Source organism: Pezoporus occidentalis, unplaced genomic scaffold, assembly GCF_034315485.1.
Source record: "Pezoporus occidentalis ecotype Australia unplaced genomic scaffold, CSIRO_AGI_Poc_V1 ctg12, whole genome shotgun sequence".
Taxonomy (NCBI): Eukaryota; Metazoa; Chordata; class Aves; order Psittaciformes; family Psittacidae; genus Pezoporus; species Pezoporus occidentalis.
The window spans coordinates 8,156,745-8,280,814 of NW_026912994.1; the positions used below are offsets into that span (position 1 = coordinate 8,156,745).

Here is a 124,070-nt window from a genome sequence, read left to right on the forward strand (position 1 = left end):
GTAGCAATATTTATACAGTCAATGCATTGAACTTTTTACTAATAAAAGGGTGCTCTGTAATATGACAAACATTGCATCTTTGTTGGATCTTGCAAGAAACACTGAAAAGTTCACTCAGGACCACTTCTAACAGGCAACACTTTGGCTCAAGCAATCACTTCATCCTTAGCACATTCCCGCCTGGATTTCAGTGTAAGTTGGTTCAGTCCTAAAGACCACCAGAAAGGTTTTCACAGGTCTAATTTTCAGACACTTAATTCCCATTTCATTTTAATAGGAGTTAGGTGTTTGCTGTTTTTGCCTTTGAAAACTTCCCATCATTTCATGTCTAATAAGGGAAAAAATTTTGCTAATCCTTTACAAAAATACTGAAGCAACGCTGATTGCATTCATTTCTCACACAAGCACATACACAGGCTAAAACCCACAGATTACATCAGATACATGATGGCTCACAAGGAACAGCAGTAGGGATGGTATAGCATTGAACACCTGCAAAAACAAATGCTCCTAAAAGGGTACGAAGTACCTGTTTCTGCAACCAGCTTCTGTTACAAATGTCAGAAGCTCAGACATGACAGATGTACGGAGCAATTCGTCTCTCATTTTTTTCCCATGTATCATTTCCACTGAAGCACTTACATTTCCCAAGTGCTTGCTTATCTTAAGTAAATAACTCAATTGGGTATTTCTTTTTGAGTTAATTACATGAAAGAGCAAAACAACTTTGATCCAGTTCCTACAGTAAACACAAGCCAGTATTTGAGAAATACCTGCCAGCAAGCATGGTTCTGTACATGTGACATAGTATTTGCAGAAAACTTTCAGGAAGAGCAAGGCACCAACCCTCCCACCTACACTGCACAGGATGCTCACTGCGAAGGCATCCCACAGGAGGGCTTGCTCACAGGAAAATATATTTATGGCCATTATGCAAATGGTATGTGAAACATGCTTCCCTTACTCTGATTTTTATGCAAGTTAAACCCAACTCCATAAAACCAAATGAAAACATGTTTGCTTTACCTGCCCTGTAAAACCATTCTGGTTTGGAAGCCCTTAACTCTGATGCCAGCAAAAAGCTATAGCTCTGTCTTCTTAAATGCCAAACTACAGGCAGCAAGTCTGCATGACTGATGTTTAAATGATAAGCAAGGTATATTTTTAAAAGGGAAGTGCAGCTGTCCCTCTCTGCCCCAAGGTATTTTTCAATTTATGTGGCAAATCCAATATAAAGGTTTATTGTACGGAAGGCAAGAGATCTTAATCAGGAATTAGCCTCTTCTAATGAGGAGAAATAAGCACCAAGGCTGCAAGAATTATTTCTAAGAGATAAGAATGTAATTGCCTAATGTGACTAATAATCTGATAAGAGCCTGTTTTATCTGATTTAACCCACTGCTAATGTACAGAATTTAAAGTAATCCCCAAGGAATTCCTCTTATCACAAATGGGATTGCAGAATGATAAAAAGATTCATTGTTGCAGTATTTGCTCTGGACACTTCTGTTCAAAGGAAGTAGGGTTTCAACAGCTTGAAGTAATTGCAACATTTGCTCAAAGATGGGATAATTTCTACAACACTTGAATTTTCGACGACAGAGTGCATATTCTTATTATGAACAGACAGTAAATTATACAGTCGTATTTCATTTATAGCCTGGATATCATCTGAATGCTATTACCAGGAAACAAACACATGCCCCAGTCCCTGTGAAAATGTTCTCTAGTGTGAAAAGGTTTTCTAGTGTATTTTTGCATATTGACAGAAATTAATATAATTTGAAATCTACAGTGACACTAACACTATCATTATCCAAAATCATGCTCAGTTCTAATCCTACCGTATAATGACTTTAATCCTAATGGGCATAATCATATCTGATGTAAAACTAGATAGATGACATTCACAGAATTTAGTGATATTATTATACCAAAGAATAGCAGCTGTTGATTTGCCAATATTAACAAGTAGCAATCTTGTGATAACTCATTGCTCCAACAACTAATCAGAAGAGGACTGAAAATTTGGCATTTTGGTCCAGTAATTACATCTTTATGATGCTACAGTTGGTAATTTGCATGATTTTGACTGTTGCACTTACCATGAATTTTCTCTGCATTCAGTACAAAGGCTCATGGCTGGCTTTGTGGGCCAATGTTGTTATTGTCTGTTTACATGTAACTGTACATTCAGCATAGCAGAATATTAAGCAGCAAAATAATACAAATATACAGGTTAGATAGGTAAGGCATAAACCAGAGGTAAACCTGGAAAAAAAAAAAATTTGAAGGCTCTTACCTCATGGCTGTGTGCCCACACAACTGTATAAGAAAATAGTCCCTTTTGGGGAAAAAAAAAACAAACAACTTGCCTACCCCAAATCCATCCAGACTCCTGTATGTGTTTTCATGATTGTGAAGCAAGTGAAAGATGTGAAAAGGAGGAAGAGGGTACTGTGAAGTCCATGGGTGAGATGAAACCACTTTATTTTTGTTTCATAAATTAAATATATCTGTATTACATATAGATATCACACAGGCGTCTTTGAAGAGGAGTCTGGACTGTTTCATTTTTACTCCTCTTTAAATGTGAGTTTGAGGAACAGTTTTTTGAAAAGCACTCTCATATCTGAGCACAAACACCTTCACAACTGTTCTATGATTCTATGAAGGAAGGCAAGGCAAAGCTGACACATCTCACCCCTCTCTGAGTGACTGTGGGATGGGACTAGGAACTGCATCATTGTCCCTCTACCACTTCTAGGCAACCTTGTCCCTCTGCACAGGATTAAGACAGCAATAAGGCAACTAGATTTATTCTCCAGGTCCATGACAACTTTACCTTTAGTCCATTTTAATGTGCTTACTCTGAACTTAGTATCCTTTTCTTCACTCAGCAGTGGATATGAGCTGCTGCAGAGCTTACCAGAGCAGTGTAAGAACAGGAGTCAATGCAAGAAGCAAGATACCAAATGAACATTCTAGAACTCCAGAGAAAGCGTGTTCACACACAGTGCAAAAGTATGAACATGGCTGAGTCTCTCTCTCATAAAGAATGTAAATATCAAACAGATGAAAGTGTAACTTTCCATGATTCAGTACTATTATTGTTTGTGTTCCTTGTGTCCTCAGAGACCTCAGCAAGCAGAATTTCCACCACAGTAAGTATTGTAACACAAAGTAATAAACAAGTCAGTCCCTGAAAAGTTCTCATTTTAATTTAGATCTATATACAAAAAGTGGGTGTAAAAACTAGAAAGACGATATTAAGGAACAAGGATAGGAGAGATCAGAGCAATGTCTCTCTCAGGAATGGGTTTTGCTGCTTGGCCAAGAACCACAGAGCCCCAGTCTTGGTGAAACCTCAAATATTACTGTAGTACAGAAGATAATTACATATGGGCACAATTAACTGATCTCCAGTCATTTAAATTTCATCACAATACTAAAATAAACAGCACATCAACAATTTCTGCTACTGTTTTACATACCACCACAGCAAGAGTAGATAGAACAAACCGCATGAACCATCTGACTTGGCAAGTCACCGCAACTTCACCCAAAGCTGCAACATCACCACAGAGCACCTTCGCAACATCTGGCATTAGGCTGTCATAGCTATTAAACTAATAAGCAAATAAACCTCTCCATCTCTTCACAGATGCATACTTCTGCACATAGAAGCTAGCCTGAAAAGCACAAGCATATGGGACATCAGAGGCTTTTTTTTTTTTTAAACCAACTGCATTGCCAAGAATTTTTTCATAACCAAGATGAAGCAACATCTGGGCACCTCCTTGCTTTCCCACCTTCATCACTACCTCAACTACTGAAAAAGCACAAAGCAAAACAAACAAAAAAAAACAATCAACCAACCAACCAAAGGAGCCCAAAAAAATCCAATGCAACAAAAAAAAACAAAAACAGACCAAAATACATCAATGAACAGGATCAGCCACTAATAAAGATTTTAAACAAAATTTTTAGAACCCTTATGATTGACTCATCAAAGGCAAAGATAAGGCTACCACCATGCTAACCTTTGCAGACTACATGGATAATACTAGCAGACACTATCTACTAAAAGGAACTTAAAAAAAATACTCTAACCCCCTTCTTCATGTAAGAGCTCAGATGTATACCACTAGATCCATTGCCTGGCATCCCCTGGAAAAACTGGTACTCTAATTTCCTGCAAATGTTTCACATGGTCTTCATGATGTATAATCAAGGAAAGTCTGAAGACCAATAGGCATCCATACTATTCTTGCTGAGGGGTATAAATATTCACAGAAACATCCTACAGTCCTACATACAGCTGAATTCAGTTATCTAATACCTCAACTACTCCATAGCCTACCATAAACAACAGGTTCTAGGTAACTGCACCAATCATGGGCTGCAGCTAACATACACAGATGGTTAAAAGCGTTTGTTCTTTTCTCTGTTCTTTCCAGACATTCAGAACAACCATTCCTTCATCAAACTATACCTGGAATACTTCCATTAAAATCTTTCTAGAGATTATCAGACCCATACTGCAGATCTGTGATCAGATCAGCAGAAAAAATGGTAGTTTACAAACTACCATTAGTGAAAACCTTTAGACCTACATCATGGGGTCAGGAATCATTCCAAACACGTTTAAAAAAAACCAAGATAGACAGCTAAACCCTGAGGCACCATCATAGCTGCAACCAGAAGAACAATCATGAGACACATGTAGCCAACCTATTTATGATCTTTATTCACTAGGGTATACTTTCCTAGGGAAACAGTTCAAGTCCCTGAATGAACAGTGCTAATATTATGCTTAATTGTTACAGTACAAAGTGAATGGCCTATATACAGCAGATCCTACACTATCCTACAAATTATTAAACAGTCAGAACCCCTGATCACTGCCTCTGACATTTTCCTTGAACTGAGTTTCTTCTCCAGCTTTTAAACACCCTCTCACTCCCACCAAAGGCATCAGAAGCAAACTATAGATCAACAAACCCTTGGAGACACCAGACTAACCAGTGCAACAGATATAAACACCACCAGTACATCTTCCTAATCTTAAGAATAAATGCTCCTAAGCACGAAAGGCACAAGTTCCAGCATCCTATATATAGACATGCACCTCAGACAGGGTATACACCACCTCATATACCTGCTGACCATGGCAGCTACAGGGGTGAAGACAAACAGGAAACATATATTGAAAGAAACTTAATGAAAATCAGACACATCCAGCTACCAGTGGGGAATTGCCTGCCATAAAGCAACTGCTCTATTCCAAGTTTCTCAAACCTGATCACCCAGGGAGGCCCAGACTTACACGGAAACTAGGCAAGACAAGTTTGTAGTTAGAGGCAATGTCCCTTGTTAAACCAACTGGTGTAGTTAGAGAGAACACAAGATTTTGGGCATACGAGTCCTCTTCTATTTCTTGTCTGAAATAGAAGCAACAGACTTCAAAGCTAAAAACAAGTTGAGAACAGTTGCTTAGAGTGTAATTAAGATGAGTATTTATAAGACCATCTCTGAAATAAAAGGTAGTTAGCACCAATGAAACAGAGGGGACGCTCATAGGGGAGGGAAAGGAAGATAGCAGAAAGATGGCAATGTAGTTCTCCCTCAGCAGAAGGAAAGAGACAGGTAGTTTATAGCCTATGAAATGTAGAATTGCATTTCATAGAATGTAGAATTACATTATAGCTTATGAAATGTAGAAAATGAAGGAAGTTATTGTAGAGTAAGTGTATCTGTTGAGCCCATGCTTCTTACTATCCAGTCAGGTCAGGAATTTTAGTTCCTAGCCTCATCTTTAAGGAGTGTGTTGTAGTTTTTCTGATGGTTAAGATCCACACTGTGTATTTTGATTGAAAGTACTTGCTTCTGACTCCTTCAGAGAGGCAAACTGTAGCTATCTATAAGTTAAGAAGTATGATGTCTGGATCCACCACTACTGTAACACCACCCAAAGCACTGGAAGTATGTTCTAGCTAGAAAAATTGATGAATTTAATATAAGCACTCATTCTATGGTATATCACACTTCTACACAACCGCTGACCATCCTCTGTCACAGACACGGAAGATACTGCTTTTCCCTCAGCAACACCACTGCTCTGATCCACAGGTGCTAGGTACGCCTCTTTCTCAAGTTGTCTAATAGAAGAACATGAAACTGAATTAAAACAACTGCTCCCAAGGTGTTATTTTGCAGAAGTTTTCTGTTTCTCTTTTAGTCTAGTCTTTTTATCCCAGCTATTTCGCTTGATCTAATGAAAGATGCTTTCTACAAACCTGGCTATATGAAGCTAACACACACACTCAATAAAGCAATTTTGATAAAGGTACACTGTTCAGCCTTCATTTTCAGGTTGATTGATATAACATTTTACTAGCATATTTCTGAAGCCTAAAAATGGCTTTGGTAAAAAAAAAAATAAAAAATAACCATATCCCAAGAGAAAGTATTATCTAAGCTATACTTAATGTAAAAAGAGATTACATGCTACAGAATCCTTTGAATTCAAGTGTATCTATATTAGGATGTTATTACGTTATTAGATGGATTACTTTGAGAAGGTTAATACAAGTTTCATAAAAAAAATACTTTTAATTGGAAATTTTTCCTAAAAACTCTGCTTCCGATTGTACACTGGCAGTTTCAGAGAATGAACAGATTTTAAAGACATCAAAGTGACCAACAACAGTTGGTAGTAAAACTAGAACCCCTAAAATCCAAGACCACATTTAGAGCTGACATAAATTACTAATCCCCTCTGGAATCAATCTGAATTGCATTGATCTATGCCATGGTACTTACTCCACCTATAAAACAGTACCTTCTCTTTATATTTGTGATTTTAACTTTGTGGTTATCTAACAAGAGTTTCCCAGTAGTCCTAAAGATGTGATGTAAAGCAAAATGAAAGCACATCATTATCTGATTGAATTAATATATCAACATGGGAAAAAATCAATCATAAAGCAACCAAATAATCAGAAAAGTCCTTAATTGATTTCACAGGAAAACACAGCAGTTATCAAGTAAATTAGACACAGCTGTAACTGAGTCTCCTAACTCTTCACAGTACAGGCACGCTATACTTGCTAATAGTAACCTGTTTTAAACACAAAATAAATCACTAGGCTGTTAGAATTCATTTAGTTTATGAGTAAGTTATGGTTATAAACTTTTGAAAACTAATAACTAGAATTAAGCCATTGATTCGTCTTCCCCCACTGGAAATCAGTGCCCACTAAAGAAAGAAAATTTTTAGAATAAACTCCACTCATTCAACAAGTGCATTAAAATGACACAAGAAGCAGTACTGGGGGGGGGGGGTGGTGTGGTGGAAGGAAACCAGCAATATTCCTGTGATTTTTTAATTACCTGTGTTCTTGGAATATTGTCACAAGTCCTTCACTCGTTCTTAGGAGAGATCACTAATGGGTTTTACAGTGGGAAGAGCACAAAATGCAATATTGAAGAAGGATACACAAGAGATTAGGTTTTGATAGGTTTTAGTGTATCTCTCCTCCGTGAAAGTGCAGGACGAAAGGAACAGCAGGGAATGCAGAGTCAGAAAGTTTGTCTGTCCACTCTACCCTTCCAATGCAGTTAGTTTTTCCAGGATAAAACCAAAGAAAAGTTTTCAGAAGACTACCGCATTAGATACATGTATGTTTAATGGAGACTTCATGTTGCTTGAACACAAAAGTAATACTAACAGAGAAGTTCAGAAATTGTGTTAGATTTATCATTGTTATTATTATTATTTCACTCATTAATGTTGGTTTATTAGAGTGGACTGGATAAGTCAGACCCACAGGTTAATTAGACAGTAAAAAACCCACAAGAAACCACATTGCATAATGCAGCAATAATCCAGACAGGACTGACGGGTAGACGGAATCTGGATTGCAACATAAGTACCAGCTTTTAAATGCTATAGCAGCTTAGAAAGACATTATCCCCATATAATGTTATTAATGTGTGAATCCTCTGACTATGGTAGGTAATTGTCCCCCATAATTAAACCCCTGCATCAGTAGGAGAGGTATAATGTGTGCTTATCATTTGTATTCTTACTAGCCTTTATTTATATTTTTTTAAGCACAGACAGGCATCATGTCACTGGAGGATTATCTCATGGTGGTTGAACTCATTAACTAACAAGTATACATTATTTCACACTCAGACAATAAGGTCTCTATAGCACTTGCCTGACAGAAGTGGAAAAACATTCACATTCGTAGGAAAGTGGTGACATAGGCCATTCTCAAGATGAAACGTTTTCCCAAAGGTACTTAATCTGATCATAAAAGAAGTTTATATTTCACCGTTGATTCAGTACATGTTTCTGCGTTTGGATTGGACAGCTTAAAAAAATAAAATAGCTGTGATATAATGCATAGCCTTATATCACCTCTATTGGGAAGGCAGATTCTTCATTTTACAGTTCTGCATGGATCTGAACACAAAGTCAAAAGGCCACGCCGTATTTCATTAGAGAATCTGTTCAGCATCATTCATTAACCCATAACTTTAAACAGTCCCTCATGAAATAACTAAGATCTACCACGTGCTCCAGCCCCTAAGAGATCCTCTCACCCTAAAAATGGTGACAAATCAAATTCTGGAATCCTCATATGCTAAAGAAATCGTGTGCCTGAGCAGCCATTGCAGCTGTATTCAAAGTATAGTCACTTGATTCTCATGCATCTCAAGTGCTTAAGAATTTGAGAACTTTGGTTTTATAATGATTTAAAATCAACAGATTTAATGTTTTTGTCTTTATGTTGCCTGCAGAAGTGACTTGAAAGGGTACCATGCACATTTGCTGTCTGATTTCAGCAATGCAATTTCACAAAAATAAAAACAACAAAAAAACCCAAACGAATCTCCCCCCACACACACATAAACCAGTTCTCATCATGGCCTACACTCATCCTAACAAACTCTTACCAAACATTTATTAAGCAGCCAACCTAGCAGCTTGGTCAGCCAGAGCTCCCTCTTTTCAGCCACTGCAGATAACGAGACATTTCCCAGAGTGAATTTTTCTACCCGTGGAGGTACCTGCTTTTTCTTCTGAGAAGGAGAGGGGTACCCCAGTTCCCAGCTAAGGCACTGGCTGAATCCAAGCCCAACCACTTCCCTCAGGAGCTAGCCAAAAGCTAAAATTTCAAGCCCATTATATCTGATTCACACACCATCAGTACTGAATTCTACCTTTGTAGCCATCCAGGTATCATATATCTGTACGTATAATGTAGATGCTGATCCAATACTTGCACTCAGACTGGGAATTAAATTGTTTCAGTAGATATTTTCAGACTAGCAGAACTATTGTCAACTTCATAATATATCTATTTATGACATAACCACTTGCAGCTGATAGAGGAATTGTAGTCCTGTAGTCCACACAGCACCAAAAAGCAGAGACAGAGAGAAGATATATAGATTTTTTTTTCATTCTATTTGAATATCAGACCTGCAGATTACTAATCTGCAACTCATTGATTTACAGACTGCAGAAAACATACCACAGACAGACCTTGCACTAAGTAGTGTACAGTTTAAGGCCCCAACTCTACAGATACTTCATTTTTTGCTTGTGAGAACAATTCCAATATACTAAATAGGGCTACATCATTGTAGTGAAGCACACGCATTTGTTTTTACATGATCAAGTGTTGAAAAACTAAACATGATTAAGGCCAAACTTTAATAATAATACTCTTACTGTAATTTAAGAACTGTAATATAATTGAGACATCAATTAAAACAGTCTCTAGAAATAAAATTACAAAAGTGCTTTTCCTTCACTTTTTTTTTTTAGGATATTTGTTTACTTTGCAGTACTTTGAAAAATGAAATGAACAAAGTTTCCGTGAAGTTTTGCTTAAGATATCAGGTGCAATGTCTGCTCTAGAACATCTTAAGATATGCAGCTCTTCTCCCACTGGGTCTCCTGTGGTTCTAACTCCAAGGTTCTAACTTCAATAGCTACTGAGACTATGTGTCCATTCCTGTTTTCACAATTAAAACTAACTAAGATCTGTGCTGAGTTACATGAAAACTCGCCAACAATGGATTTTCATAATTTTATAGAATTCAGGTCTTCTGCACATTTTACTTCCAGCATGTACTTGCTGAAAATTCAACATGTTGGAAGTCATCTCTAATAAGCTAAACAAAAGTTGATATCTTTGTATAGGTTAGCAATTGACATCTACAAACCAAAAATAGCCCGGCAACTAGGTAAGACTTCTGAGCCAACTGCAATATAGCACTAATGTTGCCAAAAGCCAAATGAAACAATAATTAGATTTGAAGAGAGTTTCAATCAAGTCTGTACGTAATTTACCATAGGTCAAGGTGTTTCAACATTACCCTTGAAAGTACCAGGAAGTAGATGGTGGGAAGATGAATGCACAGCCCTTACCTTTTAACAATGATCAGGGTCACATGGCTAATTAAAATACCTTTGTTTACATCGGGTAAGAGTCCTGCTGTTAGACCATCTGCACCTGCAGTCTGTTCCATCAAAACCCCTTCCACAAATTGCATGCTCCTAATAGGTATTGCTGTGCCAATGACAATTACCTAATTAGACATTAGAATGTCAATGCCGATTTTAAAATCCATGCTAATTATTTTACTGTTTGACAGAATATTTCCCAATGAAGGAAGGAGTCTGGATAGCATAATTATGTCACGAGGAACACTTCTGTATATGATTAAAAGGTTTGGCTGGCTCTGATTGGAAGGGCTCCAGTTATTTATGTGTTTAACAAAGTTGCAATCAGCACATACGGTTTTCAGCTGAAAGAAACAATCTGAACCCTGCTTATTCACTTGCCTGCTATGGCAGAGCGTATAATGAAGGTTGTGACTGGGTTCCTCTTCTGCAAGGTTTGCCTCTGAGCAAGGTGAGTTTGGAAACAGAGGGACAGCATGTCTAGAAGACAGATGATATGATGGGTCTTTGGTTACAGTTTAAAGGCAGAAAGTTTGGGTGCAGGGTGTGTGACTGATTTTGTTTCTTTAGGCATAGAAAATGCCTCTGCATCTAGTGCCGAATACTTCTGCTCTTATTGGTTGCAAGCTGGTCCTGGTACGTGGCATCACTACGTGGGTTTTAAAGACCTGCAACACTTTCCTAGGCCTCAGACCATTGGTATTTAAAACAAGACAGCTTAAACCATAACCACAATAGCAAGAAAATGCATTTCAGATTTGAAAGTGTTTAATTCAACTTTTTACTGGCCACAAGTGAAAATCTTAAAGCACAATGAAGGAATCTACCTGCTGTCAGCACACTCCTGAGGACACAAAATTCAGTAAATATAAGGAAACACTGCAAAAGTAAAGCAATAGGTGAAATGCTCACAAGCCTTTCTATACAAACTTACCCACTTTTTTCTCTATTCTCCTCACCCAGAAAGAACACTGCAAAGAATACTGGCTAAAGCTGCAAGGCAAACACCACCACTGCACAGCTTTTGACTTCAAGGTGTCTTTGATTTTAAGTTGAGAAGGTGCAACCAGAAAAATAATTTGTCCTTTTCTTAGAAAAATGCTGTGATAAGTAGCAAAGACAAATGTTTTCTTTTTTACTTCATAATTTCCACAGAAGCAATTACATTAAAATAACACAATCGAATTACTTAGCTAAACTTCCATATCTGTACAGCTAACATGTAGGGTGAACAAAGCTCTTGTATCATTGTGGGGATTCAACGTATAACAATCTGCATTTAAATTCATATTCACAGCCTACTACTCGTCAGCATAAATGTCAAGTGGCACTGTATAATACATGTCTATGTAACATTCAAAGCCATAGCTGCTCTTCATGTTCAAGAAGCAATATCTGATTAGAACCTCTCGGAAGCACAAGAGTCATAAGTCCTTGGTCAAATGTCAGTAATGGGAGACTTGATCAACCAGTAGCTAAACATTACAAATCCCTTTTTAAATCTTCCCCCCAAATCCCTTCTGAATACTCATTTCTACTACAGAGTCTGTAGGAAATTAGCTGGTTGGTGAGCAGGTTAAAGGATAAATCAGGATCTTTAATAGTGTATAACAAAAACATATATATATATAAACAACACTGCATGCTTCTGTTCATCCTCTACCATGCTTTCAGCAGTTGCTTTCTTAGCATGCATATCTTAGATGCCTGAAACTCTTTCTACAAGCACTTTATAATGCCTAATGAAATAGGGCTGTGATTCTCATTTTGCAACTCATTCTGAGACACCAAAACACAAATAATACCTCTGACAAAGACTATTCTGACCTGAAGGTGTTTTCTTATATTTATATTTAAATGTGTTTGGTTTATCTTCTGAATGCTCCTGGGTGCATTTACAGCCTCTTTAATGACTTAAATTTGAGGATTACATGTCTCAGTGCTACTCACCATTGCAGTAATTGGAATTCTCTAGCTGTCCCATGCAACCCACACTGAACTGCTTAGCTGTGAATTTTGGGAAAGTTTCAGCTGCAGAAGAGCAGTAGCCAAAAAGGCACATCCTTTAATGCCTGAAGAAGACAGAACAGAAGCACAGTGGAGGTTTACACTAGGTTTGCACCTAATGTTTTACCAGGCATTATACCTTCAGAATATATAAACCAGCATTTATGTACCATAAAGACTTACACAGAAAGTCATCAAAAGTAAAGACATTAGAGAAGTTCAGGGAAAAAATCCTGACCCCATGACAACGGGTGGCAAAACTCTAGTTGACTTTATGAGGACTATGATTTCACTCATAAGATTCTCCTTAATGCTACCTTGCTTTTGCACTGTATCTTACTTATTTCCCTGTCCTCTCTAACCAAGCACAATCAAGGCTTTCTAAAGATCATAGCTAACCAGAAGGAAGTGGTTCCAACCAAGTTTGGAATGCAATGCTCATCTGGGGTAAAGGAGTTAACTCTCAAAGAAATTAATCTTGGTCTTCCAGCTGGAGACGGGGCCTAAAATAGGCAAACTTCAAGTGGAAATTTAATTTCAAACAGCTATTTCAGAGACATATTTTCCAGGTGGGGCATATGTTACAGATTTAACTATCAGCTGTGTATCTTAAGGCTTGTTGTAAACACCTGAGCTCTATTTTAAGAACATGAATGATAATCAGCGCCTTAATGATATAGTTAGGCATCTAACAAATGTATTTGAAAGGATGTTCTATTTTTATTTATTACATATTAAATTTCTGGTGCAATAAGCTCTTTACAAAAAGGTGTAGATGACATATTCCCTACCACAAAGGGGTTTAAGGTACTTTTTTTCTTTTTAAATTCCAGTATTCTTAAGGGAAGTTTCCAACTCTTTAGGAACAACCCATCCATGTTAGGATAATAAGCATCTATTAGGAGGATATCACAAACATAGTGAAAGTATGTGTTTATCAATTTAGGGTGTGATTTCAGAAGCTTTCTTTATCAGAGTAATTTTCTTTCTACTGACATAAATCATGAAACTCCCATTGACTTTGAAGAGCTCAAAGTTAGGTCAACACTAAGTACCGTTGAAAATTACAAGCTTAAGTTAACTCCTACATCTAAATTTATGTTGACTCAGTCATAATTTTCATTATTCTCACTGGAATCATTACAGGAATATTCAAGTCTGTTAATAAATATCTAATTTCTTTAAGAATAGCATACCCCAGACTAGCTTTAAATAACTCATCCCTCTAAGAATGACATATACCATCCGTCTCTATATATTTCCCTAGACTCAAAAGTTTCGACAACTACATGGAAAGAATTTATTTCCTTAGAAATCTGTAGTCCCATTGTGTGTTGCATTAGCCGGAAATGGGATATGGAGCTGGATCTGCTGCAGGAAAGCATCTCCTAACAGATATGATTTTGCTGAGGGTTCTTTTTTGACAGGTAATATTCCAGCAAAGCATGATCTTCTCTCCAATGGCCATAAACGATCTCCAAGTGAATGCTGCTGCTGCTGCTTTTTTCATGTCCAAGATTAATCCAAGTTTTTCAGAAAAGCTATTTCCATTTATCAAGGTAGTATCTACACCCTCAGCTCAGAACTGGGGCCACGGTCTAATAGGTATGTCCATACACATAATTGAAAACACATTCCTGTTTCAAAGAATTCATCATTTGCATACAACAACAAAATAAGTAGTAGAGCATTTTTCATGCATTTGGAATATTTTTGTCATACTTTCATCATACTAGGGGTTGCATTTAGCAGGAGATCCCATCTCCACCTGGGAATAGTTTCCTTATACAGCCTTTACTGGCCACACTTCATTTCTTCCAAGCATCAAGTATCCGCATAAAGAGAAGAAAACTTTATGAAAGGGAAAAGCAGCAGGCCATTACATTCTAAACAAGTTCCTGTCCTTCACCACAGTAATTCATGTAATAAAAGCTTTGCTTCAGGAAACTGAAGCAGTATCCTACAAACAAGTGTTTCTTTGTGACCTCTTTCATTACTTGTTGTTCAGCATCAGGGGTTAGAGAGGCATCAAAGTGTGGAAATGCAGAGCCCACTTCAGCTACCAGGAGCCTCTGAGAGAAGCTGCTTCATCACCATTAACTATGTTAACCCCTTATCTAATCACATCATGTCACCCCATCCTCAGTCTCTGCATGCCCAAACTTCTACCTATGCCAGCAGTCAGAGATACAGCTCTCACCAGAATGAAGTTTCTTGCTCTAATGCAAACATGGGGTGTCCAGCCTCCTTCCCGAGAAAGGCTTTACTGCCTTGACGGTACCAATTTTAGACACATCAGAGCCACGCACCATGTTGGCTATTCTGGTCTCTCCAGTGTTTAATTCCCAGGTGTTGAAAGGCAGCACCGTAACTGGGCTGCAAAAAATATGCAGTAACACAGAGGAACACTGAGATGAGCCCCTGCCATTATAAATATCTCACCTATAGAAGAAGGGATCTTTTTTCCCCTTGCTTTCAGTGGTAGGTGCCAGCTGCATGGCCTCTGTGTTCAAGGTTGGCATTTTGAATACTGTGTGCTTTCACTAACCAAGCTGCACTTGGAAAACTGCAGTTCTTCAGCCACATAGCAAAGAAAACAATGTTTTATTGTGTTCCCACCCACAGCTAACAACACCAACAGGGCAGACAAACAAAATCTGCTCCTTGCTCTCACATTCCTCTTCCTTCAGTTCCATTAAATGGCAGAAGAGGTCATTTTTTTTCCTTTTCTCCCCCAAGTGGTGCTTAGCCTATGTGGCTTCACAGAGCAAAGGTTTTCCATAGGCCTGAAATCAAGCCACAACTCTGCCACAGGCATCTCTAGGAGTCTTGTGTGTCCATTACCCTTCCGTAAAAAACTGGAATACTCCAACTTCCTTCCCCTCACGCCTCACCCCCTGTCTAGTGTCTATCTGTATATTCTTTGGTCATACACTGACCAGCATATTAAAGCATGATGTGATTGGAGCATCTTTTATCATTTATATCACTGTAAGTATCCATAGGTGGATAAAACAGATGGGAAAGAACTGTGAGAAGACTGTGATTAGCATAATTGCTAGTGATCACATCAGACAATCTGCGTAACCACAGTCAAGCATTTTTATAAGTATTGCTAGGGAGATTAATAAGAAAATCATCACTGGGAGAGCCACTAAAGCAGAAGCTATATTTTTCTGGGGGTTATTTTGGGGTTCCTTAAAGGACTGAAATGTACCAAAATTCTCAAGATTATTTGTATGACAGCTACACAAAAGGAGAAGCAAGTACAAAGCCCCTTCATTGCCCTCTCACATTTCACTGTGGTCTGTGACCACCTTACAGGTGGTGCTCCCAGCATTTTCCTGCATGTATCTGGTCCAGACCTGAAGACATCTGGTGAGCAGAACCAGAGGAAATGGGGACAGAGAAGAAGGAATTCTACAAGTGCCATCACAATAGTCATTAGGAGATTTCCTTTGAGAAAAAAAAAACATAAAAGGAAAAAAATCCAAAGAAAATCAGAATAAACTGTATCCATCTTAATGCTTAAGAAACAAGTTTTGTGCAGCTCATCCGGAATGGGTCAAAGCAGTCTGCAAAGAGCTGAAGGGCAGGAGGAAGCTGCGTGTAAATCCACTTGCCAAGTGGAGGAAGTCTGAGCTTGTCATGGCTTGCCTCTCTTTTACTGTAAATAGAGGTACACAACAGGGCACCTGCAGCAGAGTGGGGGGAAATAACCACATTAAGGTCCACACATGAGCTTAAACACAAAACCTAAGAGACACAAATTGAAAATACCCAGTCATCAGGTGTGGTGTAAGTCCTTGGCACTCCCACTGGCTTGCTCTTTGAACTAGGACATCTCAGCAGCACTCTTGCTCATCCCATGCTGTCTGCAGTGTATCAGGAGAAGCTTTTATTTCTCACCCTGCATGACAAGTGCCAAGAACAACAGGGTCCCAATACGAGCTGGGCTGCTGGGTGTCAGTGCAGTACAAGTAGCTATCATGCTGGCTTCAATAACAGAGTTCAGTGAGACTTCCATTATACAATACTGTCATTTTTTTGTGAGAAGCCTCTGACATTCATCTCGAAGAAAGCCCCAGCCTTGCACATGTGTCTTTTCACTTGGTCCATGAAATTCCTTCATGGTTTAGGTAAGATATAAATTGTGGGATTTGTATATCCAGCTCTACCCAAAACTTTTCCAGCTTACACTCCTAAGGAAAATTTGGCAGAAAAAAATGACATACTAAAATAATAAAATGTACAAAGAATAGTAGGTATGAGCTTTCTATGGCAAAGTCTGTGCAAAGTAGAAGCAGACACTACAGGGAATGCAGCTGGTTAGAATCAGGTTCCCCCTCTGATGCTTTGCTCCCTGAAGTATACTCCTCAGGCTCTAATCAAAGCAGCATCCACGTGGGCAGGACACATGCATGACTGCTCCCTAAATGTGCACACAGGACCCCTGAATCATCCCCCATGCTTGGGGAAGTAAGATTTTTCTTTCTATGAACAAATCTGCTTCATTCTGCACCCACATGACTACAGTAGCCACTAGTCAAGCACTTGAAACCAAGCAGCATTTATTGTGCATGCAATGAGGGTTCTAGGTTTCAGGTTTTACCAGTTATTCACAATAGCAGAGTTATGACAGTAATTCCCAGGAGCATCTGTATTATCCTTTTCATTTCCTCTTCACCTTGTCATTTCTTAGACAGAAACACAAATCACCACCTTCTGTATATAGATTACTTAATATCCACTTCAGTCCATGGCAATATCTCTATTTCTGCTTTGATTCACCAACATCTGCCATGGTCTTTTTTCAGTCCCTTTCTGGACTGTGTGAGCTTTCTCTTTGCATTTCCTCACCAGCTCCCTTTTCTTTTTGAGTATCAAGCATGCGATATGACAACACTTCATCTTACTTTTTTAACCTTTTCATAACAAAACTGCACCCCCCCCCCCCCCCGTCACTGAGCTACAGTTGGCTTATGATTGACATAAGCATCCTCCTGCTGTTAGATTTACAAGCGGATACCCTCATGACCTCCCCATGCTGACCATCATCTTGTCTTAGTTAAAAATCTTAACACAAAACAAATACAAATCTAACTGCAACTATTAGTGAAGCTGGTACATGCATTTACACCACACATCTAACTTTAGCCATACATCTAAAATACTTGAAGGAAGAGCTTTCGTTTCACCATGTTTGTACAGGACTTATCTCTTTGCCACTGTGGAACAAAGCTGAGGCAAGAAGTGAAAGAAATATTAAAACGAAATATTTACAAGCTCTATGGCTAGAACTGACCCCATTTGTGCACATAACTTTTGATGGTCTTAATTACATGTTTACATACTTCCTTTTTATCCTTCAGAGAAAAGCTTCCCTATGGAGTGGACAGCACCGATACACAAAGAGACAGACATGACAGCTTAGAAAACTTCATTTATACAAGAGCCATGACTTCTGAGTTTGATAAAGTTATTAACAACTCAGAGCATGCCTTTTCTAGTGAGAACATCAGGCAGCTAATCCAACAGCATCTGCATTCGCTGTAATTAATAAAAGCACATCCTACAACATCTTCTTGAAGCTTTTCTTCCATTATCCTTCGGAAGCCCCCAAGGAACAGCACACAGGCCTCTGAAGTCCCACAGACGTGGGAAATCTGCCACTGACTTTCCCACAGCACTGTCCCATGCCAAGGCCTGACCCTCTTGCTCCTCTGCCATACTGGCACTGGTCCAACAGCCACCTGCATATGAGGGGTGGGAATCACAGAGCAGAAGAGAGGCAGCTCCGATGAGATTCCCAAACTCAAAAAAGCCCTGCTAAGCGGCACACTCCCACTCTCCCTATGTGCATCTTAGCACTGCAACCTCTTCACATCTCACGAGCTAGCGTGGAACAGATGCGTCCCCCCGTCAGGAGGCAGCAACACCCCTCCCTTCTCACATGACTCATATGATGTCAGAGTTGTCCTTGTCACCGACCCCAATTCGGGCTCACACATCAAGGACATGCTTGCTCAGTGGATCCTCTCAGCATGACGGATCATCCATCCATTCTCATCTGGGTTCCCTACTTCCTAGCTAACCACAGAAAAGGGAGGACTTTTTGCTAGTTGAGGAAACAGCTCCTCCATCAGTTCCAGCAGCGCAGCCCCACCAAGAATGTTGGCAGAGGCTGCAGGGTTTTGAACCTTTGACAGTTAGGTCAGCATCTCCTTGCACAAAACCAATGCCCCCCTCCCCCAGTGTCCAATACAAAGATGCAAATTATTTTTATAGAACAGTCATGTACTTTCGTGTGATCTAATATTAGCTGTGCTGTATATAATTATTTTATGTAGTACTCTGCGTTCTGGTTGCACTCCCATCGATATGTCTAGTAGATATTTGTAGTTCCCTAGTAATTTAATAGCTAGTTTGTGCCCTAAAGCATAAAAACATTTCTACCCTATCTAAAGTAACCGTGGGTGGTGTTATCCATATAAAATCTTTGAGTCCTAATGAGCTTTTGTTCTCAAGTTATAACCCAAAAATACATCACCCGGCTGTTCCTGCTGAAGATCCTCACTATGATGTGAAAGGAAAAGAAATTAAAACTTTAGATAAATGTGTTTGATCTGCCACAAAGAGGGAAAAGACACCCCTCTGTATTGTATCTTGTTGGGATTTTTTTCATGACCCATTTTCTGTTCATTGGTAAGTGCTTAAAGGCTGAAGAGAAGCTACATGTTTGCAAACCCTGAGCTGGAGACAGCTGTGGTCTGAGGTGTTGGGGCTGGAGCAGCATGCTGGCCCTGCTGCCCTGCAGCAATACCACAATAGCTGCTAGAGCCTGGACATGATGCTGCAAAGCAGTATGATGCTTGAGGTTCCTAAGAGAAAAAAGGCAGCAGACTCCTGTCTCCTTGCAGAGATGCTGTTAGGGGACACCCTACCCTTCCATCTGGGGAAAAGATGATTCTGGGACATGCTGGAGAGAGCAGGTCTCTCAGACAAGTAAAGCCCATCTCTTGGCCACCCTGAGGATTTGTTTCACCTTCACAACAATCTTGGTACTGTGAGTATGATGATGCCAGTGTATTCCCCTTGCCTCTTCCTTAACTCATCTTTATTTGCAGCCGTGGATGCAGGCCAGAGCCAGGCGCTTACTGGGAGCCAGGCTCAAGCCTTCCTTGGCGTGCCCACCTCTGCTCTTTAGGAGAGGGTACAAGCTGTACAATGCATCATCTGTTATGCAATGATACTCAGCATTGTGTTCTGCTTTGCTTCCCTGTGGTAAGAATACATCAGCCCCCTCTTCCCCTCCTCTCCCATCCCCTAGCCCCATTCATCCCCACCACTCTCTGTTTACTACCAAAGCCCTGTAAGTGAGGAGCACCTTGGTGCACAGCAAACCAGCCGTAGGGATTACAGTATTTTGGCTAGGGGAGGAGGCATGCCAGGGAGCCAGCTCATAAGAGAGATTTTTTTGGGCCAGTTTCAGTTCTGCCACCACTCTCCTGGAAATAATTGCTCTTAACTGCTTACATCAGGTCTGAATACGCCTAGCCCTTCTTTCTATTACATGTGGTTATTTTAGACTGAAAATAAAATAAAAAGTGTGAGAAATATCACAGAGGAAGTTTAACATCCCAACAGAAACAAAAAAAGTACTTTACCAGCTAGGTAGCAAAAAAAGTCCAAGATAAAATCCCTGGATAAACATCTCCTGAAATACCACAGAAATTTGTACCCAATTCTGACCTTAGAGGTAACACCCATCTCCAAACACAGAAGAGAAAGTGCCTCAGAGGGTGAAGCCTGGCTGCTTCATTAAGAGTGAACAGCAAGTCATGGATATTCAGCTAGGAAGCAAACAATTCCTTATCACATCAAAGCAAAAGGCAGAAATGCCAGCAAATCCTGTCTGCTTCGTTCAAAAGAGATTTTGTAGTATCTATGCTTGGAAACAATGAAACCTAGATAGAGTATTAGCTGTCATTAGAAAGTAAATGAAGGCAGTGGGAATTAATTCTTCCACTCACAGTTCAGAAAGATTTTGGCATTCAGCATTATCTGTAAATCCCAGAAGTAGCAATCAGCAGGTAATCTGTTCAGTGTAACTAGATAGTCCCATCACATATAAGGATTTAACAAGTGCATCACCCCAGAGAGAGACCAATTACAAGATAATCAACTTCCTCCTTCCTTGACTCTGGGGAAAACTTTAAAAAAATTGCAATCCAATCCTTGCCATACCACACCTTACAGAGCCCCTTTCCCTGTTACTTGAACTAACCAGAAAGATGTGAATTGGGCATTGGTGAGAAAACGACTGTTTTGCAAAATAAACAGCACAAATATTTGACTATGGAAAATCTATTCATTTCACTGTTTTGGAAGGAAAAAATCAAGACACCGTGTCATAGATAACAGCCAAGTAATCATCACATTTCTTTGATTAGCTCAAGGAATAAGGCTTAAGATTTTCTGAGTTTAGAGGAATACTGACTTAAACCAGCATCTCAGGTGAAAACTGTTGACAACCCAAGAAATATCCCCGTTCTCTCAGAAAAAGCCATCCTGAACCTCAGAAACCTACAGGAAAAGTTCATTGAAATTATCAATATAATAGAGAGAAATTCCTGTATCAACAAACCATTTTTTTTCTATCCTGAGAATACTTTTTGTATACACTCCCTGTAAGCATAGCTACTTCCAGCATGTACTTGTTGTACTTGGACAGAGGTCTGATGAGCTGTTTGGGCAAATACTTTGAGGAAAGGGCTCAGCTGCAAACATTTGCACCAGGGCAGAGGTCTTCTCTTCTCACGCTGCCCTTGAGCATGTTTAACATTAATCCACATTACCTGAAAAAAAAAAATAATATCTGGGATACCCAGGAGCCAGGAGAAGAGCTGAATATTCACCTCAAATGTAAAAAAAACACAGAGAAAAACCCAACGAACAAACCTAAAAAAGCTCCAACCCCCCCCAAAAACCCACATAAGAATGTCTCTAATACCACCACACATGACTGCAATACATTTGTGCCTGCAGCACTCCTCTCCAAGGGTGTTAGGGCTCAGGGTGAAAAGCTCCTGCAGCCCCACTCTTCCCACCCAGCAGCTTGCCGCCTTCTGATGAACTGCCAGGTACTTGCCAGGGCCCAGGACCTATACCTCCAACATCTCTTCCAGCACCCAGGTATGCAAACCCAGCTCCATTAGCAAGCAAAAGGACCAAAAAATACACTTCCCTTATCTCCCACTCATTTCTCCCATTGCTCTCCCTCAGTATATTTTAGCAGGGAAGTTAAAGAAGGCATAGCAGCTGAGACACTGAATGACAGCCATACAAGCACAATTCTAGAAAGGGAGTGAATAAATAAGTTGTGTTCATCCCTTGCATCCTGCAACTTCTCTGTCTGCTGCTCTTGGTCCTTTCTAATTTCTTGCTGTCTCACTCACTCCCCCTTTCTCTCTTCCTGCTTCTTTCTCTCATACTTTGGCACTGCAGCTTTAGTCTCCTTTATATTTGGGGGAGTGTATTCTTTGTTGTTCTCCTCCAAACGCACTCTACTCCCTTTTCAAATCTCTTACAAACACCTATCTTCTACAGATATTAACATCACCTCTCCTTATTATGCCAGGCTGCTCTGCTTTGCTGTGTTTTGCTTATACTGCACCTCTCTATTTTATAGAACATTTATGACACCATGCACATAATACATAACCAAGCATTTCAGCATGGAAGCAATTGCCTCTTACATTGAAGTAAATCTGGAACTGACAGTTCTAAAATGCTTATAACTGCAGGACTGTCTTTCATAGACTCACAGATTTTAAGGCCAGATGGGACCATTAGATCATCTAGTCTGAGCTCATCTGAAAACCTGCTCTGGTTCTTCCCTAATAATGGGTGTCCATGCGATGCCATCAGGACTTACCAGCACAGCATCCCAGGATCCGTATTTCAGTTGTCACTATGCACAGTGCAGCCAGCGTATCAGCTGCATGAAGCATCCTTCCAACCTCCGAACCATCGAGGCACACAGCAACTATTACCTTCCTCTGAAAATCCTACTTGCACAAAGGAAGCAGGTAGGTAAGAAGGGAATATAAAAGGGAAATTTGCCTTTTTAGCAAAAAGTCTCCGAAGTAGTTTTCAGAAAAATCACATATACCATTTTTGTCATTCCTATTGCAACACAGCTTAAAGTACAAAAATAAATGAAAACCACAAACAGTTCCTGCACAAAGAAGCTAATTTAAATACAACAAAATAAAAGGGCCTGTGCACTACTGCCTGTGTCCACACTCCCCACCAATTACTTGCCATGTTTTATATTTCCTTAAAATTTTATTTTTCACCTTTTAGTATTATTAGTGTTGTGTATTTCCATTATCAGATAGCTCTGAAAACCTAGATAATTTATTTACACAAAGCTCTCTAGCTATATTTAAAAAGCTGGCAGAATTTCTTGCATTTGGATAACTCGGGTATATAAATAGGGTTTTGTCTTCAATAAATCCTTATGCCTTACATGTACAAAATAAAACACAGAGAAAAAGTCAAAGATCAACCAAACGCCCAGAACTTACACTGAATTAGAGAACATAGTAAATTATCTAATTCAGGCTGCATATAATGGGAACTTACTAGCAATTTATCTGTATGTCCCCATAATTTCAGTATCTCCCACGAAGATGTAGCAATTTTCTTGTTTGCTTCCAGTCCACAGGTTTTTGTGTGTAGGTGTGTTTTAATGCTTTTCCCCATTTCTGGTGTGCATATCTGCATGAGAATATGCACAGTTATCATCTTTAAAAGGCTAACTTGAGCATCTGAGTTTTAAATGGAGTTCTCAAAGGGATAGATAATTCATACTTCATTCCTTGACTGTTAACTGGATTGGAAAAGTACAAGTAAAACCAAATTATTTTTGCCAGCTGATTTTCAGAAAAATTTACACTAGCCAATATGCAAATTTCTTAATGAAATCCATCCTGGGAATTTATTAAACTGTTCATACTGAAGAAAATTACTTGCATTTACATTGAAAAGTGAAATACTCCATCCTGACCTATATATGTGCTTGCCAAGATTCTATCTCTACTATACTCAGGGTCTTTACCATGCTATCACCATGAAGAAGAGCAATTTTTCCTCTTTTTTTTCTTTCTTTCTTTTTTTTTTTTTTTTGTTAATAAAAGTTAAATAATAGGCACTGCCAATAGCCATTGTTGACCCGAGTCAAAAGTGTTTGAAATTAATTTATCCGCTTTGGATGGTGTATAAATTTCTCATTACGAGTGTCAGTGATGGACAAGAAACCATTCCAAAAAATGTATTGGGTATCATGCCAAACTCTGTAATCAAGGTCTCTTGCAGAGACTCTGGAGTATACAAAGGGTTTCACACAGTCAGGAGTGTTAGCTATGCATGCTTTCCCGTTGCCTGGGCTCAGCCAAATACTCTGTGAGAACAACACGTATATACACTTTGTTTTATTATGCCTCGCAGATGCTTTTTTGTTTTATATTTCAAGCTTTGTCAGGTCTAATGTTTGTTCCTTCTTCATCCTTCAGCCCTCACTGTTCCCCCTGCACCACCCCCCCTAAATTTCAGAACAGCTTCCTAGACAGACCTGGTATCGATTACATAAACTGACTTTCTTGGAAAGTAAAAGAGGGATCGGGGGGTGGACTTGGGATTTCTTCTACTTGCAACCGAAAATGGCAGCAGTTGAACAGATCTGGTCAATGACAGTAAGAGAATAAGCCCAGCAGAAAGTGGTAATATATTGTGTTACACTTATGCCAACTTGCCAAGTCAAGTTCTTTTTCTCAAGCGCATGTACAGTTTGTTCTTGCTATCCTCAGTTAACTCTGCTTTCTGAATAGAGGAGATGGGAACTGCTCAAAGGCCACAATAGCATGTTCTACTTAAGGTTTCCTCTCCACACTAACCATTGTGGATAGCACTCTTTACAGTCAAGCGCTCTTGAATAAGAATGCTCTCATTAAGGATATGAAGCTATGTTTTCTTTACCTTGCAAGAATTCTGCAAAATGAGATTTTCCTCATTACAGGCAAAGTACCTGCTGCTAAAAAAGCAGCACAAAGTTGGCTCAATTTCCTCAAACGAATCTGAAGCTGTCTTCAAAACTAGCAGCAAAAGAGCATCAAAATGACAATATTGTACAAGAAATGCATCAGGAATGACTGATTAATCTATGTTTCTATGGGAACGTGAGAAATGACATCTTGGATCAGATGAGTGGCCTGTTTAGTCCAAGATATTCTGTCAGCTAATACCATACACTGCAACAAGCAAAGGCTTAGTGCCCTGTAAGAAACAACTGTCACCAAAACCCTAGAAAACACAGGTAGGGCAGCTTGACAGCAAATATGAGTTGATGCTCTGAAGCAGGTGGCCTAAGATGTGTTTTGTAACAGCAGCATGAAGAAAAAAAAAAAAACAAACGCAATTTTGCAAAAGCAAGTATCATTTTATTATTATTTTTTCCATCACTGAAGCTTGGTAACATTCCCTTTCTTAAGCTGAGTTTTTCAGACAGGGGAGTCTGCCAAAGGGTGGGTCATTTAATTTCAAAATTTGATCCAAATTTTCATAGGGGTTTGAGGTTGTGGGTTTTTTTTTCCTTCTCTTTGTTTTAATGAGGAACATAAAAACCACATAAATTCTTCAATATTATGCATTAGAACCATCATGATGAAGCCTCGTGTAGCAGGCAAGTTTTTTTCTTTACAAAATACTTCTTAAAAAGCAGACTATGTGAAAATTATTACCAGTCCAAGGATGGGACAAGGATGGATCTTTGATTCAGCCAGCTATTCAAAGAGTACAGCAACAAATTCTGCCAGTGCAATGTATTTATTGCAAGCAGTTTTCAAATGTAATAGAAATCTAAAACTAGCAGGGAAATCCAGGTACCAAGATATTATGGGATACAGTAAAGTAAGATTAAATATGGTAAGGTAAAATAATAGTAATAACTATTTTGTCCATGGATAAAATGTGGCTGAATTAGTAGCAAAGTCATTCATTGTAATTGGGGAGGAAATTCATGAGGGAAAAAAAGACCCCAATCACAATTTTCCAATCAAATTTTATATTTTTTCCTCACATGGTTCTTCTCCCCAAAGGAAATTATTCCTAAAAACTGACCATTACAAGAGTTCATTCCTATGTGTTTCTGTGCCAGGAAGTAGAGAAATTATTTGTTCTCATTTTATTCACCAGATTTGAATGTTTACCCTTGTGTTCAGTCTTATGAGGCAATTTTTTTGCTGTTTGTAAAAATAACAGAAATTAAATGTGATATCTCAAAATGCATGAAAAAATGAACAGAGAAAAAAATCTCTTCCTTTAGAAAAACACAGAATATTTTTACTACAAAATGTCTGTGGTCAATTCTTGCTGCTACATATGTCTCTGGCAGTCCTTATGCTTTTGTTCTTTTTCATACATAGAAGTAAAAAACAAGCCAGAAAATTCTATTAAAATGTTTTTAAAGCATGTATTTAAACCTCACAGATAAAGACATGTAAAACTGAGACTGGAGGTTATTTTCAGCAGCAACCTTAACCTCTGCAGAGACAATCTTTTAATTACACCACCATATACCATAAGAACGTATTAAACAGCGCTAAGCATTAGAATAACATAGAATAATGATAATGAAGTGGCTGGCACAGTTTGCCCATCCACATTTGCAATTAAATTAACTTTCTAGTTAAGCTAATTGTTTCTGGCATGACAATATGGAGCAGTCAGTTAAGACACAATTTCTTTAATCACGCTCTGTTTTCCTGTGTCGAACAAGAAATTGATGGAATTAGACGCTGTATTCTGTGCAATGTGGCATTTTGTGCTGGCATGAGCAAGGCAGTGCTTGCTGTGGTTCTCCGTTGAGCCCAAAAGCTCCAATTACCCTGGTTTGAGCCCCTCTGCTCTTCACCCAGAAACACAGAAAACCAGGATGATTTCCAGGGGTATTCTTGATAAGTAAAGTTCCCTTCCGGCAAGCATGAAAGCTGGAGAAGGTGGTGAGGAAATGGACAACTCACAGGAAGCCAGGAATTTATAACCCCACACTTTTACCTATCAAACTTGCTCTTTCAGGTCTCTGGCTGCTGACACTGGGTCACAGCCACTTCCATCCTCTACTTCATGCTTGGAGCTTGTGAAAAAGCTCAGAACAGCATCCTGGTCTCAACCCTGATCATCTTAGCACTTTTAGCACCTGTGCCAATTATATAGCTCACTTTTATTATTATTATAGCACCAACACAGTAACTCAATGGGTTAGTCATTTCTAACTCCAGGGACTCTGGGTCCACAAGGTGAGTTCAATCAGGTATTAGAGCACAGGTTAACGACTAAATTTACTCAGCTAAATATTACAGCTGGAACATTAAACCTTTCCCTTTAGTCAGGAAGGAACTAGCATCTATAAAAATGGTAGTTATTAGCCACCATACAGCATCTCCAAATCTATACTACAGATACTGAGACCTGGTCTCTAGTTACCTGTGTGAGAGGCTGATGCAGTTACACAATGGCCATATTCCAGAGGGAAATAGCAGCACTGAACTATGCCATGCTTCATGTCTCACTCCACTTTTTGCATAAGAATTTTTAAGAATTCAGATATTAGCAGTTTTGCTAGGAGTAAAATACACATATTTGTTGGAAAGGAATTTGGAGTCTGACTTCAGTGTTGTCCTAAGACGGAACAGTGGTCTGATGCAATGTCTTCAATTAGAAGTGAAAATTTTTTCCAAAATTCTTTTTGCATAAATTATTCATTAAATAAAATCCACTTTATTTCTCTTTTCCACACCTATTCAATATCAAAGAAAAGGGAAGAAAGAATCCTGACGTTTTCCTAAATTAATAACTTTTAATAAAAACACCAAAAAACTAGAAGTCTTTTTGCTCCTGCAGAGCATGAATGATTTACGGGGGAAAATAAAAAACAAAAAAACAACCTCTAAATTTTTCATTTAAGAAATATAATGTTCTCCAAACAGATCTCACCATCAGCACTTCTGGAAACAGATGAAGGGTCAACCAGTAATTAGAGGGCCACTTGAGAACTTCAGTTATGTTTACCCAAGAATTCAACCTAAATGCCATACAGCTGCTGCCCACCTGTTCCTGCAGTGTGCATATGCACCTCAGTAGCCTTCATCCATACAGCTGTAAGAAAGCGTCACAGTGGGATTGACCAAAACTTGCTGAAATCATTGAGTAAAAGAACTGTTTTTCATTTGTACTAAATACAAATAAACATTAAGCTCATTTATGGAGCAAAATAATCAAAACAATGGAAGAACAACCAAAGCATAAACATATGGGAAGTCTGGAATGAAAATAAGCCCTGGAGCCTAGACGTTTAGGACCTTGATTGGTAGCAGAATGGTTGTTTTAGATGTTTGCAGGAGAATCTCCAATCAAAAGCCAAAAGGAAGCATCAAAAAGAGCCACAAAAGCATCAACAGCATGACTTTTAGATAAATCTTTAGATTTAGATAAATTAAGATATCGACTCAAGCTATTGAGTCAAGTGTTGACTGAAATAGACTAGGAATTGCAAGCAAGGGAATTATCACCTGTTTGACTCTACTTACAGATACAGAAACCAGGACTTTGTAAATAAACAGGATTGCATCAAAGATAAATGAATCAATCATCAATTGCTCTTCTTCAAACTCTGGGCTACCTATAACAGGGTTAAAGACAGAAAACCCCCACATTCTGGTTTCCAGGAACAAACCCCGTGAGCTGGTATCTCTCCTGTATCAGGGCAGAACAAAAGGCAGTACACAGTTCAAACATGTAAAGAACAGGAGGAGTTAAAACACCACCTGAAAACGTACTGGTAAAGAATAACCCTTATTAGAAAGCCAGTGGCAAAATGCCCAAAGAGACTAGGAGGCGCAGCTGCAACAGTTGTGGTTTGAAATAACATTGGAAAGGTCTACAAAAGCTTTGACCAACCTGAAGGTTGCTATCTGATAAACTGCATAAAGGGCTCAGAGAACTGAAAAGTGTCCTACAGAATGAAAATGAATCAGTATCAACAACTGTGATGCTCTCAAAGAAAGGGAGAAAAAAAAAAACAAACAAAACAAAATAAAAGAAACAACCCACCTCCATTTGAACTGGGTGGGAACAAATCCTTTCCCTGATATACTCAAATATCAGTAAGGACCTCAAGGGCAAATTGGCTACAAACCAGTTTACAGACACCCAGGTAAGAGCCAGAAATAAAGATCAGCAAAAGACAAAAAGATATTGTACTGACTGTAGAATTTACTACAGATCCTGAACTTTTTTCACAGCTGCATACCACAAAAGGAAACAGCTGTGAAAAACAGAAGAAGATGCTAACAATTTGCCAAGATCTCTAAAGTGCAGCTCTCTATCTCAAATTCAGCTTGGCAATTCTAATACGGTTCATGTTATTATTTTGCTTTGTGGAAGGAGGGACGATCAATCTAAATTTATAATCAAAAGAAACTGGCAAAAATGAAGAAACGCAGTTGAGGTCATTATTGATCCTGGAGGAAAAAATGCTTTTATACAAATACAGGGATAGTAAGAAAAGAGCATTGTGTATTCCAAACCAGATGCCTGACACCAAGATGCAGTGCAGGGAGGAGGGGGGCACCAAGATGAAACAAATCAGAAGGCTCACACACCAGCAGGTGGAACCTACCTACCAGTAGGCTCTGCAGGGAGCTAAATAGTTAGTTAGTTAAATAAATTAATAATAAAAAAGTAAAAAAAAAAAAAAAAAAGTCGGCTATTTTGAGTGTAGTAAGAAATTATGTGAAATGCACAAGAATCATGAAGACTGAGTCAGAATTTAGTTAGGACACTGAGAAGAAAGGCAGGGGAATAGGTGATTCAACAGCACAGATCTCTTTTGCAGTGGCCAAGTCCCTCCTTTAGGGGCAGAAACACCACTAGAAATTAGAGGCAGTGTCAGCTTTCCAGCAAATGAAAGATGAAGAGTGTTCTAAACTTGCTTTGAGACCCCCCTATCTCTGGAACTTGTGGCTGCTGATGTTGTTCTGGATCTGAAATAAGAGTCAATCTCTATCTATTTGCTGAATGCTTCTGACAATAGTCAGAAGGAGATGAGGAAAGTGGGACCAGGATGGTAAAATGTGGACCTGATAAATTAATACAAACTATAGGAAGATTAGGGGTAGCATATGAACGCTTATGAAATTTATTAGCTTTTAATCTGACACCCTACCAAACATTCAAAGAGAAGCAAGAAAATGGTTTTGAGACTGTTTGGTTAGAAATTACTTTCTCTCTCTGACAAACACGTAAGTTGTACTTTACTGCTTCTACGTAAGAGTGATGCTGGTGAAATGGGCTACCTAAACTAAACAGCATTTTTCTTTTCAGCAGGGAAGCAGTAAAGAAGTCTTACATGCCATGGAAGAAACATGTCAGGAACATAGAACAGACCCTTCAGCCAGACTGCCAACTGAGTCCAGTTAAGGAAAAAGACGACAGCATCAGATTATAGAAAACAACATAAGTCATCTAGTGTGTGCTTTTCTACTACTGTAAGCAGTATCCTTGATTCTGGTGAAAGCTTTGTCTGGTTTACTACCCTGAATCTTAAAAGTGTAGCTATTGGCAAGTGGAAGTGGATCCGGGAGGAGAAAAAAGCTTTCACATTAGGACAAGGACTGTGGCAATTTAAAATAATGGCTTTTGACTAGTGAAATACATCAGCTACATTTAAAAGTCTAACGGAGAGGGTATTACATGGCATGCCTCTCTCAGCCTGTTTGTTATACCTAGATGATATCCTGGTGCATGCTAAAGTGCTGGAACAAGAACTGATACATTTACAAATGGCTTGTAATTAGCTTAAGGCTGCTAGTCTGAAACTCTCTCAAAAGAAAGCTAAGAGTTTATTTCAAAAAGAGGTAATTTACCTAGGGCAAAACCAGCAAGGAAGGGAGAAAGATTTCCTTGGACAATGAGAAGCTGCCAAGAGCTTGCCAGTTGCCCCCATGCAGAGATATGCACCAGCTGTGGAAAGACTTTCTTTTTTTCAGGACTACCAGCATATTTTTCAGATGTGCAAAACCATGGAGTTGATAAGGGAAACTATCCCAGTAGTCAGCCAGTATAAAGTTAACATTTCCAGACTTGAAAAGGGCTTTTGCAATTGCTTCTGCTACCTCCACCCTGAGCTTCTTCATGCTATTCACTCATTATTAGTGCTTGGAGGCAGGTACAACTGCACACAAAACTTGGAAAGAAGGCAGACTACTGAGAAAGAAAAAAGTGCAAATTTCTTGAAGGCATTTATTCCTCCCTCCACAAGAAGATGCCACAGCAAAACATTTTCCCCACTCTGGGTCTGCAAGGCAGTTTCTGGTCAGCATAGAAGAAGCTTTCACAAAATGGTTCTCTTTGTGGGAATCTGAAGATAACTAGAAAACCAGCAATGCATGGTTTCATAATCACCCTGGTTATTAAATTAGTTTTCTGATGTCTGGTCAAGTGCATCATTAAAGTTAATAATCAGTGGGGAAACTGTCATCTACCCTTTTTCCATGATTTTCAGAAGCATAAATGCTCCTACTTCATTCACTGAAAGAGGATTTGTCAGCTTCCCAACAAGAGGATCTCAGTACTTATGACATAATGTATGACATAAACCCAAATGGGTAAATGTAGCCCTTGGGAGACAAACCCCTCAAAATACCTCTCCAAGTCAGAAGATGAACTGTAGCACAGGCAATGAAAACACAAGTAGGAAAGAATGCCCAGGACAAACCCCACGTATAAGGAGTGGTTTTGTCGGCAGTGGTGGCCATAATCAGATGCTAGAGATGAGGAACAGAGCAATCCTGTTTATGCTATTTCCCACTCATACCCTCTCAGCTTCCAACTGTTTTCAGCTCTGAGACTTGCTGACCCATACATAATTTACATGCAATTAGTAATTCTCATTGATTTTGTCTTTCACAAACTTAAATGTGTAAATAAGTCACATCCATAATGCACTTTGGCAGTGAGTTCCACTGGTCTACCACCCACTTTGTGAAGACATTCAATGATTTGGAACATCCTTGTCCTCTTTTGAAATTTTTAGCTTCCTGTCCTACAGAAATGTTCAGAAGTGAAAGGTTCAAAATGAGAAGTGCATTCAAGGTGATCCTTGATGTTCTTTTTGTTGTCCTCAATGCTTTCCCTGGCAACTATTACTGGTTTTTTAATCATTGAGGAGCACCGAAGATTTCACAGAGCTGTCACATTTCCATTGCTCCTTCATTGTAACAGTCAGCTTAGATCCTAGACCCTGTCATTAGGTTATGGGGAGACTTTGTGTTTTTTTTGCATAACGTGCACTGGTGTCACAAGGTGATGAATGTCATGCAGATGTATGACAATGTGCTATCAGAGAGCATTGATCTCTTATCCTTAAGCAAAGATAAAGCTGCTAACCAATATTTGCAGCTGATTATCAGCCTCCTTGTTTTCTTCTTCAATCTGATCTTTTTTTTTCTTTCATCAAATTGATCTCAGTGTACCCATCTCTCTCCCAGCTATTTCTTCATTTTGGAGCTCTTTCTGTTATCAAGAGTTTCTTATTTGCTGCCTTACAGCTAACCAGTTCAATCTCCAGTCCCAGTTTTTCCCCAGTCCTACTCCATTTCTAGTTTACTCATATTCCTTCTGATTTTTTCCAAGTTTCTGTCTGCCAAGCATCTGCACTGGGTGGTTTCTTTTTCAGCAGCACATTAAAGGAAAAATCAAAACTCCTTCTCTGCTCTAGCATTTGGTACCTGCCTGCCTTAGACCAACTGCGATCAGCATGGGTCAGTATGGCTTTGCTTTTGCAGCTTTAATCTTGGGAGTGTCTCAGTGAAACCACAGGAGACAGCTACTCAAGAGATTACAAAGAAGGACAGATGTTCATCAGGACAAAAAAAAAGGCCTGAAACAAGGGAGGTCCTTTCTTTCACTCTTCGGGGAAAAAAATGATTACTGGCCCAAACTCAACCCAAAGCTAAACATGCATTGGTAACACAGGCTTATTCAGGGAAAGTTGTGCTTTTCTAAGAAAAAACACATTTGCTTTTCTCAAGACTAAAACAACCTCTCTTTCCATGTTGTGAAACTTGGGGCATATTTGGCAACTTCAATGCTCTTTAGGTTGGCAGTAATTTATGGAGGAAAAAAACCAACAACTATATATTACAGATAGCAAAACTGAGTCAGAGCTTGGAAGAGAGGCTTGACCAGTGCCACATCAGACGTTGACAACAGAGATGAGAACAGAATATGTATTTTCCAAGCTTCAATCAAAAGGCACCGTAGATCCCAGAACAGTGTCATTGCCTATACATATGCAACACTGAACAATGAATGATGCTGAATGCTCAGTGCACCTGCCAGTGTATGCAAGTCTTGAAACACAGAATGGGAAAATCAATACACTGAGAGTTTAAAATGTAACAAGAAAAGAGTATGGATCCAGAGAAGTGAATTCTAGTTAACACAGCTGACAAACTGGAATGCAGCAATACAGTATACATGTGAGAACTCTTTCACAAGGTCTGCTGAAAAGAGCATACAGAGTAATAAATTCATGCTCAGCTTTCTCACAACAGGAAAAAATGTTAGGAAAAAAGCATCCTCCTGAAATCCAGCTACTTGGGTTTTCTCCCTCGAGTGTGATCATGCTCCTTTTGATAAACTCTGACCAGAAGTAGCACTACATGCAGCAAACAAGAAAGCTTTTCAAAATCCAGACCCGGCCTGAATGTTGTGCTTCAGTCAGAGGTGTAAAAACACCCAAGGACATAATTTAACTAATGTAAGCACTTCAGGACTCCTACTGAAACGGCTTGGAGTGGTGTATTCAGTTGTTTAAGTTTTTTTGAGGGTTTTTTTGGTTGTTTTTTTTTTTTGTCACAGGCAAGATATATGTTTACATGGCAGACTTAATTGCTGTTTTCAGAGGACTAATGCTGTGTAAAATCATAGTCATCAATACAGCCATTTATTTTGACTATAATTAACAAATCAAGTCACAGCACGTTTTACTTATTTGCCAATCTGTTGAATATTCACACTGGCCCCAAGTCGCCTATTCATTTAGCAGTAAACATGTAGCCTAGCAACTGACTGTCAATATCAACAGTAGCTGATGAAGTTGTTAATCTCTGGAAGACTGACAGGTTAAGCCAAATTCTCCTATGCAAAACTCTTATTGTCCAAGCCTTAACATTAGCCCACAAGGATATCTATGTTCAAAAGATACCACATCTCCTTCTACTATTAAAATTAAATGAAGTGTGTTAGAGGCAGGAAAAGGCTATGTGCTCTGCCTGCCATGCATGTTTTGCATGCACCACAGCATCCAGCATTGTGTTTGCAGGATGTATTGACCATTGCTAATTTCCAAAGACAATTGAAGACACTTTTGCATCTGTTCATCATCCCGGAATAAACTATCATATAAGTGCATGCTGTGCACCAGAATATTGATGAGGTCAGGAGAAACACGGATATCTCCTTTGCTATGCAAATCTCCACGGGAACTGCAAAAGAGAAAGCGTGTAGGTATGGATAAAGAGCTTTAATATGGAGTATTGAGAATCAAAATCCAAGTAAAGGAATTTAAAAGGAGTATGAGCAGTTTGACTGCAATAACAAAAGAATGTGATTTAGCCCACAGTAAAACTCAGTACACCAGGACTGAGCTAAACAGTTTTCTAATCATTTAGTTGTACAGCTCACAAGTTCCACCAACATAGTACATGAAAGATGCGAACAGACAGACTAATTATCTGCAAATATACAGTGAGGTGTTTCAGAACATCAGGAAAAACCTATTGTTTTGCACTGTTTGTTCCAGGCCTGAGCTGGATCAAACTGCCTGCCGAAAGTACTTTCTAACTCACTTTGATATTGACAGCCATGCCAGTTGTAGCAGAAATTCCTGATGTAATGTCCTAAAACAACTGCAATACCACAGTGATTTCATCCCTTCCCAAATATTTACAGAAGAGGGATGGTTGTCATTAGCAGAGCAGTTGTGGAATTGTATGACTGGGAAGACTGTCCACAGGACTTCTCGCTCCAAAACAGAATCAGCTATATGTTGTGTTATTCCTGTATTTAAAACCCTCCAGCCACAAAGGTGACAATCTGTTCTAGGACTTCTAGCACTGCATCAGCTACTAAGAAGGAGAAAAAAATGACTGCTACTGCTGAACCCAGGACAATGAATTACCAGAAAACTCTTTTTTTTTCCTAATGTCCAATTTTTCCTAACAACCATTTCATCCCATTTCATCTTACACAAAATGAAACTTATTCCTTCCATTCAGCTCCACCCTTTTACATAGAATCATAGAATCGTTAGGGTTGAAAAGGACCTTAAGATCATCTAGTTCCAACCCCCTGCCGTGGGCAGGGATACCCTACGCTAAATCATATCACCCAAGGCCTCGTCCAACCTGGCCTTGAACACTGCCAGGGATGGAACATTCACAACCTCCCTGGGCAACCTATTCCAGTGCCTCACCACCCTAACAGGAAAGAATTTCCTCCTTATATCCAACCTAAACTTCCCCTGTTTAAGTTTTAACCTGTTACCCCTTGTCCTGTCACTGCAGTCCCTAATGAAGAGTCCCTCCCCAGCATCCCTATAGGCCCCCTCCAGATACTGGAAGGCTGCTATGAGGTCTCCACGCAGCCTTCTCTTCTCCAGGCTGAACAGCCCCAACTTTCTCAGCCTATCTTCATACGGGAGGTGCTCCAGTCCCCTGATCATCCTCGTGGCCCTCCTCTGGACTTGTTCCAACAGTTCCATGTCCTTTTTATGTTGAGGACACCAGAACTGCACACAATACTCCAGGTGAGGTCTCACAAGAGCAGAGTAGAGGGCCAGGATCACCTCCTTCAACCGGCTGGTCACGCTCCTTTTGATGCAGCCCAGGATACGGTTGGCTTTCTGGGCTGCAAGCGCACACTGAAGCTGGCTCATGTTCATTTTCTCATCGACCAGCACCCCCAAGACCTTCTCCACAGGGCTGCTCTGAATCTCTTCTCTGCCCAACCTGTGGCTGTGCCTGGGATTGCTCCGACCCAGGTGTACTCCTTTTAGGACCCCACAACAGTCTTCCTTGACACTAAACAGCATCCATCCATGCAATCCCTCCATGATGGCCATAACATCTTGACTGGACATGGTGATCATGTCCATCGCTCTTGTCTGGATTGTCTCTTAAGTGGTCAACATCTTTCTAGAAAGACAAGAGTACCCCCAAAGTGAACATTATTTTGGGAAGACGTTCACAGAATCATAGAATGGTTTGGTCTGGATAGGATATTCAAGGTCATCTAGTTCTAACCCCCCTGCCACAGGGAGGAACACCTTCCATCAGACCAGGTTGCTCAAAGCCATGTCCAACCTGTGCCAGTGCCCCACCACTCTCAGAATAAAGAATTTCTTCCTAATGTGTGATGTAAATCTATCCTCTTGCACTTTAAAGCCATTCTCCCTTGTGCTATGCCTACATGTCCTCTTAAAAAAGTCCTTTTTCATCTTTCTTATAGGCCCCTTTAGGCACTGGAAGGCTGCTCTAAGGTCTCCCCAGATCCTTTTCTTCTCCAGGCTGAACAAGCCCAACTCTCTCATCTTGTCTCTATAGAAGAAGTACTCCAACCCTCTGATCATTTTCGTGGCCTCCTCTAGGCTTGCTCTAACAGGTCCATGTCCTTCTTATATTGGGCCCCAGAGCTGAACGCAGTACTGTAGGTGAGGTCTCATGAGAGCCTAGTAGAGGAGGAAATCACATCCCTCGACCTGCTGGTCATGCTTGTTTTGGTGCAGCCCAGTATATGGTTGGCTTTCTGGGCTGCAAGCGTACATTGCCAGGTCATGCAGAGTTTCTTGACAACCAACAACCCCAAGTCCTCCTCAGGGCTGGTCTCAATCCAGACTCATTGAATACATCTCAGCATTCTCCATGTCCTGGGTAACCAGGTCTCCTTTTTCCTTCTAGAGAGGGCCCACATTTTCCCTTGTCTTTATCACCAATGCATCTATAGAAGTTTTTCTTGTTGCCCTTGACATCCCTGTCCAGATTTAATTCTACCAGGGTTTTAGCTTTCCTAACCAGATAGCTAGCTGCTTAGACAATTTCTCTGTATTCCTCTGAGGCTACCTGTTCTTGCTCCCAACCTCTGTAGGCTTCCTTCTTGTGTTAGAGTTTCTCTAGGAGGACCCTGTTCATCCATGCAGGTTTCCTGGAATTTTTGCCTGACTTCCTCTTTGTCAGGGTGCAACACTGGAGCTTGCAGGAGGTGATAACTGAATATTTACCAGCTTTCTTCAGCCCCATTTCCCTCCAGGGCTTTATGCCATGGAACTCTACCAAGCAGATACTTGCAGAAGTCAAAGCCTGTTCTCCTGAAGTTGAGGGTAGTGAGCTTGCTGTGCACGTTCTCCACCTCCCTAAGGGTTTTGAACTGCACCAGGGTCACTGCAGCCAAGGGTGCCTTCAAGCTTCACATTCCCCAGCAGCCCCTCCTCTTTAGTGAGAACAAGGTTCAGCATAGTACCCATCTTCCTTGGCTCCTCTATCACTTAGAAAAGGAGGTCACCATCAGTGCATTCCAGGAACCTCCTGGATTGCCTATGCCATGCTGTGCTGTCCTTCCAACAGCAGTCACCCATTCACAAGCCCATGAGGACCAAGGCTCGTGAGTGTGAGTCTACTCCTATGTGTCTATAGAGGGACTCTCTCAGGCTTCCTGATCCGGCTGCCTGTAACAAATCCCCATTGTAAATTCATCCCTGCCCTCCCTTTTAGACTGATCCATCAGCTCCTCATCCATCCCAGTGGGACCCCCATGCATTCCATCTGGTCACTGAGACACCCTATCTTCATTGCCCCTGCCCATCCTACCTAAGGAGCCTGCATCCTTTTATTCCAGCACTCCAGTCATTGGAACCATCCCACCATGTCTCCGTGATGAGAATAAGATCATAACCCTGCTTGTATGAGTACATCTCTAACTTCTCTTGTTTATTCCCTGAGCTACATACTTTTGATTAGAGGCATTTAAGTTGGGCCCCCAGTGAAGACAACTTACTGGCTGGAACTCCTTTGTGTTGCTCTCCAGGTGCTCTCCTGCTGACTTGCAATCCTTCTGCAGGCTTTGGACATCTCTCACTGGCACTAAACTGGTATGAGTGGGATGGATTGAGGCTCCCCTCCCTCAGCAACTTCAGTTTATAGCCTTTCAGTTTAAAGCCTAGCCCGTTGCCAGTACTAGGCATAGCAGAGGAGTTGTTCACACATCTTCCAGATTATAGTGCCATTTATACATTCCATGATGATATTTGCCATTTTTGCAACAGCATGATCAGTTTGTAATCTACTATAATCCCCAGAGATTTTTCTGAAGAACTGCTGCCTAAACAGTTGTTCCCCATCTTGTATTCCTGCAGTTTATTTCTGCTGAACTTCCAATACTCTGTACTCATTTTATTGAGTTTCAGCCTATTCTTCCAGACCCTTTTCTCCATTTCTCAAGGCCATTCTGACCCCAGAAAGCTTTGCACTCTCTTTCACTTTGAATCTTCTGTAAATTAAACATCACTCAGGTCATGGTGTGATGGGAGCTGGGCACTGCTTTACAGAACACCACGCAACACATCTTTCTGTTCTGATACTCCTTCATCCTCCTGAAAGTTATCCTCCAAACCTGTTTCTTCCAGTTAGTTTTGTCCCTACCTAACAGCATTTTTATCCAGCCCTTGATTCAGAGAATGTCATGTAAGCCAACTTTAAAGATCTCGCTATACTCAAGAGACATGATGTCAGCTGTTTCTTCCCTTTCCATGAAGTCTGTTACCCTGCTGCATGAGGAAATTCAAGCGGTTTGACAATTCGTTCTTGACAAATTCGTGCTGGCAGCTATTCATTTTCTTGTTATCCTTCATCTGCTTTCAAATGTTTGGTTTAATTTCTTTTTTCCTTTTATTTTTTCCAGAATTTTTCTGTGGACTGACGTTAAAACTGATTGGTCTGTAATTCACTGGCTCCTCTTTTTTTTTTTTCCCCTTTTTCAAAATGAAAGACACTATGTTTGCTCTTTTTCCAGCCTCTGGTACCTCATCTATCTCACATGAGCTCTCAAAGATAACACTAATGGCTTGAAGACTGCTTTAGGCAAACCCTTAGTTATCCTATCATAAAGTCCATCACAACCAGTCAATTTGAAAAAATCTAGTTTCTCTGTAACTCCTTAAGTTGGTCTTTTCTACTTTTTGGCTAATATATTCTCCCTTTTCTGTTGTTTTTTATAGTTCTACTAATATGAAAACAATGAACTTTATTTAATGAAATGAATGCTAAAAAAAAAAAAAAAAAGGGTTCTTCGGAGTCTTCATTAAGCAGCCTGTTTTCTTCTGTAAGCAAAGAGTAATCCTTGTCTGGATTGTCCTCTAATTAATATATGTTGAGAGTGATTCCTTCGCACTTCAGCAGCTCTAACTAGTTGCATCTCTTATAATGCCTGGACCTTCCTGATTTCATCCCTACATGCTTATACCATTTTTTGGTACTCAATCTTCTAATGTGTTTCCACTTCAATGTGTTTTCTTCTTGTCACTTGTGCAGAGCCCACTCTTTAGCCAAGTTAAATTTCATACTGAGTTTTTCTGTGCCCGTACAATAACACCATGTCTTTGAGGATCTGGTAGTTAATTCACCTTTACTTTCAAGTATTATATTTGCCTCTGGGGACATCTTAGCTATCATTCTCTCAAGTCCATTTTGTTACATTGTTGTTCCTCCTCCATCTCTTTGCAAAGATTGTGAAATCTCATTTCATGCTCAATTTAACCCAACTTGCCTGCTGCCTTTGTACTCTCAGGTACTTTTCATTCTCTGAAATCTAAAGTATAAAAAAGCCTTTCCTCTGCATCCATTTCTCCATTCCATAAAGCAAAATACAGATCAAAACTAAAACCCAATACCTTGCTAGTACTTGCTGAACCATCCTTTTCCCACTGGTTTCGTTGTTTTTTTTTTTTCCCCAGGAGATGCCTGCACATAGTTAAAATTTCAGATGAACATGAAATTCTCATTAATTTCAGAAAAATCCTAACCCATCCAATGTTCCTGGCTTTGCAATAGGTCATAGCCCACTTAATTCCTACACATTTTCATCAGACCTCTCTCTCACCTCTCAGTCTGGACCTCAGGATATGTCCTCACCTTTCCTTTATATTCTCTCTTCAGTGACGTTTGTTGAGCCCCCTTCTCCTTCATACCTCCCCCCCCCCCCCTTCATTAGGCTACAGTAGCAAATTCAAGACACTTATTAAAAAGTTCGTAAGCTTTAAACTTTAATTCGTTCTCACATAGCAGATGCTTCCCCACCTGCCCTCCCTGGCCCCAGCAACTGCAAGGGTTACAAAGCAGGTCACACTTCATACTATTTCTTGCAAAACTGCCCCAGTCAGGAATCCAATAGGTCTCCATCTTGAACAGAGGGAACAAGTTGTGGTCCTTGTCAGGGCACAGTCAAGCATTTGTCTGTCACCTTGGCTTGAGACTAAGACACAATTTATTTCGCTGGGTTGAGCTCCTGCCAGCATTTTTAGATTTATGTTCCAAACATCCTTCAAGACATAAATGGAGCATCTGAACTAGGTGGTGGAGGAAATGCAAAGGTTGGTGTCGACTTTGCACCTAGCACATCCCACGCAGTGTTCTTCAGTAATCCCCTGCTAACGCAATGTGTGTCAGTGGAACAGCCTGAAGCCTTACAGGACCCCACACAAGTGAACCTCTGGGAAGGAAAGCGGTTGCCTAACATGACTCTGGATATTTCCTCAAAGAGATTTAGACTGAAACCACCAAAGTACATTCCATTCCCCCTGCCAGACAAGAGGCAGTCCAACCGTTTACTGTTTCCCAGCACTGCTGCCTGCTCTGCCTTTGCCTCAATATAGAACAGGGCAGAGTTTGCATCTTTGTCTTATTGCATCCCATCTCATGTGAACCAGTCAGCTGCAAAAAAGTCCAAGCTCCAGAAACATGCACAAATTTTTAATTTCCATTTTATTTCAACTTAAATTTATGCATACTCTCCCTGGTTTAAAAGTTTTTCTAGCCATTAGCAAACAAAACACAGTATCTGTCAGATATGAGTTAGCACTTCCATTAGATATTCATTTACTTGTTTAAAAGCTGTTCCATTTAAAAACAATATCCAACCAATATCATTGCTGCATTTATTCCCTTTATATTGGTTATTCTTCTATGAAATATTCATTCAAGTGGGCACTGCTATATTTAGAAAGCAGAGAAGTGTTTTATGCACATAGTTGCTTTTGTATTCTTGCTAGACAGGCAATATAAAAAAAAAAATCCAGCAAACTGCACTCCCATTGTGCTTCAATTCTAAACTACATATTCTGTGAGGTTCAGACAAGATTAGATGTTTTGTTTCTGGCTAAACAGCTTCTACAGAAGTCACCTTTGAAGTTTAGATGCCCAGCTATCAATAGGTTCTGGATTGCATGGTCATGTTTTTCAATTCCTTTTCTGATTTTAAATTTGGTGTTTAAATACATTTAACTACTTAGAGAAGAAAAAAAATACCTCATGTTTTTCCTTATAGATCTTATCTTCTTCAGTTAATTCTTTGCTAACCTTACGCAATTTTTCTCTTCCCATAGCTCTTTTTATGGCGCACAAATCCTATCAGCTTCAAATACCTAGTATTTTTCTAACAGTCGCTTTAAGCTACTAATAAATTCTCAATGTAACTTTTTAGCCATGTAAAGCTTTAACAGCTGAATTATTACTTGACTCACTTGGTAGCTGATTAAAAATACTTCATGGGAGAAGTACGGATATTAGAAAGCCTAAGTAAATGTGAGCTCAATATTTTAATTAATAAACAAATTACTTAAGGATAACTGAATGCCCTGAGATAGTAAAGTTTTTCTCTACTTGTACAGACCTCAGAGAACAGTAAGTATAAACTGTCTGAGGTCTTCTATTACTTTGAATTCTGTTACTCTTTTAAGCAATTGCTAAGAAAAAGCTACCAAAAAAAAAAAAAAAAAGCTACATATCCAGTTGCATTCCCATACATGCAACTGGAATAAAAGTAAAATTTGGAAGAAACCATGATTTTCATAAAATGGTAACATTTTTCTTCACAAGCTAACAAGTCGCCCCCAAGATCATGAAGAAGATCATGAAGCTGCTGCTGATAGTTATGAAGCAGCAACTGAACACTGGAAACAATAATAGCTACATGAAGACAACACAGGAGCTAGAGATGAAAGACACCTTTCACTGCCTGCATCTCACTGTAGCTCAGGATTTATCTTCTGAACACTTCTTCCACATTTTCACCAAAGAGCTCAGTGCATTGGAACAGCCCCTGGATTTTTCTACTTCCAAAAAATACAGGTGTTTGGAATAGGGACTAATTGCATTCAACTTTAGTATTACATTAAGGAAATTCACCTAAATTCATATCATAACAAAGCCTGTAATAGCTTTATTTTTATCCTCAAATTACAAAAATTCAAGACAAATTGGTGAGGTGAGAGTAAAGACAGAATAGCATTCAAAGGCATGACAGAAGGAATCATTAAGATGTGTTCCATGGTCTACCCTCTGGAAAATGAGTTCATTTAAAAGTCAGAAAGAAAAAGCATGAAAAAGCTTTTTATTTCTCCAAAATTGGAATTTTGGAGAAATCCCAGAAAGAAAAGGAACAACAAGAAAAATATGATATTTGTGATGCTTCCTATCCTTTCAGGGCTCAGACAGTGAAGCTGCAAAGCCCAAGACAATGAAAAGTTCCTTGCATTCTTGATGGCCTTTCCTTCTAGATTTCATTACAAATACATGTGCAGTTATAATCTCTCAAAAGATGAAAATAAGAATGCTATTTGACACAGCCAATACATTCCTCTACTGAGAAAGACCTGAGATGCCCGCAGTACAGAGAGCTTTAAAGGTGCTGAACTTTGTGCTAGCTGTCTAAACACTGACATTTATAAAGCTAATTTTACTGGAATATTATGCATGCCTTACAACAGAGCAAGAATTAGACTGACATCAGTAATATCAGGGCTTTTCCATTGACTTATGTAAACGAATCCAAGTCTTTCATGGAGAACCAGTTTAAAAAGGAGAAAATGGATTATATGGTATGAAGTGTAAACATAAGTATGAATCTGTCTGTAATATCTGCTATTCAGCACTCACAGGCTGAGCACCCAAGTCTGACTCATGAAAGCTAATACCTGCCCTCCCTGTCTCCCACCACACTTTTTGGGGAGAATCATCTGAATTTTTAGACCCCCACTCCTCCACCACTACAGGACTGTCATTTTCACTTAACAACTTCTCAGTTCATCTGGGGATTGAGTTGATAATCCCCAGACTTTGAAAAAGCAGCTGTGTTGGATTAGAAAACCTGATACAGAGTCTAATGAAGTCAGCTGAGCCTTCCTGCACATGATGGGAAATCATGGTTATGGTAAACAACAGTAACCTTATGACATGTATGGCAGCCTTGTAATCTAACATGCATATGAGTGTCCCAGGTTACCCAGGATTTATTTTTTTTAATATGTAGACATATATAGTATGTATTTGGTTAACGCCGCCCATAACTGCTAAAAATAAGGGCCAGATAGTGTCAGCTCTACAGTTTTGTACTATGTGATAATAACAAGCTTTGCAAAGAATCTTGAAAGAGGTTAATAAAAAGCCAGCTCAAAATGGAATCATGTCTCATTCAGCAAAACCAAAGCAATTCAAAATTAATTGCATTAGAACACAAACTCAGACAAAGCTTTCCAAGGAGATTAAACAATACCAACCAATGCAACAGGATTTAACAAAAAGATGAAGAGCATTGAAGAGCTTGGAGAGAAGAAATCTCCTGTGCTGGAAAGGAAATTAAATACTTCTAGTACATTTTCAAGTGTATATCCCATCTGTTTTAACATTTGAAGTGACAGGACTCTACAACATCTGTTATAAGACAAATTGCTGCCTAATGGCCTTGCTGCCGTAACAGTTTGGTCTTCTGGAATTCATACTCAAGTTCACCTTTTTTTTTAAAGAAGAAGCTATTATTTATCATAAAGAGCATCTCTCTCTGAAGGCAAAAAAACCTCTGTTGGTCTAAAAGTTTTGAACAATGAGTAAATACTGAGTCAAGACAATCTCATGTATTTGTTTCATGTGCTGTCTCTCTTTCCAAATTATCAAATCAGCCTATGAATATGTGAGATTTGGACAGTGTTTGGATATAAGACCTCAAAGAGGAAGAGAAAAAAAAATACAAAAACCTTGGATTGCTGCAGAGGTAATTGGGTCAGAGTGAATTTTTTTCCTGAATGAACACTGAGCCATTATCCAGGAAAGTGCCAGGATGAACATTATCTCATTACCTGCTGCCTTTCAGGCAATGGTCATTAAAGGAGGCAATGGTCATTTAAGGTAAGCAATATCACAAGACAAATCTTTAACTGTAATATAAACTGCATAAGGTGCTCTCAGCATGAACCAAGAGGCTTGGCCAAATTCCGCTTCCGGCAATTACTCTATGTCAGCCTAATAACTTCTCTGCTCCTACTGCCGAGCTCCCGCAGCTTCAAACACACACAATTTTCCTCTTTGTGTCAGTTGGCATCGAACTGATCTTTACTACAGGTTTGTTACCTGAAACTGCAAAGGGATCCTGCAGCAAAAGAGGCAGTAGCAAGCCCCAGCTGCAGCCTGGGTCCATGGGCACCTGCAGGGTTATGGCCCCTCCAGATCACCTGAAGACCTCCACTTACCACCCCAACGTGCTAACAAGGAGGAAACACACCCCTTTAACTCCTAAGTGAACTTATGCCTGAATGCTGAGTGAAGAGGGAGTTGTCACATAAATCAGAATAACCAGTAGTGTCTGTGTTCTGCAATACTTTCCAAGAAATAATTTGCATTATCAGCTTGCACAAATGACTTTTTCTTCCTTTAAATGGTGCAAAGATGGCTGTGCTCATCAGACAAGGTAAGGCACATGCTTCGTGTCTAAAGTGCAAAAGAGGTCAAAGCATTGCTCACCACATCATGAATAAGAACACAAAAGGGCATTGTAAATTCCAAGGTAGAGAACAACACAAGGAAGGGAGTCAGGTGAAACTGTAGAAATATCACACGTATTAATTTTAATACCCAGATGAGAATTAGGTTACTACATTGCCTTTCACAAACTGCAAATTTTTAATGTTGCAAATACTTCTCTGTGATAGATGCAAATAAATTAATGCTGTCATTAATCTTTCCATTTATATCTTTCTCACTTCTTATGTCTGCTTTCATCGTTGCACTTACCATACTTAAGTATATGTTAAAGAGACTGTCATTTTCACTTCAGTATCTACTATTTCTTTAAACAAGCACTACTGGGTTCTAAAGCAGAAAATGTGTTTTTTTCTGAAAATTATCTTTTGTTCTTCATATAAGTTGGAGAATATTCTGGGTGAAGGTATCCCACTGAAATCCTTAGACAAATTGGGAATATTGAATAAATACATAATTATGTCCTCTGTAAGAATGCTTTTGTTTCTAGATTATTAAGCAGGAGGATGCAAATAGGCTATATAAAACCATCGAAACAGAAACTCTTTTCATTAATGCTTTAACATCGAACTCTTACAACTCCAATTAGCCACACTGGCAAATTTTAGAGTACTTATGTGACAAAGGGCAACTCAGATGTGTGCAAAGCTAACGGGGCTGGGCTCTTATTCTATTGAGAAAGGCTGCATTATAGAGATAAGCAGTCTTATTTGAAGGAATAACTCACTCGCCCAAAATCTTAAAGGCACAAAAGTGCAAGGTAGAAGGTATCTCAGACATTCTGCAGCCCTCAGCCCAGTACTGACTGCCCAAGAAAAGGAATTCCCACTGCACCCTCTATGTTTTTCTGTGTGTAATCCCAGTACATGAACACCTCAGCTCCATACTGCCAGCAAGTCAGTAGCACACAAACAGGCTACAGGTGAGCATGGCATCTCAAAACACCCCAAAACAAAACAAAACCAAAAAAATCCACACCCCAAAACAACCAACAAAAAAGAAAACCAAAACAAACAAAAAAAAACCCACCCACCCAAACCAGGGTTGTATCCCAAACACAGAGCTTTTCTGTAGGTATGGAATAGTCCAGTTTCCTATACTACATTTCTGATGCAATTATGTCTAAACAGCAGTCTAAGCAGCTCACGAGTGGAATTAGGATTGCTTCCAGATTTGTCATTTAGTCACTATTCAACCTTAGTCTAACCACTTAAGCTAAAGCTTTCCAAAAGTAACTCTGCTACTGGAAGGGAAGGCATCCTTCCAACATAAGCCCGTGACATTACTGATCATCAGCATCCAAAACTCCTACAGTCTTGTCAGATACCAAAGGAAGTTAATGCCCTCAGACTCTCAGAATATTAGCAAAAAACCTCTTTTTGTTTCCTTTCAAAGTCTCCAATCTCTAGCAAAATTATGAGTGCCCAATATTTCTCACAGGAGGAGAAAAATAAAAGCACATGCAAAGTTCTTGGGATCTTCTTGACACATTCTATGCTCTTCCCAGGATGATAATATGTTTCAGATTGCCCATTTAAAGACCATATTTCAGAAACCCTCGAGTCAGTTTTAGTATCCACAAATTAGTGTACTGTACATTTGTACCCAACATATTACAACTGTTCTTTAACAACTTTGCAGCTATTTGAAGTTAGAAGTTACTGCAAGCTGATTCAACAAACTTTACCAGAGCCAAGCTGAACTCAGTTCTCATGTAATCCCCTCTCAGACATTAAAGAAAGAGGCATTATAGCGGATGGGGGATGCAGAAGGCAAGTGCCAACCAAAATCCTCTACATATAGCATCAGGAAGAGGTTCTTATAAGGCCCTTCTGATTAAGAATAGTGCAGAACCTACAGCAGCTCTGCACTAAGCAGGGTTACTCATGCCGCATAAATCAGATATCCAAATTGTTCTGCAAGACTGATTTACTGTTTCCTTCTCTGAATGGTATTTATTTACACTCAAATTTGGCCCTGCTTACAGAGGCAGAAAGGTATTTTTCTTCCCAGACTCCAGTGCACTGATTTCTTGCCCTGCCGCCCCCCCAGAACAAAATAAATCTCAGCTGTTCTCAAAACAAGCTTTCGGTAGACAAAGTAAACTGAGGTGGCACAAACATAGGAAGGAAGGATTAGTTGCTTAAAAAGCAAGACAAAAAGTTAATTGCCCTTTCATGTCAATACTCATATTGGCAAAACAAAGTCTCATTTTTTATTTGAACGCCACGTGCAAGCAAGTCCTCAGAAACATATACTAGCAAACTCCCTAAAGCAAAGGGATAAAGATAAGGCTTATGCAGACAAGTTTGCCAGGTCTGGGGAAAGGAACTAAAACTTTCAGCGTATGGTCATTAAAATTTTTGAAATCTAGGTCCATATTTTCAGCTGCAGCCTGTGGTTGTATGCTGACAGAGGAAAAAAACAACACATTCATATGCACAAATGCAAATTCGGCACGAACACAGCTGGGCCCATGAATAAAATTTGCATGCACAAATTTAGAAGCGAGTTTGAGTCCAGATGAATGATTTGATCGTAAGAGCTTTAAATAAGCATTTATGTAAGCAAAGATTGGAGCCGGCAACTATTAAAGAAGTGTATTAGCTGAAAAATATTACCAGAGAAAACAGAGCTCTCTTGGATAGCGCAGGCAGCCCTTCTTCCCTTCTCCTTTCCCTGCCAGTTTTTGTGAACACATTTGAAGTGTTGGGGGGGGGGGGGGGGGTGCTGTTGCAAGGATCTCTCACAAAGCTGGAGCACTGCAGTGGTCCTGAGGGACAGAGGGAGCCACTGCTCGGAGCACCAGCACTGCTTGGGGTTTCAAAACTTTCTAACATCTGAGTCTGGACAGAGGGACGGGTGCTTGCTCCTGCTCTCCACTTTGTCAAAGTGAACAGATCAACTCTAAGCGCTGACATTTTTTCACAAGACAAATTTGCATCACAGCAGCGTGCAGCAGGGTGAGAAGCGGGCTTGCTCCGCACCCATAGGTATGTGCCTCGCAACGTGAAGTCGCAGCAAAGTGTCTCACTGGCATCACACATGCACCATAAGGGCACGCAGCATTTGCATTCAAGCATATTTCAGCCATCAGCCTAGAAGGATGGGGGCAATTGAAACTTGTAGGAGCAATGAATACAAGGCTGACTCCCTTGCCTGCTCCTTAGAAAGCATAATAAGGATTTCTTGGGACAAGTTAAACACGCAGTTTCTTTAAAAGCATATCATGAGGAAAGCAAGGAGTTTGTGAACTTTGTGGATGGACACTGATTTTGTTCAGTTGCATCTCAAGTGACAGGATAAAATATACTTTTCTGCAGCTGTGTTTTTTCTTTAGAATAATAAAGAGATACATCACCAATTTCCCCTACACAGCGCAAAATTAATCTAAGAAATATTTAGCTACAACAGCAGTATTGAGTATTGAAGTGGGGTCACTACCACCAGCCAAGGAGGCTGACAAACCCCTGGAAATCCTGGACAAAGATACCACTACAATGAGCAGCGTGGAGCATCCTGGATGGGGAGACTTTCCTGCATAAACACCGCTCAGCCCTGCAGCATCAGGTAGGTCAGACCTACCACCTGCAGATGTTGCAGTGTTTTAAGGCAGCTTCCTGCAGTGCCTTTTCCCATATGCAGCCTGGCCAGGGGAAGAGCAACTGGAAATCTCAGCAGACAGGCTGTGGCCACTGTGACTGCAAAGTTTGACTATAACATCATTGCCAGAGATGTACATCAGCTATGAAAGTATTACTAGCCCCAAGAAGAAATGCATCCTGCCACCTGGTAGCCACAAAGAGATTTCGCATCCCACTTGGAGGGTTGGATGGCCGCACGCTCCTCACCAGCCACCACTTCTCCTCCCAGCGCCTCCATTCGGAGTTACACCCAGACACACGTCCCACTCCAGTGTGAATATTTCTCTTCTCCCCTAGGAGCAAAGCTCCTTCAACATGTGCCGTCTGCTGTGCCAGCGAGACCTGGCATAGCAGCAGGGTACAAAAGAACATCCCTGACATCCCATGAATATTCATGATTTATGAATATTCATTAAATTAGCATCTTTATGACTGGGCCACCAGATTCACAACTGGCGTCTCTGGAAAGGGGTTATTGTATTTTAATTAAATACCAGACAATTACTAAACAGTTATATTCGCTGGGATTTAACTGATATGAAAGGGATAGGTACTGAGCTACAAACATTAACAGCGACTCTCCCTCCACACACATTTAATGCTAATGAAAGTCATGTGTAAGCATTGAAAAGGAAAGAAAAAAATCTTCTATATGAGAAACCAAAATAGCTTCAGATTATCTTTTTAATAGATTCATACTGTGTGGGAACCTTCAGCATTTCCCTGGTGCCTAAGCAGACCAGAATAGCAAAGTAGTTATTATATCTGTCTTCAGTGAAGAGACCACATGTTCACAGATATTTGTACAGCACCTAGCGCAACAGGGCTCTGATCCATGCATCTGGCATTGCTGTAGTATTTAAATAGCAATAATAATGATATAAAGCAATCTTTGTCGATATCATGAGAGAACAATCTAATCTAGTTATCAGATTATAGCTCATTAAATGCCACCAGAAAAGGCTATCAACACTTCTGCACATTTACTGGCCTAAAAAGAATTTTAAGCCATTAATTGCTTCCATAACGTGGGGTGAATTTTCAGCATGGTGCCTGGAAAATTAGGCACGCAGGCTGTGTAATTGTTAATGGGAATTGTGACCCAATTTTCACGCCTGGCACTGAAAGTTTGCCCCTTGCAAAATATTTACATAATTTGCTAGTAGATTTGCCATATCTTTTGCATGTTAATTTCACTTCAGTGACAATTCCTTGAAAAAGTACTGCCACCAATGTATTAAGAGTAACTTTGACATTTATGCAGTACTTCCTGTGAGTTATCTCAGGCTACAACTTGCAAATCATTACACACTGAATCTTCAAGGATATGCCATTAACTAGTATATTCATCACAGAACACAGCCCTTGCCTGTCAGGGAAGGGAATTGATGACCACTTGGGAAGGCTCTTTTCCATTTGGGCTCTAATTCTACAGCGCAATAGGATGCTTTGTAGCACTCACACCTGACCCCAGTGCTTTTAACATTAACAGGTTCACTCGCAATTGCCACATTTGATGTTTCAGTGCAGAATCTACCATTTTTTCTTCTTCCCTATAACACACACAAGAGTCTGGATTTTACATCTCCAGACCCTCAGCACTTCTCCAAGCTGCCACAAACTGTTTGTGGTAAGGAGGTGGGATCATGTTAAAGGTTCACAATTTCACACAGCTGCGTCTTTGCCTGGAAGCGCAGTGATATTCTGCAGGCAGCTTAAGCTTTTAAGTACCAGCATCTGTCCTCTTAGCAGCTCTTGAAGGTTGTTTGGGTGGCCAGGAGACTACCCATGCTGCAGGGAAAAATAGGAGCATTTTGTTTCATCCTCTCCTTCCAGACAGACATCCTTTCTTTTGCTCCAGAGGAAAAGCAGCAGCATGCAGAAGCACATCAAGCCATTTTCAGCTGCTCTGTAGCACTGACACCAGCACAGCTATGAAACAGCAATGAGCTGGAAAAGCATTCTGGGTATGGAGATGCAAATGAACACACTAAGCCCTTTCCCAAAGGACCCTACACAGGGACCTTTCATAACATAAGGTTTCACTCAAACACTTAAGACGCAATTCAAAGGGCTTGCTCAGGTAGAACTCCCATACATCCGAATGGAAGACATGCACGAGTCCAGAATAACACTTGCAAAGCACATGGCTCCTGCCCTGGATACAGGCAGCAAGACACACCACATCTTTTCCAATTTGAATATACCCAATCCACACTTCAAATCAGCAGATTTATGAGCAAAGTTGCAACTAGTCAATATTTCCGGTTTGATAAAGCAAAGGCAGGCATGAACCAGGGACCAAACAGTGCTTTCCCTAACCTTTGGCCAAAACTAATAGTGGTGCTCATGCAAACACATGCTGAGAGGTCACCTCTCTGCTGACCCCCTTTCTGCTGCAGCTCCTTCACCTCTGGAAATGCTGCACTTTGTCCAGTGAAGCTGCCTGCAGTAACTTGGAGCAGTGCGTAGCCACCTGGAGTGTGAATCATTTAGCAATCTTTCTACTCAAACAGGTAGAAGTTTTCCTGAAACAACTTATCCTGAATACTGACTGCAGCTCCTATGAGTACTTATACGTGTAGAGTTTTTAAGTGAGTTTGTTTATGTATCAGATGTACTGCTGAACAGCAGATGATTCAGAGCATTATTCTTCAAAATAGCTAGAAGCAGATACGTATTTGATATTACCAGGACTCCACCTGAATGAAACAGGAGTGTGCATCATGCAGCAGAAATGCACTTCATGCACAGGCTTGGGTATTTACATGACTAGGTTGGAAAGCGACATATATCCTTGGAAAAGGATTCTGCTTCCCTAAACAGAGCACCTGCAGTTAACAATCATTTTTTCCTACCTTACTCACACAAGAGGAAGATGCTGCCAACTAGAACTTGGTTTCCAAACTGATGGGTAGGGGTGAAAAAGGGAAGTGCTACTGTTTGCTAATACAGGCTTAGGCAACGTGGCTCCTAAAATGAAGCTGTAATGCAGGACCCTTTCTAAAACTAACTGCTAAGTTAGGACTCGATTGGGATTTTTTGTAGCCAATTGTACCAGACCAGATCTGTTTGACTTCAGTGGAGCATAATCCAGCCCAGCTACATGTATGATAGAAAAATGTCTATGATTTCCTATCAGATATTCTTTTCAGATATCAGACAATCTTTTCAAGTGTTTTAGGAGTCTAAATCTCTTTCTTAAACTTGACCTAGACATTCAGGAGCCTGCAATGCATTGTCTTCCAATGATACTTAAACTCCTAGAGATGCCTGAAAGAACTGAAAATGAGACTATAACACTGCTGAAGATATTGCTGTCTGTTCAGAGATGAATTAGTGGTTCAGCCCAGGCCTGGGAAAGAGATTTTTTTTTTTTTTAAGTTATGATGTTCCTTCTGTGGCCTTGGGAAAATCATCAGTCTTCCTGCCTCGGTTTCTTCATCAGTGAAACAATTATGTATGAATTCCACAAGCTGTTCTCAGGATTTGACAGTATTCATTAGACTGAATAAAAATGAATGCCCTTAAGTGTTAACCAGTTTTATTTAGTCAACAGATAAAATCAAAAGACAGCACACTAGAGCCTTTACTATACTACATCCAAGTTCCTAGAAGACCCTCCACAGTCCTTCAGCCATTGCCTTGCCCTCCCATCACAAGCTCCCCCTGCCACCCTCAGGCTCTCTCTCTCTAGCTGCTCCTGACATGTAACATGAAAATCCCTTTTTTTCCCCCCTCCTTTTTCCAAATTCCCTTCAAGAAGGGTTTTCTCCCCTGGATCTTTTCCTTGCTCAAGACTCCTGCTCATGCACAGTTGTCCTGGGTCTTGTCTTATTTCACTCGCAAGCTGCTCAGGACAGGAAATGGGCCCTACCTACAGTCCATATCACACATGATATTCCCTTTGGAGTCAATGTAAAGTTAAACATACGCGCTATAAGCCTTTGTTGGAGCAGGGCCTACGCTTATAAAGTGCTGCGTAAGCCTGTGTTGCCACAGCATAGAACTGTTGAGCAAATAAAATATTATAAAATATTTTTTGGTTTTAAAAATGGACCTGCTGCTCCATTCACACTGCTCCTCCGAGTTTCATGCAAGAGCAATATTAGATACAAAGCTTCCAGATAGAAGGACTGCAATGGGAAAAACGCTAGCAATTATTCAAAGCAAATGTAATTTTCACACTGCCGCTATTTAAAACACTTAGAGGAGAAAACAGTTCATCACACTTGGAAAAAAAAAGAAAAAAAGCGCAATATCTTTTTTCCGCCTCCTCCCCCGCACCTCACACCCCCCCTTTTAACTTTTACTTGAAGTGTTTGAGGATCAAGAGATCTTCCCTGTTCATCGTGAAATAAATCTGACATCACACTCAAAGCTTTTCAGCACTTATCCTGATTAGCCAGATAGTAAGATGTTCTGCAATGGGATCTGGCTAGGATTAGCCATTTTCCCATTCTCCCCATGTGCTACGTGCTGCCCCATGGTCCACGGTGTCTGTTGTTGCTCAGGGATGCCAAGAGCTGTGCTCCCCCATCCCCAGCAGTGGAGTTTTGCCACATGAAATTATTGAGTTTGCTTTCCACAGCAGACAGTGTAGGGACCCATTCATTAGCTATTAAAGCTTTCATTTTCATAACAAAACTAAACACTCAGCAGACTAAAGTTGGATGCAAAATATGTTTTAGTAGTAACAAGTGATTTCCTGGGAAGTATTAGTGAACCACTATGTGATTAACCTGTCTAGCTGGTAGGGACATATAAGGTGTGAAAAACACACAGCTTGTTTAATCAGATTTAGCCAGCATGCTTAGTGAAAGCCAGCTCTGCCATGTGGGGTTGACCTTAACTGAGGGTATGGCCCATAGGCCTACAATACACCCTGACTTTAAACATCCGTGAAGCCCAGTGGCATGCATCCATGCATGGCTGCAAGTCAAAGAGGTCTGAGGGAATAAAGAAGAAAACAAGAAAAAAAAAACGGAAAAAAAAAAAAAAACCCTACTTGTGCAACTATTCCACTCATCCCTGGGGCATAATATCACATACATTTAGCCTTATTTGAAAGTTTTCAGGGTCTTATGTATTTTTTCAAGCCAGACCCCAAAGGAAGTGGAAACAGAAGAAAAACACTATTCCAAGGCTCTGTCCATATCTAATGCTTCTTTCAAATCCATTCCAAAACCTGGGATTTACCTTCCCTGCCTCACACACCTGCACCTGGCACTTCCCAAACTCAGGAAAACTGTTTCAAATCACACCAGTTAAGCACAAATTATTCTCATTCCCTCTTTCTTTAAGCAACAAATAAGGTATAGTAACCATAAACAAATTAATCTACATTTTAGGCAGCTGCATTATTTTCCTTCTAGAGAAAGAAAGGAAGGAAAATTTCACAGAATGTAACAGCCACACTTTCCTGTGAGTATCTGGAAGTATTCTGGATGCTGTGCTGACAGGGGGAAATGAGGATTGAACCTAAAGACAAAGAGGAGCAAAGGGACCAAAACATCTGAAACAACTTTCAAATGTACATTTGTAACAAACATCAAGAGGCTGGGAAGAGCTTGCACATATAAGAAAATTCTCATTCTCTTCTCAGTGTATTGTCTCTCCATGCCAGCTCTGCCAGGGGCAAAGGACCTTCCCCAGGTCAGCCTGTGTAGTTAGTAGTGATGCCACACTTGCCCCCTCCTTGTGCAGGACTTCAAACAGCGCAGAGATCATCTCAAAACATCAGTGTAAAACACCAGCTAACTAGCAATGCAGCTTCTGTCTCTCAATACCAAGTTCAAGCATTTTTCCAAAACAGGTGCTCTAGTTCATCTAGTTATTGAACTAGATGCTATCCCACAGTCTTCACATGCAAGAAGCCAGAACACACTGTGACAGTGACCCTTTGCAGTCTTTGAATTTTAAAAACTTAGACTGTCACCTGCTACAACTTTATGACCACCTTTGAGCCACAAACAGGGAGAAAAGAACTGAGAAGGACAGTAGGAAGATAGGGAGGTGGTTCAGTGAAGAAGAACCACTTCTCTTCCAGAGGAGAAAACAAAAGATAAAAAACCACTCTGTCTTTGTGTCTGAACATATCACTTGAAGCAACCATTCAGACGCCTTAGCAGGGACATTTACAGTAAGTAGCTCCCTTTGAAGCATCTTACCTTGAACATTTCTAATTCAGCAGCTCCTAGAGTAAATAGAAGTAAATGTGGCTACTGTGTTTACACAAATTAGGTTTTTTACATACGTTTAAAAATTGACCCTGAGCATCATATTTATGCATGTGATCAAACAATCAGTTAGTCAAGTGATTTATTCATGCTTAGTTGAATTTTCCACAGACTTCAGCAATCAGTCTGAAAAGATTTTTTTTTCTTGCTAAAAGAGGTGGAAGGGATTCTGAGATGGAGTAGGTAAGACAATGGAATACAAAACTAAAGGATGAAAAATCCAGATTTTCAGAAGACTTAGAAGCACTAACAAGCTGATGACTGTATAGAATTCTTTATGAGGGTGCAAAATGATTAAAACAGACCCATTAGATTTTGAAAAAAAAATCTGCAAGGTTAAAATATAACTATATAGTTGTGCCACTGTTGCAGCTGCTTAGAGACAACATTTTTAAAAGAAGTTTATTTAATCTCTCCACTGACTTGTCTCCAGTGTATAGGAGTTTGCTTAGTGCTAGGTTAATGCTTGGTCAGGCTATAACGCTTCATGGTTTTTGACACAGCTCTGAAATAGAAGCTTTTACTCTGGAGACAGCAAACAGCATGGAAGAGAGAAATGGTAGGAATTCATATTTCTGTACCATAGACATTCATTTCTCTACAGTGCCGTTTTGCAAACAGTTCAAGATTTTGGAGCTTCAAGAGCAGAGTGTCTGGTTGTAAGGAAACAAATAGGCATTTTAATTCTGAGGCTAATTTGATCTCTAATATTTTAATCTCCTCATACTTGCACCAATCTGAAGTTCTGTTTGCAGAAAGTTTATTAAAATACAAGTCTAACACGAAAACAAAACACATCACTTCCCAAAATGCTCCCCTAATTGCTTACACCATAAAAGTGAATATCCCAGGAAATTTTCAGAAATATATTTCAGGGTATTTTTGAATCATACAAGATAACAAAGCACTTTTTTTAGTGCTTTTACACTTTCAGTTTGTATGGGTTTTTTAATTTTGATTTGTTTATAAATTTGGGTACAATCACAACAGCCATCATCACAAAAAGAAGGGATTGAGCCTCCCATGCCTTGCACAGGCATCACTGTTAGTAGTGAAAGGGACACAGAGACTGTTTCTGTTCAAGAATGCAGCAGGAAGAGAAGAAAATGTAGGCTGTAGTTTGGAAGTTCTTCCAGTTCTTGAGCAAGAGACATCAAAAAAACAACACTGAACCATTACCCATGCCAGGAGATCAAGGGAAGATTTGGGAAACGTGAGATCAAGATGGGTCTGATTGCCAAATGCTACAGAAGGTTCCTGCAGCCTCCATCTTCATCACCTGAGCGACAGACTAACAGGGATAGCCAGGACTATTTTTAGCTAACAGAAAGGGGGAAGCTGATAATGTGTTAATCACAGCACAAATCACGGATGCATATACCACTTCCAAGGTGTCATGTATATGACGAATGCAAGCACAGGGGGAAGTGGAAGGAATCCGTACACTGCTGTGAGCAGCCTCAATAATAAATGAGAGGAATTGGAAGTGCCTGTGAATGCCAGTTTTGAAATGTCAGTGTAAAAATGCTATGTAACTACCTTGCTTAATTACAGTAGTACTTGTCGCTTGTATTTCTGGGGTGCTAGCTGGGGCCCTTCTCTTTCACTTACGCTGCAGCTCACTACACACCAGTGAATGACTTACTCTTAAGCGGCTAGAAATGTTTTATAAAAAAACTGCTTTTTCATGTAACTGCTGGTACCTACTCAGGCTACTATCACACATTCTATTAATGGCAGCAGGTGAGCCACTAATTCAATTGGTATCAGGTGCATATATCAGAGGCTAAATAAATGACATTTTCCATTCTAACATGCTTTTAACAGCCTTACCCAGAAATAGGTGGGGGGAAAGCACCAGATGTATTATTCTGTGCAACAGATAAAAGATTGAGCCTTAAGAGACAGGGTTATTAAAAACTGCACCCTTCACCTAGGAATTCAAAAGAATTGATTGTACAATCACAATGACTGTCCAGTTACAGTGGGACTATCCATACATAATATCTGAGGGAAAAACGTGTCTTTCACACTTCCTGTCTCCAGTGTCCCAGCTTTAATATACCATTAATTTGTCCAGATTTCCCTTCAGCATATTGCTTCCCCCGTGAGGGAGTGTTCACTGTGGATTTCCTTAAGGACTTTGTTCTCAAGAAGGCAAGATACATTTTAAATTATCATCATTTTATTAAATAAATATTTCTTTTTCTTTCTTATTTTTTTTTAATGGTCATCAGTTTGGAAAGACATCTCAATCCAAAAGGGATCCTTTTCCTAAGTTGTAGGAGAACATTTACCTTATCCACAGTGGGATGGAGTAGCTGAAAGAGAATTTCCTCTCTGGACACAGAAAGGTTGCCTCTTTCCAAGTTCCATTTTCTCAGTTGTTGAGTGATTATCAATTATGTAACAGTGACATTTTGTAAAGTGTCATCTGTGGGTGGTAGTGAATTGGAAGTAAGAGAATGTCTTCCACAGAAATGAACTTGTCAAGGGTGGTCATTAACTGGGTTTGGAGGCCATGGGAAATGCAGCAGTAATGATAAACCATACCTTTTTTTTCTTTATTATTTTTTGCCCTCCCCCTATATAAAATGAACCAGAGAAGATTATGCAAAAGCCTCTGAGCCCATTAGTAAGGTCTTCAAGAGCACAATATTAAACAAATTTGTCATTGCTTAATATACCAAGAAGTCACTCAAGCAATTGATTTTATATGTTTTTCTGAAATACCCAGCGAGCAGTTCAGTTCTGTACCAGGGTGCCCCAAGTAGCCAGTAGACTGAGGCTTAGGGTGTCAGGGAAAAGATGAAGTTTCAAATTCCTTTTCTAATGCTTACTCAACTGGAAATTGCACCACAGTATCTTAAATCCTGGGTCTATGCCCCAGTCACAAGGCTCTTTAGTCTTCACAGACACTGGGGATGACAAGGTGTGATCTCAATCCTTGTTTCATTCCTTTCCCAAACCTCCATAAGTTCCTGAAAATTAGTCACTTCAACTCCTCTTTAGCATGAAAAGCCGTTTCAGAAACCTCCACATCTCACAAATGCTTGCCACTTAGCCCTGTAAGTGTAAGACAACTTCAGCCTAGGAAAGCAGCACCAGTTTTAAAACACTGGCACAACTTACAATTGCGATGGTTGATATTTCTCTGAGAGACGTAATCCAATGTAATCAGAACTCCTTGACTGGTATTCCTAGTTTACTAGTCTAACTTTGAGTGTAATTATTACAGTGACAAGGAAAGTCTTGCATCACATAGAAATTCAAATTAGCTGATTCCCCTTTCCTGAGAAGGACTTTGCAGATGTGATATTCATAAGAACAAGCAGAATTATTTCCTGTTATATGAAGAAATTACATAGATTTAGCTGAATGTCCAACCATCAGGCACTGGTATATGCAAAACCTCTACTGCACAAATCTTTCCTGGAATGAATCAAGCTTTCAGGAGGCAAAGCACCTTCAGGTAATACTCTCATTGCACAGCACACAAAGTATGTCTTAAAATAAGCTCTCATATTTCAGTTCTGCATCTATTCAAATGACTTGATCATTAACTAACAGTTTTGTGTGGCCAAATTTTAATTCTTTTTCATTTAAAACTCCCTTTCTCTTTGCAAGACAAGGAACGTTCAACGAGAAAGGAAAAAAAAAAAAGTCACACTGTGTTGCCAAATCACAAAAAAGAAAAAAGCCACACACAAAAAAAAACCTAACCCAAAACAAACAAAAAAACCCACATACAAAAAACAACCAGTCTGTTGTCTCATTAAGCATCAAGGTGCTGTTTTTCCACAGTTGCCAAGATTGACACTTCACCATTTCCCACAACAACCTTTTTATTCCTGTTATTTTATCTGTTGTACTTGCTCACCGATTTTTGTTTTGCTCTATACGATATTTCACCTACCTACAATTTATACTAAAGAAATTTTTCTCTATGAAGATTTTGTATAAAAAATGCCTATGTGGTATTTTATGCACCTTGATAAGGTCTATTCACATTTCCAACACCAGAGATTGCTCTTCAGTTAAAATCTATTATTGTCATTTTACAAGCCTCTCCCATTTGAGAGCTCAGAACAGTCTAAAATGAATTCCCCTGCTACATAAGGAAGTATTATGGTTTTTCCCCCATCTGTGCAAAGAGGGTATCTTCACCATCGCCCTGCTCATCCAATGAGCTCCATTTGAATAGGAGCCTCTGTTAGAGTCAGAAAGGCACAGAAGAAGTGTTTGTTCAGAGGATTACCCATAAAGCACCTATTCCAGGATCAAGGCCAGTGTCTTTTTCAAAAACTTTCCCATGGTGATATATCAAATCAGAGTCAGGATAAGAAACAGAACTAGCATCTCCTGACCCCTGCTGCTGGGCTCTAAATGCAGGAGACTACCTTTCCTCTTTTGCAGCAATTCATCACTTCTGCAATGCAATGCCTGTGTAAGACTAATGTTACATAACAAACTCATGTAATAAAGTTAAATTGTCATTCTATAAGACTTACAGAAGATTTTCATTTGGGGTTCATGTTTAAAAATATAAATTATCTTGCCCCAATCTCTATCCATTTTCTAATAAAAAAGTTTGGCAACGATGGTGGAAATGCCAAAGTAAAGAATGCATTCTTCAAGCTGATTACATTTCTGGGAAAGTATGTGTGCCAGGCAGAGAACTTGAGCATTCAGTTTATGCAACATTGGCTCATCTCTATCATCTTTGTCGAAGATATCTACAATTTTCAGCTTACAGGTTACTCAGCTGGGTCAATTTGTTTCATCTTCTATATAAAGAAAAAAAAAATACAAACAAAACCCCCACACCAAAACCCACCACCTCTGAACTTTTATACTCCTGTGTGTTTTAGCTGTGAGTCCTAAATGGAGTATCCCATGAATAATTCAAGTTCCTCAGTTTCTTATTTTAGCGTCAAAACTGTAGTGATACGTGACTAAAGGAAGTCTAGCCAAGATCCTATGGAGCTATAAGTCAATTTGAAAATGAAATTATAGATACTTTTATGCCAGCAATTAATGAAAATATTATTGTATAGCTTGTTGAAACAATCTCTAAACTCTAGTGCTTTATCTAAAACCACAAGAAAAAAAAAAGAAAAAAAAGCCAGTGTTAACCTATAATTAGGTAAAACTATGAAAATGGCTATTGCCAATTTTGCCAATTTTGGAATGCTACTTATTTGGAAAGGTTCCAGTATCAGCAATGGTGAAAGGATATAAAAGGTGATGACTATATTTGTATTACATAGCAATGATTTTTTCAAGGACAGTATCAAGAGACAAACAACAGGTTTTTTCCTTATTACATCATTCTCCAGATTGTACCAGTTTAGCAAGTTTAGTCTGAAGAGGAAATGATTCAGATTTCATCACTGCAGCCTAATTCAGCTTTTGTTACTTGTTTGAAAGAAGAAGAAAAAGCACTCATGCAATTTCTAACCACATCAATTGAGTTAAAAGGTGACTAATAAAAGGTCTTGAACCTGTTGCTGTTTATGATTGAAGGAAATTTTACCTCAGTTATACTGGTGGAAGAGTGAGCCCCTGTACAGTTTCAATTTCATGCAATTTTTTTAACATACCTAGGACCTCCTGCCCCAGTAGAATACAGAAATATTTTAAGAAATATTTCCAAGTTTAAGAAAATTAACAGGATTCTAGGTAACAAACATAACCTATCCAGCACCAAAACAAATTGACACAAGCCATCGCCAAGTAGGCATTATGTTTCACCTTGGTAGAAGGAAGCTTAGTTTTGCTCTGCAGAAATTCCCCTGTAAGATTTAGCTACAAAGCAAAAAAAATGCAGAAAAATCAATGTGTAAACATTGCTGCCCCCCTTCCCCATCTCACAACCTGTAGGCACCACATATGTCAGCTAGGAAATAGCGCTACCTCTCTCTTTGCCAACACACCTAGCAGGTTAAGTAACACAAGAGCTAAAATCAGACTTGAGGCACCTTTCTTCTACTGGTTAGCCATGATGAAATGAGACCTTAAATCCAATTCTTTGCTTTCTCTCTCCTAACTGACCTTGGAGCCAAGAAAATACATGTCTTTTGAAGCACATATTAAAGCACTTTTCACAGTACCGGAAAGGATTTTATTTCGTTTACTTTTAAGGTAGAGCTTTGTCTTAACTACTCGATTTAATCAATAAGGTTTTTCTGCATTTGTCATCACAATATCATTCTCCCTCTTTTGCCTTTATACATTGAAGGCAATTCAAGAAAGTTCTGTTATTTCTTATTCATCTATTGTCACTTTATGACTAAACTTCTGCATTTCCCATAAGACCGAGTGAAAAACCACTTAGGTTCATTAGAATGCACTGATTTAAAATATATATACATATAATGTTAAGAAATTGCTTCCATTAACTACAGCCTCTTGCAGCTTTAAGTACTCTGTATGGCAGTGGATAAAAATATCATTTTTGGACCAAAGTTGCTTGATTTTATAGCTTTCCTTTACCTAGTAGGAGCTTGGTAAATAAGAAAACAAGTTTATATGTGAAGATCCAGGTTATGGTTTTGTCCATATACAGTCCACAGAGTTTCATACCCCTTCAAAACCTTGCTTCTAGAAGACCATCAAGCACAGTTTTGCTTCCCAACCTCTCTGGCTATGCCTGGTTTTCACTTACTTTAACTTAGCCTCACATGCCATTGACTTTACATAATATATTGCCACATCCCTTTTCCCCTTTAACTCAATTACAATTTGTTTCCCACCCTCTATTGTAATTCTTTGCTTTACCAGCATCTTTAGCAGATGTCTCTGATTTGAGTTTCTCATTTCCCATCAGTTTTCCTAGATTAATTACTACTCTGAAATACTTGGTTTTGTATGCCCTGAAGTACGGTTCCATTTTGATTGATGCATTGCCCATCTTCCCTGCACTATCTTTCCTCCCTTAAGATGTCTACAAATGCCTAACCAAGTTTAAGGCCCTCTGCTCTAACATACCTATTTAGCTACACTTTGGAGAACCTGAGATTACCTTGACCTTACTGCACCACATAATGCTGGAGAACATCCAAAGAAAACTATCAGAGAGGCCTTCTGTTGAAGCTTTCAGAATTTAACTCTTCAAAACTCTCTCCTACCCCAGCGCCAAAATATGCCAAAGGTTTCCTCTCAGCTTTTATCAATTACTTTTTATCTAATTAAGAATCACCAAGCAGTTTTGAGGTCATCCCATACCCAACTGTAACTACAGTTATCATCAGCATGATAGTTGATGATCAGATCTCCCATTCCTTTGTAATTACAATGTCTGTGATGACTTTTATACCACATAATAGTTCTACTAACCAGACAAGTCCCTTCACTCCGCCTTACAACCACCCGGGATTAGGAGATAAGAAATGAAGTGGGCCTACACAACCGTGAGAGTAATCTGAGACTCAGATCGCTAGAAAAGCTTTAAAGAGCAACTGTATGGATGGCCATGCAGGACACTGAAACAGCATGGTGTGGCAAGCCTACAAAAGTCATGACAAGACTGCTTTTTATAGACAGATCACAGAGATAAGCATCACAGAGGAAAATGTGTTATTTAGTCAAATTAAAAAGCTGGCACATGACAACTGGGTGTGAGCTTGTCTTGAACTAATGTAAGCTGGGAGTCAAAGCAAGGTATCTATCCAGCAGGTGTGATAGTCCACCAGTGCAAGGTATGAGGAAAGGATTGACCTTGGTTTTTTTTCTTTTTTTTTAAAGTGTGATAGAGATGCGGATAATTGCCTCTAAAACAGGAAACTAAATTCAGAGGTGCAATAGAGATCTTTTCCCATCCTTTAGAGATGTATTCTTTTACAGACAAATGAAGGGACCTTCAGAATATTATAAAATGTCCTTGCTGAATGCACATCCAACAGCTTACTGATAACCTAGCCTATATCCTGAATATGTTTTCTAGAATTGTTACCTGTACCCTTTGGTACAGCTACTGCTCCTTTTTTTTTGTACTTGAGTGCATTAAATGGCTAATAATTTAATTCAGCCACATCCAGGTTTATTATATTTGACCTCTCTAAGCAAGCACAGTTCAGATGGCTTAGTTCAAGAAACTGATTCTCCAAAGTCAATCAAGGAACTCCAATGAAAGGAGCAAGTTTGAAGTCAAATGTTTTTCAAAAGGCAAGTGTGAAGTATCTAAAGTCAATAAGACAATGGAAGAAGTTAAGTAAAGCACATATTTAAATGTTTTTCTTCTTTGAAGCTGTAACTATTGGATCCCACATAGATACCTGTGTTTTGTTTGGTTGTGTTTTTTAAAAAGAAACAGTTTTTCTTCCTTTAAAAGGTCAGGGTAAGATCAAGCTTAATAGACCACAGACTATATATCAAAGATTTAAGTATACTTTTGAAGTGGAATTAAATCATATTTCTTAGGTTAAGTGTAGCTCATCACAAGAGTTGAAGTCATCTCAGAAATCAGAGATCTGCAGGCTATTGAGCTCCTATTATTATTTTTTCCATTTCAGCTGACTAGTGCCTAAAGGCTGATTGCACAGAACAGTTATAACTTGTTGGGGGAAGAAGGGGGAAACCTGGTCTTCTCTTGAGTTGGATTAATGAACAAGGTGCTTGGTGACAGCCAGCATGGCTTCACTAAGGGGAAATCCTGCCTGACCAATTTGGTGGCCTTCTATGATGGGGCTACAGAACTGATGGACAGGGGTAGAGCAGTTGATGTCATCTACCTGGACTTGCGCAAAGCCACAAAGCATTCGACACTGTCCCACACGACATCCTTGTCTCTAAATTGGAGAGACATCAATTTGATGGATGGACCACTCGGTGGATAAAGAAAGGGCTGGATGGCCACACACAAAGAGTGGGCTTATGGGGATGCTGGAGAGGGACTCTTCATTAGAGACTGTAGTGACAGGACAAGGGGTAACGGGTTAAAACTTAAACAGGGGAAGTTTAGGTTGGATATAAGAAGGAAATTCTTTCCTGTTAGGGTGGTGAGGCACTGGAATAGGTTGGCCAGGGAGGTTGTGAATGCTCCATCCCTGGCAGTGTTCAAGACCAGGTTGGACGAGGCCTTGGGTGATATGATTTAGCGTAAGGTGTCCCTGCCCATGCCAGGGGGTTTGGAACTAGATGATCCCTCCCAACCCTAATGATTTTATGATTCCATATATTACATATTTACAGGCATCATCGAAGGACAGACAACATGAATCTAAAAAATGGTCAGTATAGAGCTCTAGAAAATTTTAAGGGAACATACATGTGTCAAAAAAAAAATATGGTGGGGATTTTATTTCTTGGATTTGAATATTTGTATTGTGTATATTTGTACTCAAAGTACCATCATCTTTTCCTTTATACAAATCTGTTCTTAATAGGTACTGTCCCCAAAACCCATAGTAAAACAGAATAGCACATGAAAAAAAAATAAATCAGAGACTTCCTCTGGTAAAAGATAATTACAGTTATAATATTTGGCTTTCTAATGTAATTAAAAAACAATTTAAAGCCGGATACTTTTATGTCCTTTGTTGCTTTTTTACATTGCAATCTGAATTTCAGTCAGTTAATTTAAAAGGGACAATCAGAGTCTAAATAGCTTCCAATAGTTTTTTCTTTTATAGACCGCAAGTGCAAATCTAACAGTTAAACTGATAATTAGTGATAGCAACTGATCACTTGTCCTAGGCAGTTTTCATCAAGTTTAATTTTATGCATCTAGGTGAAGAGTTGCCCAATAGACAACTAAGAGGAAAAAAAAATAAAAAGGCATAAAACAGGAAATTGCATTCAAAAAGGACTTTATAGTTACAGCTCTATTATTTTGGTAAGAAACACAGTAAACCAAACTAAATGTGTTTTTATTCAAACAGACTTTAAATGGTGCTCCACTAGAAGCATTACATAACCAGTCACAAAGTTTTTGCCTTTAGATCACGCTTAAAGTGTCTCATCAAAATTGCATCTTGAAGGAAAGAAAATCACGACTTATTAAATATAAATATATGATGTTAAAAACTGCTTTTAGTGTGGTTATGTAATATTTATTGTTCTGTGGCTAAGGTCATATAAAGATCACATGTGACAGGTGATGTATTTTATTACTCTTTTTATATTAAATGCCTTTCTACTAAGCTAATTTAAATGTTCTTGTCTTCTTGTTCTGAAAACTATTTAAATCATAAAGTTTGTAGGAACTGTTACACTCCAAATAATTCAGGAGCCAAACCAGAAATATTCCAGAAGTTACCTTTTGGAGATACCACAGTTTGAGTTCAGGTGTCAGGATTATATTCCTGTTTCTTGTGCCAGACTATTGCGAAACTACTGCATTTACTCAGCTCTAACTGGTCCTGGCACAATTTTCACACTTAAGCTAGGATCACCAAAACTACTATTTTCCAGGCTATACTTACCCATATTGGAAACCCACTGCCCAGCCTGGTACTCGTGCCAGAATATTGCTTAAGAGAGAGTAGGGCAGTGCAGCACATGAGCATGGGGTGTAACTCCTCCATGGCTGCTCCTGGCTCTACCTGGCTATGCATGACCCTGTCTTTCAAACCCATGGCATCCATCAGTGGGTTTTTATTACCCTAGCTAGGAGAGTGCTGATCATTCACAGAGCAGGTAGGACATAAACAAGTTGTGAAAGCACAAGAAATTTCCCACCCTATGCCACTAATGAGCTTCAACCTTGACCTGAAACCAGCAGTAAATGTTGAACTCCAGGCCCATAACAGCCTTAGCCTCTCTTGGGCTGCAAAAGAGAACAGCCATTTGTGACAGTGATTTATAATTACCTTTTCTAACTATTGTACCATTGTAGTAAGGACTCTCTAGGATAACAAAAAATACTTGTTTCATTCTTTGCCAGGATTTTTTTTTTTTTTTTTTTGGTATCACTGAAGAACAAGTACCAGCGTTTACAAAAGAGAAGATACCTTTGTTCATATCCGACCAAGGGATTTCTATTTTGAAAGAAAGTAAACAGCTCCTTTAGTAACACCTTCGCGTGGCCAGTTTAAATGACTGTACACCTACACTTGCAAAGTGCTGCCTCTGTTTTGACAAATTAAACATGGTCCAGAGTACTTTTATGGAATCTAAATGAAGAGGAATAGATCTTCCTTCTTTTGAAGTTGTAGCTAACTTCCAAGTTACTTCAAAAGAGAAGAAGTTTGGGTACTAGCTGAGAGTTAACAAAGGTATAACAGTGGAATTTGGCAAAACAGTCCCATTAATTAGAGAGATAAGAATATGTCACGTTCAACCCAAAACCACTCTACTACTTTTGAAAGAAGACAAACTTAGACTAGCGCCATTGATGTACTTGCTAACAGTAGAGGAGTTTCACAGCCCAATATCAAAGTTTGGGGCTGTAATTCAGGGAGGTCAAAGCTTTTTTTGCTGAGATAGACTTATGTGTCTTTCTATACTCTTTGATAAGTGCTCAAGGTACCAGTTACTTATAAGCATCAATAATTACTGTATTGTACAGCATCACACACTGAAAACACAGGCAAAAAATGTAAATGGGCTGTAAGTGTCAATGCAAATTCTCCTATTCTGAGAATGTGCAATATGCAAGCATGGGTTATTTATTAATTTTGTCATCACTGATTGATATCTTGATTAATTGCCAGAAGGCATTGGACCAGGTGTTAACTATGTGCAGATTGGATGCAGTGTTCTGTGAACTTCACGCTGTATTAAAGGCACAGACATGCCCAGTTGGAGCAATAAGCCTTTGTTTGCTTTGGCAGGGCTTGCAGCTCCCCGGGGCCAATGCCATAAAGAGGTTTCTGTTAGAAGCTGCAGTGCTCATTGTAGAAAAATTGCCCCTCAAAAAATTAGCATGGTACAATGAAGGATGCATAATGTTACGCAAATGACAGCTGCTTAGCTGAAACAATAGCTAGGAGATGGCATTTGCCAGGGTGCACATCTCATGTAAATTAACTTACTAACTGTTTCAGGAAAAAGAAAAGAAGTGAAGCCTAAACCTGTACGACCACTTCACGAATCCATCCTGGGGGCAGAGAAGAACTGCAAACTCCCACTAATAGCAAAGCAAGTTGGATTGGGCCCTCAGCCTCTGCCCTTTGGATGCCGCCTGGAGCCGAGCAGGGCACGGGCTGCCAGCAGCAAAGTTCGCCTTGTCAGGGCAGAACAAAGCCCTGGAATCTGCTTTACAGGTGGAAATCCAGAGTCATTTCCCCCAAAGCAGCATATCTGCAGTTTCTGAGCCAGCACAAAAAGGAGATCACAAGAGCCCCCATCCACAGCAAAAAGCAGAGCCCATGGCAGAGGCATGCACATGGTTCATCCTGCACCACGCTCTGCTTTGCCCACCTTGGGGAACTGGAGCTCCCCTATGTTTGCAGCTCCAGTTTCTAACCATATTCACCCAGGGGATGGGTGGAATTTCCCCTGATTTACAGCCACAGGGGAAAGGGACCAGCAGAGCCAAAATGCTGCGAGGAGCATCAGAATCAGTGCCTGGGTCTTTGTGTCCTCTGTGCAGCAGAAGGGACATTGTCCTTGTTCAACCGATTAGAAATACTAATCACTGACATCAAAATCTAGCCTTGGAGTGCAATGCAGGTTAAACCAGAAAAGGCTATGCAGCACAAAAAAAAAAGAAAAAAAAAGAAAAGAAAAGAAAAGAGAGAGGAATAGAAACAGCATTAAGGGGGAAAAGAAAACATAGAAAAAAATAAAAAGAAGAGTTGCAATCTGCTCTGGGTTGAGTTGCGTTACTTTTTACTTTTTGCATCTTCAGATCTAGAATTGCCCTGGTTTATTTGAGCATCTTGGCAGAAAATAAATTCACAAGAATATATGGCAGTATAAGAGAGGAGAGAAACAAAGTCATGCTAATTTTAACACTAATGCATAATTTTTTTTTTTAATAGATTTGGGGGGTGTCAAACAGATGTGTCAACAGAGAGAAGCAAGAATCAGCCCCCCGAATCCAAGGCCGCAAAAGAAAGTATGCTGAAAGCCAAGAGTAAAGCAACCAATCATTTGTCATTTCTAAAGGAGGAGAACAATCACTTAATATATGGAAGCTAGAAGAGGGGGAAGGAGGAGAGCATAGAGCACTGGTTTGATTTACATAGGAGTTTCCCTTCATAGTGCACGGATTAACACAGCCCCTACTGAAAAGGCGGGAGAGCTCTAAAAGCAAACAAGGTGGTGTTTGGTTTTTTTTCTTTTTTTTCTTCGTCTTCAGAGAGGGCCCTGCGATATTGCAACTGTTGCTCATCACATTAGCAGTGTGGAAACAGGAAAAAAACCCTCACCGTGAAGGGAGGCAGAGGGAGGAGGGCTTGGGCATGGGGGAGGGGGCCATCAGTTGACAGCAAGGCGAAGCAATTAAAACCTAAAATAAGAGGTGGTTGTGAAATGGCCTTTGCATTAGGACTCAGCCAACAAAAATGTTTACTTTGTAACAGAATTACTATGGTCTGAATAATAAATCAAGACCAAGTAATTACTCATCACCTATTTGGAGATGGAAAAAAGTAATGACGCCAGGGAGGCAGGGCGCAGCCCAAGTGATCCCCAACAGCCACATTGGGGATTAATGCGGCTGCTACTGTTGGAATTGGGGAATCACGTTCGCATAATGTAGATCCGCAGGTCTTCCCCCAGGCCTCCAAACTGTGTCCAGTTGGGAGTAACAGGAAGCCAGCGTGGCTGGATTTGTGTATTAACACCTATTTCAGAGGCCACATCTGGGATTATGGGCTCCAAATTTTAAGGTGAGTCTTTTGAACAATACTGGTGTTGGAAGACAGCATCTTTTCTAAAAAGCCCGTAGACCATACTCTTGGTGCAATATAAAAAGTGAAATTAAACTTGTTAAACCAACACAGAAGCTATGATTAAGCACAAAGCAGATGGTTTAAGTTCTTTGTAAATAATATCTCCTTGCAAAAATGTTACACATTGGGGATCAAAAGATTTTGAAACAAACAAAAAAACAACCACAAACACCTCAAATTTGTTGACATGGTTAAAATCAGCAGTAAGCACTGATAGATATGGAGACAAAGAGCCGCATGCTAAGAAAAGTCCTTTTGGACAATTTCAGCCATAGGTTGCCATACCAACAAGATTAAAACAAGGGAACTGATGCAACTCCATTATGGATTTAAGTCTGCTAATACGTACCAGCCTATAATCCTATTTTATGTTTTCAGAAAAGGGTTTCCGAGTCTTAATTTAAATTTACCTAAATCTTAAACTGTCATCACAGATCAGTGCTTCATTTTATTCACTTTCAAATGCAGACAATTTCTAGTTCTGTTGTAGATAACTAGCTTTATACAATTTACACCATTAATCTAGTGAAAGGATATTCAGCTGTACTTTATAATAATGAAACACTGCTAAAGGATGTATTTCTACAGTCACAGCTGCAAAAGCAATTCCTTTAGATGAACTGGGGCTACAACATCTAATTCCTTTAGATGAGCTGCAGACCGGTTTCATGTAACACAAGCTTTGAGCATAGGAATACCAGGAACATCCAATACAACCCTTCACAACTGGACAACTGTGACCTATAATCTCACTCGTAGACTTACTATACTGCATCTTAAAAGATGGTTGTCTTTGACGTACTTTTAGAAAAGTTTTCCAGAACTTCACAGTTGTGTTAACAATTAGAAATCTTTGATTTCCATCTTAACCATATTCATGACCAACTTAATGTTTTGCTTTGCTACCAACACTGTTCTTTGGATTAATTTTTTTCCCCACCTTTATTATTTACCCATGTGATTTGTTTGTAGACAGCAATTATGCCTCTTCTCTGATTTCATTTTACTGAAGGAGCCAAACTTTTTTCAGTTCCACTCATAAAATAGACTCCCTTTTCCCAGTCCCCTATGGTAACCTTTCTTTGAAGCTGCCCCAGTAAACCACTCTCTGTTGAATATGGGTGACTAAAAGTTACATCTTATTTTGTGTATACAAAGCCTTATTTACAAGTGTTAAGGGTTCGTGCATCTACTATAAATAGTTGCCTGCACTCTATTTGCCTTTTTCGAGGTTGGATCAGAAGGTAGCTTACAATGATCCTCTGTTCAGCTGCTATGCCCTGCAGTAGTTGTTGTACACCTAGACAGTACAACTATTACTAATTCTCTTACTTTGTTTCTGGTTGATAAGTTCAGTTTACAAGAACTTATGCTGACCAAACTCACGATGTCACCCCTTTGTACCACACAATATTAATTTCATGGTCATTCATAACCCGGGCTGTCCCGGGTGTTACAATGCTTCATGTCCCCAACACTGCTAGCAGCAGTGTATCTCATTGGCCCACTAGCTACTTTTTTTTTTCCCCCTGCAATACTTGAAATGGTCTACTGTTCATCTCTCTGGAACCAGCAATGATGTTTTCTTCCCTTCACTAGTTCTACAGTACCTGCTTTATAACACCAAACCCTACCTTCTGCTCAACTAATATTTTCCTATGTAGCACTGCATTACGTGCTTCACTGAAAAACAAATACGTTAGATCTAGCACAGCTGGCTTGCCTATAAAATCAGTCATCATGTCAAAGAACACTAGGATCAGTCTGGCATGATCATCTTTTGTTAGAACTACACTACATTTTTATCACATTCTCCACTTACTATGCTGTCTAGTGATACCTTCCTTCATAATTTATTCCAAAGAGTTGTATACATCTCAGGCCACACTAACAAGTTTATAGCTGCATGGATAATTTTTACACATTTCCTTAATGTCTATGGATAAATACATTTGCCATTGCACAGTCAACAACATCAGCTTGACAAATGCATTAAAAATCTTCACTGGTGGAATTCCACTGCACACTGCCAGTTTTTTCAATTTTTTTTTTTTTTTTTTTTAATGAGGACTATCTGCTACCTGCATCTTGAGTGAATTAAGTTCTTCAGTCATACTTTCACCTCAGATGTGCCAATTTTCACTCCACACACTCATTCTCATTAGAAGTCTTGGTTTTACCTTCACACTACAAACTACCATATTTATTTAAAAACTAGAGGCAAAGTATCAACTTACTTATTGGGAGACTACAAACTTCTTGATTGCATCACTGCTAAGCAACCTTGCTTCCTTGTTCCTTGCTCTTTTATTGGTATGGCTAAAGAAAGTTTTACTATTTAACTTGCTTTGCAAGGACACAGTCAGCTTGACCTCTGGCAATTCTGAAAGTGGTACAGAGGCTCAAGAAAGTTTTCAGTTATCTGTTTTATTCATCTGTTGACTGAGCTGCAGGACTTTCAGGTTTGGCAGAACATGCGGAAGAAGAGATTTCTTTATACACTGCAAAATCAGAAAAATACTGCCAGCTCCCCACGATTGCGCATCTACTCTGTAGAATAAAGAAGACAATTTAAATATCTAACAGGGCATTAGAAAAATCTAATGAAAATCGGGCATAAAAAGCATTCACTACTGATTTTATCTAAGCATAGCCAAGACCCAAATTATCATTAGAACCTTATTTTCTCTCTTGACATCATGCTTTGACAGTATGCACATATGCTTGCAAGCACTGTGAGCTTGCAGGAAGCAAAGTAATCTGTGAGGGAGGTAGCTTAAGGTCAATTCCCTTAATGTACAACACTCATTATAGCATTGCTCAGGGAAATACAAGGTAAATTTATGACTACAGGTCATTTTTACTTCTGAGACTTCTAAGGGTAAGGATGACAGGCATTACTCCATCCTATCCACCTCTTCCCCCACCTCCAGCAACTCTCATTTCAAACAACCAAACCTCAGTTTTACCATGCTGTTGAATAAATTCCTTGAATGATAAGGGAAATAATTTTGGAGAATTTGCAGTAATACTAGTTGACTATTAAAACTAATTGTACTGATTTCTCGTGTTATTTTACACTCCATTATCTATCTTTTAATATACTGCAGCGTCTGATGTCTTCCGAGAAAATGCTAGATGGATAACTTGTTCTGCCTTAGCCCAATCAGTGTCAAGTCTTGGAGCAAAAATACTTCATTGGATCTTGGAATTGGCCTGAAATTTCAGAAAGAAGTTTTATCTGTGTGCTGCGCATATATGGGTTGTGTGTCTTTCTGAAAGCACCCAGAATTGTTAAGAGTGTGTAGCCTTTCAGACAGGAGCAGAAAGCAGCTGTTCCCACTACCTTCCCACTCCAAAAGCGGAAGAGTGAATTACTGTACTCCAGTCTCAAGGATCGTAATTATGAATCAAGGACTTTGATGGTCATATCCCAAAATAAGAACCAGCCATTTTCAGACTCAACATTTATCAGCAGCTTGGACACAGTCCAATTCTTCTAATTGAAGAAGGCAACATCAGCAGTCACCACATCCAGGTCATTCCTTGCAGGCTCATTGGCACAGATGCATTAACGCACAAGTACAGGACTGCTCCTCACATTTTTTACTCCCAGCTTCCCTCTCACCCACGGTGAAGTCCTCAGAATGAAAGCCTTGAGACAGCCAGGTTTTCTGCAGGTTTTGGACTATGCCACAGCACTGTAGAAACTTCTAAATGGTAAGTAAGGGGAGTCTTGTGAGGACGCTATTTTAAAAGAATGACACCATGGTCATTTCAGTGAATATCCAACTTCTGGAGGCTTTCCTCACCCTCCAGTTTCCTGGCTGAGCTTCTCAGCCTGGCATGATAAATCTGAGCATGTTCGTCTGAACATGTTAAGGAATATGTGACAGACTCCATCGGATCACAACATTACTGGAGAATGAGGCACATCAACATGAAAATACTCTGAGGGTGAGATCACCCTCTCCTCAGTCAGTTCAGCATGGGTCCTGCCAAACCGTGTGCCAGGCAGTTCCAAAAAAAACCAGGAGCTTTATGTGAAAAGTGGCTACTGAATATGCCCACATGTTGCCAGTATTTAAAGTGTTGCTTACTCCCCAGTTACAACAGCCTCAGATCATGCTAGCTACAGGAGGGTTATGCCCAGACACACAGCTACAGCATCAATGTCCTTCTTCATCTGTGTTGAGTTGCTTGTATGGACACAACACCCCAAGTTCCACATAACCACCATTAGTAATCAAATGGAAGCTGTGAGAAGAAAACATAACGGTAATTCCTCTTGTCTTGAAGTGATCACAAGACATGGCTAGATTCTCACTGTACTGGAAAAGTTAACATGTAAGCATGCAGGTGACTCGCTGCAACCAAGAACCTCTACACAGATGCTCTGTCACACTTCAGACAAGACCTTACTCTGACTCAAAGCATCCGACTGGACAGATTGTATTATATCTGAAAACATTCTATGCTATTTCCTTCTAAGAAAATCCTTCACAATGGCCAGCAATGTCTTTGTATCAGCGTACCAGGATTTCTAGCTCAGGTGATAGCTGTTTAGTATGGTCAGACTTACCTTTCAATCCTACATTCTCACTTAATGCCAAAATGTTGAAACTTTGCTTGCTTAGTTTCATCACCAAAGTGATGAAAGATCTGTTCAGCTGTTCTCAGAGTTACGAGAGATCAAGGAAAATGTTTTACAGTTTAAAAACTCTTTCTAATTAAAAAAAAAAAAATTAAAGCTGATTCACACACCAATTTAAAAAAAAAAAAAAAAGGAGCAGAATAGAAGGGAAAAGCCTCCAAGTTCACCACGTGTCTCAACTGCCAAATAAAAACCATGGGGTGGGGGAGGAAGGAAAAAATAAAACATATAAGCAGTTGTGGGTAAAAAGTAACATCAATAACCTGAGGAAATCATATCCTGAGTGCCACAGGTATTGAGAGCACTACCTGTCCTTCCTCTCTAGCCCTGGAGAAGCTGCTACGATGCATGAGCGAGAATGCAATATTGAAATTGCACAGCCCTAACCTGCAAACTCCAGAATCAGAAACAGTTTTTCCTAATATCAGCAACACAGAAGAACTGACAAAGTTCTCAAGAAAAGATGGATCCCATCATTGGAAGTTCTGTATATTTTTTACATTTGTGTATAATACAATTGTCCAATAGCTTACAACATAACAATAGCACAAGTACAGTCATTGCTACCATGTGGACAAGAGTTGCAAAACCAGGAGTTAAAAAAAATATTTATGGTATTAGGGAAAGAAAAGAAATTACAGATGTTGTGCTAAAATGGCTGTTAACTATCATTAGACAGACACCTCACTGTCAAAGAATTTGAAATACAAAGAACTGATGCATATGAAATGGAAAATATTGTGTGGGGAGGGGATTTAACACCACATCTTTTTAAGTAAGAGTAGTATCTTAGCCTCACATTTCTGAGCTCAGGGCTCATAAACAGGAGCTTTAAGTTAGGCCCATGGCTCCCTTCAAAGTGTGAAAATTAAAATGAGCTATACTGCAAATAACTAGCATTTTTCAATAATTACTGCCATGCTAGCGCATCTGGAGATATCTGAATGACATATCTCTTCATTACCAGAAGGTAACTGCAACTTCATTTTGACTAATATAATTTAAAAAAAAAATCATACCAGGTGCCTTATATTTGGAAAATCTTGAAAGCTTTTAGATGTACAAACACCCTTCCCACTGCTCTTGGCTTATCTTTTATTTACCCTACTGGGTATACAACAATTGATGCTTCTTCAAAGCAAGGACTTCCCAGCTGATTAGCTGTGCTGAGCTGGCTAAGCTTATTAAAGGTGATTAATGCATTCAAGTATTTTTTCCCCCACTCGTTAGTTCAATTTCTTGCTCATTATGCTACTGGTCTTTTTATATTAAAACAGACCACCTGGATAGCAGAGAACTTCATAATCTCAGTCCAACAAGATCAACACCTGTTGTACATGTAATTAATCATAAGGCACTGCACGGCTGTATTCAGTTAAAAAGCTAAGATTATCTAACAACAGAAGCAATACACCACGTTAGCAATCAGCTTTTGAATCCTTAAAACGCAGTTAAAAAAAATCAGAGAAGTGAGTCAGTACAAAGGGGCTCATAATTATTCCCTCTCCATATTTAGGAGTCCATATGGCATTTGTGACGTATAAAAGTCAGCATACAATTTTCTGATGAAAAATTCAGTTCTAAAAAAACTCACATTCTCCTTGAGGCTGAGAAAAATCAAATGGTCTTTCTGTCAATGACATTCTCACTCTACATTAAGAAATCAAAGAAAGGTTTTGGATATTACCTTACATTACAAAAAGAACCCAGAGGTTCAATATACTTTACTAGTCTGAACATGGATTGAGAACCACAAAGTCCAATCATATCTCCATCTTTAACTCACTGTGTGGTTTGGCAAGTAGCTTAATGACTTTGACTGTGTTTCTTCATCTGCACAATGTGGGAAAAAATACTAACTCGATTGGAATTTTGCAGGATTTAATGTATATAACATGCTTCCAAATTCTAAAGCCTCATATGAGTATTATCAGTTTTGCTATGGTGCATTAAAATGGAAAAGACATGTTCTTTTTAACAGTGAAAAGAAAATAAATATCTATGATCCACAAGGAGGAAGAGATTCATTGTAAGAGATAAGGCCAGAAAAATATAATTGTTTGTTTTAGAGAATTACAACACCACAATACACACAGGAAAAACAGAAGCCCTGTAAGTACCACCAAATGAATAAAGCACCTGTGCAATTACACATACATACACATACACACACACAAAATCCTAATCCTAAAGCTCAGGCTGTTAGACTAATACATTTTAAATACATCTGCCTGAATTTTCATACTGGAAGCTTCAGCACAGTCTTAAGGCAGACTGAATGAAGAACAAAAGGCAAATTAGAAACCTAAACCTTATTAGCACTGTAAAGATGGTTAAGACCAACAAAAACCACATGCACTATGTACAGCCTACAGTTAGAAGTGGGAGCTGGATGGTCAATTAAGATGAATGCAAAGATAGCGTATGCATTAAATATTAGTAGTTATTACACATTTTTCCTAGAGAGCTCAGATTCTTCAGGGATCAGGAGTATTGTGGGTTTTATCACATCATGACCTTAAACAGAGCAGGTGTGGAAGGATTCATACCAAGGTTACTGTATCCTTTATGGCTAACAGCACACAGGTCTAACTGCCTACATGAGTTAGGTTCATAAATCTCTCCTGTTGAATGTGCAGCTCACACTGCCAAGTTCAATAACCCTACCAAAAATTCAAACTTACACAGACTATATGATCCTTAACACAGATCAGAAAGCCCCAAGACAAAAGCACTCTGCATCTCCTTGTTTGTTTGTTCCCATCCATCCCCCATCCTGCCCATTTTCTGGTCTCCAAGTTATTCACGCTTTCTAATTACTTTTCCTCCAGCAGCTTTTCATCAATATTTTTGTTTTGCCAACAGTAGATGAGAAGAAATGGACACAAGTTATCTTTAAAAAATACATAATATATGTTTAGATCCACTTTGAACTTGTTTGCACCCCTTCATTTTTACTTTGTGTCTATTTTCTGTTCAAGAAAGCTAAAGATCCACAAATACATGCTTGTCTAAAGGCAAGTAGCTGACTACGTAGCTGATTTCAAATGGCCCAATTCCTCTCCTCCAGACTGAGAGAAAGCCTTTAGGTGATATAATAGTATAGGACGTATATCATACAAGCTGAGGCAGGCAGAAGGTCCCACCCATTCTTCCTGAATAATCCTCATTGTTATCATCTGCTCGGCTCTGAGCTGCAACCAGCTCATTACCACCTCTGCCAAGAGCTAGGGAAGCAAAGGAACCACTGAACACAGGTCCAATGAGAAGATGATTAGAGATACAAGTATCAACCAAGCTTCAGTGATACTGCAACCCACATCATTTTCATAACCTTCCATCTTGGATGCAGGGAATGATCTGAGGAACTTGCAGTCAGTCTTCAGGATTTACACAGCAATACTAAACTCCATCCCTTTCATGTCCTCCTGTTAGGGAGGGAAATCTTCCTAATTAATGATGTCAGCAAAGACCCTACTGCAGATGAGGTGAAGATGGCTTCTGGTGATACATTGTGCCAGACACTCATAGCAAAGATCACATGTGCAGACAGACACACTCCCAAACTTCGACTGATGCACAAAGTGTCTGGGAACCTAGACAATTCACATCAGTTTCTGCAGATGTCTCACTTGTTATCTTAAACAAAATGATATCAAAAACCTTGGTGTGTTTAATTTTCAGTTGCCAGTTTCAGCTTTGTCACTCTCAGCAAGTTATGGCTATGCTGCCAGTGCTGTCTGCTTAACTCTAGTACCAGTTCAGTACAAGCTCACCCTTCTGTGTTTGAAAGAAATACGTAACACACGTAACATGAAAGTGCCTGTATCTCCAAATGCCTCTGGCCTGCCTAAGGCTTTTACAGCTCTCAAGAATCAAAAAACAACATTAACACCCAACTTCATTGTTTCAAGATTTTAACTATTTTTAAAAAATGCCCATTGTCACTCAATGGCTACTTTTCCGTCCTTCTTGGACATTGTCTCTCTCACCTACACAGTACTTCCACCTCAAAGGGACTTGGGCCCTGCAGTCACCTTTGACTGTAAGCACTGCCAAGCATGCCAGGAAGAGTGGGTGGACCACGCACAGGTGATACCCAGTTCTAGAAAGGGGCACATTAGCAATTCACATTCAGTGATGATTCAGTTGCTCATGAAACTGCCTCTGGTGAAACCAAACACTACATTTGTGATACACTTCATTATTTGAATATATTTTAAAAATACTACTATAACATTACATGTAATAAGTGTGATGATACAAGAGAGGGATAAGCCATTTGCAGTGTTTCAGATACTGCTTCCTTTTACAGATGAGGTAAAAATTGTTTAGTATTTCTCTGCATCTTTTTGCAGACAGATTTTCTTTGATACTGATAAACAAGGGGACAGACAAAGGGAAAAGATGAAAGATTTGCAAGCTTCTTTTACATTTTCTGCAGAAGTTCTGCTTAGAAAATTTTCAGCAAAGACAGTTTATAGCATTATACTAGGTCTCATAATTAAAAAAAAACACACACACAAAAAAAAACACAACTTCATTTAAAAAAAAAGAGGTTTTGAAAGAGTAACTTAATCATACTGTCCAAGACAGACTCTGCTGTAGGCTCCACAAAGTTCATTCCTACCCCTTGCTTTTAAATTTGACATGATATTTGCCTTAATTTCTTAAACTACTCTAAAACAGAAAAGAAAGTCCACAGAAATTTTCCTGTCTCGGTTAAACTAGCCTGAAGACTCTCTCCCAATTACCATCTCATCTAACTTTCCCACTGAACAGCTCCCACCTGCTGCTCACAAAACATGCCAGCTTCTACTTTCACACACCTGAAGCTACAAGAATCTGCTCCCAAGCTGCAGACTGAATGCCAGAGAAAATGTTGTGGTTGTAAAAATGCAATTGCCTGTACCAATGGATGTCAGAGAAGAACGTTGAAGAGGTAGATCACCTTACACTGAGGAGCATGGCTCCTAAACAGATTAGCCTTGCAGTGCCTATAATTTTGCTATCCACGGAATGATTGCTTGGGGTGGGTCAGAGGCGAGTGCAGTGCTGCCAGCCCAGCTGACTCAGTCACCGCTGTGCAAGCCACCAGCCACCACAGTTGCTGTAACAGCCTGGGGATTCAGCAGAGACATTGAGGACTGAGCTACTCCTTCATTTTACAGATGGTTCATTAACTGGGTGGAAGCACATGAGAGCACTTGGAGAGCAATAGGAAGAGGCAAGGGGCAGGAGAATTAGACTAAAGTTGTTTGGCAGCAGCTTCCAGATGAACTAGAAATCACACACAGCAAAAATAGCAAGGCTGATTTGCCAGCTGAGAGTGGCCATGTGCCAAGTTTGAGGTCTTAAAAATTAACTGCTTTTGAACTATACAAGAACAACAACAACAAAGATCTCTTAGTTAAGCTCAAAAGATTTTTCATGCCTATCTAAGCTACTAATGAAAAAATGAGGAAAGAAAGAGACAATATCTTCAGGCTGAGGCTGAGAATCAGAAGAGTCAAGCCCTAAGCAAAATGTTTGATTATATATTAATATTAGGGGCTTAATTACACGAAACAGAAATGAAGCATCCATTTCAACTTCCCTGATAAATAATACACATACACGTATACACATAGAGAAACCTAAGGAGTTCTCCCATATCCCTAACTCAAACTGCTCAAAAGCAGGTTTGGGGCAGATCCTCTCAGGTCCAAAAATACCAAGTATCAATGAGAACATTCCACCAACAATTTGGTATATGTAAACACCCTTGGAAATCAGCCCTCACAAAACTTCACAAATTTGCCAGTTTGTGCGTAGTGCTTATTACACATTTCTATTTAAAACCAAAAAAGTACCCATACAATATTCAGTGGCTTGCCTCCACAGACTACAGGGCTCAAAAGCTGACATCTCTTTCAAGGTAAGAATTTGCACAGATACACATAGGAATTCCAAAACCGGCACAGGAACCAGGAGCTGGGCTTTCTGCCCCATTTCACTATTTATTTTTTTCTAAAAAGCTACGCATAACTTCTGTTTATTTTTATATTTCTAGAATAGAATCACCAGATTATGTATAAATATGCACCCTTCAAAAACCCAAACTTCAGATAATGGATATTATAAATGCTCAATATGAGGCAGTATTATGGCTTGAAATACGGAAAACTACTGAAAATTTTCATTGTGAGGATTTTTTTGCTTATACTCACACTCATATGCATGTATCTATTATATGTAAGTAAAAAAATTTAACATCTTGAATCGCTGACCTAATATGAGAATTACTAGCAGATTCTCTTATAAAGGACATTGCAGAACGCTTTCCGTTTCTACTTTCAGTAAATTTTTCAAGCATTCAAGACAACATTTTGGATGCTCAGCTGTGATTACTTTGCTAAAATGTAATGCTACATACATTAACGAGTTTAATTCTTGGAATGCAAAAATGATTTCTCTTTCTTTTTAGCCATAATTTGACAGCGAGAATTGTGAATTTACCCCCTTGCCAAAATAAGTTTACCTCCTAAGCAAACAGGGCGTTTCTTCCACAGAAAAACATGAATGACTAAACTACAAAAAATGAAAGCTGGCAGGTAGCCTTTTTGATCTGAAGTGCTTCCTGACCCTGCCAAAGAGAGTTAAGCTGGGTTAATATACAAGTGGGAGAGGAAGGAAAGAATGGGATTCTTCCAGAAGTGCAGTCTCCTTTCCCCACAGCCAGCAGCAAAGCACTGCTCCTGCAACACGTTTTTGAAGATCAATGTGTTGGAACCGTTTGCGATAGTCAAATATTTCATTTTTCACTTTCATGAGCCTAGAGATGCAAGCACAGATCCCTAAACCAGCTTCCACTCTGCCTGGATTTCGCTAGCACATAGTCAATATTCTGCTCAAAACCGATGTGCGTGTTGCAACTGCACGACCTACCCCAGCACTGGCTGCATTTCAAAACTAAGCAATAGAAGACATCTCAAAAACCTAGTAACTAGCTTCAGCAGTCCTTGACAGCTTCTGCTTTTGGATAGTTTTCGAATGCAAGGCTTCTGATCATGCTCTGGAAAGAGAGTGGTTGAACTCTGGAAGTAAAGCTTCTCCCTTCCTCTAACCTCCTCCTCTTGTTGCTCAGGGGGTCTTCTTCTCTATTTAAATTGAGATTTCTATACCTGGAATATCTACTTCACAAACACATATGGCTTTTCAGCACATCCCTTCCTCCCCCAGTGCTGACACCCACTTCATCACAAGCATGACAGAAGTTTAAGGCAAGAAGACATGGGTGTGGTGGGGCCAAGAGACACACCCTGAATATGGCAAACAGGATGGCGACCTGTTCCTGGGATCCTTTTCCACTAACTGTGAAGGACTTCATCCCAGAAAGCTTTCAGAGCCTTTCAGAAATGGGATGAGGCTGCCCAATACTCAAAAGTCAAAGGAACATTTTGATTTCCCGCATAATTGAGTTGATCCATGTTGCCCACAGTCATAGACTTTGTCAGCTGATTGGGTTGTCTTTTCTAATTACACATTTGCTATAGAAAAGGAAAACAAATTTCTTCTTGCACATCTCGGGTCCTATCACATCAAAGCACTTATCTCTTACCCTGCGCTTACCTCAGTTGCAAGCTAAACATTCAGAAGACTTTTGTTCAGGGTTGTACCTCCTTGAGATGTCAGTATCTCCCAAAAGCCATCCTTGCTATAACCACTACCTGGAACAATCCTGGCTAAACACTGCTGTAAAATGAACTTGGGAGAATTTTCCCAGTATTTCCCAACTCTATTCCCAATAACATGAAAGAGATATACATACATCAACTTAAGCTTGGTTATGCAAATATAGTGATTCTCGCTTCCTCAGTGGCTCCTAGAGTTGTTCTGTGAGGTATGAAATTCAGGTATTTCCCCCCTTCCCCCACAGCCATTTCCCAAACAAATATGCTAAGGAGTTCTATCATTGGGACAGAGGATTAGCCACCCAGAAGTGGTTTATGGCAAGTAGCACTGCCCAAATAAGGGGACAACAAGAGAGGCTGCAGCACAAGGCTTTCATACAGCTTTGAGGACACCATGGATGGCAGCAGGGGAATCCCATAGGCTGCTATTATTTTAAGCAGTAGGAACCTCTGAAAATGTCCCAGCAACCACATGATGAAGAAATGTTCATATATTGAGTATGTGGCTGGCCTTCGCCACCATCTAAATGCAGTTGTCCAAACACTAACCAGATGATCACTTCCCCTTCTACTGTAAGGGAAGGAAACTAATGAACATGCTTCCCAAGTGTGGTAGGAGTTTTCCAGTAAATCCTCAAGTTTTTCAATCCTCTTTTTCCAGACTTCTTTCTCTTATCTTAACCGTGTAACGCCCATTAGTTGGAGACTGGTTTTTTGTTAGAGCGAAAGACATAACTTACTGAACAAGTTTCAGTCCGTTGTGAGTTGTCCAAAGTCACGTTTGTGGTTTTCTTCAAAGTCACTTAGTAAATTCTTTACGTGAAAAATAATCATGCCTGTAGGCAGCTTGTGTGCAGATTGTTCGGCAACTGATACTTAAGTCTTGTTGGTCAGTTTAAGCAGACCCATTTTTGCCTACATTTTTAAAAAAAGTAAAGGAAATGTTTCTCAAGAAACAGATTAAAGGGGAATCATGCATATTCACAAGTTCACAGTTTGTTCATAATGAATATTTTATACAAAAAAAAATCCACTCCAAACCATTCATTTAAACTTTATCATAAAATGAGCCCCTCTTTGAAAGAACAGACAAGGGCATTTTCCAAGAGCAGGTGAGAATTGGAGCAGCAGGTCAATTATATGGCAAAGGTAAGTTAATTGTGAAATCCACAAGAAGCCAAGCTTCCAGAGGAACTTCAGTTTCCTCTGAATGACCTTGTTTTATTTGCTATGAGCTTAGACCAAAGGGTTGCAGTCAAAATTCGAGACTGCTTTGAAAGCTTGTCTTATTTTCCTAACTCTACTTTTCATCTCTATTCTCACCTCAAACATGCAAGTTCCCCTATACATTCCCCTTATACTCTGCGTTCCACTTATATAAAGATACTTCAGCTGTGGGTGAAATATTACTACATGATCATTCATGCAGAGTATGCACATATAAAAAAATATGGTGTTGTTCATTTATCAGCAGTTAGTTAAGTTTGTAAAATATGAGGCAATCCCTTCAGGCTCCAGGAGAGTTCTGCTGTGCTCTGATATGGCAACATAATGTTTTTGTTATATCTTGGTAGACAGGGAAGATGTTTCATTGACAGCAAAAAGCTCGTAGCGGTTACACCTTTCAGCCGAAGGCTGATCAGAATGGAGTATCTGCTCTTATCTGGAATCATCAGTTGTAAAGATTTCAAGTATACATGTAATTTTTATACAAGTTGAGCCTTAGCTTGTAGCTATCAGTAAAACATCCTTTTTATGTGGATTATTTGCAAGGTGGCAGCTGATCAGAAAGCTAGATGCATCCTAAAAATAATAAATAAACAAACAAAACTAGGGGAAAATAGTTCCCATTGAAGGTCGGCATTTTGACCATGTGAATGATGTACCCCACTGCAGTTCCATTCCTATTGCATAAGTCAATTTTAAGAAGATTGCCTTGCTGTTGTCAGGGGATGTGCGACAGATTCACAATTTTCTGTGCTTGACAGCCAGAGTACTTGTCACTTGGTTCCATCTGGTAGAGAGATAACATTTCATTAATGTTCATGCTTAACCTTATAGCTCAGAGCTTTGACTCTGCAAAATCCTGAGTATCTCTGAAAAGATGCTGAACACTCAGCACCCGACTAATTTTGCACATTTCAGCTGCATGCAGGATCAAACCCTGACTTTCCTTGGGAAAGACATGGTATTTCCTTCCCCTGGCTCACTGCTGGACTCTTTCCATTTTAAAACTCTCACAGAATAAACTCAAAATCCATTGTAATTGGCCAGGTTGCCATTTTTAATACAGATGGTGCAAAATAACTTCACTAAAATATGACTCGCTGAGCCAACTGGACAGGAGATGTCAGTGGATATGAAACAAATGCTTGCAGGTCTCTTGGGCGCCAGGTTACATGTTTCTGTGGCTTCAGCAAATCAAACCCTTCAGTCCTGTCACCGCATTTAGTATGGATTATCCTAGGCCTGGACATTTGGAAACAAATTAAGAAAACAGAGCCAGGATTCCCCAGTTCCTCCCTGCTCTGCCACTGGCTTTGGCTCTGCCTTCGTGCACAGACCCCAAGTTGTCACAGGGACCTTGTACGAGACCAACTGATCCACCTGCAAACAAACTGTCCCCCAAACAGGCTTCCCTCATAGGAATAAGGTCTGATCCTGACCTTGGTCAAGTCACTTAACCTCTGCTAATCCACTTGTGTAATGGAACTAATGAAATACAGGGGTATTGTCAGGCTTAATTATTTAATACTCTTTCAGGTATGTAGAGATCCTTGTGGGAGAGACAGTGTACAGCTGCACAGCATTATTATTTTATTAAATGAAGTACCTATCAGTATTTCACCCTCAGTAGAATGACTGCTGAGACTGAATTGCCTCCTCACATTAGCTGTATGCATTGATGAACAAAAATGCATTAAGATGTAGTGTCGAGGGAAATAAACTTATTCTTCACCCAGCACTTCTGCAAAATGATGTCACTGAATCTTTGAAATGAAGCTTATTTGAGTTTCTGGGGAAGGGGCTGCAGTTAACCACCAATCTGGGGGCAGCCTGGGAAGAATAGGCTCACTGTTTCCTCTAAGAAAATAGCAGATAAGCAGGGGAAAGCTTCTAGTAGTGCCTTGGCTGTGATCAGGTTTTTCAGTCTGATAGTAGTCCAAATATGCTGCTGGTTCATTAAATGGAAAGATACATACAGTCTAAAACTCAAACGTCATTAATGCAGAGCATCTGAGGAAACAAAGACTTCTTGGACAATAAGTTACCCAAATTACAGCCACACATGCTGCAGGGGGAAGGACAGATGGTACAAGAACTGGAGATACAAGAAACAGATTTGTGACCACAAGGAAAAAGAATCAGGAGGCATTTCTACGCAGCTAGAAATATCTAATATTTAGCAAAGCAAATACCAAGGAATCCTTAGGGGGAACAGAATAGGAAGATTGTGGGTCAAAGAATAAAAAAATCTTGACTATAAGAATTAAGCAGCTATGAAAGGAGGCCTTTCAGCTTTCCTAAAAGGGCAAGTAATCCTGAGGGATTCCACAGTAGGAAATATGGAAAGAAAATTCAGTGAGGTGCACAAGGATGACAGGCTGGTATGCTCCTTCTGCAAAAGATAACCATGAGACAGAGGCAAAACTGAGTGGGAGGATGAAGTCACCTGGCAAGTCTCCACTGGTGATGATACCTTTGGAATAAGTGACACAGCATCCCGTTGTAATACAAGGCTTATATAAGAGTTCAGGGAAATGTAAAGCCCAGGTGGGAGAATATTAGTCCATGTTTGTTTCAGACCACCAAATCACATCAGGGAGCAGGATGATTCAATCCCTGAACACTTGTTTAACATGCAGAAATAAAAACTGCATTACACATGACTCCAGTTTGCTGGAAGCCTCCACAGCTTGTAATGAGACATTTCTGAGAATTACAGATAATTTTTAATACAACATTTATGCATGAGAACCTTTACACGAGGAATCTCTATTTCCTATTTAGTATGGTTTTGAGGGTTCAAAATGAACTAGTTACCAGCAAACCGCATACCTGCAGTCACCAAAAGGACTATTTTGGCCCAGACTAATTTAGCATCAGCGCAGTAGCTCCACAGCCAGTAGTATGAATAAAGTTTAGCTTTGGAAGACACAGATAATGCTGAGCAGGAAGAAGGAGTTAGATCTCAAAGGTATGAAGGAAAGATTGATGTTCTTTATGAGGAGCTGATTAGGAGGCCATAAAGCCAATCTTCTTCCTAAAAACAAGTCAAAACCATTTCTGCTGTTTCTGCAGTTACTGACAGTTTTACCATAACTCCCTGCAGCAACCAGCCTATAACATTCCTACAAGTTTGCTCTTATGTATGTGAACTACAGAGATCAAGTACTTTCAGTAATGATTTCCATTTTTTTTTCTATTAGCAGCAAAGAATATTTATCATTTAAAAATGTTAAATAATGTTTGTTAGTGAATAGATCCAGATATCTTTTAACCAAAAATATTAAAAGATAGGTACCTAAAAAATATGTGTCTTACTAACATCCTTTTGTTATTATTTTTTAAAGATTAGAACATCAGGCTGATTCCAGAAGATCCCAAAGATAAGGATAAGTAAGTAAACAAAGAAATAAATATATAAATAGGGTAGCCAATGAACCTGTAGACTATTCAGACTAACAAGGGCTGAGTGAAAATAATCAAGAAAGCAAATAAACCTGATAGAGGTTCAGCTAATAAAAAATTCAGGGTTTGATTTGAATAGAACACAAGTCAATATTATTTGAACACAATTATATATAAACACACAAAAAAATAAAATTTTCCACATACATACACATATATAAAGTATATAAATTCTTTGCAGCGGTGACAAGATCAATATAGCTACTTTCAGACAAGTACAGATTTTGCAGCACTTGGTCCAATGTGACATTTTGACATTAGAAACTGTAACAGTATAACTATCAGTAACACACATTTCCCAACTAATGTATAATTAGCTATGGTACAGAAAGCCATCACAGAAGGGAGTTCTGAGCAGTTCTCTACATTTGGATGCACACAGAGCATTGAAACTTTCACTGACATAAAATTATGATGTAGAAGATAAACCATCATAAAATGCATATAAGAGGCACCTTCCCCCCCAGGACTTACAGTAAACAACAGTAAATGCAGAGCTGTTGTACAAAATAATTCACATCAGTTGCTAACCTGGACTCATTCAAACAACACATTTCAGTACAGATATGTAAAACTGTAAGAACAAGGAACTCCTATGGAATAGACAAAGAGGTGCTCCCGCAGCTCTAAAAGCTGATGTTAGAGAGGTCATCTATGAGCAAATTGTGCTGTTGCTGGGTTTGGAGAGGCGGGTGCTTTGCATCTCTAATATTAGGGTACATCAAGTTAAAATATGCAGACAGAAAGCGAATTAAGAAAGGATCAGATTTTCAGATGGTGTCAGCATAACACTGCTATACCAACTGAAGACACCACCCTTAAAGTCTGTAAAGGACTTTGAGCCACTTGCCAGACAATACTATACAAATGCAGAGTGAGGCATCCTTGCATATTGGTGATGAATCGCTGCCTTGTTCTTCTTAAGAGCAAAGATAAACAAAAGACCTAAGTCGGTAAAAGACAAGGTAAAATACATGGAGATAAAGTTATGCCACATTAAAATATACTTAAATTATCATTTTCCTCCTTCCCCTTCTCTGACTCCCAAGGAAAGTTTCTCCCTCACCCCAAGAGTTTGCAATACTGATGCTGATCTCACTTGTAGTGGTACAGAAGCCTGATGAAATCACACACCTAGACATATTTTTGCACCAGGCAGTAAAAATTAGTCATCAGTTATTTGCTTGGTTGTTCCTTTCAGCAAATCAAGAGTGCTATAAATGCAGAAACATTTTTAAGCTTTATCAAATATAATCTGACAGCCCCCTCTGGTAAACTTCAGACATAAGTATATTCTTCACATACATTAGTCTGCTACTCATGACAACACAGGGGTGACCTACAGGCTAAGAGATCATACATACCCTTTCTCCTTGAGCCACCTCAATGTTTTCACTACCCCAGAAGCTGTACTTTCCTTCCCTTTTATCTATATCCAACCTCTGCTTCGGGGAAACACTGTAACACTGGGTATCCTGAAGGCCACCCTGGGTCCACATCTAATGTTTTCTGGTTTACCTAATTGCTTTTGACCATTAAAAAAAAATAATGTCATTAAACCAGCTCCCAAATAATAATATCCCACTCTCCCCAGCTCCCCAGTAATGCTTCTCCAAGATAGGAAACACTCAATATTTTAGTTCCTTAACTGTACATCAAGTCTCATCACATAGGTTCTACCTACAGCGTTAAAAGAGGCCAGGGACCAAGCTCAAGTATAAGCATTCCAATTTTCCACTGTACTCTGCTATTAGTTCAATCTGTTTCAGGCCACCTACGCTCCTTGCAAGACAAGAGGGGTTCAGCCCTACAGCTGGGGGGGATCAGGCAGTGCTACTTCAGCAGCATAGGCAGGAAGGCAGCAACCAACCCAAATCCATGCAGGAGCCCAGCAGAAAGGTCGCCATCGCACTCAGACACCTTGCACCCCACTAAGAACCAGAAATTCAAATACTCTCTTCATCAAGTTAAATACTACAAAGAACTGGGGAAAGGGAAAGTCAGTGAAATCTGTTTGCTGCTACTGGTCCAGTCATATTATTCTCTTTTTGGATTGCTGGATCAATGCTTATGAAAACACTTCCAACCCCGAAGATTTCATGACTTTAATATAAAATCAAATGACGCACTTTAAGAGTGTATTGCTCCATTATTCCTCTGTGCTCAAAAAGTTTAAGCCATTTACTCAGAAAGAAAAAGAGTGCAGACTGACTTCAGCAGCCAGTCAAGCACATCATGAACAAATACCAGATAGTTACAGAGCAGAGGCCTCATGAACAACTCTTGTCAGCTGAAAATTGTTCAGAAGCAATTTGGCAAACACAAATGAGTTGCAAATAGAAGCAAGGACCAGATTATGAAGGATTTAAAAGCAAAAAAAAACCACAAAGCTAAATTTTGCCATGTATTATTTATCATCTCTAGCAATATGCGAAAGATTTATCCATTTTGATGTTTGTTTATTCTACTATTGTTCTAGTGGAGGCACCTACATGTTGCTACATGGTGTCCAGTAATGGCATTACCCATCTTACAGCTTGTTTCTCAGGAAAACTGTACCTTAATTAAGTTATGTTATCTAATCCCAACACCTGATGATTTAGCTGACGTATTTTATACCCTCTGGTACCGAATCTGACGGGACAGGATCTATTACCCTGCAAACTTCTGAACACACATTTAAACTTTCTATTGTCCTGAAAACAAGTTGCCTGCATTTACTGCTTGGAACTCCATGGAAAATGGTAGCTTGAAGAAGCGTTCATTTCGGGACAGGAACCACCAGGAAAGGATAGTGTACAGCCCAGCATGCACTAACCCATATACATCCCAGCAGCCGTAAAGCAGTCAGTACAAAACCAGTTTTCTACACGGATGCAAGAGTTTAAAATTACTTTGCCCACTATGACTACAGATCATATATTCCTGTTCAACCAGTATTTAAATTTTGACCTATGGAGGTCCAGGGCTGAAGATACACAAGCTGCCGTATGAGAGACTCTCTTCCAGCCAGTACTAAACTTCTATTACTTGAGAATCTCTCCTTCTGTGGAGCAAGGAGAGTTATCTGCAGTATTTGAAGTGCCCAGGTATTATGATGAGCAGAGAGCTGGGGGAAGGGAGTACAACCTGCGCGGCTGCCGCTACAAATGGATCTTGAAGTGTACAGATAGCATATCTTTCCTTTTCCCCAAAAGGCTGTAAGACACTCCACTGCTTGTGATAACACGTTTTCACAGGCTACTTTAACCCCTCAAGCAGGTACTTAATGAAGTAGAATAATACAATAACTGGTCTTCTGCTGGGATTTCAGCCTCTGGATGCTGATAGCCTGGTTTCTCACAGCCCCTTGACTCTGGCAGAATGTCTTAAACGCGTCAAAAAGAAAGAAGAGCACAAACCCAAATGTATACCCAGACCCAGGCTTAGCTGTGTTTACTCTGGACATCGCTGTTATCAACTGTGAGTTACCACAGGAGCCAAGGATATTGCATTACCAGCCCTGCTTTAGAGCAGTAAAGCTTAAGCACAGAGCAGTTAATGGATTTGCCCATGGTCCCACATGTGACCCGGCTCACCCCCCAGTGAGTCCTGCAGCACTGACCTTGCATTCCCCTTCATTCCCTCACCACAGAGGCATTTCTGCACCATCTCCCACACCTTCTCTCATGCTTGGAACAGCTTTCCAAGCTCTAGTCAGCACACATCAGCCCCTCACCTCATTGAAACTGCTCCTGAGAAATCCCTTTGTCTACAAACATCAAAGAGTAGCCCCTGTGCTTAGCTCGTCGTTTACACAGCATGAGAATCTGGCATCACATGTTGGTATAAACAGACAATGCAATAAAATATAGGTGCATCTAAACTCTGAATCCACAAGCTGTAATATGCTGCTCCACCCTTTTCTGATGTCTGTTACATCTTCATTTATCAAATCTGCCATTTAGACCAGCAAGAGATTCATGAAAGGGACCCCTGCCCCTGGCTGTTTCCCCAGGTATACCTAAAGCAGACATGGTGATTATACAGTAAGATAGGGAGTCCAGAGTTTCTTTGTAACAGCACAGCTACAGCTTCAGACAGGCTGACTAAAAAGTTGTGAATGCATGAAAGCAAATTGAAACATTCTGTTTTGAAAATGTGATGTCTGGGCACTTTCCCGCGGTTGAACTTATTTTTTAAGGAGTGTTTGTCTCAAGAGAAGCTAAGCCCACTGAACCTATTCCAAGACTGAAGAAAGCATATCAGTCCAGACGCCAGTTATCCCAGTGAACATTTTTCCTCCCTCTGTCCCCAGGCTGTCTGACCTCTCCCCTCGATCAGCGGAGCTATCCTGGGCTGAGTCTGTTCCAGCACGCCAGTCTGCAGAGGTCAGAGGTACCACACCACCAAAGCTGCTATCACAAACACCTCCACAGGATTACAGCATACCAAGAAAGCTTCCTGGCAGTTTCCGAGCTGCTGCATATGCAAAGAATAATGCAAAGTCTTTCTCTTTCACTGCCCTTGGAATATGCCACATAGTGCAATAATCCTTCATTCCCAGCTCCTGGGTATGGCCTCAGTGTTCCTGCTTGCTTTGCACAAAGATAAATGAGGCCAACAGCACAGGTTAATCCCAGGTGTAATTCACTGAAATAACTAACAGTTTAGGAGATTTGTTTGTTTATCTAGGAGATGAGAGAAAAAGGAAGCAACATCCTCCTGTGTTGTGACCCTGAGTCTTCCCAAACCCAGCTGTGCCTCAGTCTGCCTCCAGCTGCTTCCCACCTTCTCTCCAGCACAGCCAGTTGAGCTGCTTGCACCAGCACCCCTGGTCCATCCACTGACAGCACTCAAGCAAATGCTTTTGGATAGCATAGCTCACCTGGACTGAAATAGGTCTGGGAGCAACACCAGCAGGTTGCTCCTCTGAGCAGCCACCCCCAGGACACAGAAGCAATTCAGGGCAGAGCTGGGAGTTAGAAGCTGACTCCTGGGTCCCGGCCCTGCTTTAATCACAAGGTGGTTCTTCCTTGCCAGAGGGAGAGCAAGGCAGGTTGCTGGGCCTTCTGCTGCCAGAGGAGCTGCATTCAGTGCATGAGCAGAGTTGACAGTATCTGTGCTGCTCCTGGTATGACTTCAGTGCAAGCTTCAAGAGCTGAAGACACACAGAACACTTAATTTTCATCTCTCTAAAGTGTAGCTATAAAAATACTTCAGAAGATTCTCGCAGGGTGAAAAGAATTATTTTGGCAGAACTAATGAAAAATTACTTTTTTATCTATGGCCACCTTCACTGCCCTCACCTGCAGGGCTGAGATTCTTGCAGGAGATGTGAGCAAAGTTCAGTGTCTGCAGCTTTGAGCTCTGCCAAGTCCCACAGCTCACAGCAGTGAGTTTAGTTCCCGCAGATAACAGCCACCAGGCACCCACTGGCTTAAATCATTTTCCTACAGCTACTACTACATTGGATTGGATTCCCATGTACAAAAGGATATGAAGCTTAATGCTATCCCATAAGATATCCAGGCCCCATAACCGTTAGATTTTGGAAACAGAGATTAGCCTATGGAAGGACACACTAACATTTAGGAGCTCACCTAAGCACAGTTTGCAAGGCTGCATTCCCATGTCTCTTCAGCCAGCATCTCCACCTTTCTCCACTTTCAGAGGTGGATTTAATCAACTATATCAATTAATCTGGCATTTAAACTCCACCCAACCTCAAAGGTCACCTCATAGCACCTGCTTCACTATAAAACAATGATAGTAATTGCTCCAGGACCTCACAGGACTTTTGGCAAACATGCCCCCAAGTGGACCATCCCATGCAAAATGACAAATCATCATGTCCACAGGATAACCCTCTCCCACTGCAGCTCAGGAGAGGCATGCTGTTCTCCAGGAGTTTCAACCAACACTGTCAGACTGCAGAAATCCAGAGTTATTTGGAACCTAATGCACTACTACCGAGTGTCAGGTAACCCTCTGCTAGTTTCTTCTTGGATCTTGGCATACAGAACAGTCTGTAATCCAAGGAAAACAGCCAGCTATCATAAAGCTCCACTGCTGTCACCTTCAGGTATCACACATGGAGGGTCTTCCAAAATCTGGAGACATGGTCCATAGCAAGTTAAACTAAAGGTTTATTCTTAATGGGAAATAGACAACGCCACATAAAACCTTTCCCCATGGGCTCAGCCATCACAGACATTTTCCTTCATGAAAACAACATAGAAAGCAACTGAACTGTAGGCTTACCACACTGTCTGGCACTGCTTTCCAAAATTCTTATTTGCTACAGTTATATGCAAAAGGATTAGCCTGAAAGTCTTGAAGTGCACAGAAATGTTACGAACAGTCGGTAAGGGAGCAGAGATTAGATCCCATGGGCTGTCAGGCACTAGTAGAGTGCATTTGCCCAAGGCTATTCTGTGTAGGAAAGACTATATTGTGCATGACATTTTACTAGATGGGCAGGAACACATGACAGAATATCTGACAGGAATATGACAACAAGGTTTTTACATAGCTCAACAATCTTCACATGGATCAATGAAGCAGCTCTGGTCCAACTCAAACTGAAAGAAGTGCCAAAAAAAAAAAAATAAAATAATTACAAGGGTGGAGGTTTTTTCCTCCCCCTTTTTAGGAGTCTTTAAATCAAGAAGAAGCTACATACTCTACCATTTTCAAACTCTGCCATGGCCATTGAGACAGATACTGCAGACAGGCTAAATACTGTATGTAGGGTTTCATTTGCACCTACTCAGTAGGAAGCGTAAGCACAACCTGATCCCTCCAGACACCACAGACAAACAGCTCATGGATCCTTGGGAAAGGACAAGCTGATGGGTGAAGAAGCCTCACAGAGAGAGGTGGCCCCAGCTGGCTGCTCCACAGGTCAGGCCTGCTACACTCAACAATAAGCAGCTTTCTCCAGTGTAAGCAGCAGAGTGCTGATGTACCTAGATTGTATGGGGGCTCACCTCTAAGCTTTCTGCAGCAATAGGGACCATGCTGGCAAAACATTCTGTGGGTAACTAGAGACCCCAGTGGGGTTTCCAAAGACAATTGCATTTGCTCAGCCAAGGCCAGAGCTCAAGAAAAAGTTCATACTATGTATCTGGCAAATACAGGAGGATTGGTTGGTTGTTTTTTTTTCTGTCCAGACTAGCAGAGCACTTTGTCATTGCTATTTCCCCTCGTACTCTTTAAATTCACACCCAAAGCTATAAGGTGCAGCTTGTGCAGGCTAATCAAGATGTATAACCTCTTATGCCAAGGTGCAACTCTTGAAGATTAAACAGCAGAGATCCAGGAGGTTCTGCCACTCTCTCAGTACTTCTTCAAAAACAGCAAAACAGAGCACAGCTCACAGGCCTTTGCTCTGGCTGCATGTTGCAAAAACACACAAGGGGACTCCTCCCACCCAGTCTCCCTGGAAGGACTGTGGGTGTGCTGGTGGCATCACCACAAAAGCCCCTGGGTCGAGAGGATCAGATTATCCTCCCACCATTGGCTCCAAACAGAACACCAGGTTCAGCCAGTAAGGTGACCTGCAGTGGCTTAGAAACAAAATACTGCCAATTAAATTAAATTCTGCTGGCCCACTTAACCTCTCATTTGGGAAAGAAAAGTAGAGCATCCTCAAAAATGTAGTTTGCTGAAGTTAATTAAAAGTAATTGCAGCTTTTTTATTATTCGAACATAGGAAAACGTATTGTTACACAAGTTAGTGATCTTGCAACTCTTGTCTTTTGGCCTGAGCTTCCACAGATGATGATGTTGGTCTTCAAGATGTCAGCCCTCATTTTTAAGGCTTAAACCTGTTACAATATAGAGAAATCTTAAATTAAGAACCAAATGCAGCTGGCACTCAGAAATCTACATGAGGAAAGCTTGGCAACACTCTTGACAACTATTTTATTTATCAATTTATTTCAGATCAACAGGGTTTGATATTGCATGTCAAACTTGGAAGTGTATATTGAAATAATTGAGAAAAACAACTTCTACAAGTCAAACTGTGTCCATCAGGCTTTAAACTAAGTTCTGGGGTTTGGGGAGGGGGAGAACAGTTAGGCAGCAAAAGGAGGTTTAATTTATTTAATTTCTTTTTTTAATAAAAATAAATAAAGGCTTAGATAGCAAGAAATGAAAGACACTGGTTTGGACAGAAGTGATTTTTGTTTATGATGATATTTTATTCAGAAGAAAAATTAAGTCCACTTCAATTGACCCAAAGTAATCTTTCACAGGGAGACACTGAACAGAGAAGTCAGAGGGTTTGCTATTGCTACATTGAAATTGCCAGCATTGATATCCATTTCATTTCCTATGTGAAAAACAAGGGGGGAAAGGGAAAAAAGTCATTAAGAAAACCCAGTGAAGTGACTGAGCAATGCTGGACAGTCACTGGGACACCAGCAGAGTCAGGCTGGACACAGTCTGATGCCAATTCCCACCACAGCACATGGAGCGCCCTGGACCCCACCAGATTCAAAGCCTATCCTAGCTCCCTGCTCCTGAACACCCATGGCTGTACTGCTGGAAGCCACCACTGCAGGCAGAGTTGGGACCCTGCCACCACAAGTTCCTCTCTTTTTCTAACTCCAGGGGCCCCTGGGCGCAGCACAGAGCAAGCACAGCTAAGTCCCACCACCTCTTCTCAAGAAGGCATGAGATCAGCCAGCAGAGGCCTATACTTATTTAAAGGCCATACACTTTGTACAACAGAAACCACCTTACTCCATTGCTGCTCTCTGGTACGGAGGCTGACTTTGACATCTGCAGTTACACCCCTCATCTTGCCCAGGAGCAGCTGCTCCATTTCTCCGCTACAGTGGTTTATTTTGGCATCTTATTCTTATTTTGTAAGAAGTGTTTTGCATTTGTATAACCATATAGTTTTGTAGCTGCAACTTTCCCTTCCTTACTTAACAGGTGATGCTGTACCAAAGCATATGCTGGTTGTCAGTTTGACATGTTGGGGCTCATCAGCTTTTTGCTGGGGAACAGCCTTTGTTTCCAAGACCTAGACCAGAGAAAGACCCTTGCAGCAATGTTAACTCAAGCCTCACTAAACAACAAGGCAGGAAAAAAAAAAAAACAACAAACCACTTTTCTGAGTTACAATTGTACCTCAGATACCTGCTTAGCCTCTGGGCTCTTTCAGGGTCAGAGGCATGCGGTTAACACTTTGCTTCCCCTTATGTGCATGCACTTCAGGGTGGGCAAGAAGGTGGCAGATAGTTGTGGAAAAGGCATGAAGGTGAGGAAACAGATTGTGTTCAGTTTTGAGAGCTAAAGCTGTATGAAAGCTCAGCTCATGAACAAAACTAAAGTGTCCCACAGTCCCAGTGGGAACCCCAAGCAGCAAGAGATGTCTGTTCAGATAAATCAGGAGAAAATGTTCTGTTCTTCACAGGTCTCTCCTCTACTCACCCAGGACACAGTTCAGTCTCTTCTTAGGAGAGGCCATAATCACAGATCTCAGATTTTGCAAGCAACAGAAAGACACATGAACTTGGCACTGTGACTCAGCCCATGCCAGCAAGAGCCCTGAGTCATGCCACTCTCACCCACATCTTGACCTTCCCCAGGTGTCCACAGCACCAGAGCCAGTTAAGGCACCGTAGACTCACTCCACTTCCAGTTTCTTCAGGAGGACAGTTTTGATAAAATCAAATAAGCCTGTGCCTAAATGTTATTTTCTTTCATCAAAGCTTTCAAAGAATACTCAGTTCAAATCAGTTTCATTTGCACTTGTTGCATAAAACTATGTGTTTTACCTACGTGTCATTGTGCTATGGTGAAGACATGGTGCACCCAAGACACATCTAGGAATCTCAGTTTCTGTCCAGCACACAGATGTTGGAGACTAAGATGACATTATCACTGCAAAAAACACATTAGATCAGTTGACAAAGGAATGACTTAAATCACTCAAAGACCAAGGGGGAGAGTGACAGTCTTTTCTAAATTTACATTTTTTTTTACTCTTTAGCAAGAAATGAAACAAAATCTACATTAAGGACGCGATTGAGATTTACAAAGTGTAAGCACTTGGAGTTACAAACTGCCAGAATTTCAGATGTCAGTGTAATCTCAGTTCAACACTCTTGTGAATGCGCACTAAGAGACAGGTTTTACTTATTCGTATCACCCACCAATGAATGCAGGCACCTCATGAGTGGAAAGCAGAGCTGCATTACCATAACACATTGACAGAAGTTTAGGAAGGGGAGAGGAGAGAGGAAAAAAAAATTCCAAAAAACCACTGAAAATAAACTGGGGAACATAATACTGGAGTGAAACAAATTGAAAATGCATGAGGATTTGCTAGCATAATAGCCAACACCAGACACATACAGCTGTAAGATACACCTCTGTGACCTGCAGAGTCATCTTTAGCAGTCAAAAGTAGAGTGGACTTTAAATACTTTTGTTGAGGTTTTTTGTCAGTTTTGGTGTTGGTTTTTTTTTGATTGGGGTTTGTTTTCTGGAGGTGGGGGGAATGGAGGGGTGGTGGGGGTTTGGGAGTTTTGTTTGTTTTGGTGTTTGCCTTTTTAAAAGAAAAGAAATAATCGAGATTTTCAGCATCTTTTCCCTATTAATCTCAAGAAGCATTTCTTTCTGAGCATATACTTCAAAGTAAATTACTGTACAGGTAAAGAACAGTATTCAAAACTGAACAAAAATGTAAGTAGCCCGCAAGTATCTTTTATACAACTGCTTATCTTCATTTTGATCTTCAACATAGATGCAGATTTGTTGGGAAGCATAAAGAAGGTCATGCTATGTATTTCTGAAGCGCCAGACAAAACCACATTCAATTATTTAAAATATCATCTAGCTAGTATGGCATTTCTGCTTACCTCTAGGATTGAGAAACAGAAGTTTTTCCTTAATTAAAATTGCAGCTTGGTTTAAATCTTAAGGCCACTCCTGGTCACCCTTCTAAAACATTCAAGAAAATGGTTGGTCTCAGACTTGTTCAGCCAGAGCCAAGACTGAGAGTCCTGAACTAATCAGGAAAAAAAGAAAAGTACAGCTCTAGGGAATAAGTGTGCATTCTTGGAAGAGACAAATTAAACACAAATACAAAAATACCATTTCAGGCTTTTTTTATTACATATTTTCTCTGTAACTGAAAAGAAAAACCCTACAAGATACAGAGGTAAAATAGATTCTGTGGGGTTGCCCAGAAATGCACTCTCATTTTAAGTAGTGCTAGCATTGCCAGCTCAAAGCGTTTTAAGCACCATCATGACTTTTCAAGCCCTGAGAATCTTGTTATTTGCCTTATGGCTTTTTCACACATTAAATGCACTCAGATCACAATTTAAGCTTGACTCCATAACCATCTTGGTAATATTGAGACTCCATATCATTTCAGCAGGAACTCGAGAGTCAAAAATATAAAAAAGCAAAGGATTTTAATGTAACTATGATTTGATGGACTGGAGGGTGTGAGCACAAAATACTGCAAGAATAATAATTAAAATCACAGGACTTGGAAGTGCTTAGGCAACCTCATGAAATTTATTACATTTTCTAGCATGTATTCCTTGAAGCTCACATGCCTCCAAGGGCAGGGGTATCACAACTTTCATCAAAGGGTGTTGCTGCTGTCACCTTAACTTTATCATCAAGATTTTATTTTAGGTTTATTTCTTTCCCACAATTCTAGCTCGCACATCTTTTTTGTTTACTTCCCTCCTCCTGCATTGCATCCGTTCAGATACTAAACAGGGGCTTCCTAACTCGCACTCCCTCTGCTGACTCTCCAGAGGTGCAGTGGATTTTGATTTTAAATTCTATTTTTAATGGGCTATACATAATGCTCTTCATTCTAAAAGCATCCTGGCATTCTCACACACCTTTTTCAAGTTGAGAAAGAGAATCCAACCCACTGATCTTTAAAAGGGTCAAGTCAGATATGTCTGTGGAATTTTTTAGCGGCTTGATGCAACTGGACAGTGTCACTGATTTGTCTCTGCATTTAATTATGTCTTCTGAGCAAACCAGAAACCATTCACATAGTTCTACTAGTTTCAGCATAATATATAGGAGAGAGCTGCTTGTTCTTCCCAGAGACCTTGATATCTTCAGTAGCCCGGGATTGCACACACCACAGCTTTGTTATATATACTTTGTGTTGCATAGTGCTTGACCTAATGTTATGCTGATGAGCTCACTCTGTACCTAAAAGATGCCGCAGAGGAGGAGATGAAGAGGGGAGAGTTTGGGGTTTGTGCCTAAACACTTGCAGAGTTATGGTGTTTGTGAGCCTCAAATTCAGGTATGGAAGAAGACCATGAGGTCATCTGCTCCATCTTCCTTCACATGGTATGTGTGCATGCATATATATATTTAACCTTCAGTTTACCACTGCATATTACACCTTCTTAGGTGGCTATATCAAGGTCTTAAACGATTGCAGTAGCCAGAGCTTTTTCATTTTTTGATATTCACCCCAAGCTTCCACCACCTTATAGTATGACACCTCTCCTTGGCTATACCCCTTCTATACCACATTGATCACAGCCTTTCCTATGCATTGTGCCTCTCTTGCCTGCTTGTGGCCACAGTTTAACCTCTCCTGGTTACTGCCATCCTTCCTCAATTTCACCTTTCCAAATTGTTGCATTCTTCTGTTTCCAACCTCCCCCCACTTAATCCATTTACAACGGAAGTCATAATATGACATCGCACCATAAATTCAGCAACCGGATGAACAAAGGAATCACCCAGTACTTTACACAACGTGCACAGACCCATTCCTTAGTACAACACAATTCTGATTCAGTAAGTGCTGTCAAGAGGATTTTACAAGAAGCTGAGCCAATATTGGGGAAAGAAAGAGATTTTTTTTTCTTACTAACATACCATGAACATTTGTTAGAATTGAAAGGCAAATTTCTGATTAACCAGATTTATGACCCCTTTAACGTTCAAGCATTTGCAAAAAGTGAGTGCAAAGTTCTGCGCTCATGAATATTCTACCTCACATGAGCAAACTGTCGCCCAAGGTAAATTCCAAATTGCTTGTGTTTGTAAAATCAGGAATGCTAATTAGTTATATAAGTCACAATGTATTGTTTCTGTTCCTTAACTTGATGACAAAACTACTTAACACATCTTATATTGCGAAGTGTGAAAATTACCGATATACAATTTATCACTCATTTTGGATTGGTTAATTACACAAGTTCCCACACAGATTGCCTATGGCATATTTGTCTAATGATCTAATTATTCCCTGAAGAAATTAGTGAATAACTTTACATGACAAACCTGACAATTTCACAATCTGCTCCTGGACAATTTGTAAATAGATAAGTTTGATGATATTTTGATTTTTATCTATTGGTGAACTAGTCAATCAGAATTGCGGGTCTTCATCACCTCCAGAAAAATCAGACTGTTTTTATTTTAAATAACTATTTCCCCCACAGGCGAACTGGGTCTGCCCCAACCATTACACATTTGCCTGTTTGTCAAATGGGTTGAGAATACGATTAAAGTAAATGGAAAAATAACCTAAATCAAGTGTGGATTAGACAGCCAGTGCCTATGGTCTCTCTTTGGAGAAAGCTGAGCAGCATGTGCAAAAATAATGTATCTAGAGGCTCATGAAGGCTAGACAGAGGTCACTTAAAGTCTGTCTGCCTAGAAAATCAGTCCGCTAAAATTTTACCAGATTTTTATGTCCCAGGCCAGCAAAGAATTGAGCAGTGTAATCTGCAAGCTGCAAAATACCAAAATTCCTGTGCTGTCAGAGCCCAGTCATAGTAAGGCTGATGCTTGGTATCGAGGTCTGTAGTCAGCACCTGTGTCCACAAGGCAATGCAGGTGGACCACTATGATGCTCATTTTGGCTCTGTAATACAAGACTCTGAACAAAGGGATCATGTAAAGCCCTTCAAAACCTCATCCCGTAACCCTTGGATAGTCGGGGCTGTAATCATCAATGGTACTGCTCCTGGGTCTATATGGAGCTGCTAGCACAGGAGAGCTTTGCTCCTACATTCAGCTTACCAAGAGCTTCTTGATACTAGACAGGGTTTTAAAGACACAGAGACTGTATTTCTTACAATGCTACAGTAAATATCTTCAGAAGGTGGTCAGTAGCATATCAGAAGCCTACAGGGAAGGGGAAGAGCTATTTTATAATGGCCAGAAAAAAAATAAACAAACTGAAAACAAACCAGCAGGAGAGCTGCTAAGGCTTCTTTGTAGGACAAAAAACATAGACCAATTCAACTGCAAAAGGACATGAAAAACTGGCCTTTTGGAGCACAGCCAGCCTGGTTTGGTTGCTATGACTAGAAAAAAAAAAATAAAAAATGAGTGGTCCTCCCCGAGTTAGCCTCATTTAAAGATACTGAGCCTTGACTTCTCATATAAAGCCTATTTTCACCCAATATCATATCCTGCACATAATAAAGTCTGACAACAGGTCATTTCAGTGGCTAGGGGCATAAACAGCTTGCAATAGAGTACACATCTAGATGCAATCACTAGTCTACGTTATCTTCACTCTGCCAGGTATATGAAAAATAGTGTTAAAATACTAAAGGTCACCCTGAAATGAATCAAGCCTTCCAGCATATTCTGATCCATACACAGCCCTGATCAGACACAGAACAAGTCCTGAAAACCACCACTGTGTGGAAGTTGCACATCTTGGATAGAAAGCAAGGACCACACCTGTGGTCCCAAGCAGTTGCGATCCCTTACCTGCTGCCCCTAGAACCTCATGAGAAGGTGGTCTTGAAATAACAAGGAAAAGAAATAAGTGACAATCTTACTGGAGAAAGATCTCAGAAAAGCCACAGTGACAATCAGGTGACCTCGTGGATCTCTTGGCCCCAAAGAGAGCACAAGTAGCTATGATTGCTCTCGTGCTGCTAACCATGAAATAGCAGAAAGCCACTCAAAGGCTAATTCCAGCCTGGCAGTAAGGTTAAATATTTTGCTGGGTGTAAGTGCTTGTCAATTTTTTAACTTAATTTTGGCTTGGAAAGAAAAACATGCTATCAGAACCTGCATCTTTAAGGACTGAAACCCCGGGGGAGGAGAAGGCTGGAAAGCCTTGTTGTTATGCACTGCCAGTTGGAACCAGACCCAGATTAAAGCAGATTTCTCACAAGAATGTGAAGCATTGAGTGATGGCTGAATACCACATGTATCGCACCTTCACCAGCAGATCCCTGCTTCTGTCAGTACCTCCACGGGCTATCACACTGCAGTCCCCACTGCAACCAGCACCATTAGAAACCGAAAAATCACTTGAACACACCAGACAAGCCACTCAGCTGTGCTTGCCGCTTGCTAATGCGAAGTCCGTCTCTCCTTTCAAATTTCAACCACACTTCATATTTCAGACTGAAAACAGAGTCCAAGCCCAAACGTTTCTATATGTACAACACCTACTACTTTTTCCGCACTATCAAACCTGCCTAGCAGATCAATCACAAAAGACATATTCTATTCTTCAGCTCAGCACTCCCCTCCGATCACAAGAATAAGTAGCACTCAGGCAGCAGCAGATTTCTCAAAGTGCATCCAGCTGTGCATCACGTAGCTCTGTTTTTATAACGAGGATCAGATAAAACAGGAGAAAAAAAGATGACATTATAAGGTACAAGCGAGCTAACAAAGGGATGTGCTCACTTATATCAACAAAAGCTGAGGATAAGGTGATAACAGAGCCTGACAAAAAGTACTTTGGCATTTCCGCTGTACCAGAGGACAGCACAGCCTCTGCTTACCAATCCTTCATCTGTCACAGTTATCCTGTGAGGAAGCAGGGGGTTGAGAAAAGTGACAATTATTTTGAAGACTAGATTTTTAATATCTGCACCTGTAGCCTTGCTGTAATGAAAACCTTCATGGCTATGGCAGGCAGAGCACACTGATTGCACAGTACACAGGTGTACTATGAAAGATGGAGTCATCTTCACCTGAGAAGGATTGTACCCCAGGAGATCGGGCAGACAGCTGCTTCCAATATTTATGGGTCTGGGAGAAAATAGAAAATTGTATGAGACTAGGACACATACCCATCCTAAGTGAGTTTGATGACTTTGATGACTGAAGAGAGATAAATAAGAGTGTATTTGGGAATTACATATTAATTACCTGTATTAAAAATTGTAGGTAATACAAATAATAGCCATAATGTTCCCAGGTTCATTAAAAAAAAAGGAGAAAAAAAAAGTAAAACCTTACATGCACATCTGTAGGCCAGAAAACATGAAAACAGCTAGGAGAAAGCATTAACAGAGCACACAGTTAACCAGTGGAACTCTCAGCCACAAGACATTATCTTCCAATTGCTTGGCTATGATTGAATGAAAGGTTTTAAAATGGAAGCTAATTGCTGAGGCTAGGAAGGCCCTACTGGTTTGTGTCTGTTATCAGTTTTCTTACACTTTCCTCACAGGCATTTTTTAACTGGGCGTTGCTGCAAATGGGATGTTGCAACAAGTGGACCTCTAGTTTGAGCCATCACAACAGTCGCATTTACAAGTTCGGATTTTTTCTGAAAATACTGTTTCAATGTAGAGTAGCACAAAGGGCACACAAAACAAAAAAATAAAAATCTCAGAATAAGATCTCAAGGGAAACATCTTAGTCTCTTTCTAGCTAATTCAAGAGTTACCTATAGCATATAAAGTAGTTCTAACCACACAGTTATTTTCATAATTGCAAAGGTTGGAAGTTTAATTAGACAATCAGAAGGAAGCCCTCAAGCCAGCCCATTTTCTTAAACAGCTTTACCTAGGCACTGGGAGCAGCATTGTGTAATGCAGCTATTTACTCTGAATAGCATAACGTTCCCTTATCTTTTTTACCCTGATTAATTTCCTGACTGAAGTAGCACATAAAACTGAGCTGGTTAGACAACGTGTCAGGAGCCACGTGTCCTGTTCAAATTTAAAATGGAGAGAGGCAGAACAGAGAGATTGGGTCTCTTCCCCTTTCACATCTGTTCCAGGTACACCATGCTTCTACCATGACACCATTAAGACCATCTTCAGACCACAGTTCCTTCAAACACTGACTATGTGGGATGGAATTTTTTTTTTTTTATTTAATGGTCTTCAGGGATACATAGTGAAGCTTGAAAACAGAAATGCAAGTGGGAGACCATCATACCAGGCCCTGGGCTGCCTACCTTCTTCACGACGTCTCAGGTTCAGTTGCCTCCCTCCCCAAACACACCTGCATGCACGCACATGCTCACCCCCTTTTCAGGAATTTTACTATTGTTTGAGACAGAAAAGAGCGCATCCAAATTCTGCCACGGCCTCCACAGATCAGCAAGGAGGGATGAGGGTTGAACCACTGAGGATGAGGACAAGCGGCAAGTCGCAAGTGAAATGAGCCCCATTGCGGAGCACCAGGGTCTGACCATGGAGAGGGGAGAATAAGCAGGCTCTGCAGGACGGCTCTGGACTGCCTCCAGTCCCCACGAGCCTCCCCATGGACACCAGCCCCCAGCTGACTTTCGGCAAGACACAGTCACTCTGTACGTCTGCTTCCTCCTGCAGAGCATAAACAGAAGCAGCTGGGCCCAGCTCTGCTCCGTCCCACATCTCGCCTTGCCATTTGCACCCACGCGCAGCAAGCGGTACCCAGCTACAACAGCAGCAATGTTTTCCACACACGTGACCGAGGTGCAAACGACAACCCGAGGCGCTGGCACATCCACCACCTGCCAGGCTGGGCCCCGCTCACCCCACCTTCCCCTCCTCCTCCTCCAGCCCCTCTCCTCCGCAGACTTCTGCTCCTCTCCCCACCCGGTCCCCATGGAGGAAAACAACCTCCTTTTCACGAGGCTTGTTTTCTCCTAAGTAGCAAGCAATCATCCTCCCCCCACTGCACAGCAGCCTGGGAACAAAGCTCGCTTTCCCACCCTCGTTACCTGTTTTGCTCCCTCTGGAGTCCCCCATTTCCCCGACAGTTTCCAGCAACAACATTTAACCTCAACATTTAAAATCCCTGATGGCAAAGCATGACATTCAACGCACAGCCAGAAATTTGCTCCACTTCAGCCCCGCTCATCAGACTTCCCCAGCTGCACAGCATCCCTAATTAATTGTACCCAGTAAGGTCCCTGCCCTGGACAGTCCCCACAGGAGCAGCTTCAGGGCTGAATTCAGTGGGGTTTCACATCTTTTTCTTCTGCGGAGGTGATACTACATTGCCAGCTACACTTTTTTACCATATGCAACACCAACACACTGGCAGTTAACGAGCTACAACACAGAACCACTTGGCAACACACAGAAAATGGGCAGAAAATCCTCAAGCAAGAGAGGAAAAAATAAATAATGCAATGAATTGTTCAGTATTAAGTATGCAAGAGAAAAATATAGAGGAGAGGCTGCAAGATAGTAAAGGTGCTCTCCCAGGCCTAAGCGCCACACCAAGGAGAGGAACCTCACAAAGGAAAGCAGCCGCTCTTTAGCCATCAGAAAGATGAGGTACCCGAGTAGTTTTTTGGAGAGCAAAAGAGGTGAAAAAACAGCCTGGTTTTCATGTCAGTTCCCCACTTGAAGTCAGCTGATGTGGCTGCCAGCCCTGGCTAGGGATTCAGGAGCTCATGAGGTGCCATCCAGTCCTGTGGGACCTCTGAATTTGACTGTCCCAGATGTTAACTACAATATGGACAATACTCATTTGTAAAAATCTTGGTGTAACTGTACCAAAACCATCTGCTGTGGGCAGCAATGCCCTGGAAAGCAGAGGCTTAGGCAGCCTGGCTCTGCCCCAAGGTGCTGGTACAAGGAGCTGACAAAGAAGAGCACAAGCAGCAGTGGATTCAAGGTGGGAAAACCAAGTTTTGTTCCTACTGCAGGAATGAAGTTTGGAGCTGTCTTCACTTGTAACACCACATAATTCTAGGTGGCTGCAGATTTATTACTGTATTTTCCCAAATTTGGAAGGCTTCCACTTTTGACCACATGAAAGAAAGAAGCTTTTTCCTTTTCTCAGTATGACCTCCATTTTCTATTCTGAAACAAAATCCATTATAGCAATGCCTGGAAATACAAAACATCTAATAATTTTTCCCAAGAATTCCTTTGAATTCTGCAATAGATTTTGCTTGGCCACAGCCCCCCTCCCCACCTCTAGCGAAAGAAATTGCTTGCAAGATTCTCAACTTTTGAAAGACAATGATGGTTCAGTGTTCCCTGCAGTGACTTCTCATGTTAGCAATTTGGTTTGTAATCACAGATGAAGGCCTATACCATGAATTACTTACCAATTAAGTAGTGCTTGCATGAAGGCTTTGTATTTTACAACTTGACAGCTATTATAGTCAGAAGCTAGCTAGAGCTTTGACTTAAATGGGAATTATCAAATACTGAACAGTCTGAAGCAGAGACCCAAGCTGACTTGTACAGAAGACATAACAGAGATAAATTTGCTGCTAACATTTTATCTTGGGTGGGATTAACAGCAGAAAAGACAAAATCAAAATATCCATATCTTCCTTGCTCTTTAACATTAGACTTTTTAATCCCCCCTGAAGACATCCAGAAATATTATTTATGTCATGGAACAGGTACTGAGGAAGACAGCTGCCCTCTGCCACAACTAATATGATTAATATCCTTGCATCATCTTTACCCCCCCCTTTAGGGAGAGGAGAGAGTGATGTCACTGCTCTAACCACATTGCATTATTATGTACCTTTGAAACAGAAAAACAGGTATGAAAATAAATGTGAAGAGATTTTATTATTTATTCCAGATTTGTGCCTCAAACCCTTGTCAGTTCAGGTTCCCCAGAGTACCCCATGAGTACTGTCCACAGCCACATTTAGGACCCAAGAAATTCTTCTCTATCCCAGCAGAGACAGAGCAGTTGGACAGTTCGTTTTGCTGCAGTTAAGCCCTTTAGTAAGCGCAGTGTCCTTGTACTAAGCCAAGCATTAAGAAATGTTTCATTTTTCGCTTGTTTCCAGAAGTATAGGAGAAAAGTTCTTTAACACATTTACTAGAGATTCCCTTTACTTGTTCCATTGATTTCAGACATAATATATGCAAATTTAGGTACTTTATCAGTGTCATAAAGCCTATTATCTATTGAATTTCAAGTCTAGGATAACTCCCAGCAACCAAATATATTATTTAATAATAATTCTGTCATCAAGTGAAATCTTTCCCCAAGATAGATACTGAAAGCAGCCTGCCCACATAGCAAAAAACAGCAAGATACTTATACTTTCTCAGAGGCTTTTCAACAGGGTCAGACCTGTGAAAGTGGCTATTACAGTGCTTTTATTTCATCTGAAATACTGAGCAAGATTGCTTATAGCAGAGGACTAAGTGGGCTTCCTATTTTGTTCACACTCTTGCTCTACACTGTTCCATGATCCTGCATTTTCTCTGTAATCCTTATGCAAAGTACAATATGAAAATATCATTTTTTTTCCAAAATGAGTACCAGGAGTTGTTGACCAGATGATAAAGATTTTAATATTCATAAAACCAGAATGTCAATAAAAGAACATCCTGCAGGAGAATGTTTCCAAGTCATAATTGTCATTCCCAAAATGCATGCAATACTAGTAGGAAAAGTCTTGCACTCTCTCCTCTCACTGGCATGAGGTAGACACAAAAGACTGATAATTACCTGCTGGAAGTGTTCAGCTATTCTTTTTTTATTCTTGTCTATGCTGGCCAGCAAGCCAAACCAGTTTTGATTTCCATCTCTTTTATTTGTACATTGTTCAATCAGGCATGGGCCAATTCCACATTAAAAATAAATATAATATGTCACCATCATGAACTGCACTGGCCAAAACCATAACGTGTTGCTGATTAAGGCTGTGCAAATAGAGTATCCCCTAAAGCAAGAAGAATGGGCACCTGCACTCATGAGAACCAGGGAAACAGCCAGTCTGGCACTTCAGCAGTTCTGATGACCCTGCAGAGGATTATCAGCTCCTAACTTTGCAATGGAAAGACCTGAACCTCCACAACCTACAGGGAAGTAAAAAAAAAAAAAAAAGCAAACGACAGATACAGGTGATGTCTTTAGTCATGGTTTTCCACACCATGAGGAGACGAAAGAATGGCAAGAAAACTCATCCATTTCTACACCAGCAGCCTGTAAGCCACTGAAAGTGCAGTTCCCCAAAGTACTACAATATAAATACTTCACCAGTAGCCTTCTGCACTCCAAGGGATAGTCTTCTCCTAGCTCCCCCCATCTGCAGCTCTTACAGTAGGATATTTCACGGCAAAGATCAAAAACTTAACACCATCCTATGTATGCCTCTGTGCTCTGCATCTGCCAGCGTTGCACTGATTTTCATACAGTAAGCAGTGGGCTTGTGGTACATGTGTGCTATTGGAAGTCCAGAAATCCGAGTTCAGTTTCCACACTAACATACATCTTCTGTTTATAACTAAAAGCTGCACTAATTTAACTTAAAATTAATTTTTAAAGTCTGGCAAGAGGCTTTGTACAGATGCATATTTCCATTTAGACTAAGCTTTTTCAGGTGCAGATCAAACTTGGGAACTTAAAATAAACCTGGTTTACACTGCAGGAGATTGCATTTGCAGATTTCACATCGGAATCCATTCGATTCATATTGAATCTAATCTCCATTTTTAGTCTCCATTCCCTGCTTTCTGTGCCTATTTAAGTGTTAATCTCTGCCTTGTTCATGAGGAAATTCATATATTCATGCAAAAATGAGAAATGTGGGTAGAGATTTTATAACCCTTCCCCAAATTGTGCCATGAAATGAATAGTTAAAAATCATCACAAAATACGTTGACCTACTTTCTTACCTATTGTAGGGAAACAGTAGTAATTTCAAGTTCTTTCAAAATACCTCACAGTTTCTACAAAAGCTGTGTGTAAAATTTGGGAGACAAAGAAAAACAAAATACCAAATATTTATTTTAATTTACTTGCACACTGTGTTTCCTACTTTAACTCAATCTCTTTGCCCTGGTCACACCTCCATTGCATTCCTTAGGTGCTGGTCACCTCCACCATATGCTCTCCAAAGGCCTCCTGTCCACATTGTTTTGACTGGTATTTTGTCTCCACACTTGCTCTCTTGCTTTGCCATTTCCTCTAGGGCCAGCTTTGGTCCTCCAAGGCAAATGAACCTTACTTCCCACAATTTCAGATCTTTTCAATGAGCTTTTGACCCTCCTTCAACCTTGTTTCCATGTATTTCTTTATATGCCACTGCACCACTTTTATCCCCCCAAGAAGAAAACCAAACAAGCAGTGTAGTTTCATCATTTTGCAAGCCCCTCCTTCATTCTGCTGGTCTGAAAGATAGAAGCTCGAGTCTCGGAGTCCCTTTCTTAGTTAAAGATGAGCTTCAGTCTTTGTATCATTAGCTTTGAGCAGTCATCAACACATGCACAACAGCAGATCTGCATTTCTCTTCTGGAAACCTTGTCCTCCCACAGTCCCCATGACACTGGTCCTCGTTAGTCACTTCCACTGCATCCTCTTATCCCCTTGTTTCTACCTTGCCTCTCCCCAAGTCTCAGTTTCTAGGAAGATTTGCCTGGCCTTTACTGCCTCTCCTTTCTACAAGGCAATGGCACAATACATACACCCAGGTCTAGCAGGGTAACTTGCCCTGCAGCTTCTCTGCTGCACCACGTACAAGTCTCTGGCTGGCTTGTCCATATGGGTAAGGAAGTTCAACGTGGGTAGAAATACCCTTTTAGCCTTCTCTGAAGTGAGCCTTGTTATCTCTCTCACCAGTCATTTTGGGCCATCCTTTTTGTTTGATCCACTGGCCTTTATTTAGCTAGGCCTTGACTTTATTGTTCTAGGTCCTCTTATTAATACTAAGTAGTCCTTGCAGAGTCACACCAAACAACCTAAAACACAGCCTTCCACGAACCTCTGTATGAATGTAACACGGACCCTCTTATAACATCAGTAGGATAAACATGTGCCTCCATTTTATGTATGCAGCTTTGATACACTGGTCTCCTACAGAATTCTGCTGCAAAGACCAATTGATCATTAACTACATTTTGTTCAGAAGTTCCTTGGGAAGGCACCATATTTTGTTGTCTGCCTGTGTATTGCCTAGAGCAATAAGGTCCCTTCACACCATCGCAGTGTCGATAATATATACTCCCAACTGTGCTAGGTGCTATACATACATACAGCGACACATAGTAGATTGGCACTACCACTTTTTTCTTTGTTGTCTGCTAATCTAGGTAACAGATGATCAGAAACAGAAGAATAAATGACCTTGCATTATATAAATTTCACATCCCAAACAGTTAAAACCAACACATATTTGTAAGCAATTTGACTGGAAAAAGGATGAGACACTACTAATGGAGGTAATCTGAACCACAATAGAAAGTACAGGCACAATATCACCGAAGGGATACCTAGAGTAATTCGTAATATTTTGCACAGTAAACCAGAGATTTTGTTAACCTGTAGTCACCGAGATATGGTAGGATACCTAAGATACTGAGGAAAAAGAAACGCTTTTCACTAGCGCATATAGCATCAACAGTAGTAGTCATGAAATACAAAAAATTGACCTCAAGCTTACCACCACTGGGAGATAAAACCCCAAGGTTCGGGTACCTAGTCTCTCTCCATAGGCCTCTGCACAACAGACTGTAGAAATCAGGCGAACACTCCTCTTTATGAGAGAATTGTTAGGCTGCTTTGGTTTCGCTATGGAATAAGCATTAACAAATTGTATGACCAGAAGTGCCATTCCAGCAGTGCACATGGGTACCCACAATTAATGCTACCTTCTCAGTGATAACATCCCATTCATGGGTCACACTCAACCAAACCTCAACCCTCTAACACAGCCCATGTAGACCACAGACCAGGCTGCAGAAAGGTTCAGAGCTGTGCTCACTGCAGCACACACAGCCTCCAAGAGACCAGGAGCACTCCTGCCATGCCCAGCATCACCTACAGGAGCTACTGGCCAGCACTGCCAGGTGTACAAGCAAGTAGCACGTACTCACTCTTCCCAAACTCCTCCCAAGCATGAGATCAACTTTTCATTCTTACTCAATGCATAGGTGTTTGCCAGAGATTACACCAAACATTGCTGTGGTTTCTGTTAGCATCAGATCAGGAGGACTGTTGGGTGCTAATGTTTGACATGGGAGCTCCATCTGCAAAGTTACCTCTCATCCCAGATAATCATCTGGGGGTATTCCAACCCAAGCCATTCTATGATTCTATGATTTGATGATTCTTAGGGGTTTTCATATATTTGCGCCACTGCTGCTCTTCCATGGTGCCTTTCACTCAAAATCATTACATTGCAGTCAAAGAAGCAGACACCAGGAAAACCCTCAATTCAATAGTTCCTGTGCTGCAGGGCAGAGGTTGAAAGCAAACCCTCCTGGTACCCAGCCCTTCTTAGCTGGATGCATGACACCTCCTGAGCTGTGCAGCAGAAGCAGATCTGGAATTATCTTTGAGTTACTGATGGAGTTACCACAATTTTATTACACACACACACCCCCCACACACACTAACACACCTCATTCCTGGAAGCAGGAAGGTAAAAGGTCTCACACACTAGCAAGTCTTGCTTCCCATCTCCTGCTGCCTGCAGTAGAGGGTGTGACAGCACACCTCTGCCATCATCAGTTCTGGAGGAACATCCCCATCGGAAGGGCATCTGAGCAGATGCAATTCTCTGTTTGATGCCCTGATCACTGAAAAAGCTTTTGCTCTTCTTCATGTCACACTGGCTTTTCACCATATGACGGGAGAGGGTGGAATCTTATCTGAACTGAAGCAAATGCCAGTTCCAGGCTGCTGCTTTCCTTAAAACACCCTCATACACACTTTTCAGGCACGCAAAGTTGTTTTGCAGACACAGGCCTGCTTCTGAACTCATTCCATCAACATTAAAGAGGCAAAACCAGCGTAAAACAAGCAAAAGTGGGATAAGAATCACATCCTTCATTTCAGCCTGTGTAGCCTTTTTCCCCCCTTACATAAGCCTCAGCACTCCAAGTTCAAGGCAAAAGCTTGCAATATTTCTATGTTATCCTCAGTAATGTGACAAGAGCAATTACAGAGTCCAGGGAAGCTAAGTAACACTGCTAAAACAGTGGGTGGTCTAATGGCTTGAATAGCTTCTGTTCACTAACATTGTAGTGGGAGTCCCCCAAACTCCCACTTTGTACCCTGGGTAATTCAACCAAACTCTGCAACACTGGCCTTTTTGTCTGCAACATCCTAGCAGTAGCACTGCTTAGCTGACTTGAGACATACCCAAGTTCTTTCAGGTGGTCTGCAAAGCTAACTCACCCTTAAAAAGTTTGTCCTTGGTACCCACCATACCTCCTTTATTCTCTGTCACAGTTGAAAGCTCTAGGCAGAAGCACACTGAACATTCTGCAAGGAAATCTGCTCAGAGACAGCTACTCCAGGTGCAGAGGCTTTTGCTGAGTACAGCATTATTTGGGGCATTCTCTGGAAAAACATTATCTACTTTTACAGTAAAGGAGCCATTTGCCATGTGCAATGCACTGAAATACTTTGCCACAGCAAAGTCTGGTCTAAACATGTTGTTGGCCAATAAAAGGGGGGAAACACGCTGCCAGTAAACATTTGCGTGGTATGTCTTTGAAGGCTTCAAGGCAGACTAAATGGAATAATTGTGAAGACGTATTATTTATAATACAACAAATCTTCCCCACAAGATATAGGTCTCCATTAACCTAGTACCCAACTGCTTTTAAGTGCATTTTTTAATGTGTTTACCCTGCTAAGGGAGTTATGTTTTATTATCTCCATTTTGCATTTGGGGAATTGAGGTACTAGGAGATTAATAGATTTGCTCGAGGTTACATAGCAAATCTCCAGCAAAGCACAAATGCAGACCAAGTGTCCCAGATTGTTCTTCTCCACTGGATGTATCCATCGATATGCCAGGACACATTAAAACGTCAAAGGTCTCTTGTGATGTGACTTTTTCCTGTATAAAAAAAAGACCAGTCTCATGCATGCAGGAAACACTGTACTGGAGTCCACAGAAGTTTGTCTGTTTGCACAAAAGCTGAAGCAAAGCCTGGAGTTGTTGATGGAATATCCTCATTTTTCCAGCTACCCAGTGCATTCAACCCAAATTCACAATTACTTTTTCACTGATGAAACCTGCTGCGTCTGGCAAGCAACTTATTCGCTGATAAAGAGTCACTGATACAGAGTCTTATATTTCACATACTATCATATGGATCATGAATCATAGAATAGTTAGGATTGGAAAGGACCTACAGATCATCCAGTTCCAACCCGCCAGCTGTGGGCAGAGACACCACACACTAGACCATGTTACCCAAGGCTCTGTCCAACCTGGCCTTGAGCACTGCCAGGGACGGAGCATTCACAACTTCCTTGAGCAACCTGTTCCGGTGCCTCATCACCCTCACAGTAAAGAACTTCTTTCTTGTATCCAACCCAAACTTCCCCTGTTTATGTTTTAACCCTTTACCCCATGTCCTATCACTACAGTCCCTAATGAATAGTCTCTGCTTCACATCTCCCTCAAGCTTAGTGGAACTACAGAATGGTTCAGCTTTTGAAAGTCTGCCCACACACTGAAGCTGCTGAATGTGGCTTTGAGACCCTTTCTATGGGACAGTGGTTTTCTGGATTGGTTGGTGTGCTTTTCATCTTGACTTACATGAAGAAGTGGTGGGAGACAATATCTGAACCTTTCATTGTATTGTATACCACTGTATGGGGGAAAACCATTGGGGTGGATTGTTTTATGAGATTCAGTAGCAGAAAACCTCTTTTACTATGTCCTTTTCACCAGCTCTCCATTAAGTCAATCTCCCTGAAAGCAAGACCCATAGTGCTCTCCAGACTATGGCAGAGTTCAGGGAACTGAGAATACTGCAAACCCCTCTCTCCTATTCCTCAAATACCATCTTAGCCACCTCACCCAATCCTCCCTGGGAGGAAGAGACACCAACCAGTGCAAGTACAATGTTGTAGCTTTCAACAGGATGATGTTTCCATTAATTTCCAAGCTCCAGTTTAAACCTAAGAGGAGTTTGAATAAGAGGGCTGATGGCAATGGGAGCATGGTATTCTATGCCACACATGCTCCTGTCAGTCCATAAACTGATGCCGTAAAATCTCTCTGCACTACCACAAAAATAAGAAAGAACCAAGGACTTTGCCTAAAGCATCTTACTTGGGAAGGTAGTTCTGGGACCTTAGATTATTCACTTCCAAGACTAAAAACTCGCTTTAGCAAAAAGTGAGTTGTGCCAAAGAAGTTCTGTGGAGAACATGAGACTGGTGACCTGTTTCTCATCAGCATGAACTGCGGATCCACTTTCATAGAACAGTTAGGGTTGGAAAGGACCTTAAGATTATCTAGTTCTAACCCCCCTGCCATGGGCAGGGGCACCTCACACTAAACCATGTCACCCAAGGCTCTGTTCAACCTGGCCTTGAACACTGCCAGGGATGGAGCATTCACAACTTCCCTGGGCAACCCATTCCAGTGCCTCACCACTCTTACAGTAAACAATTTCTTCCTTATATCCAATCTAAACTTCCCCTGTTGAAGTTTTAACCCATTACCCCTTGTCCTATCACTGCAGTCCATCCCCAGCATCCCTATAGCCCCCCTTCAGATACTGGAAGACTGCTATGAGGTTTCCACACAGCCTTCTCCTCTCCAGGCTGAACAGCCCCAACTTCCTCAGCCTCTCTTCATACAGGAGGTGCTCCAGTCCCCTGATCATCCTCATGGCCCTTCTCTGGACTTCTTCCAGCAGTTCCATGTCCTTCTTTTTATGTTGAGGACACCAGAACTGCACACAACACTCCAAGATGGGGTCTCAGAAGAGCAGAGTAGAGGGGCAGGATCGCCTCCTTGGACCTGCTGGTCACGCTCCTTTTGGTGCGGCCCAGGATACGGTTGGCTTTCTGGGCTGCAAGTGCACACTGAAGCCGGCTCATGTTCATTTTCTCATCAACCAACACCCCCAAGTCCTCCTCTGCAGGGCTGCTCTGAATCTCTTCTCTGCCCAACCTGTAGCTGTGCCTGGGATTCCGCCAACCCAGGTGTAGGACCTTGCACTTGCCATCGGTTAACTTTGTAAGGTTGGCATCACTTTACCTCACAAAACATCAGTGGCAAAGCTCAGTAAGTCTGCTCTGTAAGTCATCACATCTAAGTCACTTTCTTGACTTAAGCAAGCAAGATTTAGCCCTTGCTGCAAAGCTGCTACCAAAGAGAGCACAAGGAGGCTTCATTCAGCAAGCAGGGGCAGATTGCATTTTCCATTTGAGGGATACATACAGGTAAACAGCAGCAATGTACCTCCAGGCTGCTCCATGCCACATGTCACTTTGTGTATGGTTACCCCAAGGAGGGAAGGCGATTTCAAGGCAAAACACGAAATTGAGTAGCTCAGATATCCTTCCTTGCCAAGGTAAGCCTGACATGCAGAACATGATACTCTGTCTCCAGCACAGTGTCTAGGCTGCTCAAGACATGCTCGACATTACCACCACCCCCCCGAAGATTATTCGGTATCAAATGTTCACCAGTGTTTTGAACAGCTAAACAATGAATTTTCCCACTGCCTCTCCTGCTAATGACGAGCGAAAAAAAGAATCCCCTAGGGAATTTCCCTTCATCTGCTCACGAGTGCCACTTCGCTAGTCACATTTATCTGACAAATCTTACAGATGGCTTGGCACGAGCTTGCAACAAGCACACCATCTTTGGAGCTGGGATTGGCCGCACAAGGCACGCGATGCTTTCTTTGGCAAATTGGGCAAGCCTGCAGCAGAGCCCCATACCCACAATAGCAACCAGAGAAACACCCTTAGAAAATTTGCAGCTTCATCCAGTGCTGTTTCAGCAGAAGACACCAATGAAGGTGATGGCATTTCCGACACTACAGCCACCCCACAAGGAACAGTCTCAGCACAAAAGTTTTGCGCTGACCCAGACAGAAAAATACCCTGGAAAATGACTCCCATTGAGTCATTTTCCTGCTGTTATTATACTGAATGCATTTCTGTTAAAGATGAATTTTCCCCATTAAAATAATGGGGAAGAGACTATGAAGACCCATCTGCAGACCACATTTTAAGAAGGGTTTTTGTTTGTTTTCCAACATTGTCAGTGAAAAGTTCGTTGAGTCTTCCAAGCACTTGCCAGATGTGCACTATCCTCATGCTACGTACCCAACTGTAATTCCAGTTTGAAAGCTGTTTGACTCAGGCAAATGAATAGCAGGATTTTAAAACACATACAAATAGTAAAACTAGGGCTTTGTACAATCCCATAGGTACTATAGATGGGACTGTCCAAACACAGACCCTTCTAATCCACCAAGAAAATGCCCTTAAGACCTGTTCAGAGTCAGACTTAAACCCATAAAATCCAGGAAATTCAGAGATAAGCCTGGATATCTGGACTGATATTCTGTCCTCAATTCACCTTACTGGGTAAATGTTAATGAATGCATTTGTTTATTCCATACAGTTCTATGCAAGGAATATCTACAATCTGATATTATGGGAGGAGGTGATTTTTTTTTCCTGTATGTCTGTGTGTAGGAGTTGCTCAATATAATTTATTCTCTTTCCACAATAAGACTTTACAGCTCCTCAATCCTTTTAGAGCTATGCAGGATCTGTCTTCTAAAGCATCAGAGAGGAGGCCTCAAAGAAAAATCAGTTATTACAGGAAACATGGCTGATTTTCAGTACTCCACAGTCTCTACCTTCCATTCATACTAAGCTGGTATTCTAGCACAAGACATCATCCATTCACAGAGGATCTGAACCCAGACCTTCACAGGCAACTTGAGACGGAGCTCCCCAGTCAAGATCAGAGGAGAAGTAGAGCACACAACAGCTTTGCTTTGGAGCAACAACCCGCATATGCCTGCTGCACCAACCTGCGTAGTAGAGTTACCATATTGAGTACAAGCAGAAGAACAGCTATACCGGTCCATCTAGCCCAGCATCAACTCTCCTATAGCAAACAGCCAGAAAACAGTAGAAGTAAGGCAACCACTTATGCTATTTCCCTCACACTTCTACTAGCCTCCAGCTATTTTCAGATCAAGGTATTTCCTAAGCAGATGTGGTTTCTAGCTACTTACTAATCCTCCATGCATTTCTTTACACAAACTTGTCCAGTCATCCTTTGAACCCTAACAAGCCTTTTAGCCTCCGCAGGCACCTTTGGCAGTGAATTCCTTGTGTCCACTACCACTTGCATGGAGAACACACATCTCCTTTTCTCTGCTTTGGGCCTGGCTTCTTCTAGTTCATTTAATGACCTTAATTGATGTACTGCCACAGAACAAACAATCCCTGCTCACCTTCTGACTGCTGCTTTGCAGAATTCACTCCTACCCCACCAACATCTCCTCTTCCTTAGGCTGAGGAGTTTCAGTACAATCGATAGTTCCTCACATGGAAGCCATTCAGCACAGCATTTTAATCTTTCTCTTAAAGTATTCCAAGTTCTGCTATGTTCAAGATGAGCAGTCGATAACTTCTGCAATTCAAAGTAGTAGCAAATATGGATAACGTACAAACCATCTCTTTTGTTTCCTTCTGAGCTCGGAGTACAATTCTTTCACTTCACTCTCTGGAAACACCGTCTTTCACATGTTAGAGGAGTACAAAGTAGTTAAAAGGTTTGTCTTGAGTTTTACAGGTAATCTGCAAAGTGGCAGACAAGTAGAACAAAATCTCCAGGACCCATTCTGACACAGGGGAGTCCAGCGGAACTTTCCAATGTTGAGTCTTTGCCCTGGTGATGTAGGCAAATTCCCATTTGGACAAAGTACACTTTAAAATTTTAAAGTTATATGAAGCAGTCTTAAATTCAATTATAAAATTATGCCCAGAGAATGAATGAGAAAGAATGGGGCTATTCTTTCACCCTATCAATGATGGGTATCATGATACATACATAATTTGTGTCCTGCTACATTTAGGAACACATGTCTGATCTTCCAGATGTGCTCACAGCAACACAAATACCAGAGTCCTGACATTCCCAATCCAGAAATTACAACTGTGAAATAAGATTCTAGCAAAAACGGTAAGCAAAGCCCGTGGCCACAACTTTGCCACCATCAGCTGCTCTTCTCTCTCTGTCCCCGAAATACACAGTACAAATGAGTTTAGACTGACCAAATACTTATGCAGCATGATAAGACAGATGTGGCAGAGACTCCGAAAGTCTGCTAAAGGTTTTGCTATTGCCAGCTGATTTGATGTAAAAGATATGCAGATACTACTGTAATGGGCAGCCCTGCAAGCCCATAGGATAGATAAAACTTCCATTTATGACAAAATTAAACCTGGTAAAAAAATGGCACTATTCCATTGAAATCAATAAGGTTGCACCTGTGAAAGCCAGCTGTGAGTCGAGTCAATTTGAGGTTCTCAAATGATGTAAAGTGCTTCAGGAGGAAAGATGCTATATTTAGGTGCCATATTATTGCTATGTAGACATTTTCACAACCCCTAATTATGGGGCTTTTTTTGCAAGCTCTGTAGTATTAACTGGATTGGATAAATATATAATTAGAGAGTGTTTCAACATGCACACTCTTGATGCTAGAAGCTTTATCAGCTCTTTCTTTTCTTCATGATCTGTTTTGCTTTGCTTTTAAAGCTGTTTCTATCAATTATGGCAAGATTTACTCAGAGCCCCAGTAAACGGTCACTGTAGATATCCCAGCAGAATAGATCTACATTTATGTTCCAGAACTCTCCTGTTTTCAGGAAAGACAGCTCTAGAGTGATATTGTATAACATTGACAGAAGCTAAGCTGATCAGACGGGGGGAAAGAAAAATAGGAAAGAAAAAAGAGGGGACAACAACGAAGCTTTCAGATGTTCCCTGACCCCAAATTATTTATAGGATAAGAGTTTCTACTCCAATACCTTTGACAGAAGATCTGCTGCCTAAATATTCACTTCATCCTGCTCCTCTCTTCTGCCAGCAGACAGAAGAGAAGAAAGGAAGACCTAAGGAGGTTCATTTTCTGCATGGTACCAGGGATGCACAGATAGTTTCAAAGATTTCTAGATAGGAGGCAAATACATCCTTGCCTAAATGAACAACCACCCTAACAAATTCCTGAATTGCTTGACACAAGAAAGGCAAGCTATGGGTTTGGGAGGTTTTTTTCAGTATCCTGCTTTGTCAAATTAAAAGATACTATTAACTTTTTAGTCCACTCAGTAGTGGGGGGGGGGGGGGGGGGGGGGGGGGGTAGTGGGGGGTGGTGGAGGAGGGATTAGAAAAGCAGCACCAGCATTTTCCTTCCTAGGTGTTGATAAAGTCTGCTTTACCCTTTATTGCCAAGAAAAAAAAAAAAAAAAAAAAGAAGCTTTAAGCAAATAACACTTGTTCTCACTTTTCTGATCAGGCATGGCCAATAAATTATTTGGCAGGTTCTTTCAACTGTGTTTATGAACCTTTTCCCCTTGTGCCAGCTTACATCCAGTGAGAATTTGAAAAGCTAAATTAAAAGTATAAACACTTCAAAACAGAAGTTAAGAATAGAAAGAATTAAGGATATTGCTAGAGTGACATGATATGGATGCTGTATTATTAAACAAACAGCTCACAATGGTATTATGACATGAGTAATAATTCCTGATGCCATGAACATATTGCAGAAAAGAACAATAGCTGCTATTACCAGCTATGGAGATACAGAGAGCACAATACCAAGAGGCTGGCTGCTGACTGATCTAAAGCAAGGGTTTTGTCTAAAAGCCAGCAGGATAAATTCACACCTGGTGCAAATGGGTGCAACAATGGAAGTTCACGGAGTTGCAGCATCTTCAGCTAGGCTCTGATATTGCATAAAAAGTACTATGGCCTTTGCTCTGTGCGCTCTTGCAGCCTGTTTATGGCTGTAATTGACTGGGGAATTCCAATTTGGTAGGATTTTGAACCTGCTTTGCACAGGTGTGAATAACTGAATTTGGCCCTACATTAATGTTAACAGATTTTTAAGCCCAGCAAGTCACAGAGCACCTCTGAATTGTTGTAATGTTCAACATCATCACGATAAAGTCTGACAGAGACAGGATGCTGGTGGCTATTGGCAGATGGACTGGTTTGCCGTACCTTTTGTTGTTATATATAGTAACTTTGGAGTAAGACAGGTGATGCTAAAGAAGATTACTGTAAAAGTTAGCATATTCACAAGCTTGACAGACAAAGCATGGAATCAGATCCTAGGGTGCACTTACAGCATGTGCTTCCTGTAATTGAAAATCTATTTGCGGCACAGAGAATAGAAAAAGCTTTCATTTGGGGTAAAACTTAAACATAAACTTTACTTTCCCTGTTTGATGCAGTAACTCCCTTCAAGACAGTATGGTCTGGAAGCAATGTGCTCCAAGATTCGCATGTCTACAATTGCCATGGGGTGGGGGGTTTAAGAACAAAGTAAGGGAACCTACCCATAAAATGAAATACGGGGCTTCATTCATTGTCACACAAGGTTAACATAGTGATTTGACCACTGTGGTGTGCAGCTAATATAAACAGAGACATCTTAAATCCTAAGTCTCTGTAGCTATCACACAGTTAGTAAGAAACACTCAGCACAGAGGTTTAGGTGGGCTCACTCTGCCCAAGTGCTGCCCAGCAGCTCCCAGTATAGGAAGCATGGCTCAATGCAAAATGTGTGACCAGGGTGCTTTGGTGTTCTGCCTTTCTCAGCTTTTACAGCAACACTGGGGACCCCTGACAGCTAACCTAAAGGCAGCTTCAAGGTTGTTCCAAACTGTGCTAAAGACCAAACCAGCTTCTGAACAATTTCAAAGCACAAGTTAAGCAAAAGTGGTTTGCTGCACTCTCTTGGATGTGGAGCTGGCTGGAACACAGCCACATGTGAGAACAGGCTGCCTTCTCTTCAGCCATCACAAGAGCACCTACACAGCACATACTTAATGCAAGACAGCATACTTAAGATGAGGCACCCCAAAGCCAAGAGAACTACTCAAAGCAGTGGGCAGCTACACTGGATTACCTCCAATCTATCATCAGGATCCCCCAAAACACGTTTTATTACAGAGGCATTAACAAGGCAAAGCTGATTTGCTTAGAGAAAGCCTTGCTTTTCTTGTGTGTGTGTTTGCACATAAAATGCACGCTCACACATGCAAACATGCCACCCCGATCAAGTCAAACATACACAATGCATTTAAGACATAAATAAATAGTTATGAGTCACTGATAACCACCTCATAAATTACATGGTCTTACAAAGTATCACTGCTAAAGATAATTCATACAATTGGATACAAAATATGCATGTATGACTCTCAGTAGGACAGATAAGAGCTGTTTGTTTCCTTTCAAAGAGCCCAAGGCCTTAATTTACAAGGTCCTGAATTATTTTTTTAAGCTTAAAGTCCCACATCTGTAGGTCAGTTCCAAAAACTGACCCAAAAACAAACCATAAGAGAGCAAACCTGACCACAGCTAGCATAGTGAATAGGAGACGGGACAAGGGGGTCTAAAAATCCAAGAGCCCAGTCTTTTCCAGCTCACAAGAGCTGGTTCTGCTAGCTTTAATAGTCCTTTTCCTCAAATGGATGTTGCTTCAGCATCCACTTGTCCTACCTCACTCCTGTTGCGCTGCCCAGGACAAGGCTTCCCATCACCCAGGCAAGGAGTTAAGCTACAGCCGCAGTAAAGCACAGCCACTGCAGCGCTTCTACAGCTTGTGACAAACTCTTCTGTGGGAGCGGGCACAAGACACTCCATCCAACAAAGCAAAGAAGGACAAGATCAGCCCTGCAGCCTCCACTTGGCCAAAACCTAAATGCCACTTTGGTACCACTTGACTGACACAGCCCAAACATGGCGTGTTTGTTTTGCTGACACATAGGTTTAAGTTTTCTCCCCAGCCACATCTTCTTTCCCCTTGGATACAATAGCCATCTTCATAGCACTTATTATAACATATTGCAGCAATAACGTGCAATTATCCTCAAAAACAAAGCAAAAGCTCAAGATAAAAATAACAGGCACTGAGCACACTTACCAGCTGGAGGAAGGCAGTGAGGCAGTACTAGCTGCAGCCTACTACAACACAGCCATTTTAGGGCTGCAGCTGCCTCTCCCAAGCCTGTTTTGAAAGACCAATCTGCAGGAAGACATGGCAGAAGATAAGCCCTCTCCAAAAGAAGGTCCAAAATGAGAAGGAGCAGGCAGCAGCAGGGCTCAGCAGAGCACCCATTAGGCAGAGATGTGCCTCACCTGGGGTCTGTGTGTTTTGCAGCTGGATTCAGTGATTGTATTTGGGCCAGGAAAGATCTTGAGTTGCTTCACCACCTGGGAGGGCTCATCCTTTCACTAGGAGAGATCTGTCAGGTGGCCAGCAAACACAGCTCTCATCCTAGGTCTTCCTTGATGGTGATATCTGACCTAGGGAAATCAATTCACCTTCCAGGTTTTCTTCTTGCCCTTTTTTCTGTTTTGCTGGGTATGCTTACTTTGCCCAAGACAGACTCAGCTGATCCTACTGTTTCCAAGCTTTCACAAAAATGTACCCTGAAAGCAGGTTATAGTAAGGGAAAAAAACAGTTTCAAGAACCAAAAAGAGAAAACCTATGAATTTAATAAAAGTATTCGCTTAAAATTCTCAGCAGCAGATAACGAAGATGATTAATTACAAGGAAACTGCATATCTCACATCTCTGATGGCTTCAGAGATCTTTCAGGTTAAAATGGCATGTGTATAAAACTTGACATCTCTGCTTTGTACGAGAAAGTCTGTTTAGAGCTGCACACATTCAAGGAGGGCCTCTGTTGAATAGAATTGGCCAAATCAGATTAAAAACCCAGTGTCTATGATGAAGGCTGCAAGCTGCCTGCTCGGAGAGGTTCCAGTGATGTGAACCAGAAGTTCCTTGCATGTGGGCAGGCCCTAAATTTGATACTGGAATTTAAAAACAAATTAAGATTCCCATGCAATATTGACTTTTTTTTTTTTTCCAGGGTAAAAGATTTTACAGCATGGAATGCTATATGCAGTGGTTACATGAGTCCAAGTAATTGTACCAATTATATAATTTGATATAATTGCACTAATTACATAAACACATAATAATGAAATATAAGTTATTCCAAGAGCTAAACTGGAAGAACATTAAAGAACCTAAATCTGCTCCCACTTATTCTAGTACAAATCAGAAACAATTCCCCTGAAATCAATGAAGGTACCCAAATAAAATTGGACCCCCAAATTACCAGCAGTCAGGTAAATCCAGCTTTTGGTTCAAGGGTACCGACTGGGCAAGCAAATGAAAGCTACTGGGGTATGTTATACCAATAGAGATTGCTAATTTCTGGCCAAATTCCAGTGTGTGCAGGGAGATTCTTCCTCTGTTCATGACCAGGTTTGGGGGCTTCTCTTTTTTTCTGATCTGTCATGCAGCACCTGTGGGTGCTGTAAAATATTTTAGCTGCTGATTCCAAAGCAGGGGAGAAAAAAAAAAAAGAGAGAAGTTTTAGAAATACTGGGATTGAGCTGGGCCCGATCAGGATTTCAAGAAAAACAGATTCAGATGTGTCTTTGGTGCTAGCCTGAACTATATCTGCAGACTTTAGGGGAGCTACTGCAGACTGACACCAGTATTAACAGAAACAGACTCTCTTCTTAGGCAAAAGTTTGCCCCTCTGATCCATTTTGCAAAATGTTTTCCAGCCCTTCACTGGAGAAACCACTCCAAACAAAAATTATTCTTAAAAAGGATTCATTCAGTGAGGGATTTCCCTCTTCTCCCATGGCACAGAGAGCGCAGCAATTAATTTCAGCTGCTGACTTCATCTCTCACAAGCAACAAAGCAAAGAAGGTGAGAGCTGGCAATTTTGGAGCAGGTGTCTATTATGTGTGGAAATACATGATGTATGCAGAGTTAATCCACCAAGTGCTCTGTTGCACCACATCATGACAGTCACCCCGTTCACACCATCCTCATTAATGCCAGTGGGAGGTCCAGGCACTGGGACCAGGGTTTTGCCTGCATTAGAATATTTTAAAGGACTAATATTTTCCAGCTGCAGAGATTGATTCTTCTGCATGATAGAAGACACTGATTTAGCATTTACAGGATCAAATTCAAAGCCTATCAGAGACTATAGGGACACCTAGTTACCTCAGGGAGGGTATGGACCAGACCAAGCTGGTTTTTTAGGTACAGTACTTAACCTGGCATAAGGCAGTGAAACTGGATGCTCAGTTTTATAAGGATGGGAGTGACAGATGGGAAAATAAACCCCAGCATTTTCAAAATGCAGCCATTAATCTTGGGCATTTTGCATTTTGCCTGATTTCAAAAATGCAGGAGGTGGAAGCTGCAGAAAGTGAAATTCCTGCAGCTCCTTGCAAAAAGCTGGCAAGAGCACTAGCCTTGCCACATCTCTGAAAAATCAAGCCCAACTGTTTCAGATTGGTCCCACAAAATTAAAGACCTTTTAAATTTTATTTTATTTTAGCCTTAGAAATCTGTGTGACAGGTTGCTGATGGCACCAGGACTCAGGAATTCCTCACTATCTGCAGCACACCCAGAGCACTGACTCCACGCTGCAGAAAACTCAAAGTATGTTCTGTTACAATCGATATCCAGAGGCCATTTCACACAAAATAAAAGGACTCAGGAACCTGGACTGTGATCTAGCTTTTCCCACTCCTTGATGATGCCCCTGACACCGTACTGATTCGTGCTCTTCTTTGCATTTCTGTTTCTGCCCCCTGAATATCAGGGCTGTAGCTGCAAATGGCTGAGTGGGGAAGGCAGGGGAAGAAAGCTATGAAAGCTTTTTACCAAGAAAAGGGATGTTCTCTTCCTGAAAGAGTTCAGGCTCCTGTTCTTGCTTGTGAGTTTGCAGTGGGATGGAGAACACAGCCCATTTCTGCCCCTTGTTTCTGGCCAACCCAAGCTCATAGCATCCCGGCTGTCAGCAGCTCCCTGCTCCCCAGGACTGCAGGTCCAAATCCCATGCCGAGACACCCTTCTCTCCTCCTGGGAGAGCACAGGAGTCCCAGTGTCCAATGCAGGGCTTGGCTTCAAACCCAGAAACCAAACACTTTCAATTAAGAATGAAACCTAACCGGACCCAGCCTCCAGGGCCTTGCATTTCAATGGGAAAGATTTCTCAATATATCCCATTTTTAAAAGTGCAGCCCAGTCTTGTTCATAACGACAGTGTCATATTAGGTCAAATGTGCCTTCAGACTGAAGGGATATCTATTTGCCACTGATTTCAAGGGGAATTTGTTGAACTTAGCAGTAGCACAGTTGAACAAAGGGAGAAGGCTGCTAAGAGATGGAGCAGAGAGCTTTGACAATAAATGTGCAGTTCAAGGTGGTGAGAAAACTATGAAATATTCAAAAAATTTGGTCTGGGGACAAAGTTCTGCACAGCAGGTTGTTGACACAGCCACAGCAAATTGCTCCTACAGGTCTCCTGAAACAAAGTCATTTCACTGCAGTCTGGCTTTGGGGAGGGGTGGGCTATGCTTGAATGTGAATTGTAACTAGAACCCATCATTAGCTAAATGAACTTGCTTCTTCAACACT

The 124,070-nt window shown here is 40.5% G+C and overlaps 2 long non-coding RNA genes across 3 annotated transcripts; both read right to left on the bottom strand.

Annotated features, from left to right (window-relative positions):
* Positions 1-19,598: 19,598 nt before the first annotated feature.
* On the bottom strand, positions 19,599-120,728 carry LOC134157792 (uncharacterized). The gene is made up of 4 exons (XR_009962464.1): positions 120,528-120,728; positions 23,147-23,281; positions 22,434-22,566; positions 19,599-21,354 (listed from the first exon to the last, which is right to left on the bottom strand). It is a non-coding gene; the product is annotated as an uncharacterized LOC134157792 (long non-coding RNA).
* On the bottom strand, positions 93,098-96,441 carry LOC134157793 (uncharacterized). 2 transcript variants are annotated; one of them, XR_009962466.1, is made up of 3 exons: positions 96,306-96,441; positions 95,224-95,325; positions 93,098-93,254 (listed from the first exon to the last, which is right to left on the bottom strand). It is a non-coding gene; the product is annotated as an uncharacterized LOC134157793 (long non-coding RNA). The 2 variants fall into 2 exon arrangements; XR_009962465.1 differs by lacking the exon at positions 93,098-93,254 and adding an exon at positions 93,612-93,763.
* Positions 120,729-124,070: the final 3,342 nt, after the last annotated feature.